Source organism: Candoia aspera, chromosome 13 (genome assembly GCF_035149785.1).
Source record: "Candoia aspera isolate rCanAsp1 chromosome 13, rCanAsp1.hap2, whole genome shotgun sequence".
NCBI lineage: Eukaryota > Metazoa > Chordata > Lepidosauria > Squamata > Boidae > Candoia > Candoia aspera.
Window position 1 is genome coordinate 23,135,791 of NC_086165.1, and position 139,774 is coordinate 23,275,564.

At 48.6% G+C, this 139,774-nt stretch overlaps 6 protein-coding genes across 9 annotated transcripts in view; 1 reads left to right on the plus strand and 5 right to left on the minus strand.

The window, feature by feature from the left end:
* Positions 1–561: 561 nt before the first annotated feature.
* Positions 562–53,248, minus strand: MAN2A2 (mannosidase alpha class 2A member 2). Of its 3 annotated transcripts, XM_063314088.1 has the most exons (23): positions 52,985–53,248; positions 52,639–52,896; positions 52,406–52,550; positions 25,486–25,657; positions 19,047–19,174; positions 8,983–9,156; positions 8,651–8,837; positions 8,258–8,435; positions 7,926–8,128; positions 7,658–7,840; positions 7,458–7,572; positions 7,288–7,355; positions 6,965–7,130; positions 6,415–6,651; positions 6,206–6,328; positions 5,104–5,218; positions 4,884–5,017; positions 4,644–4,785; positions 4,269–4,402; positions 3,265–3,342; positions 2,866–3,060; positions 2,605–2,715; positions 562–2,438 (listed from the first exon to the last, which is right to left on the minus strand). In XM_063314088.1, the coding sequence occupies exons 1-23, from the start codon at positions 53,114–53,116 to the stop codon at positions 2,283–2,285; spliced, it is 3,534 nt and encodes a 1,177-aa protein (XP_063170158.1). In that variant the 5' UTR covers positions 53,117–53,248; the 3' UTR covers positions 562–2,282. The 3 variants fall into 3 exon arrangements, with proteins under 3 accessions (XP_063170158.1, XP_063170156.1, XP_063170157.1); XM_063314086.1 differs by lacking the exon at positions 3,265–3,342 and having other exon boundaries at positions 52,985–53,245; XM_063314087.1 differs by lacking the exons at positions 3,265–3,342; positions 7,658–7,840 and having other exon boundaries at positions 52,985–53,245.
* A 1,705-nt stretch (positions 53,249–54,953) lies between these two features.
* On the minus strand, positions 54,954–71,602 carry FES (FES proto-oncogene, tyrosine kinase). Of its 2 annotated transcripts, XM_063313931.1 has the most exons (19): positions 71,433–71,602; positions 70,860–71,123; positions 69,746–69,919; positions 69,449–69,545; positions 66,844–67,027; positions 66,040–66,177; positions 65,819–65,944; positions 65,472–65,594; positions 64,597–64,783; positions 64,220–64,312; positions 61,421–61,630; positions 60,046–60,168; positions 59,907–59,960; positions 58,851–58,969; positions 57,957–58,051; positions 57,460–57,583; positions 56,956–57,113; positions 56,629–56,751; positions 54,954–55,459 (listed from the first exon to the last, which is right to left on the minus strand). In XM_063313931.1, exons 2-19 carry the CDS (start codon positions 71,073–71,075, stop codon positions 55,317–55,319), a joined length of 2,487 nt encoding a protein of 828 aa, XP_063170001.1. In that variant the 5' UTR covers positions 71,076–71,123; positions 71,433–71,602; the 3' UTR covers positions 54,954–55,316. The 2 variants fall into 2 exon arrangements, with proteins under 2 accessions (XP_063170001.1, XP_063170002.1); XM_063313932.1 differs by lacking the exons at positions 54,954–55,459; positions 56,956–57,113; positions 71,433–71,602 and having other exon boundaries at positions 56,633–56,751; positions 70,860–71,172.
* A 2,198-nt stretch (positions 71,603–73,800) lies between these two features.
* Positions 73,801–95,977, minus strand: FURIN (furin, paired basic amino acid cleaving enzyme). The gene is made up of 16 exons (XM_063314305.1): positions 95,891–95,977; positions 91,222–91,548; positions 84,309–84,407; positions 83,190–83,285; positions 82,448–82,576; positions 82,062–82,138; positions 81,755–81,843; positions 81,447–81,619; positions 81,148–81,360; positions 80,050–80,150; positions 79,844–79,947; positions 79,599–79,716; positions 77,523–77,702; positions 77,314–77,438; positions 75,641–75,757; positions 73,801–75,211 (listed from the first exon to the last, which is right to left on the minus strand). The coding sequence occupies exons 2-16, from the start codon at positions 91,399–91,401 to the stop codon at positions 74,667–74,669; spliced, it is 2,346 nt and encodes a 781-aa protein (XP_063170375.1). The 5' UTR covers positions 91,402–91,548; positions 95,891–95,977; the 3' UTR covers positions 73,801–74,666.
* Positions 95,978–117,367: 21,390 nt separating this feature from the next.
* Positions 117,368–126,821, plus strand: MFAP1 (microfibril associated protein 1). The gene is made up of 9 exons (XM_063314545.1): positions 117,368–117,528; positions 117,648–117,867; positions 118,000–118,129; positions 118,511–118,702; positions 118,943–119,047; positions 119,133–119,293; positions 125,163–125,322; positions 125,555–125,644; positions 125,807–126,821. The coding sequence occupies exons 1-9, from the start codon at positions 117,447–117,449 to the stop codon at positions 125,987–125,989; spliced, it is 1,323 nt and encodes a 440-aa protein (XP_063170615.1). The 5' UTR covers positions 117,368–117,446; the 3' UTR covers positions 125,990–126,821.
* A 177-nt stretch (positions 126,822–126,998) lies between these two features.
* On the minus strand, positions 126,999–129,089 carry HYPK (huntingtin interacting protein K). Its single transcript, XM_063314546.1, has 4 exons — positions 128,877–129,089; positions 127,996–128,051; positions 127,352–127,403; positions 126,999–127,239 (listed from the first exon to the last, which is right to left on the minus strand). Exons 1-4 carry the CDS (start codon positions 129,087–129,089, stop codon positions 127,144–127,146), a joined length of 417 nt encoding a protein of 138 aa, XP_063170616.1. The 3' UTR covers positions 126,999–127,143.
* Positions 129,090–135,772: 6,683 nt separating this feature from the next.
* PDIA3 (protein disulfide isomerase family A member 3) overlaps positions 135,773–139,774 on the minus strand; it is a 6,949-nt gene continuing 2,947 nt past the window's right edge. The window contains exons 6-13 of the mRNA XM_063313873.1: positions 139,543–139,659; positions 139,327–139,452; positions 138,427–138,609; positions 137,863–137,971; positions 137,203–137,331; positions 136,853–136,932; positions 136,559–136,616; positions 135,773–136,170 (exon numbers count right to left, since the gene is read on the minus strand). Of these exons, the coding sequence (XP_063169943.1) occupies positions 136,051–136,170; positions 136,559–136,616; positions 136,853–136,932; positions 137,203–137,331; positions 137,863–137,971; positions 138,427–138,609; positions 139,327–139,452; positions 139,543–139,659 (922 nt within the window). The 3' untranslated portion in view covers positions 135,773–136,050. The remainder of the gene's footprint in view (positions 136,171–136,558; positions 136,617–136,852; positions 136,933–137,202; positions 137,332–137,862; positions 137,972–138,426; positions 138,610–139,326; positions 139,453–139,542; positions 139,660–139,774) is intronic.

The window sequence follows — 139,774 nt, forward strand, 5'->3', positions numbered from 1 at the left end:
TTTGACAATCAACCTGATTTGCAGGGGGGGTTGAATAATTTTGATTACAACTGTACATCCTTTATTTTGTGCTGGCCTTTTACACACAATAGAGGTGTAGTTTTGTCCTGAGTGTTGCCTTATACCAACTTGACAGTATGTCATTCTTCAATCCTTTCCTAGGAATTTTCATTTCTCCCACCTATCCTCCAGATTTGGGGGATCTCAGCCAGGACTGGACAGTTTCTGATGTGGGGTCTGACCAATGCCAAAGGAGAAGGAATAAAGGAGAACCAAAAATTAAACACTATGTCTGTGCAGTGATTCAGATTTGCAAGGAAATGATTATTTGGGGCATGTGTTGGATACATGGGTTGCCCCTTTTGCCATCTCTTTAAATCAAAAACATATTTAAATCCAAGAAAACCTGTAGCTTGTTTATGGAGTTGCCAACAGATGCAGTGTGTTAATCCCTGTGTGCTAAGAATTACACTTGGAATCTGGATTACTGCACAGCGGTCCCCCTCTGCATCTCCCACGGCGATTACTGCTGCTGGGTAGCAAAGACAAGACACAAGCACACACTTTCACATCCTGTTCATTGAGTTAATGCAGCACAAATTGAGCAACACAGAAAACACTGGCTTGCTTTCCCCGCTGCCTCGTCATGTAATCAACATCCCTGTAAACTAAGAGAGATTCCAAAGTCTAATTTAGGCTTTTTAGCATTTGTCATATGCATTACTTACAACTCTTGCATCACATGCTGAAAACTGTGCCTATGGGCAGGTAGACTTCTTAAGGCCTATTTACACCAGCTGTCTAACTAGTAAGAAACTATGACCTAGGAGTGACAGCCCACCCGTTAACATGTTTATAAACATACTACATCTGGAGAAGAACACTTGCAAAGACATAACCTTGCAGAAATGAAACAGGTGAAGAGCAGAGAGAAATGTGCTTGGTGCCGCCTCTGACCACTTCCAGGTTGTCCCCGTGGCAATTGGAAATTGAGGCAGGTGCCTGAAAGGGAGGAGCAGCTTCCTAAGATCAAAAGTGGTTTTACGGCAGGGGCTACACCCTCCCCACCTTGACAAAAGCCGCAACAGTCCTGCAGGCCTCAATGGCACCGGATTTGCAAGAGGCCCTCCAGAATCATAGTGGCTTTCTTCCCAAAGTATGCTTGCCCAGAGCTAGCTGAATCACGGTTTACTCCAATGCATTTTCTGGGTTTGCAAGACACACTCAACCGTAAACTAAGCACATGGGCTGCACACACAAGTGCTATGCCAAATGCGCTGTTTGGTGTGCCGTGAGAACCCAGGTAGCGCATCCCGAAGACAGCATGGAAGTCCCTTGGCCAGGGCGAAGGCGTGGCTGGGGCAAGAGCAGCTCCTCAGCTGCGTTTTCCCCGCTTCTGCAGCTAGGATGGCAGCATTGGCATTGCCGTTCAGAAGGGAACAGAGTCGCTGAGCCATCTGGCTCTATTAACCGCAACCAGCAGTAGGCCCTCCTCTTGAGTTCAAGGCAGGGAAGGGAGCAGATAAACGTAGAGAGTTCTCTGTCTGCATCCCAAGTGAAATGGCAGCCCTTTGTGCGGACTCGGTTTTGTGCTAGCTAAAGGCTGTCTGCGATCAAGCTGCAGCAGAGATTCTGGAACAGCGCCTTGCTTGGATCACAGACAGGTGCTTTTCCCTTCCCTCCATAGCTGTCAGCATTTCTCTTTTGGGAATGCACATTCTGGGGAAATAATCCTGAAGAAAAGATGTGGGCAGCTGCTTCCTGACCCTGAGCAGATTGCCCCCCCCAACCCCTGGTTGCAGGCCTCCAGCCCCTTTCTCGCTCTCACTTTCAGGTGGAAGTGCAGGTCCAGAGACAAGGGCTTTGCTTTGAGCTGCAGAGCCTTGCTCGCCCTGCCTTCTGTTCCACCATGTTTGCTGCACCATTGCATCTGTCCTGCATGTCGGGAGCTGTCAAACCAAATGAACAGATGGTTCCCGGAGCAAGGGAGGAGCAGAAGCAGGGGTCTTCACTGTTGCTCAAACAATGTCAGCCATCTCCCCTCACAGCATAGCCCGGTGCCCTCTGTGCTAAGCAAAGAGCAAGCTCTGGAAGCAGTGCCATGAGTCCTCCAGGCACAGAAGGCACCCTAGGCTATCTGCGGCATCAAGGAGGCAGCTGCCCAAGTGTCTCATCTTTGTATCCGTCTGGTGTGGAGCGATGACATCCTTTGGTGCAGCTGGGCCAGAAGAGGAAGACGGTCCACAGGTGGTATCGCCATTCCCAGTGAAGTTCCGTCTGGGCTACCCAAGGCGAAGACGGAAGGTGGCAATCTCCATGGGGTCAAGGTGGACAGTGGTGCTGTTGGGGGAGGCTGTGGCCAGTTGATACATCAGCGTCAAGGAGGAGGGCTGCAGAGAGATCAGGTCCAGACCCTGGAACAGGCTGCTGAGGGAGAGCTGGAGGGCAAGAAGCAAATGCTCTGGGTGGGAACGCTCAGCAGGGAAGAGCCAAGCTCCCTCTGAATTCCTAAAGCAGCTTCATGCAAGCCTCCCCCCACCAGGGAACGAACGACCCATCCCTGGTCCCTCTCCCTTAAGGGGAACCAAGAGCCTCCAGACGTACCACGCCCTGGGTGGTGGTGCAATTGAAGCCCAGATTCCTGGCCTCCAGGCCACAGTCAAAGCCCTTCCGGTGCAGGATCAGAGCGATCTCGGTCGACGGCAAAGAATCATCCTAGGAAGAAGCAAGCCTACATGTTATAAGGAAGCCCAGGCACTCCCGGAAAGCACCACCTGCTTGGTAGCCCCGAGGGTTAGGAAAGCGGGCAAGGGCTGTCTAGACTGAGACCTTTCCTCCCTTAGCTCTGCCCAGGCCAGGACTCACCTCCCCTTGCAATGTTCGAAGGTTGAGAAGGTGGAAGTCGCAGGGCACGGTGGTCAAAAGGGGCAGAAAAGACTTCAGTGCTGGGGGGGGAAGCCTTTCCTGGGCCAGCGGCATGGCCAGAACCTCTACGTTCAGGTGCATGGAGGTCATGTGGCTGAGCAGAGACGGAAAGCTCATGGGCTGATTCTCCTGGGCCTGCAGCAAGGACAAGAGGAGGCTGGGCATGGCGGCACAGGCTACGGGACCCTCAGCCAAAGGGGTCCGCCCAGGGGGAAGACAATCCCCACAGGAGCCGCCTGGAGTGGGTAAACTATTGGCTACCAAGAACTAGGCTGGGCCTACAGCCACACGCAAACAGGGCAGGGAAGGGCCAAACTACATCACAAGACCAGATTTTACCTCCGGGCTTCCAGCCTTGCTGCCTGGGAAGACCAAATCTCTCAGCACGGAGGCCAGTTTGGAAAAGAAGCCGGAGCTCTGGGGGACGGGGTGGGGCGACGAGAATAGGTAGGTTACCAGAGTGAACGTCACTACCTCAGATCTACTTCCCTTGTGGACAGGAAGCTTTTGGCACCAGCTGTTCCCAGTGACAGTCCCTGTCTGGGCTGAAGAGGAGTTGGCTCTGTATTGACGGGTTCCCTGGGGCTGTTTCTGCAGGATCCACCTTCCCGCATGCCATTTTTCCCCTCAGATTTAGGCAGCATGAAGCATGGATCTGTTTGGACTATCTCCTCTTGGGCTTCCTTTACCCACCTTGCTCTTAGCCCTCTTTCAGGTCTTAATATCTCCTAGACGGGTCTCTACTTATATTTATTCCCAATATAAAGCTATCTCTCATTTTTTAATCTCCTTCTCGCTGGTTACTGATGGGTCTTCTTTTCTCTGCTATTCCTATTCTGGATTTGAGCCTGAAATCTGCCACATGTATAAAAGCACATCCACTAAGAAATGCTGACCACTGACTGGATGAAAGGAATGCTTTCTGCTCTCCCTTCTGGAAAAGAATGGAAGCGTTTGGAGGGCTAACCACTGATGCATTTCACTGGGCAGAAGAGGTGATGGAGGGCAGGGAAGGAAGAGGGAAGGCCACAAAGCTACCTCAAAGCCTTTCTTCTGCAACAGGCTATGTGGGACCATGTTAGCACACAAGGCCTTCGACTCTGGGATTGTGGCCAGGACCGCTCCGGCTTCCCAGATTCAGAGGAGAACGTCTGCTGCATGCTTGACGGTGAGATGGGAGGTTTGGTCATGGAGGGATTTATGGCAATCTGCCAAAGCCCTTCCAAGCATCTGGGTCAATGACATTGGCCTGCAGCACTCACAAGAATCCCAGAGCTCCTGGGCCAGAGAGGACAGGAGGAGAGGAGGATGGATCCAGCTGGAGCAGTACCGAGGCACCCTACCTTGTTTGCGGGGCTGAGTCGCTCCAGCAGGAGGCGGAAGCGGTTCCAGGTCCGCTTGTTATCCTTCAGACCCTGTCCCAGTCCACGGTTATCATCCTGCATGAGGCGCCGGTCCAAAATCACCTCCAGCTGGCCTGCCAATTGGTGGAGAGAAAGGAAAAGTCCCTCAGGTGGTGCCCCGTCACACGGTCAGGACCCCTCTGAGCTCCCCAGAAAGGTGGCCTGCTGTGCAAGATCAGCCAATCGAGCGTTCTCCCTCTTGACCTTCCCCCAGGCTCAGCCACAGTCCCATCCTTCTGGAGGGTCCCTGGCTCCATTTCCCAGCCTGCCGTTGAGCGCTTCTGCAGTCTGCTGTGCCTGCCCCGTCCCACTCACCGCTGCTGAGGCTGGAAGCCCCCAAGGCCTGGGCTGTGTGCAGAGTCAGGCGGCTCTGCGTGTCCTGGATGTAGGCCATGACCGGCATGGGGTAGAAGTTGGCCTGGAGTGGCAGCTTCTTCAGGTGCTGCCGGGGCTGCATCTGCGGGGTGGTCACAGTTGGCAAAGGGAGCGGGTGGCTCCTCCAGCTGTACCAGGGATGGGGTAGAGGTGGGTCAAAGCATTTGTCCAGCCCTTTACCTGAAAGCCATTTAGGTCAGTGAAGAAACTGCCCTTGTTCTCAATGCTGGTGCTGAAGCGCAGGGCCAGTTCCCTGTTGACATGGTCTCGGATGTCAACCAGGCAGGAGATCTCCAGAGACAGGCCATCCACCCCTGTGGCCAGAGACGTGGCATGATGGGGGCTGCGCTGCTCCACACAACCACAGCCCCATCCCTGCAGCACAGCCCCAACTTCTCACCCGGCACATTGTAGAGCCGGACCACCTCTTGGACATGCTGGTAGTAAATGGCTGCTTCTGAAAAAAAGGGCCCCTCGGTCACCCGCACCACCGGAGGGTCCTTGGGGATGTACGGCTACAAAGAAGGAAAGAGGGAGGGAGCCAGTGGAGGCAGGGAGATGGCTCTGATCCCGCTTGAACATTCTCTTGGCTGCCTTTTACTAGTATTTAACTGTGACTTATAAAGCAACTTAAAAACAGTTATGGAAAGGCACATGTTTAAAAATATTAACAATTAAGCTTTTTTTGGAGAAATCCCCAACTCAAAAAAGCAGCAGCAGCAGCAAGTCTCCCGAAAGCTATGAACTGTTAAAACCTCTTTGTGGCACTTATCAAGTATTAGGCAGAGCGTTTTCCCCAGGGAAGGGATGAACAAGTCAGCCTTCAAAGTAGGGAAAGAGTGCCATTCCCCCCGCAGTGGAGCCAAAGTAAAAGCAGGAGCCCCGAGCCACCCTGGGCAGAACCCCGCAGGCAGCCTCTCCCTCAAAGCGCAGCCATGTTTTGGACCCATCCCTCTTCCTGTCAGCCGAGGCCGCGCTCTCAGTTGGGCAGCAGAGATTGGTAGGCAAACAGGAAGAAACTGCTTGGCTAAATCCAGCAAGGAAGGCTGAGGATAAACTGGCTAGAGGGAGACAGCTGCTCGTCACGTGCTGGACGTGGACTTTGGTACAAAAGCGTTATTCCAACTCCCACAAATTCTGCCCTCAAGACCCTGGAAGCGAGAAAGGGGACAGTTTCATGCCCCATTTGGAAAGCCACGAGGCAGCATATGCCCTAAGAACATAAGCAGCACCTGCTGGATTGGACCCCTGGCCCATCCCACCCAGCAGTCTGTTCTGGAAGCCAACCAGCTGCCCAAGAAAGCCCACAAGTCTCCTGGGAGGTAGCCAGGACTTCCTCGAATTGGCCCAACCCTTTTTAGGAGCCAGCCAAGCACCCCATCTTGTGGTGGGCAGACAGACGAGATGCAAGACAGCAGCCAGCCCCAAGGCAGGCCCTCTTTCTCCTGCGCCCCTTCCCAGGTAAAGGTGAACGACCCCGGGCCCAGGCAGCCCGCTCAGACCTTAGCTTCGCCATCAGGCAGGAAAAGATAGGCGCCACTCCTGTCCTTGGTGCTCCGGGTCCCGTAGGTGAGGAACTGGCTGCTTAGCTGCTGCTCCTGCCTGTCGCCAGCATGACGCACGCTCTATGGACAGCAAGCAGAGCACCGGTTAGTGCGTCCCCTCCCTCCTGCCCCCGCTTTCCCTCCGCCTTGCCGCATCTGCTGATCACCTTGAGTGAGCCACTAGGCCCAGAGAAGCAAGCCCTCATGTGCTGATTCTCCAGGCAGAAGTCGTCCGTGGCAGAGGGCAGGACCTGCACGGGGAAGGCTTCGTGCTTGTGCACAGCAAAGTCACGGCCATGCAGGAAGAGGCGCACAGAAGATTTCAGTGTGTTGTGGCTGTCAAAAGACTTGACCAGTTGCAGGATGGTGAGGCCCAGCGCCGGCAGGCGTGTTATGACGGACACCTGCCGATCAGAGCATAAAAGAAGGCGGGCAGTGCTTCCATGCGGTGAAGGCTCGGACCAGCCTTAAGGCCTCGGAAAAGAGGTGGTGGAGCCTGTCAGGGAGGAGGCTGGGGCATCTGAGTCCTCCACACACCCTCCCTCAGAAACCTTCAGGATGAATTGAGACAGCAGCTGTCACACACTGGAGGAGGCAGATTCGGGTGCACATGAGCTACTGTCCCTCTGGGTCGGAGAGTCTTTAAAAAGCTCTGTTGGTTTTACAAGATCTGCCTCCGGCAACACACTCCCTCCCTGCCAGTCACTCCCAAGCTACCTGGAAGACATCAGGCACCATATCTGTGGCAGACCTCCACTGGGCACTGAGCTGCACAGCTAGGGGCTGTCCTTCCTCATTCAGGACACGGATCCGAGGAGTATTCACCAGCAGGGACACCACGGTCAGGCGCTCTTGCTCCAGGGGGTTGAACACAACCACAAATCTGCAAGAGGGAAGAGATGTTGGCAAGCTCAGCTCCCTGGCTTCGCCAGCAGCAGAACTCAGTCTGGCCTGGTCCCAGACCCATCTCCACACCCAGGATCTAGACACCAGGCACCTTTCCAAGGCTGGCAGCACCCCCACTCATCCCCTTCTCCCACCTGGGTGTGGTATCCAGTTTGATCACTATTTTCTCTGGCAGGGAATCCTGATTGAGACGGGTCTCATCCTGGAAGGAAGAAGCAGACTGAGTGCATCCCAAATGGGTCTCCACCCCTCTTATCTAACTCCGTTCCTCCAGGCATAAAGGCAGAGGGAGATGATAGCTCACTGCGCCAAGGAAGGGCACTGCCATGTCGTAGTGGTAGGCCTCCTTGTCTGCCAGGACCAAGTAATGGGCAGCATTGATGATGACCCGCTTGGTGTTCATCAGGGAGTGAAGCAGTCTGTGTGGAACGAGGAGGAGGAGGTCAACAAGCCACAAAGCTGGGGTTCTGCTGCACCTGCCCAGCAACCCAGGTTTGCTCCTACCTGACACCATAGTCCACCACCACAGCTTCCTTGGCAGTGCCAGTAATGGCATCGTGATGCTGGAAGAGTCCCAGATTGCGCCGGGCATCTGTGAGCATGGCATAATCGGACAGCGGGTACTTACTCTCCATGCCAGCATGGCGGGCGTGACTCAGGGCCAAACTGTACAAGATCTCAGCAGCCCTGGGGCAACAGGGCAAAGGAGACCATTAGTTGCGCAATGCTGGGATGTGGTTCCCGTACAGCCCATCCCCAGTGGGCCACTCACCGGAGATGGGCCTCAAGCACTCGGCCCATGCTTTTATAGAAAGGCCGGGAAGTGTAGTAGCCTGTCCAGTAGTGGTCCTCCCGGTCTGCGTAGGAGAAAAAGTCCCCACTGAGCACTGGGAAGCCAGGTGGGCGCATGCCCGGAACAACACCCATCTGCTTGTAGAGGGCATCAAAATAGTCTGAGAGCGTCCCAAACTGCGCCTGCAGGAGAGAAGGAACATCACACCAGAGACCAGGAGCCTCCAGGAGGCACCACCACAGAAGCAGCCCCCTCGTCCCACCTTTGTCCTCGCCTGACCCTTTGCTCCTTTCCCAAACCAGGCACTGCACCTGCACATGCAGCTCTGGGTGGGCATTCAGGAAGTCAAAGAGACGCTGGTAGTTGAGAAACTGGGCATCCCATTCCTGGGGCTTGTCATAGCGGAAGTCATCTCCCAGGGGCACCAGCAGGACGTTGCTTCGGAACAGCTTGGACTTCTTCCGGTACTGGTCAAGCAGAAGCTGTGCCCTGGGAAGGGAGCAAGCAGAGTGGGCTGAAAATGCCTCTGAGCCCACTTAGAAGCTGGGGAGGCATGACCAGGCAAGCACAGAGGGCACAGTGCCCACGGGCTGATTTGCAGAGGGTACAAAGCCCTGTGGTGAGGCAAGCAGGAGGAGGGAGAGGAATGCAGCAAGCAGGTTTGATGGGGGGATAGGTTCCAGAGTCCCCTCCCAGTTACTCACCGCTCAGCCACATTGCTGTTGGTGATGGCCTTGGGAGGGACTTTCCAGGGGCAGTTGATGCGCCCACCCGGCAGCCTCTTGAAGTCAAATTGGCAACAGATTTTCGGGTCGGGCCCACAAGTGTGAGGCACGTCGTAACTGTAGAAAGGCATCATATGGCAGAGGAGGTCTGTGCTGGAGTCTGGATCTGGAGGGCAAAGCCAGGGTGGGTTTATGCTCATATCAACCCAATCAGCCCCGCAGACCACGCTTGGATGGCACGTGTGGGCCAAGCGAGTCTAGCCACAGGCTGATGTGGAAGGCTGCCAAGGGTTAGGGTCACATGTCTTCACCCCAGCTTTGCCTCCACAGGAACTCGAGGTTCTGGGTAGCTGCAAAGTGCTTCTTGATTGCATAGTGGACACGCTGGATGAGCATGCTGGTCAGATTAGCCCGGCGCAGGAGATACGGCATCGTGGCACTGTGACCAAAGGGATCCACCGCCCAGCCGGAGCGTGGCATCACCCCTGCCGAAGAGAGAGGAGTCACTCCCCTGACCAGCCTTACAGCCCTCCTCCCCAACCCCTGAGCCCCTGGCCCTCTGCCCCAGGGACAGATGATCCAAGGGCCTAGGGCAGCCTTTCCAGTGCAACATCCTCATGCGGGCACCGCCATGCCTGCCTTGCTTGCCTGCAGTACGAGAGAACGCAGGTGGTTGCAGCTGATTGGGCGTTTCCCAGTATCTTCAGGGGTCCCTGCGGTTTCCACACTGTTTTCTAATTGTGCATCTTGTATCTCCCCCCACCCTCTTCCCAGCCAGCCGAATGGAGTAACACAGCTGCACCCAGGCACATTCGCCCTTCTCCCCTCTCTGGCACATCACCAATCTCCATGATCATTGCAGGAAAAATCAGAAAAGGCTCCTTGCCTTCTAATTCAAGAAGATGCCCAGATAAAGACAAGAAGAGCCAATCCAGACATGGGGGCATATGGCCTCGATCCAAAGGGAGTCCCAAATTAAATTTGGCTGTGTTTTCAATCACAACGCCCCCCACCCGCATTTACCACTTTTTCAGATCCCTTTGTTATGCACCGTAATTTCAACATTTTATTATCATTTGGGTTCTCATAGGAACTGGCCCAAGCTCACTGGGTCTGAAAGGGGCTGACCATAGGGCCTGGGCTGGGCACCCCTGCCAGTTCCACTCATAAGGAGATTGGCCTGAGTTTTATCGCTACCTGGAAGCCTCTTTTTGCGTGAAACAGAAAAAAATGAAATTGTGATACTAGGATTTGACAATGAGATAAACAATGGACAGTAGAAATAATGGAAAATATTTGGTAAATTTATAGTAAGAGCTTGATGTAAACATATACCTATATCTGTAACAAAGAAGGTTGGGAATCAATTCTTTTTCTTATTTTGCTTTTTATAGCTTTTCCAGCCTTTTTTTCTTTCCTGCAACTCTGATGCTTTCACTTTTTCTTTACTTTGTTCTTCTATTCTATTTACTTTAGTGTTTGTTTGTTATTATGTTTCTATTTTAAAATTTTTTAACAAAGTTTATTTAAAAAATACTGTTGAGACTTGGCAGAATCTTTGCTTCCTCCTCCTCCTCCTCTCTGTGAAACCCGAGTTTTTGCATGGCGTCTCTCACTTCCTGGTGAGGGTGGTCCATTCACAAAGGTGGGGCAACAGGTGCTATTTCCTTTACTTTCAACTTCTTCCCTGCTCATGAGTGGAGTGTAACTGGGGAAGCCCACAAAGGGAGGGGGTGCCTTGCTGCTATATGGGGCAATCATGATCACCTGGCCGGATTAGGCTTATTAAATGTATTCTTCAACCAAGATGTCTTTATAAGCAAATCTGTGCAGACTTGGCCTAAGATTTTCTGCCCTCCCTGTTGGGAGAAAGACTTCTCCCTCCAGCTTCCCCTGTCCTTTGTGGTGGGGCAGACACAGGACGTTGCCCAGTCTTCAAGACATTTTACATCCTCCCCCATCAGATCAAGGAACTGTTGCTCTGCATCATGCCCTGGTCTCCATCTTCCCTTTGAAGATGTAATGGCCAGTTGAATATAGTCCAAACCACCCCTTCTGCAGAGTGCTTGGGCTATTTGGCCAAATGCATACTTCTTCGTTGTTACAGCCATCAAGGATGGGAACAAGATATATAGCTCTGCTGAAGGGCTTTTCAAGCTTTTAAATTTTACCCATAGTAAACTGAGAATCTATCTGATGAAGAAATACAGGCTTTTAAGCTAAAATAGAACTTCCACAATACAAATCCTTACATCAACAATTTTTAGTCACTCCTTCGAGTATGGATGAGAACATAAAAGTAATTCTGGGTGTGAACACTAGGACTAGATGGATTTTCTATGGAGTGGTATAAACATTTATTTTTATACTTGCTCTTAAACTCTATCAATGAGATTTTGAAAGTGGCATTTTATCTTTTTTTTTCAATGAAGCATATATCAGTTATGCCAAAACCTAGTAAAGTTTATACATTATATGCAAACTATTGTCCTGTTTCATTGATTAATGTGGTCATAAAATTTTAACTGCTGTTCACCAAGTGGTTTCTTCAGCAGGCAAGAATAATATTTGGCTAGTAGTGGATTTGATTGATTAGAACAAAGACAAAGCTGCAATTTTATTGCTTGAATGAGAAAAAGCTTTTGATAAAATGTATAGACAGTACATGCACGTTCCCTTAGCTGAATTTGAACTTCCCCAAGGGTTAACTTATAAAATTGTGATGGTAGATTATACATGTAGCTCAAGGGTGGAGTATTGGTTTGTAGGAGGTTTCTGAACTTAGTTCTACACCTGCAGAGGTTTCATTACCTACCTACGTAACATCATCAGCACTCTGATGTTGGAGAAGTGAGATTTGTTGGTTAGTTGTGAGATGTTTAACTCCCTATCCTACAAGCCTTGTATGTGATAGGATGGGCTGTGCTGTTGGGTGTTGTTTCTGTGTGACTGATGCGTCACCTGGTTCTTGTCATGTTGATGTGGTGCCAACTCCTGCTTACCTGTGTTAACAGTTGTGTGACAAAGGGGGATACTGTTGGGATCTATACTGTTCCCCCTTGTTGTCCTTTGTGCATTTCTTGTGAAGGGTCCACAGATGGTGGTCTACGTCTAGGTGGGTTTGACTGCTAATCTGTCAGACCGCCAGGCCCCTGCGTTCTGTGACATGCCTGAGAATTTCAGCAGCCTCCCAGCTGAAGCTTGTCTGGAGGCAGGGAAATTTGATGAGGTTTCAGTGTCTTCTAACTGCCAGCTGGTACTCAGGAATGTATTGCACTAACTTCTCTGTCTGTCCCAGAAAGCAGCAATCAGTCCGTGGATTTGTTTTGCAAGTGACTCCGGCTCTGTCTTCCGGGGGCACAAGGTTCTTGGGTTTGCCTAATGGGCACTGGAGAGATTTTGTTTGTTTGTATGCTAGTTATTCCAAGCTATTATCGGAATAGCTATATTGCTAAATATAGCAATATAGCAATATAGCTATAATTATAATATTTATATTATATATATATGTTGTTGTTTATTTGTTTAGTCGCTTCCGACTTTTCGTGACTTCATGGACCAGCCCACGCCAGAGCTTCCTGTCAGTCGCCACCCCCAGCTCCCCCAGGGACGAGTCCGTCACCTCTAGAATATCATCCATCCATCTTGCCCTTGGTCGGCCCCTCTTCCTTTTGCCTTCCACTCTCCCTAGCATCAGCATCTTCTCCAGGGTGTCCTGTCTTCTCATTGTGTGGCCAAAGTATTTCAGTTTTGCCTTTAATATCGTTCCCTCCAGTGAGCAGTCTGGCTTTATTTCCTGGAGGATGGACTGGTTTGATCTTGCAATCCAAGGCACTCTCAGAATTTTCCTCCAACACCACAGTTCAAAAGCATCGATCTTCCTTCTCTCAGCCTTCCTTATGGAATATATATATATATATATATATATAATTACAATATATAGCTAATTATATTATATATAATTATATAATTACATAATATATAGCTGTATAATATATAACTATAATTATAATATATAGCTAATAGCTACTATTGGAATAACAAGTTATTCCAAGTTATTTCCGTAGTTTTAGGAGCCGATGGGAGGCTTCTGAGGCATGCTTGATAGGGGAGAAAGTTATCCCAGTTATAAAATTGGTCCAGATTCTGTGAGCAGAGAGCCAATTTGGTGTGATGGTCCAGGCACCCAGGCTGGAAACCAGGCGACCTGGTTTGAGGCACGAAGCCAGCTGGGTGACCTTGGGTCAGCCATACTTTCTCAGCACTAGGAAGGAGGCAATGGCAAACCACTTCCAAAAAACCGTGCCAAAAAAACCTGCAAGGAATTGTCCAGGCAGCTGCCAGGAGTCAACACTGACTCAGAGGCACGCACACACACACACACACACACACAAAGCTTCTGTGTGCAGCCCTCAAATTGAAGGTACAAATCAATAGTCTTTTTCTGTGTACTTTTTCACTCTACTTTCTTGAGTTTTGATTTGTTTCAAACCCTTAACTTGTACTGCTAGGCAAGACAATCTGTGGTAGCTTATACACTGCTCAGAGTCCCTCTTTGGGGAGAGATGGGCGGTAGCATAAATTTGAGAAATAAATAAATAAACAAATAAACAAACTTGCATAACATTAGTCCCTGGATTAAGATTGAGTCCATTCCCAAGCTCTGTCCTTAATTTGAATTTGTATGTAAGTCAGAACAGTATTATTGCGTAATACTGTATAAGTAGTATTGTGTAATTAACTCGAACTATTGTGTTATTTAACTCAAATTTTGCTACAACAGGCTCCGTTTTTAACTATAGGTCATCCTAAACCTGGACCATTCTGAACCCAGGGACCAAGTAGTCCTCCATGATAACTTGTTCAGCAACCGTTCAAAGTTACGGTGCTAAACAAGGGGGACTTATGGCAGGTCCTCGCAGTTGCAGCCCTCACAGCGTTCTACAATCATGCGACTGCCATTTGTGACCTTCACTGCTGGCTTCTGACAAGCAAAGTCAATGGGGAAGCCAGCAGGAAGTCACAAATAGCGATCACGTGACTGTGGGACATTGTGACTATGTGGGATTTGCCCAATGATGGCAACTGGAACTGCAGCAACTGCCATTGTAGGTCAGCACGGTTACATGACATCACGCTTTACAACCATGTTGCTTAGTGACAGAGTAGCCGGTCCCAATTACAGTCAGTAAGTGAGGACTACCTATGAATTGGTATTATATGCTGATAGCGTTTTCTTTTCATTTCTGAACTTCAGACTTCAGTTCCTACTCTAATGCATTTGATTAGTGCATTTGGGCAAAACTGAAGGATACTTTAGCATGTAAAGTTGAAAGAGCTGTGGCAAGAAAGGTCTCTCATTCCTCTGGCCAGTCAGGAGGCTTGTTTTTCTGAAGAGGTCAGGACAGAAGTATCAGATGCTAGATAGGAGATTTTATCTTCAGTCGTAGCTCACCCCTGGCTCAGCCAGATCTGCAACTCAACCGCAGCTGAAGTGACAGACCTCGGCATGGCCTGAGGGGCCCCTCTGGGCTTCTTCTGCCAATAGTTATTTTTGCCTAATGGGCCTGAGTCACTTATATGGTCCAGCTGATTTGTGCTTTCTGTTCCTTGATTCTTAATTCTAATATGGTGAAAGATCCAAAACTGAACTTTCTGCGGACGTGGAGTGGATGGCCATGCTTTTTTTTTCCCTTTTGGATGCTATCTAGTCCTATCACCCAGAGTCACTGGGGGAGATGAGCGGTGATGAAATTTGATGAATGAATGAATGAATGAATGAATGAATATCACCATAACAGCAGCAGGTAGAGGCTGCTTGTCTTTGACCTCACCAGTGCAGCGTTTTATCATTTTTATCCATTACCCACAAGTTTAATAGCGTTTGCTTTCCCACCAGCCCTTCCCTTATTTTAAGACACACGTGTTGGAGTTCTAAATTCTGTTGCTCATAGTCCTTACTTTTTATTCTCATATATTGGTCTTTTTTTTTTTTATCCGTTCAATCACGTCCAATTCTCAGAGACTGTATGGACAAGCCCCTGCTGTTTTCTTGACAAGATTTTCGGAAGTGGTTTGCCATTGCCTCCTTCCTTATTGATCTACCCTCCATATCAGAGGGTCTCTTGCAGCATGTTTTCAGGCTAACCAATGTTATTAAAATGCATAAGCTTTCGTGACCTATGTGACTTTCGTGGAGGTAAGAGGAAGAGCAGGGTAAAATGAACTCCCTCCAAAAAGAACAGCAATGGGAGGAAGATGGCGACCGAGAGCAGACACCGACGCCATCCACTGCTCTAAGGGAGGCTCCCGGCTTTTTCACCCTCCTTCTCCTCCCCGCCCCGGGCCTTAGTTGTAGGGTGGGCAGGAGACTTTTGAGGACCCCCGGCCCTTCGTGTTTGATGGGTCGGTGTCAGAGGGAGCCTCCTGGACAGAGTGGTGGAGGATGGTGAGCCTGGGTGAGCCCCAGTGATGCGACAAGCTCGGAAGGGAGCGGTGCACCAGCAGCACAGCAGCTCCCTGGGGAATCTAACGGTGTGGGGAGCCTGAATAGCGTGACCCGGAGGGGACGTCGGATGGTGGACCTGAAGTGGTCCGGTGGTTCGGAGGCATGGTGGGGAGGTTTGGCAGTGCAGCAGACCAGCAGCGCAGTGAACCAGCCGACTGGCCTTGGAGGACCAGCCTGGGAGAGTTCGGCGGCATGACAGACCAGCGGCCCGATAGTGTGGCAGACTGGCCCTGGAGGGCTAGTCTGGTGAGGCAACTTGGCAGCGCGGTAGACCGGCGGCGGGATGGACTGGTAGACCGGTCGTGGAAGACCAGCCTGGCTGGGAGAGCCTGGGAGAACCAACCAGCCGATGTGACACCCAGGGGTGGAGGCGTCGGCGTGACAAGCCTCGGTGACCTGGAGTGGGGGACTTGGCATTGAAAACATAGCCATCCCCTCCCTACCTGCCCAGCAACGGTGGAGAGCTGAAGGGGCCCTCCATTGTGAATGAGGACTCCCTCCTGGGGGTGAGAGACAGGGGGGGGAGTTGGGGAGTGTGTGTAGGTATGGTGTGGTAGTCTACTCACCTTCAGAGTGAGAGGCAGGAGGTGGTTAGGAGTGCATAAGATACCCCCCTGGCTGACCAGTGAGAGAGGCTGAGCAGGTGGGGGTATTGGAGTGAATGGCGAATGGGTTGGTGATGGCTGAGACCTGATGGCACCGAGAGCAGGAGCTGGTGCGCTGGAGGGCCTGCCGTCACCTTGTGGGTAACTGTGCATGCATGAGAGGGTATGAGTGGATGGAGGGTCCCCTACTTCAGATTGGGGATTCCGGAGGTGCAGGAGCGGGGCTGGAGGGAGTCTCTGGGGGTTGTAGGGCGGGTTATACTATTGAGGTAGTGACGGGTAGGGGATGTTATGGAGGGCGGGCCATCATCAGGGAAGATGCCCCCAGTGTTTGTTACCGGTAGCGTGTTCCAGCCCTCTGTGCTCAGACCCAGACCCTGGTCAGCAGATTAATAAGGGCCCTGGTCTCCAGCTGCTGCTACTTAACACCAGGTCTGTTAACAACAAAGCCCCCCTCATAAGTGATTTGATCACTGAGGAGTGGGTAGACCTGGCATGTATTACCAAAACCTGGCTGGGCCCTGAAATGGGGGGTGCCCCTTTCAGAAATGTGCCCGGCCGGGTTTATGGTATGGCACCAGCCCAGACCCCAGGACAGGGGAGGAGGGGTGGCAATTGTCATCTGAGAGTCTCTGGTGGCCTTCAGGGGCCCTGCTCCACAAGTGGCTGGTTGTGAGACCCTGTTCTTCAAGTTGGGCTACCAAGAACAGCTGGGAGTGTTGCTGCTGTACCAGCCTCCCTGCTGCATAGCAAACTCCCTGCCTGAGCTGCTGGAGGCCATCTCGGGGTTGGCAGTGGAGTTCCCCAGGCTTATGGTTCTGGGGGGACTTCAATCTGCCATCCCTGGGGCGTGCCTCGGAGGTGGCTCGGGAGTTCATGGCTACCATGGCAGCCATGGGCCTGCCCCAGATTATTCGGGACCCAACTTGAGACAGTGGTCTCACCCCGGACTTAGTTTTCTTGTTGGAGCAGTGGCAACGTGATCTGAGGGGAGAGTTACAGCTGTCCCCATTGTCATGGTCAGACCATGCCCGGTGGCCCTGAGATTCTCCTATGCTGCCCCCCTCCGCAGGGAGGCAGGACCCATTTGATTGGTCTGCCCCCAGTGACTGATGAACCCAGCAGGGTTTCAGAGGGAAGTGGGGGCTATACCCAGGGATCTGCTGCATGGTCCAGCAGAGGCCCTGGCTGCTGCTTGGAATAGAGAGGCGGCTGGGGCCTTGGACAGGACTGCGCCTGTGTGACCTCTCTTACCCCATCGAACCCAAAACTCCCTGTGGTTCACAGAGGACCTGAGGGTTCTAAAGAGGATTAAGAGATTCCTGGAGCACCGCTGGAGGAAGTCAAAGACCGAATCTGACTGAACACTAGTTAGAGCCACTATTAAGGCCTACCTGGTAGCGATAAGAGCAGCAAAGCGCCAATACTTCTCCGCCCTTATCGCGTCCACAGAATGCCGCCCAACAGCCCTGTTTAAAATCACTCGATCCCTTTTGGGGAAGGTGGGCTGGGTGACCCACCTACAGGGCCATGTGGAGGAGTTTTCAGAGCATCTGCAGGATAAAATCGCTCGGATCTGCTCTACGCTAGACTCCAAGCGTGAGGCATGGTCCATGGGGATACCAAGGGAGCAGACTTACCTAGTTATCTGGGAGCAGTTTGATCCTGTTGGACCTGAGGAAGTGGACAGGATCCTCTGGACAGTAAACGCCACCACGTGCCAGCTAGACCCATGTCCCTCCTGGATGGTGAAAGCAGCTCGGGAGGTGACATGTGGATGGGTCCAGGCGATGGTTAATACATCCTTGAGGGTGGGGTTGTTTCCATCTGTCTTTAAGGAGGCGTTGGTACAGCCCCTCCTCAAGAAACCATCACTGGACCCTACTATATTGGACAATTTTGGTCCAGTCTCCCACCTCCCTTTTTGGGGAAAGTGGTTGAGAAAGTGGTGGCATTGCAGCTCCAGAGGGTTCTGGATGAAGTGGATTATCTAGACCCCTTTCAATCAGGTTTCAGGCCCGGATATGGGATGGAAACGGCATTGGTCGCACTTATGGATGATCTCTGGCGGGAGCGGGATGGAGGCAGTGCATCCATCCTGGCTCTTCTTGATCTCTCAGCAGCTTTCAATACCATCGACCATGGTATCCTTTTGGGGCGGCTAGGGAGTTGGGGGTGGGCGGCATGGTTTTGCGCTGGTTCACCTCCTTCCTCCAGGGCCGGTCCCAGTCGGTGGTGATGGGGGGGGAGAGATCCAGCCCTCGACCCCTCCTTTGTGGGGTGCCGCAGGGTTCGGTTCTCTCTCCTCTCCTATTCAACACCTACATGAAACCGCTGGGTGAGATCATCCATCACCATGGGATGAGATATCATCAGTATGCTGATGATACTCAACTGTTTATATCCATCCCAGGTGAAGGAAGTGATGCTGTGACTGCCCTCTCCAGGTGCCTGGAGGTTGTGGGGGCCTGGATGGGGAACAACAGGCTTCAGCTGAACCCTGGTAAGAAGGAGTGGCTGTGGGTTAAGGGCTCTTCCGTATCCAGGACTTCGTCATCTTTGGTTCTGGATGGGGTTGCACTGCCCCAGAAGAAGAAGAAATATGTAAGAACCATTCTGCCTCTCCCATCAATCCTCCCCACTGCCTTGCTGAGAATGGAAGTGGGTCTTCTGCCCATTACAGTCCTCCTCCTCCATCACAGATTGGTTGATATGCCTCATTCACCCCAGCTAAATCATCTCTATTGGTGGTGCATGGGTTCATTCATGAGGACTTTGATAGTTTAATTATTTAGAAGTTTTATTAACTTTAAATACACTGTACATGTCTCCAAGGAGAGACTTATGGCTGAGTTGTCTTTCTTGAGTGGGTTTTGCGGTAATGGATGAACCCTGACACTTGCTGGGATGGCAAGCTGTTGCCAACGGAAGCACACCTTGCCTGCTCATCATGCTCGTGGCTGCCGTCTGCCACCCACGGCCTGAGGTGAGTCAGCCACTCTAATCAAGAAAAGAAGACTCTCCATGGAAGGTTTTCCTCCTGAAGCAAAAGTGCAGAAGGGCTCAGAAGCCACCTTTCTGACTGCTTGCTTCTTTCTGGCACAACATCCTGAATTATAGGTAGTGGCCTGATTGCTACTGGAGTGTCCCAGGTACAAAGATGGGACTTTTCCCAAGTGGCATGACTCCCCTACCTGGTGATACTGTCACCAGTGCTTCTGCCTGATCCTAGCACACAGTTGGCCTTGGCCATGGCACTCACCAATGTTCTTCTCAAGCCACTGATGCCCTTCAATGAGCTGGTCAATCATGGCAAAATAGTGGGAATTAGCTTCATCTGGCATCACCCAGCCTCCTGTGGCCATCTCAAGCTGCCCATTCCCTATAAGCCTGTAACAAGAGATCTGGGTCAAAAACTCTCCGAAGTAGGGGAGTGCAAAACATTTCAAAATATCTGAATGTTCAAAATGTTTCGAGTTCAAAATGGGTTGATCCAACCATTTCTGAAGTGTTTCATTCAAAACAGCCCCATTATAAGCTCATTCAAATTCAAAACTTTTCTGGAATGGTTGGAACAACCTCCTTTGACCCTGAAACTGTGCATTTTGAGCTAGAAATGTTCAGGTGTGAAATGTTTGCACCTTCCTGCCTACTCAAGCAACAGATGAGATATTCTTTGAGAGTGATTAAAACTTTTAAAAAGTGGTCAAGGTATCTCAGAACAAAACAACATGCAGCAACAGAATTTCTGGGATTGCACCACATGGTTAACTACAAAATACAGTTAGCTGATCACAATGGCAGTGTTCACATAATACTCAAGCCAAAGGAACACCCTTATGGCTTAACATAAAGGCCTGGTTCACACAACATGTTCAGACATAACAGTATGGTGCCAAAGAAGGAATAGTCATGTGGGAGGATGGAATAAATGAAAGTAGTTTGTTAAAGTCAGTGAAAGTGGAGACAAACGGAAGTGAATGGAGATTTTGACAGAACATTTAATTGGTGGAATTGAAGCCGTGGGTCCTTGCTGTGGAGGAATGAGAGAGAGATGGTGGAGGAGAAGAGAAGAGAAGAGAAGAGAAGAGAAGAGAAGAGAAGAGAAGAGAAGAGAAGAGAAGGAAGGCTGCTTGGAAGTTGCAGTGCGGGGGTTTGGAGGCCCCCTGGAAGGAGGCGGAGCAGACAGCATGCAGCCAGAGCATACATCAGCTGGTCTGAGGGTAGGCTCAGGAGCTGCTTCACTGAGAGAAGCAGTACTGGTGGTGGAGAGGAGGGAGAATCAAGATGAGGCAGCTGAAAGATGGAGGAGGTCTGATGGAGAAGACTGATCTAGGTCGGGGTGACTGCTCCATGCAGTACTGTGCTGCAACAGATCACTGCGGGTAGCAGAAACAGGGTTGGAAATTTAGGATAGTTTTTCTTTTTTGATGCAAGCAGTGTGACTACCAAGGCTGGGCATATCTGCTGCAGTGGCCACCGTCCAGATATTGGCAACCTCCTTTGGACATTGTCATGTTTCAAAGATGCCTGGAAATAAATTGTCGTACATGAAAAGGATCAGCTGTCATCTAATAGACTAGCTCTGGGAGTTGGCAGAGGAGGGATTGGGTTCACAGTGAAACCTGGCCGATGCAAGCACTTTAGAGGAAAGGAAGAAGATGGAGGCACAGTGGAGGGAAAAGTAGGAGGGGGGCCTGTTTGGATGAGAGTTTCAGTGGGGTATTCCTGTGATGAGAGACCAGGATGGACAGCCCTTCAAGAACTGGGGGAGAGTTTAGGGTGTTGTATTGGATAGGGGTGTTCTGGTGGCTGTCTGTTGGGTACCTGAGGCCTGAGATGGCTGCCAAGTCACTGTTAGGTGCACTTCAGGCATTCTGGTTATGAAGAGAAAGAGAGCTGCCTAGAGATGACCTCCTCAGGCATGGTTATTGGAGAACTGGGGTTATTGGGGACCATAGAAGGAGACAGAGTATTGAGGAAGAGATGAAGATCAGATCAGTGGTGGGCAGAGGAAGATATGGCAGGAGACAAGGGGGTTTTCTTGGGGAAGTGGCATTGATTGTTTGAGACCAAGTCCCACTTACACCCCCTTGTTCTCAACCCACAAACGAGGTTACCAAGTCCTCAGAAGCCCTGGCCTCTGGTTGTCATTGCTGAATATCAGTTCTCTCTGAAATGAAGTTCTCCTCATCCACAAACTCATTTTGGACAAGAGGGTAGCCCTGACCTGTATTACCAAGATGGGCGAAGGGCAAGGTGAACCTCTCTCTGAAATGTGCCTGTCCAGATTTGGGGTTTGGCGACAACTGCAAAGCCAGAATAGGAGAGATGGCTATTGTCATCTGCCAAACTATGCAGATGATCAGAGGCAGTATTCCAGATAGATAGACAGATGTGAGGCCTTGCTTGTGAACTTGGATTCAAGAATAAGCCAAGAGTGCCATTATTGTACCAGTCTCCCCATTGCAGTCCTCCGACCAACTCAAGGAAGCTCCTTGGTTTACTGAAGAGCTCCAAGAAATAAAGGGCAGAGGGTTGGGAGTCAGGCGCCTTGTTCTGCAGTGGTTCTGCAGTGCACTGTACATGGAGCTTTCTTGAAGACCACCCAGAAGCTACAGCTGGTCCAGAATGTACCTTGTGGTTTGTCCAATAACGCCTCTACTGTGAGAGCTGCACCGGTTACTCTCCAAGGTTCTGTTTTTCACCTCTAAAGTCCATCATGGCTTAGGATCTAAGTATCTTCAGGACTGCCTATTCCCAGTGGTACCTGCCCATCCAGTAAGTTCAGGAAGGATAGTCTCCCTCCTATCCCTTAAGAGATGCCATCAGCAAGGATCGCAGGGGCATATTCTTAGTAACTGCCCCCTTTCTATGGAACAACATTTCCCCTAAAATTTATATGGGCCATTCTTGCTGGGATTTAAGGTTAGGCCTGTTCCAGCAGGCCTTGAGTTTTTTCCTCCTGCAGAGGGATTATTTCATTGCTATTGTTCATTGGCACAAGTAATGAATGCAGTTTACTTTTATTATTTATCTTTATTGTTTCAACCTTATTTAGGTATGTTAGCTCTTCACAGTTGACATCAGGTGGAGCAGCAAATAAATAAATAAATAGGATTTGTTTGGGTTTGAGATAGCCATTGTGGTATGTAAACCATGCTTTATATAGCTTAGCCAATGAATGATATGCAAAGCACAAGAGTTGAAAGCAATCATCACTGCTTTGATTGTCGATTACAAGAAGTAAAATATACAAAATACATTACAAATGTTCCACGCAGTTTTCAGAACACTGAAATGCATAGCTAAAGATTGTCAAAACAGATCTTAACAGCCCAGGAGCATTACAAAATCATCACTTGAAACTGACATGACATCATAGGGGCCTGGAAAGCCTTGAGGGAATCTCCTCCAAGGGAGTTTACCTCCTGTTCAAGTCCCTGCCCAAGAAGGGGATGCTTGCCTGGCATAGCAAACTTTGGGTCTTCTGGATCTAAGTGGGGTTTCTCCTTACAAGACTGGGACCGCCTCCTCTATCCCTGAGAGCCGCAGCAACTTCTTCTCTGCTAAATGTACTCATCCCTGAGATCAAGGGGTAAGTAAAGATGCCATTCTGGTCAAACTCTACTAGCACCTTACCACCTTTTTATGGCCACAGATACTAAGAGCTGTTCAGCCTTAAAAGACCAGATACCAGATTACACTTATGGCTACTACCACAGTCTGATTTGTGGCATCTTTCGTCAGTTGCTTGTTCAGCCATGTGAGTAGATTATTTATCAACATGTAAAAAAAAAAGACATTAGTCCCATACAGAATCCCACTTGACTTAATTTCATGTTCCCAATCTATTCAGCAAAACATCTTTCACCAATTTCAGGTTTGCCTCCCTTTGGTTCACCTCCATGGCCAAGAGTTCTCCAGTGGACCATTTCAATAGGGAGGCAGAAACTGAGCTCCCCAAGGCCTTTCTGGAATTGCCACCAAATTATAATTTTTAATGGGACAGAAGAGGACAACTATTATCTATTTTGGCTGTGTTCCACATCACATTTAACCAGATCACTTAAAGATCTAGCAGCTTCATTCACACAACATGCTAAGCTTAGCATTAAACTTGACTATGTTGTGTTGTGTTTACTTAGCCCTTTTAGTTACCCCATAGTTCAATATAGCATGTAAATCCAAAAAAATGGGTTAATTTGGTGACCAGTTTAAATGTATGTGGAAATAGAGACCTGGTGAGAGAATAAATGAGGCTGCTTGTTATTAGTAACCATTATTCTACAGCTACCTCACTGATTCCTCCCTCTTAAGAACACCACTATGTCTCATATGTAGTATTATTTCTCCGTGGAGTCCTGGGTGCTCTCTGAGCCGTGTTGTTTTCTTGCAGACGTTTCATTGCCAGACTCGGCAACATCTTCAGTGCAAAGAGGGAGTGGGCCTTGCTCTCGGTTTATACACCCTGGCTTGCCCTGCTTGTGTTGGAGAGGGGGGTGTTCTCTCCCTGGGAGTTCCTTGATTGGGCTGTTGTTTGCTGCTTGGTTGATTGCCTGAGTTAATAGTTCCTTGATTAGGGTATATTGTGCTGTTTGATTGTTCATTTGGTGTTAATCCTAGAGTTAGTCTTTGCATATCTGGGTGTTGATTGCTGGTGAGGAGGTGTTCTGGTCTTTTGGCAACACACCCAACCTAGCCAAATGCACCAGCATAGAAATACCCAGAATAATGGACCTCATCAACCTCTGCCTTATGACCTACTTTCAGTTTGAAGGACAAATATACCAACAAATCAAAGGAACAGCCATGGGATCACCTATTTCAGGACTCATAGCAGAGATTGTAATGGAGCGTCTAGAAAGGATAGCACTCCCACGTATACAACCCAAAGTATGGACTCAGTACGTAGATGACACTTTCATCCTAATAAAAAAGGAACAACTGGAAGAAACACATGAAACCATCAACAACATCTTCAATGGAATAAAATTCACAAGGAAAGAAGAAAACAACAACACACTACCCTTCTTGGACATCCTCATCAGTAGAGGAAATGATGGCAAATTAGAAACACCAGAAAGCTACGCACACTAACCAAGTGCTCTGCTACCAAAGTAACAACCCAGCCTCCCACAAGAGGAGCTGCATAAGAACATTCAGACAAGCACTAATGCACTGCAGCAACCCAGAATACCAGAAAAAGGAAACAGATCATCTATATAGCATCTTCCAGCAAAATGGATACCCACTCAACTTTATCAAAAAGTGCCTCACCACCCAACTCACTGCAACCCAGCCAACAGAAGCTATGAAAAGGATAACACTGCCATACATCAGAACCATCTCAGAATCCACCAACAGACTGTTACAACCGCATGGCATCACCATAGCACATAAACCAACTAAAACTCTTTAAAACATCTTAAGTAACCCAAAAGACCCAGTAGCCCAAGAAGGAAAAACAGGAGTTATCTACAACATACAGTGCAAGGACTGTAGCAGCCACTATGTAGGACAGACAGGTAGACGACTAGCAGAGCGCATCCAGAACACCTCCTCGCCAGCAATCAACACCCAGATATGCAAAGACTAACACTAGGATTAACACCAGATGAACAATCAAACAGCACAATATACCCAATGGAGTCCTTGGTGCTCTCTGAGCCTTGTTGTTTTCTTGCAGACGTTTCATTGCCAGACTAGGCAACATCTTCAGTGCACTGGCAATAGCCTGGCAATGAAACGTCTGCAAGAAAACAACAAGGCTCAGAGAGCACCGAGGACTCCACAGTTCAACCCTGAGCTACAAATAATCACTTTGACTGGTATTGTCATGAGTACTGATGGTGAGCAGGAGGGGGCCCCTATCCAGGGGGGAAAACACATGCGTAGTACTGAGGAGTTGAGCAGCCATTCAAAGAGACACAGATCAGACCCGCCTTAACCTATGGGGTTTATCTGTCTGGGTTTTTCCCACGCTTCTTCAGTTTGTTAGGATTTTCTGTCTATGTAGCAGTAATAAAGCACTAGAGACCTATTCCTTGTCTCAGCATGGTTCCTGGCTGTTAGGACAGGTATTATTTCTCTGCCTATGGATTAATTGTACATATTCAATGAAGGAATCTGTCTTTGCATTTTCTGGCTTGTTATTTCTATGCCATCTTTTATATCATTCTTATATTTTTCCTCTTTCTTTGTATATTTTAAAACCAGAAATAATTGTTTCTTGCTAATTCTTTCCATTCTACCAGGCTTCTGCTGTTAACACTTTTCTTGCTAAAATGAAGTGATGCTCCCAGCTCCTACTGACTTTTTATAATTTTGGTATAAAGGTGGGTGGAAAACCAATTCCCAAATTCCCTGATGAAACTTGGGAGCAAAGTTTTGCCAACTTCTGTGGGTGACAGAAGAAACACAAAAAACTATACAATGTCTAAGTTACTTATGGAGGCATTCTTGTTCATGGACTCTAAAACAATTTTACATCTTTTACAATAGTTAAGTTCCTCAGATACTTATCCATATAGGATCACCTCTGTGGCTGAAGTACTTAAGTTACCAGGATCTTTCATGGCATGGATGAGGCCAATAAGGACATTTGCATTACCCTCAACCCATTATATAAACCTTTCTGCAATTATGTCCCCAAATTCTAAAAGCAGAAAAAAAAAATCACACACACACACACCAGTTACCTGCGGACTGCAGCCCGTTTCTGGCTACTGATGTTGTCCCACCATTTGGAGAAGAAGGAGATTTCAGACCAGATGAAGCGCCGCTGTGGGTCTTCCTGCAGCTTCACCACCATATTGTTCAGAATGTGCTGTGTCTGGTCAACATAGTATTTGTCAAACGTCTTGATCCAGCCTTTGAGTAAGAGATGAGGGAATATTATAGCACATCCATCAAAAATGCACACACTAGCTCTTGACAAAAAAAAAAAGGACATGCCAGGAAATTAACCAAAAATATGCTACTGTTGTCTCAATTTGCTATACATCTCACACCATATCATTTCAAGGAATTGTAAAATGCTGAATATGATTGAAATACATTGGGTTTTATGAAGGTAGACTTTGTGGTAAGATGTCCATGGCACAAGTCTGAGGAATCTGGAGAAGGGCCAGGTAAAGTGTACTGTATCAATGAAAGCAGCAACATACTTTTATCCTAATGATTCAGGACAAACATTATTTATTACTGCAATGTACATGCTGCTCCATATTTATTTATTTGTTTGTTTTTCAAATTTTGCCTCCGCCCATCTCCCCCCAGAAGAGTCTGAGCACATCAGATTTAAAAACAAAAATCAAATAATAAATTTATAACCAATCAGTCCAATGCATCACCATTTGGAGACAGCAGGATCTTACTCGTATCCAAATGCCTGAAGAGATATGTTTTTACGGCTCTCCGAAAATTCACTAAAGAGGGAGTGGTCCAGATCCCTGGGAATAAGCTGTTTCAAAGTAATGGGGGCCACCACTGAGAAGACTCAAGCCTAGGATGCTGTTTCTTCAGTGGTGGAGCCTCAGCAAGCTCTTTCTACCAGGTCTTACTGGACAGGCAGATTCAACCTGGAGAAGGGATAGGTGGGGGAGGGCTGGTGGAAAAGGGAATGGAGGCAAAAAGGGATAGCTAGTCATATTTTCACAAATTTAATCATAAATGGGTTGGATGGTAGGGCAGCTGAGACTTCTTTGTTGATAAATTTGCTTTGCAGAAATGGTAAGCAAGACAGGAATAGCTGGAGCGCAATAGGGCACTGGGTAGACAATACAGGATAGTTTTCTTAGGCACTCCCATAACAAGAACTAGAATCAAAAAATATATTGATCCATCCTTCAGTCCGTCTATGGTTATGTTACAGGAAATATATAAACTGAAAAATATTAAGGATAAATATTTTGGAAAGCAATTTTTTTGCAGAAAGCTTAGGGTTAGGGATAGCCACCTTATTTAAGATAGATAGATTCTTTATGATAGATAGAAGATTCAAAAACATAGAGAGGGAAGGTTTATTTTTATTAAAGGGAAGTTTGATAAAATCATAACAAACAGCAAATCAGAATCAATCAGGGTTATATATATCCCTAGGTTTCTACATTTGCATCAAACTCTGCAATATTAAATGCTAAAGATTGTTTTCCATTAAATGCTAAAGATTCTCTTCTATTTTTTGCATATTTTTAAACCCTAGGAAAACAAAAGACATATTTTAGCATTTAAGATTGCAGAATTTGATGTGAATGAACTTATCAATATTTACGACATTATGTATCCACTGTCAAAAGGCCTCACGTAATCGCATTTGAGCTCCAAAAATATTTTTGAATCAATTAATACAAATAGAGATTGCACCAATGTATATTTAAGGCCATGATTTTTGAGTTTAATTTGGATGACAAAAGCCCATTCGCTCATTTTTGGTGTTATAATTGCCATTTACAGTAATTTGCAAGCAAAAAATCATTTAGCTCAGAATTTGAAAAAAAAAAATTCAAGAAAACAGAAGACAACAAATATTGTTAACCACAAAATGGGATGCCATGAAGGCAGTAATAAGTTATGAATGTATGAATGAAATGAGCAGGATCAGAAAACGAACACATTATCAGAAACTAAGGATTTATGGATAAAATATAATAGAAAATGCTCCGTTAACGCATGTAAGTAACTGGAAAGGAAAAGAACTCGCTATTTTAGAAATTGACAAAATATCAACCCAAATTTTATTTTTAATACAAAAAAGCTACAATTTAACAAAACCTCAAGATTATTTGCAAATCAGTTTTAAACAATGAAAAAGAATATATAAAGCCAATGAAAGATACTAAAAGTTGTACCATCACAAATACTAAATATTGTACTTACTAAATACTATAAAATATTAATAAAAAGTACTCAATACTTGGACTCTCCTTTTTCACAGTAAGAAATTGATTATGTTTTTAAAATATTAGAAATGGTAAATATCCAGATCCTGATAGGTTTACAGGTTCTATAAGGCATTTAAATATATTACACCAGAATTTTTGTCAATAGTCAATGCACTGCATCAGGGAGATCTTACCCTATCCTGGCACAGCCCTAAAATAAGCTTAATTCCTAAGACTGGTAAAGATCCACTAGAAGTTATCTTCTTACAGACCTATTTCCCTCCTTAATATTGATCATAACTTGTATTAATTATATATTAAACTACTAGCCGATCATTTTAAAAAGGGAAAAGTCATATACCCTGATCAAAAATTATATACCCTAGGCTTCATTCCAAAAAGAATATATGTAGTCTCATCAGAAAACAAATAATATAGTATTCCTTCTTATAAAATTAGTAGGTCTTCTCTATCAGGATGCTCATTAGCTATCTTTAGAGCTTCAAACCCCGTGGAAGGACTATTTTTAAAACAATGCTAAAAAGATTTAAATTTCACATTTTTTTTTCCAAATGACAGATTTATCTCACTGCATTACCAATGCCCAGGTAAGAATTTGTAATTCTGAACCACTTCTAGTCTCAGGAGGCTCACGCAGAGCTGTCCATACTGTGTTGTTTAATCCTGTTAAAGAAACGTTACAGAGACCTCTTTGTAGCAATAAGGAAATTAAAGGAATAAAAACAGGCGGTAAAAATTACTTATTAAATATATTTGCAGGCAATATATTATTAAATTTTGCAAATTCTAGTAATACAGCTAAATGAATTAGAATGGAATTGGAAGAATTTGTAGAACTATCAAGGTTAACAGTAAATTTTCAAAAGTCACAATTGGTATTTTTCCATACCTCTCCTAAACTACTATGAGGGATAACTAGTATTTTAAACATAACAAATATTTGAAAAGCAAATATTTCAGATACCTAGGAATTAATATCACCTAATACATTAGCAAACCGTTGAGTGGTAATTTATCCCAATATGGTAGACAATAAAAAATTAAAATCTGGAATTAGAATTATTTAAGTATTTTTGATCAAATTATGGCAGTAAAAATTATGACTTTTCTACAGTATTTTTTTTATTTCAAACTCTTCCAGTAGAAGTGCTGAATAAAATAATAACACTGTGGCAAAGAAAATTGAACTTTTCTGTTTTAATAAAGTAAATAGGGTAATATATAGACCTCAGAAACTGGGCGAATGGGGAATTCCATTTTTAGAATTATACAATTAGGTAGCACACCTGTGACATTCCCTTCATATTGGACAATGGATACAGCTAGAAAACATACAGAAGGCAAATTATGGATTTGAGCCAGGTGTTTTTTCTTCCAAAAAGCTTCATAAAATTGGTAATATAAATAATATTTTCACAAAAGCTACACTTCAGATTCGGAAAAAAAGGATAAGCGGTTTTGACAAAGGGCATCTCCCCTCTAACACTTTTATTGGTATACCCAGAATTCTATAATCAGGACAGGTCAACACAACCAATACCTTGGAAAGATCTCAGTTGCAACAGAGGAAGAGACTTCTACAAGAAGAAGAGACTGAGTTACCAACAGGTATGACTCCCATCTATCTTGGCTAACATGGCTCCGACTATAATCCTTTTAAAAATAAGATATGATGGGGGGTTCCGGTGAAGGAGTATGGCGGCTGGTCGAGCTCTGTAAGAGCTCGGAAAAATTAATATCTACAACGCGGAGGTTGAGAGTTCTGCGGAGTCGGAGAGAGACGGGCAGACCTCGTAGGCAGCGCGAGGAAAGGAGCGCTGCCGGCGAAAGACTCCAGCGGCTTCAGAGCGGCCGGCGAAGGCTTTGCTTTCTCTTTCAACACTTCACTTTCGCCGCAACAGCAAAGTAGCCGGGAAGCCTGGAGGCACATCGGTAGAACCCGCGTGAGTAGCCTAGCTAGCTAGGCAATTCTGCAGCCCCCTTCATCTCTAGTAAAAGAAACAACTTTTGACCACAGAAGAGAAAAAGAAGAAACTTTCTAAGCGGAGGGGAAAAAAAACTTTTCTATACTTTGGAGACAAAAAAGCTTTACTGCCAGTCCTCACTTAAAAGGAACTGAATTAATTAATTTCTAACGCCATATTGGACTATATTGCAGATGTTTATAAGATTATTTTGAATTGTATGCTCTGTATGTTTTGATATAAATATTATACATTGCTTTATATAGATAAATATAACATTAGGTGTAGTGATTAAGATAGGTAAACAAAGATTTCTATAAGAACAAAATGAATACAAGGAGACAGAATAGGAGAGGCTCAGAAGCCGGGGAAGGAGAATGGCTGAAAGCCATGTTTGAAGACTTTACGCAAAAAACAATCCAAAATATTACTCAAAATGTAATGCAATTATTAGAGGAGAAAATAGATGGATTTGAAAAAAGGTTAGATCATAAGTTAGAGACAATGGACAAAAGAATAAAAGCAGACATTCAAGAGGTAAGAGAAAGACGACGTTCCGTGAGTCATGCTGGCCACATGACCCGGAAGTGTCCTATGGACAATGCCGGCTCTAACGGCTTAGAAACGGAGATGAGCACCGCCCCCTAGAGTCGGACACGACTGGACTTTACGTCAAGGGAAACCTTTACCTTTACCTATAAGAGAAAGAGTGGAGAAATTAGAAGTAGAGAATAATATAGAATTAGACCGATTAACTGTGTTAGAGTTAAAAGAAAAAGAACATTGTGTTAGGCTTAGAGGTGTATCTGAAAAAAAAGAGGCAGAAATAAGAGAAATAGTGGTTCAAATGCTTGCAAGTTTAATTGAATGGGAGGAAGAAAGGCTAGAAGAAGATATAGAAAAATATTCAGAGTTAATTCAAAATATGCAAAAATTAACCGGAAACCAAGAGATACAATAATTGAATTTGCGAGGAAGAAGACCAAAGAATTGATAATACAGGCCTCCTATGGGGAAAAAATTAATATCGAAGGAGAGGAGATTATGATATTGAAAGACATACCACTGAGAATATTAAAAAAAAGAAGAGATTATTTCTTTCTCACCGAAGTCCTTAAACGAAATAAAATCCCCTTTAGGTGGGAAGTATTGGAAGGAGTTAATGTCACATTCCAACAACAAAGATATAAACTGAATACTATTTTTAAGGCTCAGGAATTTCTCAGAAAATATAAGAAAGATTTAGAACCAGAAACAGGTAGAAGGGAAAGGCCAGAAAGTAAAGAAAGTAAACATTTAAATACAGAGGAACAAAGTGGAGAGGAACTAGCTTCAAGTTCTAAAGAATTTGCAATACTCCTCTCCAATGAGTGAACTAAAATGCCTTTCCTGGAATATAAATGGAGCCAACACCCCAGCTAAAAGGAAAGAAGTTTTTCACTATTTATACAGATTAAAACAAGATATAGTATGTCTTCAAGAAACTCATATTGCAAAAAAAGACAGTAAATATCTGGTTAATTACAAATTAGGAAATGAATTTATAGCAGCAAATGAAAAAAAAATGGAATTGTAATATATGTAAAGCCCCATCTAAATCCTAAATTAATAAGTGATGATAAAAATGGGAGATATTTAATAATAGAATTAGAACTACAAAATTCTAAAGCAATATTGGTTGGAGTATATGCCCCTAATGATAATCAGAATAAATTCTATCAAAATTTATCAAATGAACTTTCCAAATTATCCTATAACAATTGGATTATGATGGGAGATTGGAACGGAGTTACCTTACCAATTATTGACAGAAAATCTGAACAACAAATTAAAAAAAATCAAGGAAAATTGCCCCAATCTTTTTTTGATATGTCAGAAAATTTGGCTATTGTAGATGCCTGGAGATATAAAAACAGTATGGCTAGAGATTACACATTTTATTCAGACAGATTCAAATCGTTCTCCAGGATCGATATGATATGGTTATCTAAATATTTGGCAAATAAAATTTTAAATGTATCAATTCTCCCCCGATCCTTCTCAGACCATAATCCAGTTCAATTGGTTATAAAACTCCACCCAAAAAGTTATAGGTGGAGATTAAATGAAACCTTGTTGAGAAATAAAGGACTTGTAGAAGATTGCCAAAAGAAATTAAAATAATTCTTTGAATGGAATTTAAATAATGAAGTGAGTATTGGGACAGTATGGGATACTAGCAAGGCATATATGAGAGGATATTTTATGTATTTAAATAGTTGCTTAAAGAGGAAAACACAACAAAAAATTCAAACAGTTCTTGATCAGATTAAGATAAAAGAAAAAAATATTCAAATAAGACCATCAGATGAAGGTATAAATCATCAAATAAAAATTTTACAGCAGCAATTAAAAATACTCACAACAGATGAAATTGAAAGAAAATTGAGATATATTAAACAAAGAAATTTTGAATATGCTAATAAAGCTGGAAAATGGTTAGCATACAAATTAAGAAAAGGAAAAAAAATTACTAAAATTCGAGAAAATGGGAAAGAATTAGTTGACAATGAAAAAATTAAAAAGGCATTTCATAATTTCTTTATAAACCTATATAAGAAACAAGAAATTTCAATTGATAAAATTCAAAATTATTTATTAAAACAAAATTTAAAGAAATTAACTAAAGACCAAAAAGCATTAATTAACAATCCCATCACAACCCAGGAAATTATAGAGGCAATTAGAAAATTGAAAACAGGCAAAGTTCCAGGTCCAGACAGATTTTCAGCAGGTTATTATAAATATTTTCAAGATCAAATTTTGTTACCACTTAAAGATTTAATGAATGCGATTCTGTTAGGAAATCCAATACCAAAATCTTGGTCGGAGGCAAATATCATACTAATCCCAAAAGAAGAATAAGACCCGTCACTATGCAAAAATTATAGACCTATTTCGTTATTAAACAATGACTATAAAATATTTACTTTAATTCTAACTGAAAGACTAAAAACAATACTTCAAGAAATAATTAATAAATCAAAATGGTTTTTTACCCCAAAGATATATAAAAAACAATATGACGGTTTTAAATATAATAGAGTATGCTCAATTTCATAATGAAAAACAGATTATGTTGTTATTTTTAGATGCTGAAAAAGCTTTTGACAACCTAAATTGAAATTTTATGCTTAAGACTTTAGAATTGATGGATTTTGGCAATATATTTATAAAAGCAATAAAATCAATTTATACATTTCAAAAAGCCAGAATTGTGATCAACGAAGAGATAACACAAGAAGGTCAAATAGAAAAAGGAACAAGGCAAGGTTGTCCGCTATCTCCTTTATTATTTATATTGGTATTGGAAGTTCTAACAGAAGCTATTGGAAAGGATCATCAAATTGAAAGGATAAAGATTAAACAAGAAACATATAAATTAAGAGCCTTTGCGGATGATTTAGTTATCACTTTACAAAACCAGTTAATATCAATTGATTACTTATTAAAGACACTACAAGAATATGGAGAATTAGCTGGTTTTAAAATAAATAATCAAAAAATGAAGATGATAAATTTAAACATGCCACAAAATAATCAGAATGTATTAGAAATTAAATCAGGATTTAATAGTGTTAAAAAAGTTAGATATTTAGGGATAGAGATTTCAGCCAAAACTAGTGATTTATTTCAAAATAATTATGTTAAAATATGGAAGGAAATTAAACAAGATTTATTGAGGTGGGAAAAATTAAACTTATCACTTATGGGACGAATCTCTGCAATTAAGATGAATATTTTGCCGAAGATGCTATTTTTATTTCAAACCATTCCAATATTTATAACTGATAAAAAATTTTAAATTTTGGCAAAAAGATCTCTCAAAATTTATTTGGCAAGGGAAAAGACCAAGAATTAAATTCAAATTACTACAAGAGGATAAGGAAAGAGGAGGCTTGGGTCTTCCCGATTTCAGGTTATATTATGAGGCATGTGGTCTATTATGGTTAAAAGAATGGATTACTCTACAAGATTATAAATTACTAAATTTAGAAGGACATTATTTAAAATTTGGATGGCACGGCTTCTTATGGTATAACAAATTGAAAGTAAATAAAACATTTAATAATCATTGTATTAGACGGTCCATTCTTAAAATTTATATTTGGGAAAAATATAAATCTATTTTAACATCGACAATACCACTATGGATTTCCCCACAAGAAGCTTTTGTAAGGCGAGAAACAATAGGAAACCTTAAGTGGCTAAAATATTCGGATTTAATAAAATTTGAAGGGACCAAATTTACAATGAAGACAAGAACTGGAAAATGAAGGATATTCATGTCAATGGTTTACATATATTCAATTAAAAGAACAATTTAAAATAGATGCCAAAAATTACAAATTTACAAAAAAACCATCTTGGTGGGATGAACAAATCTATGCTAATAATGACCACATGATCTCTAAAATATATAAAATGTTATTACAAATGAGAATACTAAATGTACAAATTAAGCAATGTATGAATAAATGGGAGAAAAATTTTGGATACAATATTGAATACGATGTTTGGGAAAGAATGTGGACTAAGGGATTAAAATTTACATTAAATTATAATTTAAAAGAAATTTTTTATAAAATGATGTACATGTGGTATATTACTCCTGAAAAATTATCGAAAATGTTTCAAAATACGTCAAATGTTTGTTGGAAATGTAAAAAAGAAATTGGAACTTTATACCATATGTGGTGGACCTGTAAAAAAGCAAAAAAATTTTGGTCATCTCTACATAATATAATTTGTAAAATATTGGCAGTAAACATTGATAAATCACCGGAATTCTACTTATTGGGCTTTATGAGCAAAGATTTGGAAAAAAACTATGGAAAACTTCTACTGTATTTGATTACTTCGGCCCGAATTATTTATGCCTCAAAGTGGAAAGAAGAATTAATCCCATCTGTGGAAGAATGGATACTTAAATCCCTAAACCTGGCACAAATGGCAAAACTAACGGACCAACTAAATGAGAAAAATATGGAAGACTTTCAAAAGGACTGGACACCCTTTTTTAAATATGTGGAATGGACTCAAAAAGTTAATATGATCATATAGTGTGTAAATAGCAAATTATTTTAATTATATAATCTCTTATTAGAATTAATGAAGTCAATTTAGAGAATTAAGGGGAAAAAAATAAGCTAGGATATTAAGCTGTACCGTCTAGAAAGTTGGAAACCCAAATTTTCTATTGATTTATTTATTTTTCATTTTATTCTTTAAATTCTTTTTTATTTTTATATATATATATTTTCATTTTTTCTTTTCTTTTTCTTTTCTTTTTCTCTCTTCTTCTTTTTTGTATTGTAAGATATTATTTTGTATGTAATTTTATGTTTATTTAAATAAATTAATAAAGATTCATATAAAAATAAATAATAAGATATGATGGAGTCAGCATTTCATTGTTTATTACTTTAAAAAAATTAATCATTAATTACCCTTCCCAACTCAAAGGAACAATATAAAAAATGAATACGTTATTATTAGAAGCGGAGGTGGGTGACCTCCTTGCAGGTTTAAAAGGAACTTGGGATCCAGATTTAGGGAAACAAACAGAGTTGGTGAAGTCGAAAACACTTTGGAAATCAGGTGGTTTTCTACTGACTTCTATACAAGAGATGCAATGGAAGAAATTACAGCCAGGACCAGAAATATTGGAACAAGGATACCTGTTTTGGCATTTGGCCTCTGTACACCACCACACTGAAGTTGAAAGGAAAGACACCCAAATGGGAGCGAAGTCAGGACTTTCAGTTGTAATTCAAGGGGTTTGACAAAAGTGGGGCACTAACCATTCAGGAAGTACAGCCAGTGGCATACACACACCCCCATGGTTGGTGGCTCATAAGTAATGGAACAAATGACTAACAAGCAGCTGCATGGCCAGGTGTGGCCTGTTTCCTGGGTACCTCGTGACCAATCAAGCAAATAAAAGGCCTGGAGGTGGTTCTGAGTGTTACATTTGCATTTGGTAGCTGTTCACATGAGGTCCAAAGAGGTGTCCATGTGAGTGAAGGAGGCCATCATTAGGCTGAGAAAACAAAATAAAGCCATCAGAGAGATAGCAAAAACATTGGGAGTGGCCAATACAACAGTTTGGAACATCCTGAAAAAGAAGGAATTAACTGACATTCAGCAACAGCAAAAGACCATGGAAGACAACTAAAGTGGATGACCACAGAATTCTGCTTATGGTGAAGAGAAATCCTTTCACAACATCTACCCAGGTCAAGAATGCTCTTGAGGAGGTAGGCATGTCATTGTCAACATCTACAGTCAAGAGACAGCTTTATGAATGTAAATACAGAGGCTTCACAACAAGGTGCAAACCACTGGTAACGCTCAAGAACAGAAAGACCAGATTAGACTTTGCCAGCAAACACCTAAAAAGCCTGCCCAGTTCTGGAATAAGGTTCTTTGGACTGATGAAACCAAGATTAACTTGCACCAGAATGATGGGAAGAGAAAAGTATGGAGAAGGAAATGAACAGCTCATGATCCAAAGCATACCACATCATCTGTCAAACGTGGTGGAGGCAGTGATATGGCATGGGCATGTATGGCTGCCAATGGAACCGGGTCACTGCTGTTTATTAATGACCTGACTGCTGATCAAAGCAACAGGATGAATTCTGAAGTGTATAGGGCTATACTTTCTGCTCAGATTCAGCCAAATGCTGCCAAACTGATAGGACGCCACTTCATATTGCAGATGGATAATGACCCAAAACGTACAGCAAAAGCTACCCAAGAGTTTCTCAAGGCAAAGAAATGGGATGTTCTTCAATCGCCAAGTCAGTCACCTGATCTCAACCCAATAGAGCCTGCTTTTCACTTACTGAAGACAAGACTGAAGGCAGAAAGACCCACAAACAAGCAGCAGCTGAAGGCAGCTGCACTAAAGGCCTGGCAAAGTATCTTGAGGGAGGAAACTCAGCATTTGGTCATGTTCAAGACTTCAGGCAGTCATTGACTGCAAAGGATTTTCATCCAGGTATTAAAGGCGATCCTTATGTTTGTAATGATGTTGGTTTGTTCCATTACTTATGAGCCACCAACCATGGGTGTGTGTGTATGCCATTGGCTGTACTTGCTGATTGAGGTTAGTGCCTCACTTTTGTCAAACCCCTTGAATTACAGCTGAAAGTCCTGACTTCGCTCCCATCTGGGTGTGTTTCCTTTCAACTTCAGTGCGGTGGTGTACAGAAGACACATGCCAAAACAGTTATCCTTGTTCCAATATTACTGGTCCTGACTGTACATCTCTGGCATTTACCTACAACTAGACTAGCACAAATATCTCACAATTATTCATCAAACTGTTAAAAGGATTGCGATCAGAAGATATTTTTTTCATATGCAGTAAATAAATGGTAAAATAATTGTTCAAACTATCAAACAGTGGCACTTATTTCACATGCCAGTAAGGTAATGCTCAAGATCCTGCAAGGTAGACTCCAACAATTCATGGAGTGAGAATTGCCAGACGTACAAGCTGGCTTTAGAAAAGGCAGAGGAACTAGGGACCAAATTGCCAATTATCTGCTGGATAATGGAAAAAGCCAGGGAGTTTCAGAAAAACATCTGTTATTGATTATTCTAAAGCCTTTGACTGTGTGGACCATAACAAATTGTGGCAAGTTCTTAGTGGTATGGGGATACCAAGTCATCTTGTCTGCCTCCTGAGGAATCTGCATAACGACCAAGTAGCAACAGTAAGAACAGACTACAGAACAATGGACTGGTTTAAGTTGGGAAAGGAGTACGGCAGGGCTGTATACTCTCACCCTACCTATTCAACTTGTATGCAGAACACATCATGCAACGTGCTGGGCTTCATGAATCCAAGGCTGGAGTTAAAATCGCTGGAAGAAACATTAACGATCTCAGATATGCAGATGATACCACTTTGATGGCTGATAGTGAGGAGGAACTGAGGAGCCTTATGACGAAGGTGAAAGAAGAAAGTGCAAAAGCTGGCTTGCAGCTAAACCTCAAAAAAACCAAGATTATGGCAACCAGCTCGATTGACAACTGGCAAATAGCATGTGTTCCAGAGTTCGGCTTATTACGTATTTTTGACAGAGGTAACTGTAAACAAAACAAAAAGGAGTTTTTGCTCAAAAATGGAATTTTTTAAAGATAACCTGTCATTGAACAACTGGTGTGCTAACGTATGGCCAGTTGTTCTTTTGGAAAAGGTTACTGGTAACATTCATAAACTGACTTCTCAGAGAGATGAATCACATTTTTATCAGATCTGGAAAGATTATAAGTTATGCTAATAATAAGGCCGTGAAGACCTGGTTATGTGCCCAGGCCTGGGGCCCCAAGTGTGGTAATGGTCCCATTTCCTGGTTGTATTAACATCTGACATTGTTTACTTGGCAGCCACGTATATTTATTTTGTATTGTAACTATTTTAATTGTAATTGTTGTTTTATGGTTTTTATAATTGTAAGCCGCCCAGAGTCACTTGCTGAGAAGGGCAGCTATAGAAATTGAACGAACAAACTAACGAATAAATAAATAAAATAACTCTTCTTTCAATACATTTAATGATATATGTAAGCTATTATTGAATGTTGAGATATATTGCCATATGTTAGAGTCACAATGAAGACATTAACATTTCAAAAATTTTCCTCAAAGTTTTTTTTTAAACAATAAAGACTGATGGGAAAAAGAACAGTTGCAAAAAGTAAGCTATTTTTGAACCTACCCTAGCATAATAAATTATATTACTAATAGTCTGAGAAAACGTAAATCACCAGGGCAAGTGCCTTTTCCATAGAATAATATAAAGCATATAAACATATTTTAATTTCAAGATTTAAAATTTTATCAGGTTTATTGAAATTTAGTATTTAGTATTTTCTTCAAGTGAAGTTTATCTTACAGTAATTACTAAGCCTGGTAAAGATCATACATACTGGGCTAGGTATAGATCTATTTCACTAACTATTTAAAATACTAGCCAGAATTCTTGATAAATATGTCACCCTTTCAAGGTAGACCACATCAGGAAATAGACGCCACAAGAAATCCTGGAACTCTATTCTATTGACACGGGTCATAACAACAGAGTCTCTTCCCCTTCCCCCGCTCTTATACCAAGAAAGTCAAGACAGAGCAATCTTCAGTTTCTTTCTCACCCTTTCCCAAGTTCATGTTTTCCCAATGGCTGCCACGTGTTTCCTTCACTCTACCTTCAAGCTCCTCCACAAGGTACTTGCAAACTTGACACATGCTGATCAAGCATTTTTTTGTTTTAGGTGAGGAGCTGGTTATCTGAGATTAGTAAACAGTCTAGCTTTAAATAAAGCTAAGGTAGATCTGCTGTAATTATTTCATTAGATATAGACATGGCCTTTGATAAAATATATTAGCAGCATCTTTTCTGTTCTTCCAAAATTATATTTTTATTAGCAATTTTCAAAATGGATTCGTTCTTTATTCTTTGCTCAAATCAAACATGGAGTCATAGGATTTTATCTAAGATCATTTTTATTTGAGGGAGCAGCCCAGCAGATTTGTCCTCTCAGCCCCCTTTATTCTCTGCTTGGAGCTTGGGATTCTCAAGTTTTGCAGTCTGGCAGGGCAAGTGCCACCCATGCTTTGCTGTTTATGGACAAAAAGTATAAATTAGTCCATTTCTACATTTTCCAGACATCAGGGGATCCCACAAGGTTGGTTTAATAAAGGGTAAATTTTCCCCCGTGAACCATCTTGGCGCTGAAGCTCAAGGAGCGGCTGACCAAAACAACTCCAGGACTCTTTACAGTATTGTTAAGGAATTGACCGGAACAAGAAGAAGCATCAGTGTCCCAATCAAGAATAAGAATGGGAAGCTTCTGGTCACTCAGAAGGAGCAAAACAGAAGATGGGTCGAATACTTCCAGGAAACCCTCAACCAGCCAGACCTGACCAGTATATATAATTTTAACAAAGAGAATGATCAACAAGAGCTCCAGGTGAATACTGGTGAGATTACTATCGAAGAAGTCAAGATTGTGATCAGAAGCCTTAAAAACAACAAGGCAGCTGGCTTGGACGAGATATCTGCAGAGATCCTAAAGTATGGCAGTCAGGCCATGGCGGAAGAGCTGACAAAGCTGTTTAGTAAGTGTTGGCGAAGTGGTGTAGTCCCAGAAGATTGGCGAAGAGGCGCCATTGTTAAAGTCCCCAAGAAAGGTAACATCTCTGAATGTACCAACTGGGGGGGCATTACCCTTCTCTCCGTGCCCAGGAAGGCATTTTGTGCAGTTCTCCTTAGGCGGCTGCTAAGTGCCATTGATCAACGCCTGAAAGAAGAACAAGCTGGATTCCATTGTGGAAGGTCCTGCAGTGAGCAAATCTTTACCTTGAGGAATATCATAGAACAGTGCATCGAGTATCAGCGCCCATTAGCCATCAACTTCATATATTTTAAAAAAGCTTTTGATAGCGTCCATCGTGAGTCCCTTAGACAGATCCTGTGTCTATATGGCATACTGGCAGTCTTCATTACCAGTTGGAGAACCCTTACTGCCCGATATGCCATGTAGCATTGATCCGGGACGAGAGAGAGAGAGAACCACCTTGGAACTGGCACGTGTGCCCTCTTGCAAGCTGAAGGGAGTCTGTTCCTGCAAAAAGCATGGGTATCCCCCACCTTCTGTTATGAGCCATGAGGGAACTGGGATGCCACAGCATCCCCTTCGATCTGCCAATTCTAGGAGTCCATTAAAAGAGCAACCAACGCATGACAATCCAACCCCCAAAGGAAGACAGACCGCCTCAGTCTGGGCCATGATCAAAAAGCTTATCCCACAGGAGTCTCTTCCTAACGTTCAGCCTACTTCTGTCTTCACTTTGAAATCCTCCCCTATCAACACAGAGCCAATCTGCCATGCCCACTGTTTGGCATCATCCCTGGCAAAGAGCAATGTCGCCTCTGCTTATACCTTTCCAGCAAAGGAGAGGCTGCCATTTCTTCAGGTGGTTCAGCCCTTCATCAAAAAGCTCTTTGCTTCTCTTCACGTTCAGCCAAACCCATCTTCCCTGCAGTTTTTAATAATTAATTGTAGGCCTGCCTTGGAGCAAACACATCGCCTCCCTCTTCTACCTAATGATTCTTCAAAGGAGATCATATCGCTTCTTACATTTCCCCATGGACGTGGTTTGCAGGCTCTCCGTGTGAGCTGGATCCAGTTCCACACGCCACATTGTAGGAGCGAAAAGGATAGGCCGGGGCACATTCAGAAGGAGACCATCCGAAACCTGCATTGGCAGGTGCAATGGCCCCAGGAGCACCTGCACAGCCAGGCAGGCCTTCCAAGACGAGAACCCAGAGCCCAGGGGCCCAGAAGCCCAGGAAACCCTAAAAAACTCTTGGAGGCCCCCTGGGGAAAACCCCAAAATAGGTGCTGTGATGCACCCTTCCCTTCAGGAGGGCCCTGAGCTTCAGCGTGCCAAACAGCGGCATCTCCAGTCTTCTGGGGGCCACAAACACATCTGACATCTTGGGAGCGCCGCCCAGCTGATTCACAAAATGGCTGCCACGATCAAAGTAGCTTTTTTTTTTTTAATTGTATGGTATAGCAGTTTGGTGTTCATGCTGCTTTTTCTTGCTGGGAAATCCTTGTGAGGTCCAGCAGCCAGATGTGTAGCCTATTGAGCCGTGACAAATCACGTTGCCCGGGGTGCACCACGAGGAGGCTAGTCTACATTGCACCGAGTTGGGCTGAGAGAAGGTAGCCCTTGAAGGAACACCAATTTCCCTAAGCAAACTTAGGTGGTTTCTTTCCTGGCCACCCTCCCTAGCCTCAGGACATTTTCTCTACCAACTACGAAGCTAAGAGGATCATTTTCCGGGTTGTGAACAAAGCCCTCAGTTGCAGCTACCCATCCTTTTTATTTTCTAAGGGCACCTCTGGGGCTCTAGAGGCATTTTTGGAAATAAAGTTGACTCCAGTGCTTTGCTTTGCAGCATGCCAGCCTTTTTTTTTAAATGTTGTTCAAAATAATCTTTAAACAGGAGTAGAGTGGGGCAGTAGGCCTCAAGGAGGCTTCTTCAGGCCGCTCGGGGAACCCAGTGCTAAAGGTCTGTTCTGTCATGGCATCTCTGCCTATCCCTTTCACCCAACAGAAGACTGCTCTGCTACCTGAGTTTTGGGGACTGAAAGTGGGCACACCCTTAGAGCTGCGGGTCTGTCTACTGGGCATTGGTGCCCTCCTCATCAAGCTGACCCTTTCCTTTGCGGGTGCAGCCTCCGCAGGAGGAGGAGGTGACCAGGGAGGTGTGGCAAGGGCCCCTTTGCACAAGGCAGGAGAGGGAGGTGAGCTGCAGGAGGCCAGAGGAGGAATGCCCACATCCATGACTTGCCTTGCACTTCCCTTATGGCACTGCCCTTCTGGAACACGCATCCAAAAGCCACCAATCTGGGCATCCGGAAGAGACTGACGGCCTCCTGACACTAGAAGGATCCAGGCCACCTGCTCCTCCGGGAAGAGCAGCAAAATCCACCCAGAGGGGTAGCTCCAAGGTGGCCTCCCTGCACATTCCACATTCAGGGCAATGAACTTTATTTCCTGGATTCATTGTTTTAAGGATATTTGGTTTTACTGTGATAACATCATTTCAGCCTTTTTTCCCTAATTCTCTTCTAACCCACTTGCTCTGGGCTCTTCTTGGAGAAAAAGCATGTAAATACCTAATTAGGTATGTAAATACCTATTAACCCAGCTAATTATGGTTTAATGGGGAATGTGTAAACCCAGCCATAAGCTGGAAGGGGACTTCCAAACTGCTCAACCCAGCCATCATTTGAAGTCTCGACCATTTCTGACAGGTGACCCTCCTGCCTCTGCTGGCACATAGCTGGTGACAGAAAGCACTTGCAATTGTTCCCAGTGTCAACCATTACTGTGATGAGATTTTTCTACCTTCCCCAAGATCATCATTCTGAGAACAGTTGAGAACAGGCCACAGCTTTTTCCGTGCAACAGCTCTTGAGATATTTGACACGTACTACCATTTCTTCTCAAACGTAAACAAAGCTTATTTTCACCTAAGACCTTGTTAAGACTTGGTTTCCTGCCCCCTGATCATACTGATGCTTTCAAGGTTATCTGAATCCTTAAAGTGTGGTAACCAGGACTGGACAGAGCACCTGAAATGCAGTCGGACCCCCTGCAGAGCATGATGGAATGATTACTTCCTGTGAGATGAAAATGCTGGATATATCGATATAATCCAAAAGGTGTGTCTGTCTTTTCTCCCAGCTACATCTGGCTGCTGGCTCCAAAATACTTTTCTTATTCTTGGCAGACATCATGCATTTTAGCAAGACAGGTACAGATTAGGTTACCAACTTTAGTCATAGAGCCCGTGACACTGGGCACATTGGCCAGTAAGGTAAACCCAAGCATGCTCCTGATCTTCTATCCCAGCTGGAAAGTCCAATCTAGAGGCTGCCTTACAAACAAACATATTGTCACCTGCATCCCAGCAGTTAGGATGTACGCACATCCATAAAGGATGGAAGAATGGAACAGTGCACATCCCTGAAGAAAAGGAAAGGAGTGAAAGAAACCAAAGGGAAAGCAGAGTGGCTGCAGGAAGAGAAGACAGATGCCCCATATGAAAAGGAATCAGTCCCAAACTGGGGAAATTCCACTTCCAGAAGACCGGATGCTGAAAGGGTTACAAGGAAATTAGCTGATCTATCCATCCAGGTAACAAATGGAAAAAGAGGACCTGGTGAAAACCAAATGCTGAGAACCCAATGAAGCTGAAGACTGGGTGAAAGCAAGGCAAACCCCAGCCACAGGAATCCAGGAACCAGATAGCGAAACCACTCATGGTACAGGCTGTGTTTTATTTTATGGGCTGAGACCTGGGTCTCAACGGGATTGGGGGGGAGGGGCTGGGCTGAGGAGCCCTAGCCCAGAGCTGATGGGGACAAAGACTCATCCGCACAGCCCCTTTGCCCCAGCTTGGAGTTAGGGTCAGGGATTGCTAAGGACGCTTTCTCAGATTGGAACCTGCATCACGTGTCCCCCCCGCTGCTGAGGTAGGCTGAAGCTGGATCTGGCAGGAAAGTGGGGCTGCCACTGTGTCCCTTGTGAGAGAGCCCAGCTGCCTTGGGACTTCCCCTTCTTTCTGGCCCCCTCTCTGCCAGCAGCAAAAGTTTTCCCCTTGGGTTCTTCCCATAAGCTCCCTATTCCTATCAGCAATCGCCACACAGCTGGTCTGCTTCTAGCCCACACTGCCCACCCAGGCAAAGGTACTATTGCTGCTGCTGCTGAAGGGAGGTGGGGGATGTTGGAATTATCTAGAATCAACTCAGCATTGTCTCACAAGCATAGTAAGGGGATTTCTCTGATAGACGTATCTCTATTGTGCTTGTGGGATGTCACATGGGTCACCTGATTTCCACTTCCTCCTTCTTCTTGGGCTTGGTCTCCATTACCCTTCTGGCAGACCTGCAAGCAGGAGGAGCTGCAGAAATGCAGCTCTCCCCTTTTTCATCATCCAGTGCTGATTAAATGCTTTCTACTATGAACCTACCTGTATCCAAATCTACTGAATAAAAGCAAGCTATCTCTATTTTTCTTCATCTAACTACAGTGTGAAGACTGAATTTATTTCTGAACGTAATTAAGCTTAATGTGCAAGTTCTCTTTTGGTTCACGCTTCTACTCTGCAAGATTGCTGCTGGCTGCTTGGAGTTCTTTTATTAACATTTAAAAACTCCATCAAGGGTTATGGGCCCAGGACAGACCAGTGGAACCCAGCAGAGTCCAGTATACTGACCAAGAACTGATTTTTGAAAAGGCTTTGGCAGCACAGCCAAAAAGAAAGCCGCTTGCACATTTAAAAGGCGAAGTTCAGAAAGTTTTTTTTCCTTCTCTCTGAACAGTGGAGAAAGAGAAGGGAGTTTCCCCCATACCAAGATTGACTGAGGATAATTACTCAGCATGGCTATTCAGATTGAGGATGCAGCTAGATTTTGAAGATCGTTTGGATGCTCTGGATTTATCTGAACCTAAACCAGAGGGTGGGGAGGAAGCCAAAAACCTGTCAAAGAAAAAGGATAAGAGAGCTAAAACTCTTATTGCTAGGTCTCTTCCAGATCACAGATTAGCAGAGATTAAAAATATTTCTACTGCTAAGGAAATGACTGAGAATATATGCACCCTATACTCAAAAGCTGATGATCAGAAAGTGATCTCTTTGTTACGAGAACTGCATGCATGCAATTTGGAAGACAGTGGAAATGTAAATGACCACCTGATCAGGCTACAGGCAATCTTTGATCAGCTGAGCACAGTCCAGAATCTCATGAATGAAAAACTTAAGATGTCTTTCGTGCTGAGTACTTTACCAAATATTTTTTTCCATTTGTTGCTTGTCTGAATATAGAAGGGAAAAATCTTTCTCAAATTTTTGGAATGGTAAGATCAGAATGCATATGTGCATAACAACAGAGAGCCTGGCAGAGACATTGGTTACCTAGCAACAAAGGGTAAACGTGAGCCAGAGCAATCAGTGACACATCAGAAAAACAAAAGGAAAGAAAAAGGAGCCATTATCTGTGATTCATGTAAGAAGCCAGGACATACTGCAAGGTTCTGCAGAAATAAGGACAAGAAGGATTTTTTCAAGGATAAATCCAAGGAAAAATCTTTTAAAAGTGAAAAGGCTTTACACACTGTTTATAAAGCTGATACCAATAAAAGTCCTAGATGGTGGGTAATCAATTCAGGGGCCAGCAGGCATCTATGTGGGAATAAATGTGACATTTGTGAGCTAAATGAAGCCACAGAAGGAAGCATAACATTAGCAGATGGCAATTCAACTTTGATTCAAGGAAAAGAAAGTGTGCCATTGCGATGCATCAATGGAAGTGAATACAAAGATCTCATAGCAGAAAATGTTTTCTATGTACCAGACTTAGAAGTCAATTTACTAAGTGTCTCAACACTGAATAACAAAGCCTTTGATATGACTTTTAAAGCTAATGGGCAATGTAAAGTGACCATTAAAGATTTATGTTACAGGCTTTCAAAAGGATGGCGTCTACTAGGTACACTGTGAACAACCACCACCAGATGTCAGCCTCGCCTGTCAGCAGCAAAAGGAGGACAACAGCACCACCACCTGATAAAGATGTTTTGCACACCGTAATTTCAACACAATTTTTAGAATGAAAACTGAAGGCATGGTGAGATTTTGAAATAAGCAACCATGATAAATGCCAATCGAAATGTGTGATATGCATCAAAGGAAAGGTAATAAGACCAGCCATACCCAAACTAAGGGAAAGTGGCAACCAAGCCACTCACACTTATCCACATTGATTTGTGTGGACCTCTTCAAGCATCAGCGGGTTGAGATAAATATGTTTTATGCTTTATAGACGATTTTTCCAGATACTGTGTGACCTACCTAAGGAGAAATCCCAAACAGTGGACATGCTGAAAGCATATGTAGCCATGGTGACCAACAAGTTCAACAGAACCCCTCAGGCCCTCCAAAGCAACTGCAGAGGTGAGTTTATTTCACAAACCATGCAAACATACCTAACACAACTAAGTATAGAACACAGACTAACCACTCCGTACACACCTGAACAAAATGGAGTTGCAGAAAGAAAAAAACGCTCACTAATGGACATGGTAAGATGTATGCTTTTAGAAGCAGATCTCTCTGACAAATACTGGGCAGATGCTGTTTTAAAGGCTTATATTTAAAGGCTTTAAATAAGTATAAAGGCTATACTTACAGAATAGACTGCCAACCAAAGCCAACAAGGTAACACCTTTTGAGCTATGGCATGAACACAAACCAAGCGTAAAGCATCTGAGAGGATTTGGATCCAAGGCTTATGCACACATACCAAAGAAGAGATCCAAACTAGACCCCCAAGCTGAAAATGGCATCATGATCGGGTATGCTCAAGGAAGCAAGGGATACAGAATCCTGAACCTGAAGACAGGAAAAGCAAGCACGTGCAGAGTGATGTACTTCAATGAATGAGAGAGGGGCTACCATAGTCATGCTGATGATGACTGCGCAGAAACCAACAGTGGCAGGTACCAGCTTGAGACATTTAGCCCAACATTCAAAGACACAGCCACCACACCGACCCAGAGGGAGATAGAAGCCCAGGCAGAAACTCCACCAGAGTCAGATGACGAGTTCAAAGATGCAGAACGGGTTGAACCACCAGGTGCTACTCCTGAACCTGCCCCAAGATGCTCATCACGAATAAGGAGTTCCAGCCGAGAGATTCACCTACCTCACAAGGTCGTCATTACCAAAAGAACCTGCATCATGGAACAAAGTGCAGCAAATGCCACCAGATGAAGCAAGCAAGTGGAAGAAAGCAGCACAAGAAAAGCTAGAGGCTCTACACAAGAACAAAACATGGACTTTGACAAAACTACCAAAATGCAAAAAAGCCATAGGATGCAAATGCTAGTTCAGCCACTTCTGCATTGGATCCGTGCCCCGCCTGGTTGGTCAAGGCTGCCCGGGAGGAGGCACGTGATTGGGTCTGGGTGGTGGTGAATTCCTCTTTGAGAGAGGGGGTGCTCCCGTCGGCTCTTAAGGAGGCGGTGGTGCGTCCTCTCCTCAAGAGGCCATCGCTCGACCCCCCCAACTTGGATAATTTTTGTCCAGTCTCCAATCTCCCCTTTCTGGGGAAGGTTGTGGAGCGAGTGGTCGCGTGGCAGCTGCAGAGGACCCTGGATGAAGCGGATTATCTGGACCCTTTTCAGTCAGGGTTCAGGCCGGGTTACGGGACTGAGACAGCATTGATCGCACTCTTAGATGACCTCTGGCGGGAGCAGGATGGGGACAGTGCAACCATCCTTGCTCTTCTTGAGCTTTCAACGGCCTTCGATACCATCGATTATGGTATCCTTCTGGACCGGCTTCGGGAGTTGGGGGTGGGCGGCACAGTATCGTGCTGGTTCTCCTCCTTCCTCTGGGGCCGGTTCCAGTCAGTGTTGATGGGGGGTAGAGGTCCAGCCCATTTCCCCTACTTCATGGGGTGCCTCAGGGCTCGGTTCTCTCCCCTCTCCTATTTAACATCTACATGAGGCCATTGGGGAGGTGATCCGATGGTTTGGGGCGAGGTATCATCAATATGCTGATACCCAGCTTTATATCTCCACCCCTGGCCGACTGAGTGATGCCATGGATGTCCTGACCCAGTGCCTGGAGGCTGTAAGGGCCTGGATGGGGTGCAATGGGCCTTCCGGTGACAAGGTTTTTCCATCGTTGGTCTTGGATGGGGTTGCACTGCCCCAGACACACCCGGTGCGCAATCTGGGGGTCCTCATAGACTCACGGCTCCTGCTTGAAGAGCAGGTGGCAGCAATGGCTAGGAGGGCCTTTGCACACCTTCGGGTTGTGCGCCAGTTGCGCCCATTCCTGGACTGGGAGGCTCTACTCATTGTCACTCATGCCCTCGTGACCTCCTGTCTGGATTACTGCAACGTGCTCTACATGGGGCTGCCCTTGAAGAGCATTCAGAGGCTTCAGCTGGTGCAGAATGCAGTTGCACGGGGAGTAAGTGGAGTGGACACACGTAACACCACTGCTACGGGAACTGCATTGGTTGCCAGTGTGCTTCCAGGTGCAATTCAAGGTGCTGATTGTCACCTTTAAAGCCCTTCATAGCTTGGGACTGGGTTACCTAAGGGACCACATTCTCCCAGATATTTCTACCCGTCCAATTTGATCTGGTAGATTGAGCATGCTACGGATCCCGTCAGCCAAAGAACGTCGATTGGTGGGGACTAGAAGGCGTGCCTTTTCAGCTGTAGCGCCTGCCCTCTGGAATATTCTCCCCTCAGAGATTAGGATGTCCCCAACCCTGTTGGCCTTTTGTAAGGCCGTAAAGACCTGGTTACGTCCCCAGGCCTGGGGCCCCGAGTGTGGTAATGGTCCCATTTCTTGGTTGTATTGACATCTTACATTGTTTACTTGACAGCCATGTATATTTATTTTTTATTGTAATTGTTTTAATTGTAATTGTTTTATGATTTTATGGTTTTTATTGTTGTGAGCCACCCAGAGTCACTGGTTGAGATGGGCGGCTATAGAAATTGAATGAATGAATGAATAAATAAATAAATGGGTTTTCAAAGCCAAACAAGATGAAAACGGAGAAGTACAAAGATACAAAGCTAGACTAGTCGCAAAAGGCTATTCACAAAAGTATGGACTTGATTACGATGAATGTTTTGCTCCCATGTAAAACATACCACAGTCAGAATGCTCCTGAGTCTAGCAGCTTCCAGGAACATGAGTGTTGAGCACCTGGATGTAAAGACTGCATTTCTACATGGAGAGAGATAGAGGAAGAACTGTACATGCTGCAGCCTCCAGGCTTTGCCAATCCCAAGACACAGCAACTCATTTGCAAACTTCAGAAGGGGATTTATGGCTGAAGCAAGCAGCAAGGGCATGGAATGAGAAGTTGAACCAAGTACTTCTTAAGCAGGGTTTTCTTCAAGGCAAAGCTGATCCCTGTCTCTACACAAGACGCAGAAACGGCAGAGAGGTGTACATTCTTTGTTATGTGATTTGATGATTTGCCATAATAGCAAAAGAGACTTTGATGAAATTGTGTCCAACCTGAACAAAGAAGTAGAAGTCAACATCTGGGCAATGACAGCCACTACTTGGGGATACAGATTGAAAAAGAAGATGGAAGCTTTCTTCTAAGCCAGAAGCAAAAGATCCTAGAACTGTTGGAGAGCTTAGGACTGCAAAATGCCAATCCTATGCCAACACCAATGGAAACGGGTTTCCACAAGCAACAGGAACCTAGTGAACTTTTACATGACAGCAGCAGCTATAAAAGTGCCATAGGTAAGCTATTGTATCTAGCCACTTCCACTAGGCCAGACATAGCAACTGCAGTAAACGTTCTATGCAGAAAAACTAGCACGCCCACACACAGAGACTGGACTGGTACTAAGCGGGTGGGAAGGTACCTAAAGGGCACCATACACCTAAAACTAAAGCTACCAGGCACTGACAATCCTAAACTAGTGGGGTTTCCAGATGCAGACTGGGCAGAAAACATTACTGACCGTAATGTCTTCTGCCCAAGACATTACTAGTGGGCATGTATTTTTCTATGGGGGTGGAACAATAAGCTGGGGAAGCCATAAGCAAGCTACAGTTGCACATTCATCCACAGAGGTGGAGTATGTCAGCAGCAGAAGCACACAAAGAGGTTTCATGGCTCAAGCTACTGTTTGAAGACATGGGAATAGAGGAATCTACCCCTATTCAGGTCTACGAAGACAACCAAAGTTGTATTAGACTCTCTCAGTCAGAAAAGATTAATGGGAGAACTAAACACCTTGATGTTAAGTATCATGTAGTAAAGGACTTGCAAGAGCAAGGAATAGTCAGACTATTGTCCCACAAGGAACATGACTGCGGACATTCTCACAAAGCCTTTGCTGAGGAGCAGTTACCAAGAACTGCGGAAGAACCTGAACCTTGTGGACTCTGAGACATGCTAACTTGAGAAGGGGTGTTGGAATTATCAGGGGTCAACTCAGCAGTGTCTCACAAGCATAGTAAGGGAGTTTCTCTGATAGATGTATCTCTATTGTGCTTATGGGATGTCACATGGGTCACCTGACTTCCTCTTCCTCCTCCTTCTTGGGCTTGGGAATTAACAGTCTCCATTACCTCGTGGGCAGACATGCAAGCAGGGGGGCTGCAGAATGCAGCTCCTCGCCCTTTCTATTCCACATAGGAAGTATCTACAAAGAACCAGTGATGATTTAGTGCTTTCTGCTATGAACCTTCTTGTATCCAGATCTACTGAATAAAAGCAAGCTATCTCTATTTTTCTTCATCTAACTACTGTGTGAAGACTGAATTTCTTTCTGAACATAATTAAGCTTAATGCGCAAGTTCTCTTTTGGTTCACATTTCTACTCTGCAGGATTACCGTTAGCTGCTTGGAGTTCTTTTATGAACCTTTAAAAACTCCATTAGGGGAGAGGGTTCTCCATCTTTGCTGCTGCCCTCTCTCCCCCCAGCCAAGCTCAGATCCTTCACCTTCCTGCTTCTCCCCAGTTCTTTGCTGGGGGGGCACTGCTGTCACCCCCAATGGCATCAGCTGCAGCTCACCATCCCCTTGGAAGGAAGCACAGTGGGAGCTCTCCAGCAGGTGCAGAGGAATGCAAGAGTTGTGAGGGCTAGGCCAAGGATCCCAGCTTGGCCGGAGGCAGGGGAAGCAAGGGGCACAGGAGCAGAAGCCCCTTCCCTCCTCTGGTGGTCAAAACAAGAGGCCTCCAGCAGAGAAGACAAAACTCAAAGCTATGTGGTTGAGAAGTTGTTGGAACAGCGACATGCTCTCTCTCTCTAGGGTCAAAAATTCACAGGGATGGTGACTGTGGCCATGAAATAAAGAGACATCAGCTATCTGGGAGAAAGACCATGGCAGATCCAGACCAAATCAGCAGATACCACATGGACAACAAAGCTGTGTATTGTCAAGGCTATGGCTTTCCCAGGCTGAGAAAACTGGACCATCAAAAAGGTTGAAGAAAGAATGCATGCCTGAAATTATGGTGCTGGAAAAAACAAGATCAAATCATTCCATGTTGATTGAAATGAAACTGTGTTCTCACAGGGAGCACTAATAAAGAAGCTAAGTAAGAATTTATTCTATCAACGACCAGCATATTGAAAACAGAAAAAAGCTAAAGCTTAAATATTTTGAAACTTAATGCAAAGACAAGAGTCAACGGAGAAGCTCTGAATTGTTTGTCTGGTGTTAATCCCTGCTTATCTCAGTGTAGGCTGCTGGAGAGGACGTGTTCTGGTCTCACCAGACAAACAATCAAGCAGAAAACAATACCCTAATCAAGAAACTACCAAGGAGAAAACTGCACCCCCAGCAACACTGGCAGAGGAGGCTTGTTGTTGTTTATTCGTTTAGTCGCTTCCGACTCTTCGTGACTTCATGGACCAGCCCACGCCAGAGCTTCCTGTCGGTCGTCAACACCCCCAGCTCCCCCAGGGATGAGTCTACGGTACATAAATTCCTTTCTAGCACTGACGATGTTGCCTGCTCGGGTGGTGAAACGTCTGCCAGCCAACCGCCAAGCTCAGGGAGCACCGAGGGCTCCACAGTTCAACCCTGAGCTACAGAGATTCTCTCTTATTGGAAGTGAATAGTGCTGGTGTAAAGCATTTTCAGCTACACTTCCTCCTAATTTCTTTGGTTTACCAGTCCTTATTTGTTTTCTGTCCTCCGTGTAACTGCTTACTCCAAAAGGTAAGGACTAATTAATCACATTGAGTAACCTGAAAGTATGAATATGAGCAATTAAGCACATTTTCTTAAATAACAACGTTGCATCTACCTGTGTTGAACGCCGTCGTTGTGCTGCAAGGTTCTAATCCTGCAGGAATGTTCTCCTCCTTCTCCACCCAATTCTGCATCCTGCAGCGCTGCCCTGCTGGGCCTCCGCTCCAGAGCAGACCAGAAGCCTGCTTGCATGACCGTCCCGCAAGCACCCCATGCACCCGCTGTCCAGCAGGCTCTGGCCAGGCAGCCCTCAAGCCCTTCCCACTCTCCCATCAGCCAGAGGAACTTCTGCCCTGACCAGGGTCTGCCCTCCGCCACGATGGGGCCACAGGACGGGGGTGCTGGCGGCTGGCTTACCTGGGTCGTTGTGGGAGTGGGGCACCACGAAGACCTGCAGCAGCTGCTCGTCCCACTCGTGGGGCTCGTAGGTGATGTCGAAGCCCTGCTTCCACACCCCGCCGTCCTGGTTGTCGTAGGGGAGCAACGCCGACACGGCCAGCATCTGCGAGAGGAGGTTCGAGGCGGGAGTCGCACCTGGGCGGCCGCGGCCGCCCCGTCCCGCCCCCGCCCGGGCGCCCCGCCTCACTCACCTGCAGGTCGGGCTCGGGGCCGGCGGCGCGCGGGCCGGGCCGGCAGTCGCGGGGCGCAACGGAGTAGAAGCCGGGCCGGCCGTCGGGGGGCAGCGCCCAGGAGCCGTTGGGCAGCTGGACCGGCAGCGGCGCGGGCCGCCCCTCGTGGCCGGCCGTCAGCTCCAGCACGGAGTCCTTGATGCGGCTGATGATCTCGTGGTTCTCCTCCAGCAGCTGCTCCAGCTGCTCGATGCGGCTCTGCAGCGCCGAGATCTGGCTCTGCCGGGGGAAGGGGCGCGGGTGAGGGTCGCGGGCGCCCGCCCCGCCGCCCCCGCCCGGCCCCCGCCCCGCCCCGCCCGGGACTCACCCGCGGAAGGTGCCCCCCGTGGAGGGGCCGCGCGGGGTCGCGCTGCACGTGGTCCAGCATCAGGTAGAGCGAGAAGACGGCCACGCAGAAGACCCCCGCCCCGCACACCGTCACCTGCTTCTTCAGCTTCATCGGCGGCCGCGCCGCGGGGCCTCAGCCGCCCCCGCAGGTCCTCCCGCGGCCCGGCCCGGCTGTCGGCGCTGCTCTCGCCGCCGGCCCTGCCCGCGCCGCCTAGGGAGCCGCGCCTCCTCCGCGGCCACAGCGGCCCCTGCCGGCCCGGCCCGGAGCGGGCGGCCCGTCCCCGCCCCGCCCCCACTGGCCGGCCTCGTCCCGGGCGCGCCCGCCTCCCTCCCTCCCTCCCTCCCTCCCCGGGCCGTCCTCGCGCGCCCCCGCCGCCCGGGTGGGAGCCGGCCTGCTTGCTTGCTTGGCCTCCCCGGGCCAAGGAAGCCTCCCTCATCCTTCCGCTGGGCGCCGGCGGGCCGGGCCGTGGGCCAAGCTGGGGGCCCAGGCCCGGGGCGAGGCCTCGGAAGCGCCGGAAGGCAGGCGCTGAGGCTGGCTTGACCCCAGCCCAAAGGCCTGCGGCAACGCTGGATCTGGGAGGGCCCCCCTCCTCCCAGGGACCTGCGCGGCGTCTTCACCCCACAGTGGGGCAGGTCGCCGAAGGGCCCCGGAACAGCCTCCCTCCTGGCCCCGACCCTGCTGGCCTTTCGGAAGGCTTGAAGGCCTGGCTACTGTGCGTGCCCAGGCCTGGTATCCCAGTGTGTGAAGGGCCCCGTTTCCTGACTATATTGACCCCAACGGATTATGATCTCTTGGCTGTTATTTGTATTTAATTTCTTTTTTGTATCATGTTTTAACTGTTCTAATTTAATAAACCCGCAGCTGCAGGGCTCTCTTTTATTTGCAAAGAGGTGTGCTCCTCTGCACTTCACACCACAATTATCAAGAAGCAGGTAAGTCTCCACCTGAAGATATTTCTGGGCTCCCATTTCTTGATGGGTGATAATTCTGTGGCTGACCATCCTGTAACCCTTTCAGCTCCATGAAGGCTCTTAAGGAAGGCTCCTTGGGGACCTTGCTTCCCTTTTAGCCCAAAGCACTTAAGGAAGGCTCCTTGGGGACCTTGCTTCCCTTTTAGCCCAAAGCACAACAGACGTGGGAACTGGATGAATTATTGACTTATGAATGGACCAATTCATTGATATTGGACCTACTGATAATTTCCATTTGAGCTTTTTCAGGGTGAAACTGATAGTTGGAATTCCTTGTTTCACCAATTGTCACCTTGAGATCAGCCCAGAACTTCTGGAAGAGTTGAAATGGTTCCATTTGCATTTTGCCATTGGTGCTCATTTATTCTGGGCCAGATTGCCATTTCTCCAGGGGAGAGAAATGATGGTGTGACCACAATGGAGGCCAAGCAAGTGTGCATCCACCAATGTTGTTGTGACATTCCTAGAAGTGAGGGCAGGGCCAGCATCTGGCTCTGCTGCAGGACTTGATCCCTGGGTCTGGGTCACTCTGGTGCGGCCTGTTCTGACTGGCCACAGCAGGTTAGGGAAGCAAGATCATGCCTGTCACCCAAGACTGGTGAGGGTGTGGGCCACTGATCAGTGGCGATGATTCCTGATTCTCCGAGGGGCCTTGGCTGGGAGCTATAAAGAACAAGTGGTGGTGCTGCTTTCTAGATCTGCCTTGCTATAGAGAATTCCCGGGGACCATCATGGCTTGATCTGTTTCTTTGGGTGAATGCTGTGGCTTGAGAAATGCCTCCTTTAAATCCTTGGTTGTGTGTGTCTGTCATGTGGATTTGAACAGATGCTGTTGTATTAGGGCTGTAAATGGTGGATTTTGTGGCATGAGGCTAGAAGTACGCCTCACTTTGTTTCTGGTATAAGGTGGTGCTTCTATAACCATTATGGAAGTTTCACAGTTTAGTTTCAAGTGAAAACATTCAAACCTACCTCCACCCCATCACAGTTAAGTGTTTATAAAATACTACTCCTTTTGCTCCTTAAATTCCTTCTTGTGTAGCTTCATATTCTTATTTGAGGTGAACATAGGTTCCGTTTTTAATCAGGCGTGCATTTTTTGAGGATATAATCTGAACAATATAATTATTATTTTCAACTTCAGAGAAAATACAAATGACTTTAAAGACGGCTTTGGGTCTCTTCTGGCCGCCACAGCTGAGTGCTTGGCAGTTGACCTGATTGGGAAATGGCCTGTGTGACTAGACAGATATGCCAGGAGAAGAAATGCCCACGGTCTGGTACTTAGCACAGCACAGGGCTTGAGAAGGGTCCACGCAGATACCCTGGAGCCGGTGTTCTCACCGTTGCTTCTTCCGAATTCCAGTCAGGGCTTGGAGTACGGTAGTGAAGTCTGGCCGTTTCCGTGGTTCGTATTCCCAGCACTTCAACATGAGCCGGTACACTTCCTCCGGACATTCGTCTGGAGCGCTCAGGCGAGTACCTGCATCAGAGGGAGAGCTAGGGCATGGGAGGGGCTTCCAGCAAGAGACGGAGCCAATGTTGTTCACAGCTCACATAATCTCTGAGATCTACAACCAACCAACCAACCAACCTGTTAGGCAAACCGGCCAACCCAAACCAACCAAACCGGACCAACCAACCAACCAACCACAAACCTGGCTGTGCCAGTTAAAACGGTACGGCTGAACTTTGCGCTAACTAGATTTTTCAAGTCATCCGCAAGCGCACTGCCTTGCTGGGAGGTCACCAGCACAAGAGCGGCGTCTCTCGATCTAGGAGTGACCGTAGCCGGCAAATCAGCCCAAGCTGATAAAACAGCCTTCCGTACTGCTGAAGCCAGCAAGGGAATTTTAATGGCTGAGGTACAACGGCAGTGGGGTTTATCTTCAAAGTGTCTTAACAATTAGCAGCAGCCCCTTCTGGAGTTCGGATGTCTCTTTCCAGCATTTAGTTCTAATAAACCTTTTACCAGATGAAAAAGCCCTGCTGGAATATGGATCGTGAAGTGATGCTTGTTTCAGGCATCATTGCTGTAAGGTAGTTGACCGTACGTTGCAATGTAGAAGAGAGCCCTTGGGGGAAACGGATAGGCAGACCGCTACTCCAAGGTGAGCCTAGGGCTCTGACAAGCAGAACACAGAGCGGTCAAACTGGGAACGCCTAAAGAAGATTCAGCAATTTGCCAGAACCTCTTGGATTCTTGGGGTCTCTAATCAGCAATAAGTGCAGATACTGTCTTGTCTCTAATCAAACAAGTCAATTTGGCCATCTCAGCAAAGCTCTATCATCTTCACCTACCATTCCTCTGTTGCAGGTATTGCTAAAGAATCTATTGGATTCTAAAAGCAGCGCAGCTTATGGGCTGTAGGGGAAAACAGCAGCCAACTGTCAATCAAAGCCTCACAAGAGATGGCCTGATCATGATACCCACCACTCTCACTTCCAACCCCCTAGCTTCCTGCTCAGGTCTCAGTTCTCATTCCCCGGTATACCTGAGCCAATTCTGCAGTTTTACAGCAGGCAGAAATTTCCCAACTGCCTTCAAAACCATTTGCCACATGGTTGCTGGGTTTCTACTCAGACCCTCAGACATGGACCTTACCACCCTGTGCCTCCTGCTCCCCCTGCTAAAATCGTTTTGGGACTCACCCTTCTCCACAGCTTCGCGGGTCTGCTGGTTGCTCATATTGGCATATGGTGTGGCACCCAGACTGAAAGCTTCCCAGAGCAGGATCCCAAAGCTCCAGACATCACTTTCCGAGGAATACCGACCTAAGGAGGAAAGGGTTGCGGGCATGAGATGCAACCCCATAGAAGCTGCCCATAATCTAGAAGGAGAGCTTTCTTGCAGAGGCAGGACAAGGCGGTTGCAAGAAGATCATTATCCACAGTTAGCAGCTGAAAACAACCCACCCGAGGCTCCAGAGCAGGCCTGGAGTCTGGTGCGTGCAAGGCCAGAGCCACGGGACTGTGTACCGTAACTGAGCGCCTCCGGAGCAGTCCACTTCACAGGGATTTGCTTCATTCCACCTGTAGAGGAGTAAATGCCATCCACCTGTTCCCGTGACATCCCAAAGTCGCTGATCTTCAGAGTGTTATTCTCCGTCACCAGACAGTTTCGTGCTGCCAGATCTCTAAAAAGCAGAATCACGGGCCAATTGCACAGTGCTCGGAGGCAGACTCCGAGCAGCCATGCCACACCCCAGCTGTGGTCAGGTACTTTTCCAAAAGCCCCTGCCAATGGCTGCATGCTGCCATCTCACTATTTCTCCACCCTTTTCACAAAGAGGAGACGACATCTTGGCTTTTTCACCACGGCACAAGGTGACTGGCTTGATCAAACCTCCGCTCGCTGACGTAACATTGCACCTCTGATCGCCACAGTAACATAATGGGCAGGCTGAGGCATCAGGAAAGTCTAAACAAAACCCACCACGAGTCCCTCCTGGCCGAGCTGCAGGCTGGGCTGGGCAGACTCACCGGTGGATGCAGTGCTTGCTGGCCAAATACTCCATCCCTGCTGCAGCATCCTCCACCATCTTCAGCAGCTCCTTGACTCTGAGCGGAGCCCTCTCATTGCGCAGGAAGGTCAGGAAGTCCCCCCCTGGGGAGGGAGCAGGCAGAGGGTGGAGCCACCTCTACAGCACATCTCGAGTAGTCAGATCTGTTAGCACTAGGAATGGGGGGGGGCAAGCAGCAGGCAGGGTGGGCCTGAGGGGCCCAATTCCACCTGTCATCGGGAGAGTTCAAGGAAGGTCCGGACGGGTTCCCAGGTGAGCGGCAGAGGAAAGAGGAGGGGCATCTGGGCATTTGTGGAATAGCTGCTACCACATATCGGGTTCGCACAAGGTGCGGGAGAAAATTCTTAAGCAAACATAATAGCCAAACTGGTTTCCCCTCATTACTTCCTGTAAATGTTGGGGGGAATAAGGGGTCTAAGCTTGAAGTAAGCAGTTGGAGCAAAAGGCAAGCCTTACCCTTTACAAGCTCCATGACAATGTAAATTGGCTGCTTCTGGGTACAGACTCCAATGAGTCGGACAATATTGGGGTGACTGTACTGCTTCAGGATCCTGTAACAGGAGCCAGAGTAGACACAATTGGAAGAGGACAAATCATAATGGGCTTCTCAGAGCCTGGGAAAGTGGATGGCAGTTTGCAAAATATTACAAGTGCAGAACATCTGCATGTTCTTTGTCAGAAAAATTGCTAGCACCCTCCTCCTCCAGGTATCGATGGGTGGTTAGCAAGCAGATTGGGATAAACTGGATGCTACAGTAAATGCATCTAGTTGCCAAGATGTCTATAACCTAATCCCTTTCCTTTTCAGTAACTGGTTAAGGAAGACCCTTGTGAAAATGATACTTCTGGGTTGTAAGCAGTTGCTGAAGTCTTCACAGCCAGCTTCCTTGGACCCAGGAGCACCTCCTATGCTTCCTGCCTCCTCTTAGGTAAACTCAGAAAAGGGGAGCCACCAATGTCAAACACAAATACACTATGACAAGGCAATGGCACAATTGCCAGGGAATTGTACAGAGTCCAAGCTCCCTGCTGACCCAGGGATGCACAGCCAGGGAGCTGGTGCAATTTTGCAGTTAAAAGATCTGCCAGGCCAGTCTGAAGCCTCTGAACACCTGCCTTCAAGACACTCTCCCCACTAATCTGCCTACAGGCTAGGAAAGAGCCAGGACCTGGAGGGCCAGTGTCAGGGAGCAGATTAAAAGAAGGGGGCTATAAATTCTGTCAATTTCAGTTGAAAGGGAGATCTCAAAAATGGGCTTTGGCTGAGAAGACTTTGGTGTCTGTGTTGGAATGCCCAACTCTGGGATCGGCCAAAGGCCTCAGCTAACAAGGTATCCATTCCATACGTACCCAGCCTCCTGCAGAAACCTGGCCTTGAGCTCATTTGGAAGGGTTTCGCGGCAGGATTTCACTGCCACTGGACTGTTACTGCAGCGCAAGAATCCACTGAAGACTTCTCCAAAATTGCCCTGTGGAACAAAGGCTGAGACATTGCAGCAACCCGTGCTTCGTCCCCCTCCGCCCACTTTCTTCAGCCCAAGGACAAGGAGCACAGATAGCACAGGGCTGGTCTAAAAAGGCAAGAGTCCCTTTTGGGAGATGGGCGGTGATAAATTTGATTAATAAATAAAATAAGCTCAAAATCTTCTGTGTTCTGGCAGAAAAAGCAAGTTCCTAAGTTTCTAAATAATAATTAAGTGCCTTTACCAAGTCACCTACAAAAAAGACCAAAACAACAACCACTGACATGAGATTGCAGGAGAATATAAAACAATAATTAGAAATCAATCCAATGAAATGAGCTTAGGACCCAGTAAACAAATATTAACGTTAAACCAACACAGCAATACATTTTAAACAATATCCTGGAATAGAACTGAGACTGTATTCCTAATTATTTGAAACAAGCGTTCACCCAGAACCGTCAGCTAAATAAGACCTTTCACTAATCCACTAAAAAGGTATTTCAACTCCTTTGTAAGGTCAGAAAATTTCCCCAGAAATGAAGGGTGCCGATTCCAGAGTCAGGCCTTTCCCTCAAGGCTTGGAATCAGGAACTGAAAGGAAAAGGATGTTAAGGGCAAACAGGACTGAAGGGAGAACTGGGGATTTTGTGCAGCAAAATCAGTGAACAAGTACAGACATGGAGCCCCTCAGGAACCCAAATGCCAGCCAACAGCTGTTTCTCCAGAGCAGGGGCTTGCTGGCCATGGGCCCTTTTGGTGAAAGTCTAGACAAGGAGCACATCCAGAAGCAGACAACTTCCTTTTGAATAGGGTGGCAGCTGAAGTTTGTGAAATAGCCTATTGCTCAAACAGGAAAGCTCTGAGCATGGATAACAGCACAACAGATCAGCCAGGGTGCTCCCTCCATCCAGTGGGGTTGCCATGCTGAGAGATCACTTACCTGCCCAATGCGCTCCCCAAGCAGGACATCCTCGTGGTCCAACACCCACTTGTCCTGCAGGAAGAGCAGTCCATCATTGCCACTGGGGCCTTCCCAGCACAGCAGCAGCACCACCACCAGGTTCAGCTGGGAGCCATACCTTGGGGATGGGCTTGGCCAGCACAATGCCGCTTTTCTTCGTGAGGGGCTGCCTGGACTTCAGGAAATGGTCAACCAGCAGTGGAATGGTAGGGAAAGCCTCGCCTTCCAAGCGGTACAGGTTCTGGGGGGAAACAGCAGCACCACCATTACTCTGGATGACTACAGTTTGTGGGGGAAGTCACTTGCCCCATTTATGCAGTTGCTTTCTCTTCTACGTTTTCCTAAAAAGCAGGCCAATGTAGAGGAAATACACGTTGACCAATTTACTGATGCATTTGAGGACAAAGCATTATTAGAGTATTTCCAGTGACCTGGAAAGCAGAAATTTTCCAGGATCCACACTTTTCCCATTCATTACTGGTAACCTCTGAAACTAAGATATTGCTCTGTCTCTGCCTCAAATCTGAAAGCTGGCAAGGATCAAGGGCTCAGCCAGTGCCGCTGCTGCTCAGGAAACTCCAGCTAGAACAGCATTCCAAACAATTGTATCAAGCAGGGATCTTACACCAAGAAGCACAAAGTGAGGGTCCACAGGATTCAGCGGAAGTCTTGCTACAAACAGGAGACATGTCAGTTCTATGGCAGAGAGGTCACCCAACAGGCCTGCTATGCTCGAGGGCAATGGCTAAAGTTGTCTGGAGATATAGGATAGAATCCTCATACCAATCTACAGCTTTCCAAGCCACCTGGTGACAGAACTTTACTGTATTCCGTACCACACCTTGTACAAAGAATTTATCTCCCACTAACTTCATTCATGAAGAAGATCAAGAATTGCAGGTTCTATCAATACATGAACTCTACACAAGAAGACCACAAATCACAGCTGGCCCAAAATCATATCCAGCTGAAATTCACAATGTAGAGAATTGGGGATGCAGTCCTTTGCACGGAAACAGCTTTCTTCCAGAATACACCAGAGTTCAAGCATGTCGCTCATATTTCTGTGTCCAGAACTGTTAAATGCCTCAATAGAACTCCAGCCCAGGGACCTTCCAGGCAGATGGCCCCAAGCTATCTACTCCTTGCCATCCACTCCAGTTCCATCAGCCTTCAGACTCACAACCTGCCAAGCTCTGTACGGATGATCTGATACCAAAGGGTGGCCCTGAAACCCAGCTTTGGTGTATTCATTGGCAATCTCATGTGTATGAGTTCTTTGGGGTTCTGTTCTGCTCAGTCAAGTCCCCTAGATCTTCTTTACAAATGACCAGAGAGGATCGTCAGTACTGGAGTAGAAGGCCTGTTCCCACCCATCACGACAAGCAAAAGGGAATGGAAGGTTGCTTGGGGAGCTGCTCACACAGGGTGTGCTGAGCCTGTTGCCTCCCATCACTGACAGCACCAACCCTGCTGTTCCCCCAGGCACTCACATCAGCAGCCTGCAGGATGAAGTGCCGGAGCTGCCCTTCCCACAGCACCGAGAGGACATACTCCTGCTTGCCTTGGCTCTCACGCACCAAGAAGTCACCACTGGTCTGCAGCAGCTTCTGCACCTCCATGCGGGGAATGGCGCCATGGTACCAGGCCTGCTGTCCAAGGGGCTTCTGCACCTCAGGGAGCAGAGGCAGAGAGGGTGGCGGCTGCAGAAGAGAGAGAAATTCAGCACAACACCTTTCAGAAGCTCTTTAGCTCATCTCTCTGCATGGGGAGAGTCACTTCCTGTGCCAGTAGAGGGTGGATGCTTCCCGTCCCTTTAAGCAAGAAAGCAAGGAGAAGGAAAGAAGGAAAGAGAAGAGCAGCAGCTGGCCTTTCAAGAGAGTAAGAAAGAGAACAGGAAGAGGAGATACAAGAGAAATGGGAGAAGCTGAGGTAAGGTAGTTCTTGCTTATTGACTACTCATTCAGTGACTGTTCGAAGTTATGACGGCTCTGAATGAGGAGACTTGCAACTGGTTCTTGAAGTTGCAGCCATCACAGCGTCCTTGCAGTTGCATGATTGCAGTTTGGGCACCAGGCAACCAGTCACAATTAGGCAGCCGTAGCATCCCACTGTCACGTGATCACCATTGTGGCCTTCACAGCCAGCTTCCAACAAGCAAAGTTAATGGGGAAGCTGGCAGGAAGTTGCAAGTCGCAGTCATGTGATGCCACGCTTAATGACCACTGCCAGGACTACCATGGGAAGTTGGCGCAGTCACACAATTTTGTACTTTATGACCACGTCACTTAGCGATGGAGTTGCCATTCCCAATTACGGTTAACTGAGGACTACCCGATTAGCTGGGGGGGTGTTAATTGACATACTTCTTAATACAGAACTCATATTGTACGCTCACTGTTCACAGAAGGTTAGTTAACTAAAGAGTTAACTGCTCACAACTGCCATCCTCTAAGCAAGTGTGAGTGTGCTTATGTGGGCTGGCTGGCCAAGAAGGCCAGCTGTGAAGGGGCCCCTTCCCTTTGGTGTGGTGGGTTCTGGTCTACCTGTCCTTGAGCGACAGCAGGTAAACCAGGACCGCCCCTCCACTGACCCCCGTAGAAATAACTTGTCCCCATCTTGGCTTTCTTGGTGACCTTGAGGCCGCTGCTCCTCCCCTGGTTTCCTGTCGCTTCAGCAGCAACAACCAAAATGGCTGGGGGGGGGGGGAGCTGGAAGTAACCAGGGGGCCCTCCCAGCACAGCAGCAGCACCACCACCACTACTACCCCCACCACCAGGTCCAGCTGGGAGCCATGCCACTTTTCTTTCTGAGGGGCTGCCTGGACTTCAGGAAATGGTCAACCAGCAGTGGAATGGTAGGGGAAGCCTTGCCCTCCAAGCAGTACAGATTCTGGGGGGAAACAGCTAGGATTCAAAGGATCCTGCCAGAAATCCTGCGTAGGGCAAGGCGTGTGTCAGGAGGCAGTGGAAAGTGCCAGTTCCGCATCGGCTCCAAAGCTACGGGGCCTCAGCTGTGGGCCGGGGGTGAGAGCTGTTTGGTGGAGATGCGTCCTTTAAGAACAGAGAGGAGTCTGGGAGCTTTTGGAGGAAAAGTGTGCAGAGATTGCGCACTGTAATTGTGACAACAAGGGGCATATGAGGGCTCCTTGTATCCTCTTGTTATTTCAGGAGGCCAGATCAATACTTAGAAAACCTGAATCACAAAAATGTAGAAGGGAAGACATTCACTATGGTGTGTTCCTATCAGTAACTACGAGTTAAATGGCAAGAGTTGGTAACCCCCAGAAGCTGGCAATAGTGCCTTCTTGCCTGTTACAAGTTTACAGTTGATGGACAGGAAACACACTGTCTCCCACTGATATGCAATGGTAGAAAGACAGGAGGCCAAGATCCTCTTAGACCCCCAGGGGCAAGAGTGTCCGTGGAGCAAAGAGGGGGAAAGTGCAGTGGATTATCATTTCCTATCCTTTTCTATGGACAGTGTTGATGTTTCTCTTATTTCCTGCCTTTGATTTCTTTTGCTCACTCTTTTTCTGCAATCTGCATCACGCTGCTTGCCCCAAAAAGGAATCGTGAGATGGGTAAGTGTGTAGAATTATTATACAGAGACCTCCTCTCTTAATGGTTCTCTATTTCCACGGAGAGTAACATTCCCCTTGCCACTGACACTTGGTTCTGCTTTAGATTTCTCAATTTCACAGTCACTCTGCCGAATTTCTTCTTTTGATTTCCTCTTTTTTCTAATAGGAAATGTTTGTAGATCCATCATCTTTGCACAACTGAAGTTGAAATTACACCACTTTCATTTCCTTGTGAAAAGCCTGAAGATTCAGAATCAATCTAGCTACCCTCACACTTTTCTGAGGCTCTTTTAAATCATCTTTTTCTTTTTTGTTTTTTAATTACACACATACTGATCTCACTATTTCCTGTTCCTCCTTAGCTGGTCCCTCTCCTTTTGCTTTTAGTTCTTTACTCACCACCTCTCCTTTCAAAGCACCATGTCCTTGCACCTTCATACATTACATTATTTTAAGAATGTTAGGCTTGTCATTTTGAAATGGTGGCAGTAAGATTTTTTTTAAAAAAAGATTTTACCCCAAAATGAAGTTAGAAAAAAATATGCTACTTCTGAATAAATACCAGGTTTGCACACTCCTCACCCAACTTCCCATCCAATGTATTTTGAGAGCAGACATGGGATTTTTTTGGCCTTGCCTAGCCAGTCAGGAAACCCAGCTGGGTAGGGATACAGTTGAGGAGAAGCATCACACAAGGATGGCCACTCACAGAGGAACGTGGACGGAAAATGCCCGAGAAGTGATGCTTCAGGGCCTCCAAAGCTGCTGGTGTTCGGCCCCAATCTCGTTCCGGTTCCTGCTCCTGCCAGAAAAGGAGGGGCAGCGAGAGAGTGATCTTGACGGGGGGAGTAGGGCACATACTGTAGGCTGAGAGGGCCAAACCCAGCCCATCCAAGGCAGTCAGTGGCTTTCAGAGAACAAGGGGTGACAACCAAATCCATTGCTTGTGCCCTCCTTTCTCCCCAATCAGCACACAGCCAAGTGACCCTGGGGTAGCACAGTGCCACTTGGGTATGCTTTACTGCCACCTCTTCCTTGCTCCGTGGCTGGGCTTTGCAGACTTGATAGTGTGCTGCTGGTACTCACCCCAGAAGACAGCGACTGCCTGTCACCCTGTAGATCCGGGGCAGGTGGCGGGTCAAGGGATCCTAGCTCATCCAGCTTATGCTGCAGCAAATCCCTTTGGGCCTTAAGCTTTTCTTGAGTGCCCAGAGCAAGCTGGAAAAAGTGGTAAGCTTCATGCAGGGACTTCTGCCTTCCCAGGAGGAGGACGCTGAGGAAGAGAAAGGGGTACCTCAGAAGGAGCGGCCAAGCCCAGGACAGCCTGCCCAGAAAAGGCCATTTTGCCAAGGACGGCATGTCTGTGGCAGAAGGTCAAGGGAACGCTTCAACCCTCCAAAGAGGCAGGAGGCCTCTGGCAAGACACCTCTGCATCTAACACGTAGCCTCCCCAGGTTGGACCTGCAGGCAGCCATTAAGGAGAAATAAAGGGTTCTCTGTGCACAAAAAGGAGCTTTTCTCTCAGTTCAGCTGCTGCATGAAGAGAACGTGGGAACGAGTGGGGAGAGAAAGGCTGCTTCGAGGCACACCCTGAGCCCTGCACGCCTCTGCACAGTGGAGGGGGAAAGCGTCTACTGTCACCAGCACTGTGTAACCAAAGGCAGGGAAGGAGGAGGGTGGGAGAAGGTGAGGGCTTTGGAATGGACAGAAGAAGTGACCTCCAGGAAGAGAGAACTGCAGGTTCCGCTCGCAACCTTGGGCGAGGAAGCTGAGAGACCAGGTGCCACTTTGTAACCGCAAGGTGGGAAGCGGGACCTGCTGAAGTGAGCCTGCTGCTCTCCATCTGCCGCCGCCTCTCTGGCCTGTTGGCACCTGCACCCTTCAGTTTGGACAACAGTGACGGAGGCGGAGTGGTGATTCAACAACACGTGGAGTTTCCTGCTTCAGCGCCACAGGCTCACCGTTTCCCTGGGCTTCCAGCCGTTTCGTTGTTCTGGATTTCAGCTTCCAGAATCTGGATGCGCTGGCGATGGCCTTCAACACTCTCCGTGGCGCTGACCAACTCCTCCTCCAGGGAGGTGAGTCTGCAAAGCAGAGAAAAGTGGTCTTCTATCAAGCACAGAGGACAACACCATGCCGAGCTTTCCAAGTTCAGGCTCAGCTTCCCAGCTGGCAAGTTGACCCCCAGGGCATGGCACATCTTCCAGCACCAGGCCTCAGAAATGCAGCGAAGATGGAGCGGATCCCTGCCCCACCCAGTGGCCCTCTCCAGGAGGAAGCCCAGAGGGCACGGCCTTCCCCTACACACGTATGTTGCAGGCTTTCCAGGGTGAGTTCATTCAGCTGGAGCTGTCCCACTTGAAGGCCCTCGGTCTCAGCCTCCTCCAGCAAACTCTTATCAAAGGTCACCTTGGCTGGCATCTCCTGCTCACACCTGGGGAGAGACATCCCGGCATGAGAAAAGGCCACGGGTCCCTCTCTTGTGCTCTCCCCGCACTGGGCAGAAAACAAACCAGCAGCAGGTAGTACCTGCATGGTGGGAGGAACTCTTCATAATTGGTGGCAGGCTGGATGCGCTCAATGGCCCTGCCCATTGCCTGGTGCACAGCCACCATCTCCTCCTGCACCAGGCTTGTGATGCTGGCATATTCTTGCAGGGTTGCCTTTCTGTTGGTACAAACATAGGAGGCTGGACGGAGGAGGAACAGCATCCACACGTGCACCTGCATCATGCTGTTCCCTCCTTGTAGTGCAGACAAGGAGTATGAGATACCCAGCCAAAGAAATTAGGGCACGAGGTAAGAAAAAGAAACACTGTTAACTCTACCCCAACACTGCTCACCATCCCCCTCTATTCCTGCAACCCATTTTTGCTTCCCCTTCCCTTCTCAAATTACTTCCTGGCCCAGTCCACAGGGAATCAGCAGCTGCTACCCTGTTGTTTTTTTTAATTGTATGGCATAGCAGTTTGGTCTTCATGCTGCTTTTTCTTGCTGGGAAATCCTTGTGAGGCCCAGAAGCCAGATGTGTAGCCTATTGAGCTGTGACAAGTCACGTTGCCCGGGGTGCACCACGAGGCGGCTAGTCTACATTGCACTGAGTTGGGCTGAGAGAGGGACTGGCCCAGGGTCACCCAGCTGGCTTTCATGCCCAAGGAGGGACTAGAACTCTCATACCACGCCTGATTGGCTCTTGGGCTGAGAGAGAGGGACCAGCCCAAGGTCACCCAGCCAGCTTTCAGGCCTAAGGTGGGACTAGAACTCACAGACTCCTGGTTTCCAGCCAGCACCTTAACCACTAGACCAAACTGGCTACCCTGTGCATGGCTCTTACGTGATCTGGGCCATCTCTTGCAAAAGGCCATGCAGGGACTGGAGGAGGCCAGGCAGGATCTGCTGATAGTGGAGGGTGTGCTGTACCTCCGCAGCTCTCAGGGCCAGGACGTACTGGTTGTGCAGGGAGTAGAGCTTCCAGAGGGACCGGACATACTTGTCTTTGGCCTTCTCTCGTTCCTTTTCTGAGGGTAGAGCCACATAAGTGGAGGATAGGGTTAGACCAGCAGCACATGGCAGTATCCTGACAAATCAGTGAGGTTGCATGGAATCTGGCAGTTGCATCCCTCTGCAAAGGAATCTCAGATGCATTTGGGGCAGCAAGATCCAGGATAGGGCCTTGGCAGATGGCAGGGACCTGCCAAGAATCTGGCCATAAAAGAACAAATGCAGCTCAGCACAATCAAAGGAACAAAATAACCCTAACTTCCCTGATACACAATTACAGACCTTAGGGATTTGCCTTTCACTGAAAAGTCAGAATGTGGCTACTATCAAACAAGCAAATTTAGGATTGAAAGCCCTGTCAAATGGAGTAAAAATTAAACTTCTAATGTAACGTCTCTATACAAATCGATGGTGCAACTATTCCATGAATACCACTACAGTTCCGATTGTTGTATCTCAGAAAGAAAATTCTGAATTTTGGAGTGGTGCAAAAAAGGTCACCCAAGCAACCAGAGAGGCATAGTAACATGCTTGTACAGAAAGGTTAAAACATCGAAGCCCATTGAGATTAGAGAAAAAGGGCAGATCAGGAGGATATGATAGAGTGGGCATAGCCCACAGAAATACGTCTCTCCAAACAGTACAGCCTTATTAAAGTAAAAACAAAACAAAACAAAAGGCAATAAAATACCAACCCCCCAAAAGAGAAAGCAGATCACATATCAGGGAAGGGTAACAAAAGCAGACCTACTCCCAATAATCAAATGCCTTCAGGGAGCAGACCATTACACCTTCCCCCAGGGCCTGCTAAAGGAGCCAGATTTACAAAAGCCCAACAGGATCAGGTCCACGGGGACCTCCAGGGGAACACTGTCCCTCCAGGTTGGCTCAGTTGCAGGGAAGGCACATTGCTTAGGTCTTGCAAGACATGCTTGGTCTGCATCGGGTCCTGTAGCTCAACTAATGTGACTGGGAGGGGCCCAGGAAGCCTGCCTTCTCCACTGCTGCTTCTGGAACAGCCTCCTCCTGGAGATCTGGATGCCCCACCCCTTCAGAATACCACTGTTCCCCCAGGCATTGTGTCTGGAAGAGGTATGATCCACTGGATGAGTTTTTTCCTCAGGTTTGTATGTTGCCATTTTGGATGACGTGTTTTTTTTTTTAATTATTATGACTCTTACTGAAAAAATATGCCATCCTGATTCATGTCCCAAGTAGAGCAATTATATACATCAAATAAATAAATGAAGATGACAACTCCTCACTCTTTTAACTGAAATGCACCGATTTGACCAGATCTTGGTGATCAGGTGGAAACAACAGGATAAAAATAATCCTGTTGGCAATCGGGTCCTAAGCTGGGAAGGGCTTTATAGGTGCCTACCAACACACTGAATGGTGGATGGTTGACTGGTTGAATGCACCCAGAAGTCCATCAGTAACAAGTGCAATTCACAGAGCAGCAATGTGACACGGTAAATGCTGGGGGTGGGGGGAGGAGGCACTTGTGCAGCCACATTCTGGACCAGCTGAAGCTTCTGAGTGGCCTTCAAGGGTAGCTCCATGTAGTGCACATTGTAGTACTCCAAACTGAGTTGACTTGGGCCCGAGTGACAGTAAGAAGGGCCTCCCGACCCAGGAAAGAGCACAATTGGAGCATAAGACGGATTTGTGCAAAGGCCCCCCTGGCCACAGCCGCCATCTGCTCAAGGAGCAGGAGTTGAGAATCAAAGAAGACATCCAAATAGCATATCAATTCTAGCTGGGGAAGTGCACCCCACTGAGAATTAAAGATGTTAAATCACTGTGACCAGAAGGCCCTTGAAACCAAAGCCACTGGGGCCTGCCAGGGCTGAACCTAAGTCTGGGTCTCCAGGCACCAGGAGAGGATTTCACAGCATCATTTGTTTGGCTAGGGGTTGAGATGTAACCTGACCCCATGCATGCTGAGGGGTCTCCTGTAATTAGGGTTAGGGTCCCATCTCCATGTGGGATGTCCCACCATCCTACCTCCATGTGGTGGAGAGACTGATGAGTCCTGCAGAACCCTACTGAGCAAGGGCCTCAGGCTAGATCTCTCCTTATCTACTCACACCAGCAGGAATGGGCCCCAGAGGAAGCAGCAGCACCGCAGAACAATGCCACCCCCCACTCCCAAGCTCCAGGAGGATACCACATGCCACACACTACTGAAGCAGCACCAGGAAAGCTGCACCACCCTATCTGGTCCTGACAGAGGTCATTGACAAGCACTGCCAACAGTTGTCACGGTCTCTATCCCAACAGGCATTGGTTGCAGGACCACAACTCCTTTTGGAGGGCTCCTTTTGAGGCATCTGGTTGGCTGTCGACTGGGAAGCAGGATGCAGGATGAGAAAGACCTTTAGTCCAATCCTGCCTTGGAGTGACAAAGCCCTGTCCCCTTGCAATGCACGCACCTTTGCTGGCCTCTTGGTATCTGCGCTTGGCCTGGGCACACTCATGGACGTGGCTGCGGTACTGGGCTTTCAAGCGCTCGGGCTCTTGCTGAGTGGTCTGGAAGAGCCAAGAAGGGAGCATTAGACAGGTGGGATCAACAGCCACCTGTGGCAGCTCTGAGTGCAGGCATCCTCAGAAAAGGCCAGGGACAGACAGCACCACCCTCCTCCTGGCCGTTTCCCCAGACTCCGGGGGAGACAAAGCGCTTCCTTCAGGGATGGCCGTTCGTGCCAGAGGACTCAGCCAGGCAGCTGTACCCGGATGAAATCCTGGTTCATCTGCTGCCACTGCTCGCCGTAGCACCGGTGCAGCTGCTGCTTCTCTTGGATTAGCAGGGCCAGCGTATTTAGGGGGCCAGCAACCAGGGCTTCAGCATGGCGTTGCAGAGCTTGGCTCAGGGCCTCTGTCTGAGTCACCAGGGACCACCAACACTGCAAAAGAGAAGGTGATACACAGCTGGCAACCTCTGGCACATTCACAGTGGCAGGATTTGACTGGAGGTATACTGGATGCAGTGCCAGACTGGCTTTCCTCCCCCCCGCCCCCGCCAACTGCCCTGTCAGGCAGGCTGGGCAAAGACCTTTCTAAGGAAGTGCACAGAGAGGGATTCGCTGTAGCCAAAACGGTCCTCTGGCTTCACAACCAGTTTGCTTCAAGGCAGGATACAGGACAGCTACTGAAGGAAGGCTGCCATTTTGCCTTCCTCAAGTGGCCCACTTTTTCCTGGTCATGGAGGAGGAACATGGGATGATTCCAAGGATCACAAAAGCCAGCACGTTCTCTCTTCTCTGGCACATTGGTCAGTCCCAACCCCAGATTTTTTAAATGCATTTTGCTCATCCATCAACCTGGCCCTTCCCTACGGCCACCAGATCTTTTAAAAAGGGCCAGTGTTGCTTGATCCCCCTGAAACGTCTTTCCGAATGTATGGACTTGCAGTCAGAGGCCCTCAGCCAACAGCATCCTGCACCCACTTAACAAATCTCAGCCCCACTGGAAAAAAACACAAGCCATTGTCGGTTGTTTGTAACACCTTTGCCCGCTCTCAGTCACCACAACCATCGAAATAACAGTATCAAAGGAATGCCTGACAGGACCAACCCAAACTCGCAGCTGCATGACAAACCAAAATGGCAAACAGGATAAAGAGCCCCATTCTTCCACGGATGCACGACTTCAAAAGCACACATTAGTCTTCTCTTGTCAGCTGGCCCTGTATTTGCAGAGCCAGCCGGCAAAGGCAACCGGCGTTGCTGGCCGTCTCTGGATCGGGGAGGCGCTGGCCGAAGAAAGCCCTCGCGGGGAGGCAGGCATGGTCGGCCCGTCCGCCCTTCCTTCCTTCCAAGGGGAGGGCCGCCAGGGACAGCCTACCTGGCCGATCTGGCCGCCGAGGCAGGGCTGCCGGCCGCCCTCCTGCTTGCCGGCCAGGCAGAGCATCTGGTGCAACGTCGCCGCGTACTCCCGGTCGCTCTTGGCCCGCTGCCCCATCCACTTGCGCAGGCCCTCCAGCAGGCGCACCTCCGTTTCCTGCAGCTGCAGCAGGGCGCTGTGGCCCTCGGGGCAGCCGAGCGCCAGGCCGAAGCCCATCGCCGGCCGGGGTGTCGTCCTGCAGCCTGCTCCGCTCCCGCCGCCGCCCTAGGAAAAAGCCAAGTCGAGCCGCCGCCAGCCCGGGGAACGCGGCACTCACTGCAGCCTCTCCCGTTGCCTTTCCCGCCTCAGCGAGGCCGCCGCGCCCGCCCAGCAAAGCTCCTGCCAGCGCCCGCGCCCCCCGCCCCCCCGCGCGAAGCGGAGGCCCTCGAGCCGGGCGGGCACGGGCCGCGCTGGCAGCGCCCAGAAGGGGCCCCTCCACCCGGCTCCAGCACCTCGCGCGTCACCAGGCAGCGGCAGCGGAGCCTTCCGCCGCGGCGCCGGCGGCCCGGAGACCTGCGCCCTCCCTTGGGCTACCTCGCGCTCTTCCGCGGCCCCTGAAGTCGCCCAGGCGCCCTTCGCGAGCCTGAAGGCCTAAAGAGGAACAGGAAGCCCCACAGAACCCGCCCGGCATTGCAAGATGCATCTTCCTCCGCCGCTTCTCCTTCCCTGCCCGGAGGGCAGACGCGGGGCCGGGCGCCCTGCTGCGTTCCAGAAGGAGCCCTCCTTGGTGGCCGTCAGGACCGGCCTCCTTGCTGGCTGGGCGACGTCGGTGGCAGTTCCAGGCCCACCGGCGCCCCGAGGGATGCGTGGCTGGCTGGCAGGCCGGCCGCCAGGTGGTGGTGGGGCCAGGCCGGTTGCCGACGGGCTAGCTGCCCTCTTCCACCAGCGCCGTCGGCTGCGCCAGCCGCTGCCTTGGAACACTCGGAACAGAGCGCTGCCCTGGTGGTTGATGCAGCTGGGCTCAGGGGAGGAGCCGCCTCTGGAGCTCTGCATCCCTAAAAATTGGGGGGAACCTTTTTCTTGCAGGCGTTTGGTAGGCAGACATTCAACAGGCGGTTTCTTCTCTTTTTCCCCAAACTCTTACTAGGGGTGCAAAAATGAAATTGTGGGTTTGGCACGTGAGCGGGGGAGCCTGTGCCCTGCTTTCCCCAGAAGCAAGACTCTCCTGATCCGTCAGATGCAAAAGCTATCAGAGCGCTCGGGCTTGTCATCAGCCTTGTCCGTGTGGCGAGATCGGCCCAGGGCTGCTCTGCGCCAGGCCGGTTCCTCCACCCTCAAGGGCCAGCCCACTGCCCTGAGTGGTCTAAGGTGGTCCGCTACTTTTCTGGGCAGTTACTATGTTGTGAACGTAGCCTGCATGCCAGACTCCACAATGCCCATGCCCATGAACGAGCAGCGGCTCTCGGTCTGCACGCTAGGAATCCCCAGAAAACTGGACAAGTCCGGAAACTGAACCAAAGGTCATTTGCTTCAGGAAGTCTCTTCTTCCTATAGAACAGAAAAGTATGCCGAGCTTTTACTTTTGTTTTCTGTGCTAAGCCTTTCACTGTATGAATGACGGGTGTTTCATCTCCACTTCCCTACATATATTTTTCATGTAATCTTTCCTGTGGAATCATCTTGTAATCTTAATAATTCTGAATACTCAGCATCTTCAAAGGGATCAGCGGAACAAGCCACCACCAATACTGCATTTTCTTTTGGATTTTTTTAAAAATGTAATTTGCCCTGTATTATCATGATCTGTACACCTCTGTAATTATCTTCTCCTGCATTCAATGACTCAACTGTATTACTTAGTTTTTTAAGGGGGGGGGTATTATATGTTATTTTTTCCTCCAATAAGCTAAACTAACTTTCCTCCTACAAACTTAAATCATCTCCCAGGTGGGGCTTAAGGCTGAGCTGTGCAGTCAGTGTGCCTGTTACAGAACATAGCCAGGAGGGGGCGGTATTGAAATCATTTCGACTTTTAATAGCCAGAAAGGCAAGACCGGGCACGTCTCACACACACATATTGGGGGCTAGGGATGGGGTGCCAGGTGAGGTGCCCCCTGGAGGATGGACAGTGGCACCCAGTGGCACTTCCCTTAAACAGGAGGTAGGCCATGCTGTAAAGATCCAGAAGGCTTCCAGAAAAGGAACTTAGGACCCCCAGCCTTCCATCCTGTGGCCTTGGCACCTACTGTTTCTGTCAAACGGCTCTTCCTCTAACCTTCCATAACTTAAATGTTTTTTGTGTCCTGCACACTGGGTAATTGAAAACGGTTGCTGGCCCTGTTCCATGTGATTTATTGCTAGTGCTTGAACTGAGTACAGTAGTATATGATTCTATGATCTATAGCCCCTTCAGTCTTCTCAGGTTTAAACAATTCCTGAGAAGAACTTTGTTTCCACCCCCCAGAAAATCCTTACTGCTTTCTCTGAAGCTCTTTCAATTTCTCCAAATCCTTCTTCAAGGGCTGCCCAGAACTGAGCACACCACTCAGGATAGGATCTGACCAGTGCTTTTAACAAAAGGCCATCCCATTCAATGCCTCCAGCTTGCAGCAATCAGTTGGATCCATGCCCTTAACCTATATTTGTACTTTATTTATATTATTTATATTTTGCAGTTAGCTCCTGCCCCTGAAATTTTATCTAGTTCTGGTGGCTTTTGCTTGGACTTTGAAGGCATACTAAAATAAAGCCTGCAAGGTGAAAGCCTGCCTGCCTCCCACAAGGACTTGGGCCCTTCCTTGGCTTTGCCGGGAGAAGCAGAGCAGGGCCTTCAAGATGGAAGACGGGCTCACTGTATCCGACATTCCTGGGTCTGGATTAAGCAGGGATAGTAATAGTTCTTGGTTAAGGCTTAAGGGTTGATTAAAGGTTCTGCCAAGAGAATACAGCAGGAGAAACCAAGTTTGCATAGTTCCAACATTTAATAAACTTTAATCTCTCTAGAGTTATATCCACATCCATTAAATTAAAAAAAAACTGGCCCCAGGAATTGGCTCCTTCTTCAAATTACAAGAAATTGTTTGTGCACCAAAAAGTTATAGAAAAAGTGTCCCAGGCAGCCCCCACCGAACAACCTCCACCAGGCAGCTCCCGAGGCCAGTGAGCAGACGCCAGGCCCAGGCCCCAAGGCCGGCAGCACGGATTGTCATCCCAGAGGAGGAAGGGCAAGAAGGCACGTGAGGAAAGGTGGAAGCTCCAGCAACGTTCGGCAGATCCCGGGAGCAGCTGCGCAGGGCTGGTGAGCAAGCCAGCTGGCTGGCCGCCTCACCGCAGGTCCTGGGAGAACCGGCTCACGCAGCGGGGGGGAGGGCGGGCAGCCCGGCTGCGCCAAGCAAGGAGGTGGCCTCACGGCCATCGTTCCCGACAGCCCTGCTCAGGTGCCCTGCGGGGTGGGGATGGCAGATCAGGCAGGAGGCCAGGAGGCAAGGGCAGTGCCCTCCTGGCCACAGTGGGAAGAGGAGGAAGGCAATGCCTGGCTGTGACTGCAGAAGGGAGCCTGAAGCCCCCCAGGCAGAGGAAGGCTCCGCCTGCTGCCTCAGCCCTCTCCCAACTAGGAAGATGCCTCCACCTCTACGCCACCCCTTCCCACCACAGGACAGACTGGTTTAGTTTTAAAAAAACTTTGGTGAATTGAAACCAGGAGAGGGTGGCTCCAGCAGCATCCAGCCACAGACCAGAGGGGCTCAGCCCCAGGAGCAGGTGGGAGCAGTGGGGCCGAGGCTCAGCTTCCCCAGCCGCCCCCCCCGCCTCGCCAGGGCCACAGACGTGTCAAAGTCTTTGGTCTCTGATGAAGGCAGTCCGCTCACCACCCCCCTCCTCCTCCTCTGGCCCATCCTGCCACATGTCTGAGGGCAGGCCTTTGTAGGCGATGAGGTGGCCGCTCTCCAGAGAGCACGCCTTGTACCCACGCAGGCACAGCCCCGACCGAAGCTGCAGCACCAGGAAGATGGCGCCAAACACCAGGACAATGAAGGCACAGCTCAGGCCCGCCATCAGGAGTGGCAGGTTGGAGGGGAGGCTGGTGAGGGCCATGACCGCCCCCCCAGGCGGGGAGGCCCGGCTGCTCTGCGTCTGATGAGAGCAGGTGTGCTCCTGGCTGTTGTAATGGGCGTGAGCAGGGCAGGACAAGCACTGGGCCGCCGAGGGTCCAAGGCAGGTGGCGCAGGATGGGTGGCAGGGCACGCACAGCCTGGGGTGCAGCAGGTGGGGGTCGAGGCTGTTCTCCACGGCGGCCAGCCCGGGGGCTGGGGCGAAGGCAGGCGGACAGGCCTTGAGGCAGGTCTTCTGGTGGAGGTAGAAGCCTTCTTCACACACTGCCGGGAGAAGCAGAAGGGAGCAAGTCGGCCACTCGGTGGGGAGAGAGGCTGGCGGGGTGTACCGGCCCGGTCCTGGGGCCAACCCGCTGCTCCTCTTGGCAGCTCGAGCCAGGGTTTGGGCTGCTGCTCGTTCTGTTCCCATGCCATGTCAGGGTTTAAGTCCCGCCATGTTCCGGGGGGTCTTTGCACGTACAAGGAGCGCAGCCTTGGTCAGAGGGTCTCAACTTCAGATTCATGTATCTTCCCCTGAGTTGCCCACTTAGCTGAGGTGGTGATGAGAGGACAGGCCAAGCCAGAAGGCTTCCCGCAACGCAAGAGGCCGGGAGACGTGCAGCGCGGGCCCAGACCCGCCCTTCTGCCCCACGAAGCATGAGCCTTGGACAGGGCAGCAGCCAGCTCTGCAGGCAGCGCTCCCTGGGAACTTACCCACACAGGCCTGGTTGGGGACCAGGGTTTTGCAGCCAGTGCTCTCAAACTGCTCAGAGAGGTCAGGGAGGTCAGGGCCCGTCCCGTACAGGACCAGAACAAACTTTGTGAGGGTACCTGCAAAGCGGGGGGCAGGGAAAGGGAGGTGATTCCCCCTGGAAGGAGCTTCGCTGCCCATCCAGATCCCAGGGGAAGCCCACACCCTGGTTCTGGACACGAAGCAGTGGTGCTCCATAGTCTTCTTCCCACCCAGCTAGTCCTGGAATGGGGGAAAGCAAAATTTGAGGATTGGGAACATGCACTTGTGCTCATAAGTTTACACAGCCCTTGCAGAACTAAGAGTATGCAAACTTTTGAACAGGACCATTTTTATTTCCTTTGTTGCTATGGTTTAATGATTGTGCTATTCTGTGATGCCTAATACATTAATTTGAATCACATTACAAATTTTAAAAAATGTATTTTGTCTGATCACTATTTTGTCAGTGATCAGACAAAATACATTTTTTAAACTTTGTAATGTGTAGGTACACATTACCTTTGCTTAACAACCACTTGTTCAGTGACCATTCAGAGTTATGACGGCGCTGAATGAATGGTAGTTACTGCTGGTCCTCAAAGTTATGGCCTTGTAGTGCCCCTGCAGTTCCATGATCAAAATTTGGGCACTTGGCAACCAGCCCACTTTTATAATTGCAGCATGCACTGCAACTCCCCCCACCTCTGCCCTTTTGGCTACCCTGCACTTCCCCACCACCCCCAGCTGGGCCTCACCATCTTCGTCCCCCTGCTGCTCGCCCAGGATCCAGGTGCTGGATGAGGGCGCAGCCCAGGACACACGCGGTGAGCGTGGCAGGGCAGCAGAGCATTGTCTGCTAGAGATAGCTTGCCGCACCTGGCCAGGGAGGCGGCAGGGTGGCAGTGCGGCAGCAGCTCCCCGGGCAAAGGTGGTGGCTATCGGCATTGTGGAAGGCCACATGCAGAACTACCAGAATTGCCGTCGCCCAGTGGTGTGGTCATGTGATGTTTTGCCTAACGACCACTTCGCTTAGTGATGGAAATTCCAGTCCATTAGGGTTGTTAAGCAAGGATTACCTGTACTTACAAAATGGTCCACATCTTACAAATTCTGCAAGGGATATGTAAACTTAATGAGCACAACTGTAATTCCCAGAGGATTAACAGATGTCCCTGGAAGGGATCGGGCTGAATGATTTTTGCCTTTGGAGAGTGTTCCAGTGGGGGAATAGGAAAAAGACCTCCCTACATCATGGAAAAAATGGCCATAAGCCTGTTTTGCAGGCCATTATTCCGTTGGGAATTAACAAGCAGGAATGAGAGCAGTTTGTCTCCCACTCCCATTCTCCACCCTTAATTCTGTAAAAACACTAACAAAATCACACCAGTTAAAGTTCTGCAGCATGATTTGGGGTGAAAGATCCATGTGGCCGGGCGATTCTTCCCAATATTCTGCCATCTGGAACCCAGCAGAAGGGGGAGGACAAGGGAGTTCCCAGAGTTGCCCATGGCTTGGAGGGAGACGGGGCAACACCTGGCCTGAAACCACCAGTGACACTCAGGCGAGGGTCTTCCTGGGAAGTGGATGGATGATAACGCAGAACAGAAAAGCCTGCTTTCACATCATATGAAGAGGTAGGAATAAAAAATGTTACCGTAATTGTTTGCTTCACTCGTGTTCTCAATTTCCAGCACCCATTCGCCAGCTGGGTCTTCATCCCATGAATGAGTGGTCATGAAGGCCCAGTCATTGAAGCCATCGGCAGAATAGTCCCGGGGCCTGGCAGAGCAGGAAGAGGTGATGGGGAGGGCCAGGCAGAGGCTATGTGGCCTCCTGGACCAGAGCGGGCAGGGATCAGCCTACCTGGCAGCCAGCAGAGTGGAGCGGGTACCCGCTGGGCTGACCAGGTGAATGGCCAGGTCTCCGCGGCGGTTGTAGGAGAGGGTGAGTCTGGCTTGGACATGTTCGAGTTGAGCCACATAGCTGGCCTTTCCCCAACAGGCGTCCACCTTCTGGCGCACCTCCAGGTGCTTGCCGATGTCCCTGCAGGATACAATGGGCGTTCATTGCAAGAGGCTGATCGAGCAAGCAAGCCCAGCGGCCATGGGACCTGCTTTGGAAAGCACATCTTGACTGAAGTAGGGAGTCCCCAGCCCTTCAAGAAGCCAGCAGCCGCTCTCCTGAATGCCAGCTTTGCTTAACTGGGAGGGGAACTGCTCGGCTCCATCCAAGCTCAATTAGTTCAATGAGCTGTTCGTTGGACCCAGCCCCCTCTTACATCTTTGAGGCAGCAGGGAGGTGGCCTGTGTCCATGCAATGGCCGGCCTCCTTGAAAGAAGGGTGGTGCCTTCTACCTTGAAGGAGGCAGTGGTGCACCCCTCCTTAAGAGACTGCCCTTGGACCCAACTATTTTAGACAACTGCCGTCCTGTCTCCAACCTTCCCTTTTTAGAGAAGCTTGTTGAGAAGGTGGTCAGGCTGCAGGTGCAAAAGACCCTGGAAGAAGCGGATTATCTAGACCTGTTTCAGTCAGGGTTCAGGCTGGGACCCCATATGGAGGCAGCCATGGCTGTGCTTGTTGACTTGTGGTGGAGCCAGGATGCCAGTTGTGTGTCCATCCTTGTGCTCCTTTACCTCCCAGTGGCTTTTGGTACCACCAACCACAGTATCCTTCTGAGCTGGCTCCATGGCTTGGGGACTAGGGGCACCATGCTGCGGTGGTTCTCCTTCCAACTCTACCCTACCAAGAACCAGTGGCTACAGTTGTTGGTACAGCCTAGGTCTGGGGATCTTCCATCTTTACTTGTGGATGGGGTGGCACTTCCCCATTCAAGACTGGTGTGCAACCTGGAAGTCCTCCTGGACTCATAGCTCCTGCGTCAACAGCGGCTGGCAGCTGTGCAAAGAGGGCCTGTTGAGCCTGTTCCTAGACTGGGAGACCCTCCAGACAGTCACTCATGCCCTAGTCATCTCCCAGCTGGACCACCTGCAGTTGCCTTTGAAGACCACTCCGAAGCTACAGCCCACGTGACACTCTGCTCCACAAGCTGCACTGGTTGCCAGTGGGCTTCCAGGTGCAATTCAAGGTGCTGGTTACCCCCTCTAAGGCCCTTCATGACAGACGGCCAGGTTATTTGAGGCACTGCCTGTCTCCCATTGTTTATAGCTAGGCTGGGCAGAGCAGGTGCACTTTGGGTCCCTTCAATCAGTGCCATCTACCGGAATGCAGGAAGTGCACTTTCTTTGTTGTAGTGCCTGACCTCCGGAATGAAACCCTCCCAGAGATCCATGCTGCTCCTACCCAGACGGTGTTCTGGAAGTCTTTAAAGACCTGGCTGTTCTCCCAAGTCTTGGGGCAGGGTGGATCAAGCCCCCCTCGTTAGAGGTGTTTGATGCATGCGTTCATGTTAGCTGCCTGGACTGCCTTTTCGTTATTTCTCCTTCTCTTTGTATTTATTTTACTGTACCGGTATCCTCTTTTTTACACTGTGAGCCACCCAGAGTCTCCCTGGAGTCAGGCAGCACCAAAATCTAAGTAAGTGAATAAATCCTGCCAGGACAGCAGGGGGTGCTCTTTGGAAGTCGACATATGTAGACAGACCCATCTCTGAAGTGCTGGCTCCTGGCTGTGTGGCTGCTAGGTAGTTCCCTGTACCTGCCTCAAAGGCAGCTCTGGTCTGGTCACTGTGAGGAAGAAGAAAGGGTGGGGACTTCCCTCGATTCTCCGGGTCCTTGAAGCATCTTTGCATCTCCCGTGGGCCTCCTGACAATACCATGGACACCGGTGGCACAGGCCCAGTGCCTAGAGAGAACGCAGGCTACACGTCCTCCCAAGCAAGCTCCTGTACCCAAGAAGCTGAGCCCCTGCCCCAGGAGGGAGAGAGGCAAGCCAAGGGGGAGAGGACAGACATTTCCAAACCGCGCCACCCTTGACACAAACTTAGGCTCTGTGAGGATGTCGATGATGCACTTCCGCTGAGGCCCCACTGAGGTCCAGTTCTTGGCAAGAGCCACCATGGCACCTGCGTCCAGGAGTCCGTAGCCATAGGAGTGACTGACTGCGAAAAGACGGACCACAGGTCAGGGCTGCAGCATGCCTTTTAGGCATCTCTTCTTTGCGGGGTGCTGGTGGTGGTGAGGGGTGGTCCTTGCCACGACCTGGTTGCACTCTATCGCCATCTTTACCTTTGCGTCCCACCCCATTGGTGGCCCAGTCATTGGTGTTGAGGTGAGCGGGTTTGGATGTCCGCACAACAAGGTGCTGCATGTCACGCCAGGTCAGGTTCTTGCTGCAGAGAAGAAGCAGCTGAGTCGGGGACCAGGGCACCACCAGCACCAGGCGTGCACGGGCACACCTGCCAAACTCCCAGGGACTCCTCCCTCCCCCTTACTTGGCTTCCAGAGCAAGGGCAATGATCCCAGCAGCCAGGGGCGCAGAAGCAGAAGTTCCAGTGTGCGACTCCGTGCATTTCTGCCACAGGTCGGTTGTCACCTGGAGGAGGTGGAAGGAAGGCAAGAACGGAGTCAGGACCTGGGTCTGGCACTGTCTCAGCCAGCTGAGCATTCCCCTCGGCCCTAGTGCCTTTGTTTCCTCTGGGAAGCTCAGTGGCCACAGGGGCTGATGGAGATGCTGGCTCTCTTCCAGCAGGGCTGGTGCTCATGGCCCCTGGTTCCTCCCCCAAGCTGGCCTCCCAGAAGAAACACATCAAAATATGTGCACAAACCCACTTTGGTTGGGCCCGTTTGGATCCCCTGCTGAAAAAACATGCCCTCAAGCTCGGTTAGGAAGCCTCATCCTAAAATCCGTAAGTTATAGAGGAACTTTGTCTAGCCACAGTCCCTTGCTCAAGGAGGGAGGACCTTAACACCTCCAAACTCTGGCCCAGGGCATTTTTGGTATCAACTCAAGGGATAAGCAGGTGCTTTGTTTTAATTACTTCCCATGCCATCTGACCCACAAGGGAACGCAGCTGGCTCCCATTGCCCACTGGCCACTGCGCTGGATGCCTGCAGGCAGCAAGAAGACATCTCGCCCCAGAGCCAGAGCGGCTGCACTGCGCCCTCTGACACACCAGGGGCCAACTCGGAGCTCCAGACCATCATTGCAGCTTTTGCGGCTTTTCCCCTTTCCAGCGTTTCTCTTCTCCTGTTCCTCCCTCCCGTTCCCACAGCTATCCAGGCCACCAAGGAACGAGGGGCTTGTGCTCTCCCCGGCCTTCACTCCTCCCACCATTCCCCCAAAATGTCTGCATCCCTCTCCCACGCCAAACAGACTGCTGGTCCTCTTCATAGCCTGTCCACATAATTATACTTTCTATTTTTGCAGTAAGTCGCAGAACTGAATCGTTCCCACTCTGATTTTCAATCTCTTGTCCCGACTGTGGCACCCAATCCCAGCAACTGCAGCCTTTCAGGGGTTTTGACTCAAAGCTGCCCGGGTGCCATCGGGGGCAGCCATGAGGAACGGCCCTGGGCACAGAGGGACTCACGATCTGCTTCTCGTTCTGACTGCCGCTGCTGTAGGTGGTGGCCAGCGTGGAGGAGCAGGCCTCGCTGTACCAGGGCACGTTGCCGTACTGTGTGGTGCTGCTGATGGAGAGGGTGTAGATGCTGTTGGTGTAGCCATCGCAGTTGCAACTGTCATGTTCGCGGCCGCCGTTCCCCGAGGCCCAGACGAAGATGGAGCCCAGCCCGTTGCGGCCCTGAGAGAGGGGCTGAGTGAGGCAGGTGGGGAGGCCCCGGGTCTGCCCTGACCGGCCCGAGCCGCCCACCCAGCTTCTCCCCTCACCTGGCTCACACCCCGGTGAAAGGCCTCTTCGGCCAGGTGGGCGGGGCCATCCACTGTCTTGCCGTCATCTTCTGGGCCCCAGCTGGCACTGTAGATGTGAATGTGGTCGGGGTTCAGGCCCAAGGAGCGGGCTTCCACGGCATCCGTCACTTCCCCATCCAGCATACGGACGCCTAGGACAAAGACGGTTACTGGGCTTAGATGCCTCTGGCCAGCTGACCCCAGAGAAGTCGGCTGGCACCCTCCCAGCCCGAGGGCCCAGAGCCAGGGGGCAGCCCATGGGGCTGCTCCTCCAGCAGGCCCCTCACCTCCTATCTTGGCATTGTAGGCTACACCCACACCACAGATGCCGTTGTTGGCCACAGCAGCCACTTCACCCGCACACCGAGTGCCGTGCCTGCAATGGGACAGAAAGTGCTGAGACCGTGCATCCCCTTCTTCTTTGCGATCTGTACGTGCAAGTGTGCAGGTATGGGACAAGGTCACAAAACGAGGCACTAGCCAGGGGGCAGAACTCCACAAAGGTGTCTCTCACCAAAAGCCAAACCCCCTTGTACCAGCGCACCATCTCAGGCGGGGTCCCCAGTGACCCAGCCTGCCACAACTCCCTCCCACCTGTTGTCATTCATTTGTGTGTAGCGAGGCTGAGGATCGGGATCCTGGTCATTCACATCAAAGCTGGCAGCGGGGTCCTGGGGAAAGAAAGGAGCCTCTGAGGCATTGGCTCTCTGCCCCTTCGCCTGCATGGAAGGAGCTGCTCCTCTCCATGGGGGGCCAGGGAGGTGAGGACGCCGGCCCCCCGGAGACCAGCCTGCTGGCCACCAGGAGAAGACCTATCCCCTGATGGGCCTTGAGGGCTCAGTGAGACTTTGAAGTGTGGGCCTCCCACAAGGGGCAGCTGGACTGGGGCCCTGAGAAGACCTTTGTGCTCCCCTCCCAGGGGGGAGCGCTCCAGATCTGACGTGCAAGCTGGGGAGGCACCGGGCCCACGCTCCACTTACATAATTGGCTTCCAGATCAGGGTGGTTCTTCTCAATGCCATCGTCCAAGATCGAGACCACCACCCCACGGCCGGTGTAGCCCTGCTTCCAGGCCTCCTGCACATTCAGGTCTCTCTGGTTGCTGTTGGACTGCAAGAAAGGGGAGCAGCAGACCACTCACCCCAGGAACCAGGGTGCCAGAGTGGGGGTACAGGGGCTTAAGGAGCCCATCTCCCCCTTCCTGAGCAGGAATTCCCCCAGCCAGCAGTCCTCAGGACGGAATCTCAAACCAGAGAGAGGAATCCTTCAGTGCCCCCCCACCTGGGCACAGCCTCTCTGGCCCTTTCCCGTCTTTTCGAGCATCACACACTCCTCCAGGTAGGGAATGCCCTCCTAGACCTCCTGGTCTCGCCACCACCATCCCTGCTCAGCTTCAGAATTCTCGGTGCTACATTCCTGCAGTGGCAAGTTCTGCCTCTGCCACCCTGTTGCCCTCGCAAAGGCTGGCCACCCAAGGGCCTTTGATCTCCGCTGGGATGTGTCGCTTTGGGGAGGGAAGAGAACAAGGTGAAACCCTCTTTGGGATGCAGAGGTCAGGGAAATACTTCAGAGCCTCCATTTCTCCTGCTGAAGTGATTAAATGCTGTCCCTCTGCATGTGGCTAGGTCAGAACAGACAGGGCACTCTGCCCTCGCACTGAGGTTTCAGAAAGGGCCGCTTGTTCAGGTGACGCCCATCATCCCAAGGTGGCATCCTCACTTACCAGGTACCACTGCTGTGGGAACTTCGGATCGGTTGGCTCTAGGAAGGCATCTCGCTTGGTCCTGCGCTTGGCAACTTGCTGCTCCAGCCACAGCACCTGAGGAAAGACGTTCATGTGCACCCTGCCAGCCTCCCACCAAAGCCAGAGGCAGCGAAGCCAAGAAATATAGCTGGGCAAACGTTTATGTCAAAAAGCGCAGGCCACTTTGGAGCTCTGTCATGTGCAGAGCCATCTTGGCATCGAGTCCTACAAGGACCATGCATGCCCAGCCCCGCAGAGAGGGCTACGGGAGGCACCAGTGTTGGCCAGACTGCAGGGCCCCTCTCTGGCTATGCACCAGAGGCCTTTTTCTAAAAAAGGAAAAGAAGAAAAACCCTTTACAGCTAAGCAGGTCCAATGGGGGCATTCCCAAGCATTTGGCAGCAGGCAGCAGGCCTTTGCATAGCAGTAGAATTCTGGCCCAGAGAGATCAAGGGATGGGATTCCCTTTCCTTAGTTTGTCTCCCAAGACGCCCTTCCTGACACGCCGATCCGGCCATAAAGTCTCCCCCGCCCAGCTCCACTCAGGGAATAAGGCCACCCCACTCAGCACACGGGCCTTGTGGAGTCGGCAGGATACCCCAGCAAAGGGGCTTTGCCTCGGCCTCTCCCTCAAGCCTTTGTCCCCCAGGCAAAGGAAGCCCAAGTCGGGCACGACAGACCAGCCTTGCCAACAGGCCTGGGAAGATCCAGGTCCCAACCCCCTCATCTCTCTCAGCCCAACCTGCCTCACCCATTGCTGAGTTGATCAAACTGGAGGCAAAGCCAGAGTTACACCCCTTGTTTTGGGCTCCTTGGGTAAATGCATAAATTGAGCATCTCCAGCTCCTGCCAGGCCTCATGGACTCCTCTCCTCCCCAATGGGCATCAGCCCCAACCCTTGGAAGATCAAGAACCAGGAGAGCAGCCGCTCCGCTCCATTCCCTCCCGGGCAATTCTGGTGGGCAGGCCAGCAAGAAAAGGCGCCAGGCCACTCACAGGAGCCCCGGAGGAGCCCCGGGAGCCTGACAGGGCGAGATGCACGCACGCAGCACCCCAGGCCAGTTCCCCACTCTGTGGTCAACGCAGAGGGCAACTCACCTGTGGCTCTCTGGACAAGGAGCTGTGCCAGGACCAGTGTGGCGAGAGGGACCGCTTTGCCACAGCCCGGTGGTAGAAGTGGTAATAGTCCCCGACAATCTAAGGTGAATGAGAAGAGAGGAAGACAAGCATGTCAGGCTGATTCAAGACCTGCTCCATAGATGGTGGGCCAGCGCGCAAGCAGAGGCGAACTGCAAACGCTGCGCGGCGGGATCAGCGAGGCAACCCTTCCCCGTGTGCGAGACCTGCTCCGTCTCCTGCCCCCATCTGCCTCCTCCGCTCCTTCCTCACCTCCCCAAACTGCCGAGCCAGGCTGAGATTCTGACCTTGGAACCCGCCTCAAAAGAGCTGCCTCAGGAGGACTGCCCTCACAAGAGCCGAAACATAAGCCCCCAACACAGTCCCTCTAAAGGGCAGCAACGTTGTCCACCGTCTTCCTCCTCTGCCCGCCATCAGCTGCTGCGAGCAAGAGGGACGGCCTGGCAGGAAGTGGGCTGTGACCAAAGCCGCTGCGTGTTCTGAGCTGCAAGGAAAGAGAGCCGCCTCCTGAACTGCACGGGGCACGTCCTGACAGCGGGCCGCCCAGTGGAAGTGGCTGAGTGACTCGCTCAGCCAGAGTGAGAGTAAGCCGAGAATGTAGGAAACAAGGGGGCCAGATTCCAAGGAGAAAGCTCCCTGAGTGAACAGGGAAAATTAACACAGGTTAACTTGGGGAACTTCCTAACAAATTTTCTCTCTAAATCAAATGTTTGTACTCAACCCTAACCCTGAGAAAGGAAGAAGAAACACTAATGTGGCACTCCCCTAAGGAGCAGAAGTGAAGATGTACAGACAGGAGTCAGCAGCTGTGGCCTGCGATGTTTGTGGCATTTTTGTCTTCACAAATGCATGCTCACAGTAGTCCTTGAAGAAAACATCAAAGGATTGGAGCACAAATGCTCACGCTGTAAGGACTGAAGCTTGAGGATTGATAGAAAGATGGTTAGGAAATAGTAATTTTCTTTGAATAAGCTTAAATCTCCAGGAACAGATGAATTGAATCCTATGGTACTGAGGAAACTAGCTGATGGTCTGCCAAATTTTGATGTACTTCTTTGAGAAAACCTAGAAAAATGGTGAAGACTCTGATCTGCCAAATGCCCTATTTTCAAAACAAAAAGATCCAAAAAAGTACAGACCCATCAACAGTATCTGAGATGATTTTAGAAGAGATTCTAAAGAGACTGATCTGTAAGCAACTTGAAAAGAAGGTGGACATTACTAGAAATCAGCACAGGTTTTTCAAGAATAAGTATTACCAGACTAACCTTATCTTACCGATTAACAAGCTTGTTAAGCATAGACTAGTTGACATGAGAATTAAGTAGACAGCTGGCTCAAAAATAATATCCAAGGGCTCATGAACTTTGGAAGTAGAGTGACATAGATTATTTATCGTATGGCAGCACATCATACATATTACAAATATATTATATTAAAAAAATTGGGAATATAAAAAGGTATATAGAAAATATACATTGGTCATAGGATAATTATAACTAAAAACAAACATTAAGATTACAAATATAGTCTTTTGCAGCATCAGTTGCCATCAGGAAATCAGCAAAGTTCCCATCAATTGATAGATCGCCTCCACATGGTGTCCCCTGGGCCTCCTAAGATTTTTGGGAGTGGCTAAATGGTCTATCATATAAGAGGCAGTCAGATAAACCTATGGATCTATGATGTAGACATTGTTGCCATTCAGGAAACACGTGTGGAAGATGAGGCCAGGATTAGTAAAAGGGGCAAGATACCAGGCTATGACTTAATTGGAGTGACATAGAATTGTTTATAAATCAAAAGTTTTTTTAAAGTGTTTTCTTATCAAACTGAAGAGGAGTATCAAGTGGGTGCCACAAGGATCAGTTCAATATTTTTATTAATAACTTGAAGAGACAGAGTGAACACTTACTAAATCTGCAGATGATACAAAATTGGCTCATGTAAGTAAAACCCTAAAAGACTGTAATAATTCAAAATATTTTTTCACAGTTCAGAAAATGGGCTGAAAATAACAAAATGAAATTTGCCAGAGATAAGTGCAAACTAAGAAAACTAAAATCAAATGCACAAGTATAGATTGGGGGATATTTGACTTTGTGATGGAAGTCATGAAAAAGATCTTGGAATATGATCTGTTGGCTGCAAATAGAGTATGAACTAGCATTGTGATATGGCTACAAAAAAGGTACATGCAATTTTAGGCTGCATTTACTGAAACACAATTTCAAATCACAGGAAATAATTCCAATGTATTAATTCCAACCGCCCAGAGTCACCGGGAGTGGGTGGCATATTCATTTAAATAATAAGGATAATGACAATGATAATTTAGATAAACCCCACCTCAGGAACTGTGTCTGTTTGTAGGGACCACTGTTTTAAGGAGGATTCAGGGATAATTTTTGCTTTTGCAGCTGTCACCTCTGCACTCCTCTCCAAGGTCATCTCCTTGGCTCACACCACCCAAGACGTCCTGCTGCTATGAAACCAGGAGGTTAACTGAAAGAGAACTACACTCCTGATTTTGGATCCCCTGTGGCAGTGGTGGGACAACCAACAATGGAGAGACGGACCTTCCGCTATGGGCATCGGATCTGGCACAGGAATACTGGCCTAAGTTCCTGGTTGGTCTCAGTGTACCCTGCTGGCAACTCGGTCTGCAAAGAGCGGGGTCCCAGCTGCCTGGATCACTTGGGAGAAAGCAAAGCCCCCCCACCCTGAATTAGCAAAGGCCTTCTCAACGTCCCGCTCAGCAAAAAGCCCACTGGCTCCCAGCCCAACTTCCTACCAACCTATGAAGAATCTTAGGCAAGCTGCCTCATGTTGCTGCTGCTCCCAGGAACTGGCATCATGGTTTGTTCTACACCAGAACTGACCAGGACAACCTTGTAGCTCCTAGGCGACAATTTTCACAGACTCCCCCTGCATAGTGTATGCTGCAGCAGAAAAGCCTGCCACGAGGCCAGATGCTGTCATACTCCTGGGACCCTTTGCAGAAGCTGACCACACAAATGCTGTCTTTGTAGCAGGGTCAGCTTGCCCTATTGGCCACAGCATGTTCCAAAAGGTTTGGCCCAACCAGTGAACCTCGCGTCAAGGGCAAAGTGCCTGCTTTGCACTGTACTGATGAAACACTTTGCTGAGCAGAGGAGGGATGAGACCAGGTCAAGCAGGGAACTGGAAAAAGCCTTCTTTCCACGCAGAAGAAGTAGTGCTCTGGCCGTGGCCTCAGTGCCGTGAGATGATAAAGGCCCTTAACCATGTCCACCGAGGTCAGAGCAGGCAAGCCATCTCGCGAAAGTGACTTCCAGGCTTCCTCAGCAGGGGCAGCAAAAAGATGGGCCATACCCTCCTGTCCTGCAAAGGTGCTGTGGAGGAGCTCTACCTCCCAGACAGTCTCTACCTCCCCCTGCTCTTCAAGCAAGCCTGCTCCGTCTACCCTCCCCATGCACCTCTCCAAGCCTGGCTCAGCACTCTCAGCCCTTTCCTGGTGGGAGGCTCTGCCCTGGGCCCCTTCCTCTGTCAGCCCTCGCCATGCCCCTTCTTCCTAGAACCAAGGGTGTGACAGCAACAGGAGATGAACAAGCCTAACTCCGGGTTAAAGAACTACCCAGAGCTAAAACAACAAAGAGCCCTGTGGCACCTGAAGGACCAGGCACATCTCTGCATAATATTGCCACCAGGTCAAATGCATAGAGCATAGCCTTGAGATAGAATATGTATCTATGACTGGAAAAGAGAATGGGGAGAAAAGTAGTACGAGAGGCAGAATTATCTGTGGGGAGTAATGCTTTCCCCCTCCCTTGGACTGAAGAATCTCTTCTGTAACAGCTGCCAACTTCTCCCCTGCTGCCCCCTCTGAGTTCCCAAGGTCTGAAGCATCCAACACCACCCCCACCCCCAGCCTTGTGTCTTCTCCACATATGCTGAGCATCCCTTCTGTCCCCTCATCTAAGTCATTTATGACAGTGATGAAGAGGGCTGAACCCAGGACAAAACCTTGAAATACCCCACGGAATAGTTCCCTCCTTGTAGACATAGATCCATTCAGGACCACTTGTTGGATACCGTTGTTCAACAGGAATCCCTCTGGTAGTGGGGCCATCCATCCCTCATAGTCCCCTTTCATCAAGAAGGAGGTTATCGTCAACTTATCAGATGCCTTACTGAAGTCTAAGTACAGAACATCCACCGCATTCCCTTGCTCTACTGATCTAGTCACTTTGTCCTGTTTTTAACAAATCCACACTGGCTGCTAGTAATCACTTCGTTCCTTTGCAAGTGCTTATAACCCCACCACTTGATTTCTAGGATTTTCCCAGGCATTGATGTCAAGCTGACGGGTCTGCAGTTTCTTGGGGCCACCTTTTCCCCTTTTTTAAAAACATGGGAACAACTTTAGCTCTTCTTCAATCTTCTGGCACGTCAGTCCAGAATCTCTCCAAAGTTAGTCTGTGGTTCTGAGATCCCATTTGTCAGTTTCTTTAGCACCCTGGGATATAATCCACCTGGTCACAGAAACGTGAATTCATTCAAAGCAGCGAGGTATTCTCTCATCACTTCCTATTTTGGTCTGTGTTTGATCTTCTGCCCCCCATAGTGCACCTTCTGACAAGTTGGACTACTTTTTACTTTTGCAAAAAGACAGATGCAAAATGGGAATTAAGCAATTCAACCTTTTCCTTGTTGCCTGTCACCATCTCACTAACTTCTCCAGCCAGCAGATCAACTGCTTCCTTGACTTTCCTCAAAACCTTCTTGGTGCTCACTGCAGGCCGCAGCTCACGCTGAACCTTAGCCCTCCTGACTCCATCCTTACAGATCATGGCTATTTCCCGATATTCTGCTTTTCGTATATACCCCTCTATTTTTAAGCTTCTCCTTTTTGTTATCAGAGAGTTCTTTATGCAGCCATGCTGGGCTCTGTGTATCTCCCATTTTTCTTTCTCTTTGATATAGTTTGTGTTCGGGTCTTAATTACCTCATTTTTCAGAATTTCCCGGCTATGACCAGGAATGAGACAATTGCTTCCCATGACCTGGGCTCAATGCTCCTGTTCATGCTCCTTCAGAGAGCACTGGCCTCTCCAGCAGACTGCTGACTCACGGTCAGCAAGGACACCCAGATTCCTTTCACGTGGACTGCTGCCAAGCCAGGTCTTCCCTATCCTATTCATGCGCCTTACATTTTCCCTTTGTTGTTGTTCAGTTGTTAAGTCGTGTCTGACTCTTCCTACTCAGATGCAAAACTTGATATTTCTCCCTGTTAAAATCTATCTTATTCATTGCAGCCCACAGCTCAAGCCTGCCTAGATCTTTTTGAATGTTTTTCATCTGAAGCCATGTTCTTCCAGGTTTGTGTCATCTGCAAATCTAGTAAGTGTTCCCTCAACTCCCTCATCTGAAACACTGATAAAAATGTTGAACACACAGGTCCAGGACTGTTCCCGTGGGCCTCTGTTTGGTAATTCCTTTGAAGTATCTGTAAGGAGCATCTTTAGAAGTGTATGTGTTAGTGAAGTTCAATACTTCTATCTGTTATATTAAAGTTCTCAACCTTCAGAATGGAACGGGGGGTGGGGTTGAAAGAAAAGCTAAGATAACCCTAAGAATCAGACTGTAAAGGAAGTATGACTTTAATGAACATTCTTCATTAAAGAAATATATTTATTTATGAGTATAAATAAGTATATTCCATTCTTATCTTAACCCAGTGAAACCATTGGTATTGCAACACCAGCAGTAGGGGAACGTATGTCCAGAGGATGCCCTCTCTGACCTCAAGATAATTGTAAACAAAATAGAGAGATTTCATCACAAAACAGCAAAGCTACCACTCAGGTGACTTAACCCCATTTCTTCTGGATTAAAAAGAGACCAAGGCTTCTTACCACACTGACTTACTCCCCAGCTGCATCACAACCAATCTCTCAGCTCTCATTCTGCTGTTCTCTCCTCTCTTCCTGTGTGTGTGAACATTGTCGAGGATGACGCCTTACACAACACACCTTTCTCGAGACAGTGCTCCACACATTTAACGAAGAGCACAGGGATCCTCCAAAGCCTGTTATAATAAAGGTCTCTGCCTCTGAGAGACTTAGGACCCATGATGCTGCATGAGACAGCCCTTGGAAAAGCCTCTGGCAAGCGCTGTTCCTCTTCTTCACACAGCAGGTGATGTGTGAACTATTGCTGGCCCTCAGCACCAGCACAATGGGGGGAACTGCCATCTCAGGCCACATCACTTGCCAAGGCAAGCGGGCATCAGTCCCCCATCAACACTGGGCAGCTGGGCCATCTGCCAACAGCATCACTGCCAAGATAAGAGCCTGCTAGAACAGAGATAGCTGACTAGTCATCCAGAAAGGGCTATTTCCAGACAGCCAGTGTCGAATATCCTGTCCTGAGGGACGCCACTGCCCCTTCCCACCCGTGCGGCGCTTGTGACTGGCAAAGGCAGACAGACAGCCCAACAGCCCGGCTCCAGACTAGGGATCCAAGCAGGAAACTGCGACCTGCTTCCAAAAGGAGAAGCCAACGCGGTGACGAATTCACGGGAAGCAAACGGCCCAGACGCTGCCAGGCCAAGGAAAGGGGAGCCAGCGAGGGCTGGGGAGGAGCCCCACACCCTGCTCCAAGCTTCAGGATCAACAAAGCAGGATTTCCAGCAAACTCCCCAGGCCAGCTACTTCTCTGGCACTGCCGGCGTCCCCAAGGGAAAAGAGGGAATTCACCCCTGCAAGGCCCCACAGAACAGCACCCTCTGTGGGCCCCTCCCATGGAAGCGCACAGGCTTCCTGCACAGAGCACAAACCGCTTTGCTCCTGGAATTGCTTAAGGATGAATGACGCTGCTACGGAGTGACTCACCGGTCCCAGGTTGCAGAAGCCATGCTTCCTGGCCATCCGTTCGGCTTCCTGCAGACCCGCAGGCACCAGGACAGCCCAGGTGTTGGTGTAGATGTGCTGGCTGAGTCCCTCGCTGGCCAGGAGGGCCAGGGGCGCTGTCAGAGTCCACCACAGAAGCAGCAAGGGGAGCCTCAGATCCATGAAAGCCGGGGGGAGAAGCAGAGCCGGGCGGCCAAGAGAGGCCCTTGCTCTGCCCAGCCAGGGCTCAGTTGGCCCGAGGAAGCATGAGGGTGGGCTCCGGGGGACGAAGAGCAGACAGTGGCGGCGGCAGTGGTGGCTGCGCAACACCTGGAAACCAAGGAAAGCACCGGGCTCAGACTGGACCGCCTCCCTGCCAGCCCTGCACGCTGAGAAGAGGGAGCCAAGATGTGGCGGGAGCCGCGCTCCACGTCAGCCGACGGGGCCCGAGTGGGCCAGAGGGGCGTTGCCACCCTGAAGCACCACGTCCCGAGCTCCTGGGCCCAGACGAGCCTCCTGGCGTGTGGCAGAGGCGCAGGCCCCCACTGCTCAAGGCTCCACAGGACCAACGGTGAGCTGCCGCCATTTGGGACCTTCGGGGCTTAAGCCCACCCTTCCCTTCCGAAGGACCAAAAGGAGAGGCCAGACCCAAGACGAACACAAGGAGGGTGGCCGCCCGCTTCGAGGAGCCTACCAGGAGCACAGTGAGGGGCTCAGCACCAAGAAGGGAAGAGGAGATCGGGGCAGGGCGCACAAGGCGCATTGGGGCAGGCTGCGGGGAAGACCCAGGCCCGCCACAGGAGCAGGGGTGCCACTGACTCACCAAGGCCACTCCTGGCCCCCTTGCTATTGCATGGCCAGAAGCACTCCCAGTGTGGACACGAGGCCAGGAGCCCAGAACCCAGGCTCCTTCGCAAGGGGGCTCTTGGTCTTGGGGAGCCGCTCGGAGTTTGTCTTCTGTTAAGGGGCCACCCCTTTAGCACGTAAAGCACACACTGCATACCATTTTGCATTGTACCTCCTTTGTATTGCTTTTCTTGGAGCCCGGGGACCAAAAAAACCTCATAAGGAGATTACATAAAAAAGGAAAGTTGAAAACGTATTATAAATAAATGAAAAGGAAACTCATTTACAAAAAAAGTGGGGGGGGATTCAACTCTGCCCAAGGCTCTTCCCTTCCCTTCCAGGCCAGACAAACATCACCTGAACTCTGAATCTCTCCACTGACGTCCCGAAAGCACAATGGCAAGAGCACTGGCGGAGGTGAACAAGGAAGAATGCTGCAATCCACACACGCAGCCAGCTGGGAGCACCTGGGCGTGTGGACCGGAAAGCCCTCAAGAGCAGAGCCAGTTTGTACACTAACCCCACACCCCCCTCACTGACTCAGCAGTGCCAGGAAAGGCATGGATCCCGTTTGTTCTGTGGGCAGGTGCTGTTTGCTCTGGACCCTCTCGTCTCCATGCTCTTGCCAGAAGCGATCCAAAAGCCTGATCAGCGGGGAAGTCCCTTCCTCACTGCCTGAATATGTCTCCTGAGCTCTCCGGCAGTGAAGGCCCTGGTTTTCAGCTGGAGGCCTCTGGGACCTCTGTTTCCAAAGTGAAGAAGCAGCGGAGAGATGGCCAGCAGAAGCAGCCAGACTAAGTCAGGAGCGCTGGAGAACGGAGGACATTCTGCCCAGCCACATCACTTAATTTCAGAGCGCTGGGAGTTCCTGGTCTGGCCCTGCGCCAACAGTGACCTCCACCTCCAGACTCTAACCAACCTTCTAGCAGAACAAGCTTATTAACTGATTAAGCAAACAAAAACTCCTTCTTTGGAAACTGAGCTTAAGAACAGACGGCAGCCGTTCCTGTAATTCAAGGAAATGCCACTCCAACCAAGGAACAGGTGCTGTCCCGGAAGAAGAAACAGGTGTGTATGTGGCAAGGACAACCAGGAGGCCTCTGTTCTCAGGCCATGAGCTGGCAGAGAGGCTGATACAGCAAACGCATCTTCAGGAGGAGAGACGTTCAGGCCGTCCACCTCATGGCAAGGGACCCAGAGGTCTCCCTGGATGCAGTGCCAGCAGTGGGGCATATCAGAGACCTGCTAGATGAACAATTTCATGGTCAACTGAAAGGAGAAAACGGCTTACACATTTTATCCAGAAGTTTGACAGGCAGGTCACACGATGGGCTTTTCGACAACCTCTGTTCCAGGCCCTCCACTCAGATTTTGGCATTCTGAGCTAAATATGGGTAGGCCCCCATTGGGACCCTATCTTCTTTGTTTTCTCTGGCCCAAGTAGTTAAAGAGCTGCCCCTGGACATTCACTTTAATAGGTTTTTAGGAACCTGCAGTTTAAAGTTCTTCATGCCTCCCTACACTCAATACCCAGACCTCATTTGGGACTGAATTCTGAGTCACCTCTAACCCTAACTCTAACCCTTTTAGCATTTACCATTTCTCTTGACGCTTCTCCAAAATCTGCCCCCAAGGAAGCCACATCACCCCCCACTCAATTTAAGCAGGCTCCCTTGTTTCAGAGCCCCTGCTTTTGAAGCACCTGTGCTGGGCATTCCCAACCATATGGGATCAAGGTCATTCTTAGCACCAATTTATACCTTCTGGGCAGATATCAGTAGCAGCTTTCTCAGTGCCTAACCCTGGCATTATTAGCAGAACTGAGCAAATGAAGAATATGGGTGCAAACAGACATGTTTCAGCATGGATTTGCCAAGTGTCATTTTCTTTCCAACTACCTCAATTTCTAACAGGTGAGAAAATGTAACAAGATTCACTCAAGTCCTCCGGCAGCTTCTAGCAGACAACCACTTCCTAACCACATAACTGCCTTTCAGCTTAGATGCCTGCTTTACGCACAATATGCCCTACTCTGCTTAGGCCCAAGGAAATCAAGGTCCAAGCCTGCCATTGGGCGCTCAGCCCTCTAATCCACCAGATTTCTCAACAAAATGTTTATTTTGCCCATCGACCAGGAGGGTGATGGGGGCTGGCTTTGGGGCCTTCTAACGGCAGAACCTACACGAGAACATAGAGTAGTCAAGGTGCACACAGGAAAAGGAGTAGTTTTAGCAGGCAAATCTCGCACCAACAGCTAAACCCACATTCTGATTCATTACCTTCTACTCTCCTATTTTCCTCCCCACCTACTTTCTCCCCACTGAATATTCTTGGAAGAGTCAAATAAAAAAAATCCTCACTAATGCAGGGGATGGGCACTCAAGGTGGGGTGGGAATTCCGCTGGAAATTCCTACGCATGATTAACATCTCCTTACTCTTGCACAACTTTTGATAATTCCCGATAAACAAGTTGGTGAACCCCAAGCAATGGCTTGGTGTGAGCCCGAGACCACCTGATGCCCGTCCAGAGGTTCCAGCAGGAGCTGTTTCTAAGCTCTGCTGCTGTACATGGGGGATAACGTCCAGGGGAGCCGCACTTCAGATAGAAGTGGCAGCGTGTTTGGGGGGAAAGCAGACCAACCAAAACATCAGACACAGGATGGCTCTTTGGGGCCAGAACACACAATCCATGTTCCTTACATTCTTGTTCTTGGCTTGCTACAGATGAGCACAGATGAGGAGGGTGACATTAAAAGTGCCTCCAGCTCAGAAAATATCACTTTGGAGTCTAGACCAGAATTTTTGAGAACATGGCTAAACTAGACTATATAAGAACAAATCCAGGAGTCAAACAAATCCCAGCAGCACCTTAAGGTCATTTACTGTAGTTACTTAAGATTTCTGTAAGCAAGTTTTTATTTCACAGGCCCGAAGTGCAAAAGGATTAGATGTCCCATTCAGGATCACCCTCAGAAAATGGAACATTCTCCCTCCCGAGTTGTCTCTGATTCACTCGTGGGTTAGTCTTATATCCTTCTTTTCCTGCAAGACCCCAAGCAGAAGACGGTACCTCCCTCCTCCCGTTTTTCCTACGACCACCCTGCGAGGTAGGTGGGCTGAGAGAAAGCGACTGGTCCCAAATCACCCAAGGAAGCCTCCACGGCAGTCCTGCGCCTTCACACAAGCACGGACCTTCTAAACACAGCCCAAGGAGGGACCAAAGCGTTGGGCGATCTTATTGGTTCCGAACGCGTTAATTGGCTCCTGAGTTCGCAGCGCGCGTCCGGTCGGCTGGCCTGAGCGCTCTTCCCGCTTAGATGCAGCTACGACGAATGTCCGGCGTTTAAGGGAAGCGCCGGGCGTCCCGGGGCTGCAAGCGCGCAGCTCACCGCACCGGGGCAGAGCGACCGGCCTCAGAGGGGAGGTCGCTCTCCAAAGGGGCTTGCAGGTACCCCGGCTGGCCGGCCGCCCCGGCAACCCCGCCCGGGACCCGCCGCGCCACGGGGCGGCTCGCCCACCCGCCGGCCAGGCTGGCCCGGGAAGCAGCGCGTCCCCCGCCTCCGCGCCGCAGCGAGCGCTGGATGCCGGGCCAGATGGCGGCGGGGGGCGAGCGGGCAGCGGCGGCGGCAGCAGGAAGTGGACGCAGCAGCTGCCCTCGCAGGCCTCGCAGAAGCCGAGAGCCCGGCCCGAAAGGCGGCCAAGCCCGGCGCGGCCACCCGCGCGTTTCCCCTCCGTGCCCACCCGGGCGGCCCGCGCCCTTAGGCCGGAGAAGCCGCGCGCGCCAGGCCCGCGAGCGAGTCTCCCTCCGGCTGCCGCCCGCCTTACCTTCCGCGCCCGCGGGGCTCGAGCTGGCTCTGCTCACAGCGGCTGCCCGCTCGGCCCCTGGGCGAGCGGGAGCCGCGTCATCTCGGCGGGCGGGAGGGCGGACCGGGAAGCCCAGCCGGAGCTGCCCCCGCCCCGCAGGCAGGCAGGCTGGCAGGCGGCCTGACGCTTGTTTACGCGCGGGCGGCGGCGGCCGCGGCGGGGGCGGCCTCGGGACTAGCACCTCCCCTCCTGCGACGGCCCAGGGCCCCGCAGGGGCGCGCCCCGGAGGCGGTCCTTGGGCTGCGCCCTGCGTCCCCCACCGCCGCTGGCGATTCGGGCAGCGGCGCCCCTCCAGCCTGGTCGCGGGCGTCGGGGCGGCGCCGGCCCGCCCGCTCCGCCTGGCCGCGCCGCCCTCACCCTCTGCCGGCGAGCGCCCTCCGAAGCCCTTGCCGGCGCAGCACCCCGCGCCGCGGCTCGAATCCGGCGCGGAAAGGGCGCCGCTTGCTTCGTTGCCATCTTGCGTGGGCGCTGCCCGCTCCCTGCCCCCCAGTCTCACCCCCTTCCTGCCCGGCTCCGTCGTCGGCGTTGCCGGCCGGAAGTTCAGCGGCGGGGGCCCCGGTGCTCGCTCGGCCTCTCCCCGCGGAGGAGCGCCCTGGGTCGCAGCCGGCGCTCGGCGAAGCCGGGCGGACAACGGACAGAACTGGCCGGCCGCCTCCAGGGAGTGGTTGTGCTTTGCCCGGGGAAGGCTGTATCCCACGGGGACCCCCAGGCTCTATCCTCGGCCCGGGATATTCGGTAGCTTCGTCGATTATTACTTCGTAAACGTGCGGAGGGTGCTGAGCTGAGGCACAGGGGAAAAAAGCTCGGCTCGGAATGTCCTCAGTAGGATTGGAGGTTGCTGGGCTGACTCCAGCAGATGTTCAGTTACCACAAGCACAGCACCTGTGAGGAGAGACTCAGATGCACAGGAAGAGGACTGCGGACCGGGCAGGTGGCATCCTGTGCAGGAAGTGCCTAGGGATGCTAGTGGACCATCAGCTGAGCCTGAGCAGGCAGTGGATGCAGCAGCTTAGAAGGTGGATGCAGTCTTGGGCAGAGAGGCATGATGCCCATGTCTGCACCTGTCCTCTTCTAGGCACTGCACTTTAAAAGGGACATAAAAGCCGAAACAGGCTCATGGGAGGCTATGAGAAATACAAAAGGCCTGGAAACCAAGTTGAATGAAGAACAATTAGCACAGCTGGAGATGTTTAGCTTCCAAGGGGAAAACTACAGGGGGTAGAATAGCGTCCTACGCATATCCAGAAGGCCGATTCCTGCAGAGGGAATGTTGGATCTCTCATCCAGGAGGCAGGAAGTGAAAGAAATGAGGTTCTGGTTAGACTGTCAATGACTGTCAAGCAGAGAGAGGGTGAGGGACTTCCCCTTGCTGGAGACTTTCAAATGAGGGCTGGCTGATCTAGTGATTCTGGTGGGCGTTTATTTTATTTATTTATTTTACTTATCAAACTTTATCACCACCCATCTCCCCCACCTGGGGGTACTCTGGGCAGTTTACAATAAAACACAATACAATACAATAATACAATAAAAATAGAGATATAATAGAGTCTAAATGGCTAAAAGATTTTAATCAGTCTGTGAGTGTAATAGGCCCATCAAAGATCACTTTAGGGCGCTAGCCAACCCCAGGTGTGGCTATTCCCCCTCCCATTCCAAGCCTGCTGACAAAACCAGGTCTTTAACCTTTTTCGAAAGTCCAGGAGCGAGGGGGCCTGTCTCACCTCTGGGGGAAGGATGTTCCAGAGGGCGGGAGCTACTGCAGAGAAGGCCCGCTTCCGGGGCCCCACCAGATGGAATTCTCTTACAGACAGGGTCCGTAACATGCCCTCCCTGCATGACCGGATGGGGCGGGTCGATGTAATAGGGATGAGACAGTCCTCAGGTAGCCTGGACCCATGCCATGTAGGGCTTTAAAGGTGATGACCAACACCTTGAATTGGACCCGGAAGCAGACTGGCACACAAAGCAGCTCGTGCAGTAAAGGTGTTACATGTGCCACCCTAGGGGCACTTAAAATTACCCATGCGGCTGCATTCTGGACCAGCTGTAGCTTCTGGATATTCTTCAAGGGTAGCCCCATGTAGAGCACATTACAGTAGTCTATACGAGAGATGACCAGGGCACAAGTGACCGTTTGAAGGGCCTCTCAGTCCAGGAAAGGGTGTAACTGGCGCACAACCCAGTTGAACAACGGCCCTCCTGGCCATGACTGCCACCTGCTCTTTGAGCAGGAGTCGTGAGTCCAAGAGGACACCCAAGTTATGCACCGGGTCTGTCTGGGGCAGTGCAACCCCATCCAGCACTAAAGATGACAAGTTCCTGGCACCCGAGGTGCCGTTAATCCACAGCCACTCCATCTTACCAGGGTTCAGCTGAAGCCTGCTGTTCCCCATCCAGGCCCCCACAGCCCCCAGACACTCAGAGAGGGTGATCACAGCATCACTTACTTCACCTGGGATGGCAATATACAATTGAGTATCATCAGCATACTGATGATACCTCATCTCATGGTGACGGATTATCTCACCCAGCCGTTTCATGTAGATGTTGAAGAGGAGTGGAAAGAGTACTGAGCCCTGCGGCACCCCACAAAAAAGAGGCCATGGGCTGGATCTCTCACTCCCTATCAACACTGATTGGGACCGGCCCTGGAGTAAGGAGGTAAACCAGCGCAAAACCATGCCACCCACCCCCAACTCCCTGAGCCTCCCCAAAAGGATACCATGGTCGATGGTACTGAAAGCCGCTGAGAGGTCAAGAAGAGCCAGGATGGATGCACTGCCCACAGCCCGCTCCCACCAGAGATCATAAGTGTGACCCATTTTATTTATTTATTTATTTGTTCTTCGTTCGTTTGTCTATTTATTTATTTATTTATTTAATCTATGTCACCACCCACCTCCCCCAATGGGGGACCAATGCCATTTCCGTCCCATAACCGGGCCTGAAACCTGACTGAAAGGGGCCTAGATAATCTGTTTCATCCAGGATCCTCTGGAGCTGCAACGCCACCACTTTCTCAACCACTTTCCCCAAGAAGAGGAGGTGGGAGACTGGGCGAAAGTTGTCCAGTACGCTAGGGTCCAGCGATGGTTTCTTGAGGAGGGGGCACAGCAGCACCTCCTTAAAGGCTGCCGGGAATACCCCCTCTCTCAAGGATGCATTTACCATCGCCTGGACCCAACCACACATCCCCTCCCGAGCTGACTTCACCAGTCAGGAGGGGCATGGATCTAATTGGCAAGTGGTGGTGTTTACAGTCCGGAGGATCCTGTCCACTTCCTTGGGGTCAAACTGTTCCCAGATAACAAGGTAAGAACGTTCCCCGGGCATCTCCACAGACACTGCCTCACTCTCAGAGTCCAACTTGGAACGGATCTGAACGATTTTATCCTGCAGTTGCCCAGAAATCTCCTCAGCTCGGCCCTGTAGATGGATCTCTGAATCCCCTTTCCCCAGAAGGAATCGGGTAATCTTAAACAGGGCCACCGGGCGGCATTCTGCGGATGCAATAAGAGTGGAGAAATACTGACATTTCGCAGTTCTTACCGCCACAAGGTGGGTCTTGATCGCGGCTCTAGCTTCTGTTCAGTCAGATTCGGTCTGTCTTCCTCCAGCAGCGCTCTAGATGTCTCTTGATCCTCTTCAAAACCCTCAGCTCCTCCGTGAACCATCGGGAGTGTCAGGTTCAATGGGGCAAGTGAGGCCGCACAGGCACAATCCTGTCCAAGGCCCCGGCCGCTTCCTTATTCCAGGCAGCTGCCAGGGACTCCGCTGGACCGTGCAGCAGGTATAACCCCCAGCTCCCTCTGAAACCCAGCCGGGTCCATCAGTTGCTGGGGGCAGACCAATCGAATGGGTCCTGCCTCCCTACGGAGGGGAGTGGCATAGGAGAATCTCAGGCTCACCAGGGCATGATCTGACCATGACAAAGGGGAAAGAGATACTTCTCCCCTCAGATCACATTGCCACTGCTCCGACAAGAAAACTAAGTCCGGGGTGAGGCCACTGTCTCGAGTTGGGTCTCAAATAATCTGAATCAGGTCCATGGCCGCCATAGTGGCCATGAACTCCTGAGCTGGCTCCGAGGCACACCCCAGGGATGGCAGCTCAGGCAGGGAGGTTGCTACGCAGCAGGGAGGCTGGTACACTAGCAACACCCCCAACTGTTCTCGGGAACCCAACTTGAAAAACAGAGTCTCACACCTGTTCACTGGTGGAGCATGGCCCACGAAGGCCACAAGAGATTCCCTGATGACAACAGCCACTCCTCCTCCCCTGCCCTGAAGTCTCGGCTGGTGCCATACTTGAAACCCGGCTGGGCACATCTCTGAAAGAGGAACACCTCCTTTGGGACCCAGTCAGGTTTCAGTAATGCATGGCAGGTCAGCCCCCTCCTCCTTGATTAAGTCGCAGATGAGGGGGGCCTTGTTGTTAACTGACCTGGCATTACAAAGCAGCAGCTGGAGTTCAGGGCCTCTGTGGGTCTGCTGACCAGGGTCTGGGTCTGAGCACAGAGGTGTCATGTTCACCGTTTCAATGTGCATTGTACATCGTAACGTTTCACGTGTCACATTTTGCATGTCAGGTTGCTGACGCGTGTTCTGTTTGGGAGGGGCTGTGCGGACTCCTTCTGCTGGGTTTGTTATCTGTATTCAGTGGAATGGAATGTGTTTGGGTTATCCAGTGGGTTCAAGGTTTTCTTCCCAGGAGATCAGCAGAACTCGTTACCAGCACCTGGGGTGGGGAACTTGAAATGGTTGGGCGAGGGGAGGGATTACGTTTGCACCGAGGGTTTTTAGTTTGTATTTGGCGCGCTTTTGCTCATTCTCAGCTTTCTTTGTATTTGCACACTATTCTTTAATAAATCAGATATTATTAAGCTCATGCTGGTGAGTCTGAGTATATTAGGATAGGCAATCATTACATAAAGCTGAGAATCTCAAAGTTTTACCATTAGCCCCTTTCCAGATTTAACCTTGTGAGGGAGCAGAGCTAGCGATGACCGAACCCAAACGCAAGACCGGTGGAAGCGAGGAGGCGAGCGACGGGGTGCCCGATTCCATGGTTAGGAGAAGAGAGAGGAACCCTACTCCAGAACCATCATGGGTACAGGAGGGTTCAAGTTCCAGCCTGGAGGAAGAGGAGGTTGGAGAAAGAAGAGCACCCGAAACCACCGGAGAGTCGCCAGGTGAGCTGATCACCTGGGATGAGGCACAGGGACCCCTACCAGGGACATTCAGGACGTCCTGGAAGCAGCAGTACCCGTTATCCCCAACCGTCGTCAGGACAGAGGGGAAGCAGCCGGACAGACAAGGGAAGGAGGACTCCCAAACCCCTGAGAGGCTAAGGGTAGTGGAGGCAAAATTGGAGTCGATGGAGTATATGTTTAAGAAAATGTCAATGGCATGGGGGCCCCAGGTGAGGAGCGAAGGGGAATCAAGTGCCAGGTACTTGTCCCCTTCCCCCTCCCCCCGGCAGCACCACCGCTGGAGAGAGGCAGGAGATGGCACAGGGCTGAGCCAAGACCTCACAGAGTTCGTCTCCCAGAATCCCCCCCTCGAGAACGGAGATCTCCAGCAACCAGGGACACGACCGGGTGACCAGATGTTGTACGGGGCCCGCCCGGAGCGGGAGTGAAAGACTTTGCTGTCAAATTTGACAGGGATCCAACTAAGTTGTCTTTCTTCCTCACAAATGCAAGGCATTATATGGATGAATTCGGACTGTATTTCCGTTCTGAAAGGGCCAAGATAAATGCCATTGCCAACAAGTTGAAGGGGCGGGCAGCTGACTGGTATGTTCAGTTAAGCGAGGCCGAAGCTCCTGAGCTTGATGAGTTCGAAGAATTCTTGTGGGCATTGAAGTTGCACTTTGTAGACCCATTAGCCAAAGAAAGAGCAAAAAGGGCTTTAAAGGATCTCAGCCAGGGGCAACGGTCAGTAGCAGACTACGCCCTGGAGTTTAAGGCTTTGGCTGGGAAGGTTGAAGACTGGTCCCAGTCTACCTTAATAGAGCGATTCAAAGAGGGTCTGAATACGGAGGTCCTGAGGTGGGCGTTGGGCAGAGATGACCCAGACACCCTGTATGGATGGATACAGCTGGCCGGGAAGGCTGAACATGCCCAAGAGATCATCTTGCAGACCAAGAGGGCGGCAAGGCAAGCAGCGATCGTCAAGGGACTCTGAACCGCTGCAGCAGCTGTGAAGCCAGGATATCGAGCCTGGGAGGAGGAGAGGGAGCGGCGTTACGCCAAAGGGCAGTGCCTCCGGTGCGGGAAGGAGGGCCACAGGGTGGCTGCTTGCCTGAAAGCCAAGGCAGTGGATCGGTCGGGAAAAGCAGTGGGCAAATCGCCATCGCTGAACAGGAAAATGACAGTGGCCAAGGGGAAGACTGAAGTTGAGGAGGTACCCTACTTTGGTGGAGAAGAGGAAAGCGATCCTAAAGAGCCAGCGGGAAATGCCAGCCACCTACTCTGAAAAGCGCCTGTGGGCAGGTGGAGGAGGACGGGCATGAAGAAGTTTTGGTGAGTGCTAACTGTCCCACTCTGAATGTGAAGGTAAAGCTGGGTTCCTGCACGAAGACTGTTGAGGTTTGGGCGTTAATTGACTCGGGGTATTCATGGTGCTTAATGCACCCAGACGTGGTTGCTGCTTTGGACCTACCCAGCTTCCCCCTTCAGCACCCCATGGTTTTCACCCAACTGGATGGTTCAGAAGCGGGGGGAGGGGCCGGTGACCCATTTCACAGGAACGGTGGCGTTGCAATTAGGTAGCCACTGTGAGGGGCTAAAGTTTGTAGTGGCACCTGTTGGTCATCCCTTGGTCATCCTAGAGATTCCCTGGTTGGTCCAAAGAAACCTCTACATAAACTGGGAACACAGGACTCTAACTTTTTCAGATGGCTTTTACCAAGCCCCTACGGCGGACCGAGTTCCTTGTGCTGCGGTGGGGAGGGCTGCAGCGGCAACCCCACGTTTCACTGTGACACCTCTGGAGGGCTTACCGGATAGATACCAGGAGTTTGCTGATGTGTTTGGGGAGATGGAAGCGGACCAACTCCCTCCTCATCGAAAAACTGACTGTGCGATAGAGTTGGTCCCCAACGCTCAACTGCCCAAGCTGAAGATTTATGCAATGACTCAAAAAGAGCTTGAGGCACTGTGGGACTTTGTTGATAAAAACTTGGCCAGGGGGTTTATCGAACCAGTGAATTCTCCAGTCGGAGCCCCCGTGCTGTTCCGGGACAAAAAGGATGGCACGCTAAGACTCTGTACAGACTACCAAGGGTTAATGCAGTCTCAATATCAAACAAGTACCCTTTGCCGTTAATAAAAGACATGTTAGCCCATTTGTCAAAGGGCAAAATTTTCTCCAAGCTGGATTTGCGGGAAGCCTATTTCCTCATCCGCATATGAGAGGGGGATGAGTGGAAGACTGCTTTTAATTGTCCATTGGATTCTTTCCAGTACAAAGTCCTACCTTTTGGGTTGGCAGGAGCACCCGGGGTGTTTATGCAACTGATTAATGAAGTGTTACATGACCATTTGTTTAAAGGGGTACTGGTGTATCTAGATGATGTTTTGATTTACACGGAGACTGAGGAAGAGCACGAACGACTCATTAGGCAGGTGCTTAGCAAGCTTAGGAGTGCCAAACTTTATGCCAAACTTTCAAAATGTGAGTTTCACAAAACTCGACTTGACTATCTGGGGTATAGGATATCTGACAAGGGCATTGAGATGGACCCCGTTAAAATTCAAGCGATATTGGGGTGGGAATGCCCACGTACCAGGAGGCAACTACAAAGCTTTCTCGGATTTAGCAATTATTACCGCCAGTTTATCCAGGGGTTCGCTGAAATTGCCTTGCCCCTTACTGATTTACTATGTACCAAGGGGTTGGGAGACACACGCAAGGTGAAGAACCTGGGGGCAGTACTCAGTTGGACACCTGAGTGCCAGGCAGCTTTCGAAAAACTTAAAAGCCTTTTCACTGCTGAACCCATTTTGCAGCACCCCGATCCCACTCGACCCTTTGTGGTTCAAGTAGATGCTTCTGATTTTTCAAGTGGGGCACTTTTGCTGCAAAAAGATTCTGACAATCACTTGAAGCCTTGTACTTATTTGTCCAGGAAGTTTTCTGAGACTGAGCGGAGGTGGCATGTTTGGGAGAAGGAGGCTTTTGCAGTTAAGGCAGCTTTAGAAGCATGGCGCCACCTCTTAGAGGGGGCTAAATGTCCTTTTGAAGTTTGGACTGACCATAAAAATTTAGAAGCGCTTTGCAACCCCCAGAGACTCAGTCCTAAACAGATTCACTGGGCTCAATTTTTTAGTCGTTTCGATTTCCAGCTGAAGTTTATTCCGGGTAAAAAAAACTTCCTTGCTGATGCTCTCTCTCGGTTACCCCAAGATTCTGTCCACGCGACTGAGATCGTGGGTATTGTGTGGACAGAGCCACAGCTCTTGTTGGTGAGTCTGAGTATATTAGGATAGGCAATCATTACAAGAGGGCTGGAACACGCCACCAGTAATAAACACTGGGGGCCTCTTCCCTGTAGATGGCCTGCCCTCTGGCTCCTGTCATAACATCCCTGACCCGTCACCACCTCGATCCTCTGTCCCACCCTACAATCCCCCAAGTCTTGCAGTCCATTAGCCCCCAATCCTGGACTCCAAAGACCCCTGGTTAAAAATAGAGATTCCTCCATTCAAGCACACATTCACTCACTCCATCACACACTCAATCGGTCATGGTGCGATGGCAGGCCCTTCGAGTGCACCAGCTCACGCTCTCGGCATTGTCAGGGCCTCACCATCGCTTACCCACTCATTCGTTGTGCCCCCCCCCCGCTTCTCTCACTGGTCAGGAGGGGCCCACCAGCCACTACTCCTTGCCCCCTGCCTCTCACTCAGGAGGTGAGTGTGTCCATACAATCATTCTCAATCAGTAACCCGTACTCCCTCTCATGCCTCTCACACCTGGGAGGGAGTACCCCATTCACCTTGGAGGAACCTTCGCAAAGCTAATGATGTCTAATGATGACTACAAGGTTGGGGGGGCAGAGTTAAATCCTAAATTCTCAGATCTTAAAATTAAAATTCGCGCCCATGGACCAGTTCTTCTACAGACCGCCGGAAACCCACTCGGTCCAATTATCCAGGGGCTACCCTGATCACGTCGCTGCTCCCCAGGCCCACTGCACTGTTGATGTCCACGCCCATCGAGCTGAACCAATGCCCCCCACGTTGTCTGGGGGGCTCCAGCCAGAGTTTCGGGAACAATTCAGGCAACAGCCCTGATGGCAACCTTAGCCCTCCTGTGCTGTCGGAGTTGCCACAACCAGTCTGTCACCCAAGCCTGGTATGTCCTCAAGGCATTGAACTAGATGATCTATGCCTTTCCTTCCCAGTTATACGTTCTGGGGTTCATAAGGCTGAAACACCAGTCTGAGCATTTCTGAGGTAAGCAACCCAATTTGGAAAATGAACTGACGCAGTTCTGCTAGCCCTGGCTAGGGAGCTAACCAAAAATGCAAAGTTACCCGGCTAACAAGCAAGTGTTCTCAAGTGTGTGGGAATATGGAAGTCTCTTGCGACACTCACTTTGGGGCCGGAAGGGCCCTTTGCTTGTTTCCACTGTCCTCCAGGCTGTCTCAGGCAAGGCCAGGGCTGCCAGGAGTGTGGGGTGTCAGTAAGAAGGTTGTGCCTCCAGTTGTGCTTTCTTGGTTGTAAAGAACCGCAGATGCCTTTATGAAATCGCTGGTCAAGGATTCAGCTGCTAAAAGCCCCGCCCTGGGTTGCAGAATCCTAACTGGAAAGGGCCATAGAGGCCATCAAGGCCATCAAGCCCAACCCTCTGCTGAGTGCAGGAATTGAGCTGAAAGCCTCCCCAATGTGTGGTGTTGAGCCTCTGACTGAATGAGTCCAATAATCCAATCATGCAGAGAGGGCATGTTACGGACCCCGTCCATAAGAGAATTTCATCTGGCGGGGTCCAGGAAGCGGACCTTCTCTGTGGTGGCTCCCGCTCTCTGGAATATCTTGCCCCCGGAGGTGAGGCAGGACCCTTCACTCCTGACCTTCCGGAAGCCCCTGAAGACCTGGTTCTGCCATCTCGCCTGGGGCGGGGAAGCGAATATCCATTCTTGGGGATGGCTCACACCCTAGAGTCCCTCCCACCAGCCTGGATTTTACATCTCTCTTGGATTTTATTTATTTATTGTGTTTTATCATAATTGTTTTATGTGATTTTAATGTTTATGTTTTATGTGGGATTTTATTGTAAACCGCCCAGAGTCCCTCTTCTGGGGGAGATGGGCAGTGGAGATGGGCAGTGGCTAAATTTGAGAAATAAATAAATAAATAAATAAATAAGAGCCTCCTTTGGGGAATTGGATTCAGTGTCAGTTGCTCCATTAGGAAGGTTTTTCTCATTTTCAGCTGGACTTAGTCTTCTTGTGACTTCAGTCCCTTATTCCACATCTTGCATTCCAGACCAGAGGGAAGACATCTTTGCCTCCTTCTGGGTGACCTTTTTGGGCAAGTAATTTGGAGACAACTCACTCTGCATAACAAACACTCTCTTCCAACAACCTAAGAGACGGCTTTATACATGGACTTCACCAGATGGACAACACCGAAATCAGATTGACTACATCCTTTGCAGCCAAAGGTGGCGCACATCTATATAGTTGGTAAAAACAAGACCTGGAGCTGACTGTAGTTCCTATCATGAACTTCTTCTTGCACAATTTAGGATCAGACTAAAGAGATTAGGGAAGACCCACAGATCAGCTAGATATGAGCTCACTAATATTCCTAAGGAATATGCAGTGGAGGTGAAGAATCGATTTAAGGGACTGGACTTAGTAGATAAGGTCCCAGAAGAACTCTGGACAGAAGTTCGCAACATTGTTCAGGAGGTGGCAACAAAATACATCCCAAAGAAAGAGAAAACCAAGAAGGCAAAATGGCTGTCTGCTGAGACACTAGAAGTAGCCCAAGAAAGAAGGAAAGCAAAAGGCAACAGTGATAGGGGGAGATATGCCCAATTAAATGCAAATTCCAGAGGTTAGCCAGAAGAGATAAGGAATTATTTTTAAACAAGCAATGCGCGGAAGTGGAAGAAGACAATAGAATAGGAAGGACAAGAGACCTCTTCCAGAAAATTAGAAACACTGGAGGTAAATTCCAGGCAAAAATGGATATGATCAAAAACAAAGATGACAAGGACCTAACAGAAGAAGAAGAGATCAAAAAATGGTGGCAAGAATATATGGAAGACCTGTATAGGAAGGATAACAATATCGGGGATAGCTTTGACAGTGTGGTCAGTGAGTTAGAGCCAGACATCCTGAAGAGTGAGGTTGAATGGGCCTTAAGAAGCATTGCTAATAACAAGGCATCAGGAGAGGACAGTGTTGTTGTTTGTTTGTTTGTTTGTTTATTAATCAAATTTATCACCGCTGATCTCCCAAAAGGGACTCTGGGCGGTTTACAATAAAATATAAATAAAAATATAAACCTGTAAAACACTATAATATATAATACAATAAATATAATAAAAACCTCGATGGCTGGAAGTTCTTTATGATTTGCAGGTAGAGCTGGGTCCTTCTAAGAAACTAACTTTATTCGTTTAGTCGCTTCCGACTCTTCATGACTTCATGGACCAGCCCATGCCAGAGCTTCCTGTTGGTTGTCACCACCCCCAGCTCCTCCAGGGACGAGTCTGTCACCTCTAGAATATCATCTGTAAGGTAATGCTCAAGATCCTGCAAAGTAGACGTCAGCAATTCATGGAGCGAATTGCTTGTACAATTGCCAGATGTACAAGCTGGGTTTAGAAAAAGCAGAGGAACTAGGGACCAAATTGCCAATATCTGCTGGATAATGGAAAAAGCCAGGGAGTTTCAGAAAAAACATCTATTTCTGTTTTATTGACTATTCTAAAGCCTTTGACTGTATGGACCATAACAAATTGTGGCAAGTTCTTGGTGGTATGGGGATACCAAGTCATCTTGTATGCCTCCTGAGGAATCTGTATAACGACCAAGTAGCAACGGTAAGAACAGACCACGGAAAAACAGACTGGTTTAAGATTGGGAAAGGAGTACGGCAGGGTTGTATGCTCTCACCCTACCTATTCAACTTGTACGCAGAACACATCATGCGACATGCTGGGCTTGAGGAATGCAAGGCTGGGGTTAAAATTGCTGGAAGAAACATTAACAATCTCAGATATGCAGATGATACCACTTTGATGGCTGAAAGCGAAGAGGAACAGAGGAACCTTATGATGAAGGTGAAAGAAGAAAGTGCAAAAGCTGGGTTGCAATTAAACCTCAAAAAAACCAAGATTACGGCAACCAGCTTGATTGATAACTGGCAAATAGAGGGAGAAAATGTAGAGGCAGTGACAGACTTTGCATTTCTAGGTGCAAAGATTACTGCAGATGCTGACTGCAATCAGGAAATCAGAAGACGTTTAATCCTTGGGAGAAGAGCAATAACAAATCTCGATAAAACAGTTAAGAGCAGAGACATCACACTGACAACAAAGGTCCGCATAGTTAAAGCAATGGTGTTCCCCGTAGTAACATACGGCTGCGAGAGCTGGACCATAAGGAAGGCTGAGAGAAGGAAGATTGATGCTTTTGAACTGTGGTGTTGGAGGAAAATTCTGAGGGTGCCTTGGACTGCAAGAAGATCAAACCAGTCCATCCTCCAGGAAATAAAGCCAGACTGCTCACTTGAGGGAATGATATTAAAGGCAAAACTGAAATACTTTGGCCACATAATGAGAAAACAGGACACCCTGGAGAAGATGCTGACGCTAGGGAGAGTGGAGGGCAAAAGGAAGAGGGGCTGACCAAAGGCAAGATGGATGGATGATATTCTAGAGGTGACGGACTCATCCCTGGGGGAGCTGGGGGTGGTGACCGACAGGAAGCTCTGGCGTGGGCTGGTCCATGAAGCCACGAAGAGTCAGAAGCGACTGAATGAATAAACAACAATTTGGAGAGCACTTTCCTATCTCCCCTCAGACAACTTTTCTCAAGACTGGGCACATCCAGCACTATCCACATCTCTTCTCAGGACTTGGTCTCCACTCCCTGATTGTTCTCAGAACTGCCTTCTAACTTCCTGTGTTCTGTGAACTTTGTCAGTGTTTCTTAATCACATGCTTCACGGTAAAGCACCCGTGTCACTGAAATCTCTGGGTATTTTTTAACTCTCTGCTCTGATCCCTTTGCTTCCCTATCCCTGTAAAGAGCCCCGGAGGGAAATATACAGAAGCTGTCACAAAAACAAAAGGGCAGAAGTGTTTCTTGAGCCCTGGGAAGGGAGATAGCATGTGGAAGAGGCTCAGGCAAGCTCCTGCCTGACTCAATGGGGTAGATGGTGGGGAGGAAAAACACAACCAGGCTTGCAAGATTCAGTCAGTAAAGCCTGCCTCAAAAAAGCCTGTCTTCCTGTGGAGTCTGTCTGTAGTGTGGACAGCCTTGAAGGGCTGACGTCCATGTTGTCAAGCTTATCCATGTTGTGAGTTTAAGAACCCAGCCACAGCTACAGTGTGCTCTCTTACGCAACCAGGCCACTGAGAATTCCCTCCCTCCCTTCCTTCCTCAGTGACTGGCCTCAGACTTAACAAGTGGTGACTGGACTGTGTCAGAGGGTTATTCCTCCACCTTCAGAACTGCTCTGAGGTACAAACTAGAATCAGGCTGTATCCACCTACTATCAGCGGCAGCAAGCCCACGGTTGTCATGGGGGGCAGTCATTCCTGACCCCATCCTGGAGGACAGGAAACCGAGCTCCCCCGGCACTAATAACCTCTAGGACTCAAAACAAGATGACCTAGACAAGACGACCTCAAGAGGCTTAGGTAGGGATGCTGCTGGGCATCCGGGTCTCCAACTTGCGCCTGAGATATAAACACATCAGAGTCACCTCTAAAGTTGGGTCTCTGGAAAGAGTCAAGTGGTCGCAGAGGATCATTGTCCTCCTGCTCTGGGTGTCATAACTGTTGCATTACGGTATCTGCAAATCTGGGAGAAGGAACCACATCATGGAGAAGCAGAGTCTTCTTGCAACCAGGCCTGGATGTTAGTCTGTGCCAAAGGTGCCTGGGGCCCTAGGAAGTAGGGATCAGCACACAATTGCCCATACCCCTCCTCCTGGGATAGCCAGCCCGGAACCCATCATCATACATCTGCCTGCAACAGTCCTGCTGGCCTGCCCCCTCCCCCCATGGCAGACTGCCCTGTCCTGACCCCCTCCGTAGCCTCCTCTCCCAAAGGCTAGCCCTCACTCAGGCCAGAGGGGAGTTGGGTTCTTCCTCCAGCCTCTGGCCCCCATCTGCAGAGCAGGGAGCTTTCCAGCTGCTTCCTTCCTTCCATCCCCTTTGCTAGAGATGTTCCAGGAAGGAGTCAAGGGGTCTGGAACCTCTGTGCGTACCAGTTTACATAGTCCCACTAGGATCCCTCCCAAGGGATTTAGCATTGAGCAGATCCGGTGCTGCAAATCAGGCAGCAGCAGCAACCGCCAAATTCACTGGGCCGTAAGAGGTATATGCTGGTCACATAAAACACTTAACCAGAATTTGTTTTCACTATGATTTGCTGGACATGCAGCACTATGGCTGGTCCACACATCACATGAAGCTGTATCTAGACTTTCAGGAAAAGAATTCTTCCAAAGCTGTTACAGTAAATTAAAAACACAAATACAAGTGCAATATGTATTATTTGATATATTTCAAGGATCCTTCCCACAGTGAAGCATGGGTTGTTCAATATACTGTTTAAGCAGACTATGGGTTAGGACCTGAATCTCTGTCACAAGCAAAAGTCTTGGCTTCTTCAGCCAATTCCCAGTTTTTCCTCCTCCTTGTTGTTGTTTATTCGTTTAGTCGCTTCCGACTCTTCGTGACTTCATGGACCAGCCCACGCCAGAGCTTCCTGTCGGTCGTCAACACCCCCAGCTCCCCCAGGGACGAGTCCGTCACCTCTAGAATATCATCCATCCATCTTGCCCTTGGTCGGCCCCTCTTCCTTTTGCCTTCCACTCTCCCTAGCATCAGCATCTTCTCCAGGGTGTCCTGTCTTCTCATTATGTGGCCAAAGTATTTCAGTTTTGCCTTTAATATCATTCCCTCAAGTGAGCAGTCTGGCTTTATTTCCTGGAGGATGGACTGGTTGGATCTTCTTGCAGTCCAAGGCACTCTCAGAATTTTCCTCCAACACCACAGTTCAAAAGCATCGATCTTCCTTCGCTCAGCCTTCCTTATGGTCCAGCTCTCGCAGCCATATGTTACTACAGGGAACACCATTGCTTTAACTATGCGGGCCTTTGTTGTCAGTGTGATGTCTCTGCTCTTAACTATTTTATCGAGATTTGTCATTGCTCTTCTCCCCAGGATTAAGCGTCTTTTGATTTCCTGACTGCAGTCAGCATCTGCAGTAATCTTTGCACCTAGGAATACAAAGTCTTTCACTGCTTCTACATTTTCTCCCTCTATTTGCCAGTTATCAATCAAGCTGGTTGCCATAATCTTGGTTTTTTTGAGGTTTAGCTGCAAACCAGCTTTTGCACTTTCTTCTTTCACCTTCATCATAAGGCTCCTCAGTTCCTCTTCACTTTCAGCCATCAAAGTGGTATCATCTGCATATCTGAGATTGTTAATGTTTCTTCCAGAGATTTTAACTCCAGCCTTGGATTCCTCAAGGCCAGCTTGTCGCATGATGTGTTCTGCATACAAGTTGAATAGGTAGGGTGAGAGTATACAGCCCTGCCGTACTCCTTTCCCAATCTTAAACCAGTCTGTTGTTCCATGGTCTGTTCTTACTGTTGCTACTTGGTCGTTATACAGATTCTTCAGGAGGCATACAAGATGACTTGGTATCCCCATACCGCTAAGAACTTGCCACAATTTGTTATGGTCCACACAGTCAAAGGCTTTAGAATAGTCAATAAAACAGAAATAGATGTTTTTCTGAAACTCCCTGGCTTTTTCCATTATCCAGCGGATATTGGCAATTTGGTCTCTAGTTCCTCTGCCTTTTCTAAACCCAGCTTGTACATCTGGCAATTCTCGCTCCATGAACTGCTGAATTCTACCTTGCAGGATTTTGAGCATTACCTTACTGGCATGTGAAATGAGTGCCACTGTTCGATAGTTTGAACATTCTTTAGTGTTTCCCTTTTTTGGTATGGGGATATAAGTTGATTTTTTCCAGTCTGATGGCCATTCTTGTGTTTTCCAAATTTGCTGGCATATAGCATGCATTACCTTGACAGCATCATCTTGCAAGATTTTGAACAGTTCAGCTGGGATGCCGTCGTCTCCTGTTGCCTTGTTATTAGCAATGCTTCTTAAGGCCCACTCAACCTCACTCTTCAGGATGTCTGGCTCTAGCTCACCGACCACACTGTCAAAGCTATCCCCGATATTGTTATCCTTCCTATACAGGTTTTCTGTATATTCTTGCCACCTTTTCTTGATCTCTTCTTCTTCTGTTAGGTCCTTGCCATCTTTGTTTTTGATCATACCCATTTTTGCCTGGAATTTACCTCCAATGTTTCTAATTGTCTGGAAGAGGTCTCTTGTCCTTCCTATTCTATTGTCTTCTTCCACTTCCGCGCATTGCTTGTTTAAAAATAATTCTTTATCTCTTCTGGCTAACCTCTGGAATTTTGCATTTAATTGGGCATATCTCCCCCTATCACTGTTGCCTTTTGCTTTCCTTCTTTCTTGGGCTACTTCTAGTGTCTCAGCAGACAGCCATTTTGCCTTCTTGGTTTTCTCTTTCTTTGGGATGTATTTTGTTGCCGCCTCCTGAACAATGCTGCCAACTTCTGTCCAGAGTTCTTCCGGGACCCTATCTACTAAGTCCAGTCCCTTAAATCTATTCTTCACCTCCACTGCATATTCCTTAGGAATATTAGTGAGCTCATATCTAGCTGATCTGTGGGTCTTCCCTAATCTCTTTAGTCTGATCCTAAATTGTGCAAGAAGAAGTTCGTGATCTGAACTACAGTCAGCTCCAGGCCTTGTTTTTACTGACTGTACAGATGTCCGCCACCTTTGGCTGCAAAGGATGTAATCAATCTGATTTCGGTGTTGTCCATCTGGTGAAGTCCATGTATAAAGCCGTCTCTTAGGTTGTTGGAAGAGAGTGTTTGTTATGCAGAGTGAATTGTCTTGGCAAAATTCTATCAGCCTGTGTCCTGCTTCGTTTTGTTCTCCCAGGCCATACTTACCTGTAATTCGAGGTGTCATTTGACTGCCCACCTTAGCATTCCAGTCTCCTGTGATGAAAATAACATCTCTTTTAGGCGTGTTGTCCAGTAGGTGCTGCAGATCCTCATAGAACTGCTCTACTTCAGCTTCTTCAGCATTTGTGGTTGGGGCGTATATTTGGATCACTGTGATGTTAGATGGCTTGCCCTGAATTCGAATTGAGATCATTCTGTCGTTTTTTGGGTTGTATCCAAGCACTGCTTTAGCCACTTTACTATTAATTATGAAGGCTACTCCATTTCTTCTGTGGTCCTCTTGTCCGCAGTAGTAGATCTGGTGGTCATTTGATGTGAAGTGGCCCATTCCAGTCCATTTCAGTTCACTGACGCCCAGAATGTCTATCTTTAATCTTGTCATCTCACCAATAACCACATCCAATTTGCCCTGGCTCATAGATCTTACATTCCAGGTTCCGATGGTGTGTTGATCCTTAGAACATCGGATTCGCCGTTCACCACCAGCACCGTCGGCCGCTAGCCGTCCTTTCGGCTTTGAGCTAGCTGCGTCATCACGTCTGGGGCTAGTTGAGCTCATCCTCTGTTCCTCCCCAGTAGCATTTTGACCATCTTCCGACCTGGGGGTCTCATCTTCCGATGGTATACCGACATATCTCTGGTTGTACTGATCCATTTAGTTTTCACGGCAAGAATACTGAGGTGGGTTGCCATTACCTTCCCCAGGGATCGCATTTAGTCTGACCTCTCTGTCATGACCTTCCCGTCTTGGGTGGCCCTTCACGGTTTAGCTCATGGCATCATTGAGGTGCTCAAGCTCCAGCACCACGACAAGGTAACGATCCTTTAAAGAATAGTTTTTGCTGGTGTTTCTGGAAACCGTTTTTTATGTATTATAGAGGGTGTTTTGCCAGTATGGATGTATATGAACGTTTCATTTAGGGGGTGCTACTTTGGCTCTGTGTTTATGAGGGTTTATTTCTGTGGGATGTTGCTGTGGAATTTCGTATCAGGTAAGTTGCTTACTGGAATGCCTTTTTCTGCTTCACTAGTTAAACAGGTACTTTGCTGGCATTGTGGGAGGAGATGGGTGTTTTGGCATTTCCAGGTCAGACCTCCACCTCTGCCTTGTACACGAAAAAGAAGGGGAGTAAGATTTTGGGGTACTGCAGCCTGCCCTTTTTTCTGTTGCTCTACTTCTGCACATCTCTGGATTGTGGACAATCTTGGATAGAGTTAATTTGGAGACCGAGGCAGCCTATAAATACACACAAACATACTAGAATCGTTCTAAGTTCAAGCATAAGGACAATCCATGTTTAAAATACTCCACATCCAGAAATCAGGAACAAATGTGGCTGACTGACAAAATACAAACAATAATTTAAATTAAGATAGGCAAACTATAATGAAGAAAACCAACTCCAGGAATAGTATTATGTGTAAAGCAGCTCACAGTCATAGAAAAGAGAATTTTGTATTTTTATCTAATAGCTAGTAAGCCCTGATAGAACACTTATTCATATATTTTTTGGGTCAGGGACTGTCATAACAATGTTCTATTCTCCATATATTCATGTTCTTTAAAAAAAACAGCTGCCTGTATTGCAATTCTTCCTTTGTAGAAGAGTGCAGATAAAACATACAGGGAGCTGCTCTGAAGCAGGTCAGGCAAAGGCTAGGTTCACACAACTAACTAAATCTTCAACATTCCTTGTTAGGAAACCACAATTGCTGTCACACAATGTGCTGTGCCCAAATAAACCATAGTTTTTAACATGGCATGTGGTTTAACATGATTCCCTGGTGCTGGATTCCTTTAACATGCTGAACCAGAAACTGTTGAGTCTCACCTTAGTCTAACTTAGCTTTTCATGTGAACCCAACCGATGTGCCTGGTTCCTGCCCCGCAGCCAGGACGCCTCCAAGGCTTTACATCGCAGATGGCTGATCTTACCTGGATAGGCTACCTATACCTGAGATTTCAATCTGGATCAAGGCCAGCCAGGATGGGAGTTAGAAAGGAATTGTGGAACTAGAGGAGGTGGGAACTGAGCCAGACTCCCTCTGCCTGTGAACCAGGTGCCCAACCCGGAGTTGTTTCTCCCCAAGACCTTCCACATGGGCAGCCAGAGTCTGATTTCATTACCCCAGCTGCTTTCGTATTGTTCAGCACGTATCTTTTACTTTTGAAGAGTCTGGAAGTCAGGCTCCACACAAGGAACTCCAAAAGACATTCTCTGTGAGCTTCTTGTCATGGTTCACAAGCAACCAGGTAGTCATTGGAAGAAACCCCGGCCCAGCAGGAAACCATCCTTTGGCTTGTCCTTTTAGAAGAAGCAGAATTGAGTCATTTTGTACTGGAAATCACAGCGGCCTGGGAGGGGAGGGCTTAATACCACAAACGCTCATTCAGAGCAGCTTTTGGGGAAAGACAGATTGTTTTTAAACCCACTGGGTTCCAGGCCTTCCTGGAATAAAGTGAGCTGTACCACACAGGAAGTTCTCTGCTAAAGAGCCTGCTAAGCACTGTCATCTGCTCTGCACTGGAAATGACCTTTTAACAAAGCGAAGCTGGTTGTCAAAAGGACAGCAACCGGTAGACACTCGTCTGTGCCCTAACACAGCATGGCTAGTGGGTCATTCTCTTCCCCTCACCAATACCAGGTCAGACACCTGCTGTCATGTTCACCGTTCCAATGTTGCCGGTACATCGTAATGTTTCACATGTCATTTGGCTGATGTGTGTTTCGTCTGGGAGGGGAGGAGGATTCCATCTCGTGGGATTGTTATATGTTAGCAGCTGGATTGGAATGCGTTTGGGTTATCTCCTGTGTTCAAGGTTCCTTTCCCAGGACATCAGCAGAAACGGTTACCAGCACCTGGGGGGGGGGGGGGAGTTTGCAACGGCAGGGCGAGGGGAGGGATTACATTTGAGCCGAGGGTTTTTAGTTTGTATTTGGCGTGCTTTTGCTCATTCTCAGCTTTCTCTGTATTTGCATACTATTCTTTAATAAATCAGATATCATTAAGTTCCTGCTTGTGAGTCTGAGTCTATTAGGGTAGGCAATCATTACACCTGCCTACCCAGTCTGCGAGGCTGGTAGTTCAACCAGGCCGGAGTTTGGCACTTGGTAGGCTGTGCCCAAGGCACTCAGCTCTGGTCTAGCTTTACATGACCAGTGTTTCTTCACACACATTAAAGCAACGGCTGGGTTCCCACAACATCCTGAACCATGAACTCTCCTGTTATGGGATGAAAAGCTTTCATGTTCTGGCTACATTGGGATGGCTCAGCTGCCCATACCCCCAAAAGAGTGTGGGCAATTTGGGTAAAGGGTGTGAGCCACTTGAGTAAAGAACTTTGGGCAGGAGATTAAATATTAGAAATGCTGATAGTTTCCCTAAGCAGGCCCCAGGCTTTTAAGCAATCACCTGAAAAGGCCTGAAACACAGGGCTTCCATCTTCAGTTCTCAACAGGAACTGGAACCCTTTGAAATAGAACATGTAGTCTTGGTGAAGTATTTGTGGTGGCTGCTGCAATTCTTCCTAACCAAGATTAATTTCTTCTCTCTAGAAATACGTGTCATTATGTTTCCAAACTGGTAAATGGCAGTTCTTGAATAAATCCTTATTATTTTTCGTCAAAAAGATGCCTAAATACATCGGGCTCCACCGCGACTGAGCGGGCAGATCCCCGTCCAGGCGCCGATCCTCACGCCGGCAGGGGAGCGGTTGACCCTCGCGATCCACCGGCCCTCACGCGGCGGGCCTCCTTCGCGGCTTGCGCCGCTTTCATCCACACGCTGGGACGATGCGCCTACCCCAACACGCGCGCCTAGCACCCGGACTCGAACCCGACCGGGCAGCACCGGGCCGTTTCGGAGGCTGCTCCAGAAGGGCGAGAAAAGGCCTAACTCCGCTCCGCGCAAAGCGGCCTCAGCACCCAAGCCCACCCCGCACGGGCACCCGCCTCGCCCCAGTTTAAGTCCCCCGGCAGAGGAAGCGGCGGCGCCCGCCTCCGAAGAAAGCGGAGCTGGCCTTCCCACGCGCACCCACGCTCGGCGCGCAGCTCCGGAAGCGGCGCTCCGCCCCCCACGGGGCTCGGCTCGCCGGAAGCGGAAGCGGGCCGGAGCGGCCGGAAGCGGAAGCCCGTCAGCCGTCAGCCCGGGCGCCTGGTGTTTACGCGCGTCGGGCGGCCCTCCTTCCTGCAGCGGCTCCCCGGGCTCGCGGACCGGCCCCGCGTCGCCAGCATGTCGGGCTCCAGCAGCGCCCTCATGAAGCAGCCCCCGATCCAGTCCACGGCGGGGGCCGTGCCCGTCCGCAATGAGAAGGGTGAGAAGGGCCGGGGGGCGGCAGGGGGGTCCTCGGCTCAGAGGAGGACGGGGGCAGAGGGAGGGGTGGGGGGGCCCTCGGCTCGGCTGGAAGCCCTGACCGCCCGCCGCCTCTTCCAGGGGAGATCTCCATGGAGAAGGTGAAGGTGAAGCGCTACGTCTCGGGGAAGCGCCCCGACTACGCGCCCATGGAGTCCTCCGACGAGGAAGACGAGGAATTCCAGTTCATCAAGAAGGCCAAGGAGCAGGAGCTGGAGCCCGAGGAGCAGGAGGAGGAGCTGGCGAGTGATCCCCGCTTGCGCCGCCTGCAGAACCGCGTCACCGAGGATGTGGAGGAGAGGTGAGTCCGGCTGCCTTCCTGGCCAGTGTGGCAAGGCTGCTTGGACAAACTCTGACCTGGGCAAGAAGCTTCTCCGCACAATGCAGCAAGAGGGGCCTGTAGAGGAAAAGTGGCCTCTATCTTATCTTCCAGGCTGGCGAGGCACCGGAAGATTGTGGAGCCAGAAGTAATGGGGGAGAGTGATTCTGAAGTGGAGGGAGAAGCCTGGCACGTGGAGCGGGAGGACACGAGTGAAGAGGAAGAGGAAGAGATAGACGATGAGGTATGCGTGGGCCAAAGAAAGGGGCTTGGCGTTGGGGGTTGAATTGCATATTTGAACAAATTTTAGAAGCCCTTTGGAAGAACTTTGCTTCTGCGGGAGACGCAGCCATGAGCCTTCCCGCATTTAGGAATGTGAGGAAATGCTTTTGCAGTATGTCCACTAGCCCAGTGTTATCTTACTGGGCAGCATCCAGGATTTTGGCTCTTTTTCCTCAGCTTTTGCTGGACGTTCCAGGAGTTGGACCTGGACCATTTGACATGTAGAGGTCTTACATTCAAGTAACTATTACTAGCTGTAAACTGCTACATGACAGAGACTGGATGGAATGGGGTAGGGGGCAGGGACATAAGATAAATGTTCCTCTTCATCTCTCCTTAACAGGAAATTGAACGTCGCCGTAATATGATGCGCCAGCGTGCTCAGGAACGCAAGAACGAGGAGTTGGAAGTGATGGAACTGGAAGATGAGGGCCGTTCTGGGGAGGAGTCTGAAACCGAGTCTGAATATGAGGAGTATACAGATAGTGAGGATGAAACTGAACCACGCCTTAAACCCGTCTTCATTCGCAAGCAAGTTCCATTAGTTAAACAAAGGGAGGGGAGGAGGTGGCCATGGATCTCTTGAGCCTGAGAGATATTTCACAGCTTTGCATTTAAAATATTGGTGGCATATCATTACAGCTCCACTTTGGGGTAGCTTCCAAGGAGCTTTTCTTGCAGTGTTAGGTGTGAATTCTAATAATCAGGTTTTCTTCTGGAAAAGATTTAATTTGGATATTATTCAACACTCACCACAAATACCTGTTGCAGAAAGGACCGAATCACAGTCCAGGAGCGAGAAGCAGAGGCACTGAAACAGAAGGAGCTGGAGCAAGAGGCCAAACGGATGGCTGAAGAGAGGCGCAAGTATACCCTCAAGGTATTGGGAAAGTAACGGGCAGGTGGTTGACAGCCAAAAGGAATGTGGCCCTTTAGAAGACTTACCCTTCCTTGACATGCTGCAGATTGTAGAGGAAGAAGCCAAGAAGGAACTGGAGGAAAACAGGCGCTCTTTGGCAGCCCTTGATGCTTTGGATACTGACGATGAGAATGATGAGGAAGAGTATGAGGCTTGGAAAGTTCGAGAATTGAAGCGAATCAAACGGGACCGTGAGGAGCGTGAGGCGTAAGTATAATCAGATGCAACATTGATTCGGTAAGGAATTAAATCCTTCTATCCCCACATGCTTGGGTAAAAATGGATGGTGGTTGGTGTCAGGCTATTTAACTCTGGTATCCCCTGGCTGAAAGAAGCATTTTATCCAACCTCCTGCTCAGTGCAGGGCTCCATTGCTATAGCTTTCTGACAGGGGGCCATTCAGTCTTTATAAGCCTGACACCTCCCAAGGCAGCCTGTTCCATTGCCAGACAGCTCTTATCGTTAGGAAGTTTTCTAACTAATTCCTTGTGACTAAACCCATTATTTATTCTTTTGTTTTCTGGAACAACAACACTGAGCACCTCTACCCTATCCACATGATAGTCTTTCAGACATTTTTAAACAGTTTTTTTTTCTCCCAGCCAAACATCCTTGGTACCTACAACAGTTCCTTTTACTTTTTTCCTTCCAGTTTCTCCTTTCTTCTTATCCTCTCAGTTGCTTCCTAAAATGTGCCCAGAACTGGCATACTCTGACTGCGATTGGACCAATGCAGAATAGAGAGAAACAGTGATGCTTCATCTTGTTGTTATAAGTTTGTTGAAGCAGCCTAGGATGGCATATTCTTTTGCGTTTATTGGCTCAAGTTCAGTTTGTGATTTACCAAGACACCCAGATGCTCCTGGCATGTCCTATTGCCTGGTATTGTTTTCCCCCTTTCCTCTCCATCATTCCAGCTTGATATTGGTGCCATTTGTTGGCAGATGCTGGGAAAGCTTTAGCCCAGGAGAGATCAAAAAAGTCACACACCAAGCATTTCTATAAAAATAATTTATTTACAGAAAGCAAAAACAAAAGCAAAACATTTAAAGGACTTAGCTCCCTTTGGAGCAAGCCTTGCTTGCCTACATTGCCGGCAGAGAAAAAAGAGGAAGTGAGAACAAGTCCGGGCAGGTTTCCTCCCCCCCCAGGTGATTTGCATGAAGCACGTGAGAGGAGACAATCTAATACAACCTTTTAACCCGGCCAAAATGATTAGGCACATATAGCAGTCTTAATCTGTTAGTAGGAAAACCTCAACACCATTGACACACACCTGTTGGGTGTCATTGTTCCACCAGCTCTGTATACATTTAATGCTAGTATACTGCAACCCACATTGTGTTATTTTTGCTGTTAGGATCCCATAGGATGCTTAGTCACATCCTTCGCTGAAGTTGGGGGTCTCTATATTCATTGCATTCCCATGGTCAACTAAACCTTTCACAATCAAACAAGGAGATCTGACTGGTTTGACGTTATGTATTCTTGTGACTCATGCTAGCGTTTGCCAAGTAATAATATTTTCTAAACGTTCACAAGCAGCTGCATAATCTATTCCAGAGTTTTTCCCATCTAGTTGGTTAGTCTAATTATGCCGGGCCTCTTTTTTCCTTCTTTTGAAGATAGGAGCATTTGTCTTTTCCAGTCCTCTGGCTCCTTCAGAAATGACATTTATTTATTTATTTATTTATTCATTCATTCATTCATTCATTCATTCATTCATTCATTCATTCATTCATTCATTCAATTTATATAGCCACCCATCTCAAACCAGTGACCAAGACTCTGTGATGCTATTAGTGTGGTCTTCGACTTAAACTTATTCATGATAGCCAGATATTCCCTAACCAGCTCTTTACTTAAATCTTTACATTAATTGTACTTGCTCAAGTGCATTTGTATATAGTGCTACTTGGGAAGAAGACCAAAGCAGTTTATGAACTTTGCTTTTCCTTTTTCTTCCTTTTACTAGTAACATAGCCAAACAAGGTCTTTTTTTTCCCTTTCGCTTCTCCTGCAACCTAAGCTGCTTTTGTGCTGTGGCTTTTCTAATAATAATAATAATAATAATAATAATAATCATCTTCTTCTTCTTCTTCTTCTTCTTCTTCTTCTTCTTCTTCTTCTTCTTCTTCTTCTTCTTCTTCATAAATTTATTCACCACCCATCTCTCCCCTACGGGGGGACTCTGAGCAGCTTACAATAAAACAAGATTAAAATATAAAACCATTACGATTACAAAAGACAATAAAATATAAATATAATAAAATCTACATGGCGAAGAGATCTTAATCAGTATTAGCTACTTACTGATACATCTCTTTGATTATAACACCCTCTTCCATTTCCTATACCTGTCCTCTTTCGTTCTTATTTCAGTTGAAGGCTGCCTTCAGCCTATGATAATTGTCTCCATTTTTTTATCTGGATTTGTTTGTGATTAAATTTTGAAAAGCACCTTATAGGTAGTCCTCAGTTTATGACAGCATTTGTGTCCAGAATTGCCATTGCTAAGTGACACAGTTGTAAAGCGCCACATCACATGACTGCACCGCTTAGCAATAGCAGTTCTGGCGGTCCTGGTTGCTGTCTTTAACCGAGGACTGCATGGGTCGTTAAGCAAGGACCTCATGTGACTGTGACTTCCTGCTTCCAGCTTCCTGCTGGCTTTCCCATTGACTTCGCTTATGGGAAGCCAGCAGGGAACGTCAGGAATCACAATCATGTGACCTCAGGGATGTTGTGATGGCTGGAACTCCAGGGACCAGTCGCAACTACCACTTGTTCAGTGCCATCGTATGTTTGAATGGTCACTGAACAAGTAATTGTAAACAGAGAACTGCCTGTATTTCTGTGAAGTTTCCAACCCATCTATGCTCCTTTTGTCCTAAGGATTTCGGTTCATGGGATCTCACCTAGTACTTCTCTGAACTTGCTGAAATTGGTTCTCCTGAAATCTAACAGGAATGTACTGCTATGCTCCAGTTTCTCTTTCTGTTGTATTGTGGACTCACAAAATGTTGTGGTCACTTCCTCCCAAGCTACTTACTGCTTTTATCTCTTCAACCAGCCAATCTTTTTGTCTCTTCTTTAGTCTTCTAGAAAATTAAACAGATAGCGAGACTACTGAGGAATCTTTGGGATCCTGCAGTCTTGGTTGAGATGGGTGCCCAGAAACTGTCTGAGTACCTGGAGTCTCCCACAATTACTATGGCACTTCTCTCTGAAAGTTCTGTAATGTGATCTAGAAAGGCATTATCCAGATTTTCGGCCTGGCCTGGAAATGCGTAGCACACTTCCGCAGTAAAAATCTCCTTTTATTGCGTTGCTTAGTGTGAGGTTCTTGATCTTTATGCCCCAAAGCCAGCAACTCACAGCACAAGCCACTAGGGATATGCATAGTTCTTTACTGGGACATTATCAAACTCTGTTAGAGCCACAAATGGGGCCTACTTCCTCCTGCCTTCTCTTTTAAGCCTCCCACCTTCTGCTTCTGTCCCGCCCCTTCCTCTCTTCTTCTTTGATGGCTCTTCTCTGTGGTGACAGCTTGTGCATTTGTGCCCTTCCTTCACATGCCTCTCCTCCTCCCCTTCTGAATAAGTTATACCCTTCAGTCCTTGCATTCCACTCATGGCTTTCATCTCAGAGCATCCGAGCCAAATGGCTGTCCTATCTTTTCTTGAAAACCTACAGTGAGGGAGCTCTCACAGTTCCAGAAGGCCGGCTGTTCCACCGCTTAATAATTTTCACTGTCAGGAAATTCCCTCTTATTTCTAGGTTGGATCTCCCCCGGTAAAACTTCCATTCATTGGTTCTTGTCCAACTTATCCACATTCTCTTCCCTGTGCTAGGCCTTCAAATATGGACGAGTGTTATTGTATCTCCCGTTAGCCTTCTTTTTAGGCTAAATGTACACAGTTCCTAAAGGCACAGTTGTTAGGATTTAGCCTCCAAGCCCCTCACCATCTAGGCTGCTCTGCACTCTTTCCTCAGCATCCCTTTTGTGCTGTGCTAACCAGAACTGGACACAGCGTTCTGTCCACTTCGTTCAGCACCCATTCATTCTTGACTGTATCCTTGTTTTACCTCACGTGCTGCTTAAATAGCCAGTGCTTTGGCATTGAGCTTTTATTTTTCTTCTGATATACCCAACTCTCCCTTTCAGATAACAGAGTGGAAAGCATTCACTTCTTTCAGCAAACAGTCCATGTACTTCCCCTTATCTATTATCATTTGCACATTTTTAAATTTCTCCATCCATTTTCACATCTTTAGTAAGTAGAAGAGGTACATAGATTAATCTAATTCTTCTTCTTTTACCTTTTATGCACAACTGCTTTTCTCACTCCATTTCCCATCTACTTTGATCTTTTATGAATTAACTTTAAGATCCATAATCCTCACTGCATCGCACACTGATTCAATTCACTGGGCAGGGGGTTGGACTTGAAGACCTCCAAGGTCCCTTCCAACCTTATGATTCTATGAAAATGTTTCATAATTGCAACCTATTCATTTCGTCACATGCTTACTCAGATTCAACAAATGAGAATGTACTTTCTTTCTCACGTTCATATGTTTGTCAGGGATTCACTGACGAGCGGACATCTAGTCTGTACCGCCAGCCTAAAGCCACGCTGCACTTCTGCAGTTTTGCTCACTGTGACCTGTTTTACCCTTTCAGCCAGAATTCTGTCAGGTGTGATTAACAAACTAATCTCTTTGTAGGTTGTGCATAACAAGAACATCCTTTTTCCAACTGCCAGACACAGATGTGGCCTTCACACACCCGTTCATCAGGCCAGACAATGGCACATCTACGCCTACATCATTACCATTTTACAAAGTTCTCCATTTATGACTTTCTTTTCATAAGTTCCCACAAATAAACAATGGTGGAGCTGAACAGCTGGTCCGCACTACCATCTTTGGGTTTTCCAGGTGGTAGTGAAATCATGTTCTTCAAGGCAGTGAACTTAAAAAGATTCCATGGTTGATGGAATCAGAAAGAGAAAGGAGGAAAGGATCATTTGTGCATCATGTGCTAAGTGAAAACTTAATCTATACAGTTGTATATTTTTTTAATGTAAACAGAATAATTACACTATTAAATGTGTAACAGCAGTGGGGATTGAACATAATTTGCTTGCCCTTCTGGAGATCTCAGGCTACTGCATAGTCTTCTGCACTGAGCTACTGAGCTTAATAGGGGCATTCATAAGTCAGCTTGCCAAGCGGTGCAAAAGCACACAAGAGACTTGTTTCTCTGAAAGAACAGCGGCCCAGTTACTCTTGCGCTGGAAATATTGTTAAATCCTGCTTCCAGCAACAAGAATGGCAAAATACTGAACCCAGCAAGTGTAAAGGCTCCGCTGGGAGTAAGCCTAGATCATTGGCTTGGGATAAAGATCTTCCAGTCAGACCTACCCCATTCAAGGTGGCTTGAAAATAGTCTGCCCCATATGTCAAGCATGCCAGAGGTCACAGGGCTATCACTCCTAAGCATCTTGCCTGGAAAGTGAGTATTAAAAAGGAGCAGAGGATTCTGATCCCAGAGATGGCTTCTTTTAAGCATTGTTTCTTGGATAGAGCAGTTTCATAACATGATTATTGATGTTTCTGCCTTCTTGGAATAACCAGATTCTTCCCATCCGAAGTGATGGACTAGGAACAGGAAAGGGGAGGTCAGGATAAGCTGCATTTTATCCAGCACCTTATCCATAGCTTCAGGCTGCAACAGTGGAAATGCTTCCAAAGGCACAAGGCTAAATCTGCAGTTGGTGGAGGGCATAATAATGTTGACTAATCTATGGCCAGCGTAAGTTCTGGGTTCTATAGAAACTATCCGAGGGGAGTGTTATAAGCCTCCATGATAAGAAAAATCTTCACAAGAAAACCTTCCTTCTGTTGTATCAGGAATACAAAGCCAGGCTGTTGTAATACTACTGGGAGAAGTCCCATGGCTGTTTGGCAGCTTGACATGGCCATGGGGGTTCTACAAGCTGCTGAAGGCGATTTATCAAGCATCTGGAGGGAGGGAGTGTGGCTGAAGCAGGCTTTTTATTCTATGTAGGTTGGAGAAAGAGAAAGCAGAGATTGAACGGGTACGAAATTTGACTGAGGAAGAACGGCGGGCTGAGCTCCGAGCCAACGGCAAAGTCATTACCAATAAGGCTGTGAAGGGCAAATACAAGTTCCTGCAGAAGTATTATCATCGCGGTGCCTTCTTCATGGTGAGCACGCGTTTTGCCCCTGAAACTGAAGGACCACCAATTGTCTGTCAAACAGCAAGATCCATGCTTGGCAGAGTGGAACACTATTTTACATCACCTGTATCATAGCTTTGTCCCCGTCTCTTTTATCTCCACTGCAAACTGGAGTGTTGTGATCTTTTCCTCTGCTTCCACCCCAACCCTCAGTAGTTATCAGGGTTCCCTCTGCTCAGCTGTGCTCTTACTTCTTCAGGATGAAGATGAGGATGTATACAAGAGGGACTTCAGTGCGCCAACTCTAGAGGATCACTTCAACAAGACAATCTTACCTAAAGTCATGCAGGTATATGGGAGAAATGCCTGGTTGTGGATTGGAGCCACTGTAAGCTTTGTTGTTCCCACCAGCGTTCTCTGAGCAATGTTGCAGCACTGGGGCCAGGTGGTAGGCTATTCCAGAGACCTCAGTTCAGTACTTCCTACATGTTTTTTTCTCTTTGCTATCCAGGTGAAGAACTTTGGGCGCTCTGGACGGACTAAATACACACACTTGGTGGACCAGGACACAACCTCCTTTGACTCTGCCTGGGGACAGGAGAGTGCACAGAATACTAAATTCTTCAAGCAGAAGGCAGCTGGCGTGCGGGATATCTTTGAGAGACCTTCTGCTAAGAAACGGAAAGTGACTTGAGTGGGAAAGTATCGCCTGGATCCCTCTGCTAGCTCTGGCTCTTTGTTTGTTAGCTTTTGTTACTTGGGCCCACACAAAATTACCATTGGCCTGAATCAATTATACTGGCACTGGTTCAGCTTAACGGGCTCTCCCTTAGACCCTCTGCAGTCCTGTTTGTAATTCTGACTGACTATAAAGACTACTGCTCTTTACAGGAACAGTTAAATAGCGGGGGCAGGGAGCAAACTCTATTAAATGGTCCATTCTACAAAATTTAAGAGCAAAAAGTGCCCTGATCCTGCTTTTGTTAAAATTGCTGCTCTGATCCTGTCATGTGTAACCACTTTCAGTTGGAAATCCGGTATTGCTGCATACACGTTAAACAGAGATGTGCCACAGAAAAATGCTTGAAAGCAGCTGTCTTTCATGAAACATGCTAAGCCATTATTTGCTTCTACAATTTACTGAATGAACCATACTAGCTTCATATAAACCTTTTGTTTTAGTGCTCTGTGTGAAACCAGTTTGTCTTCTAACAGGGAAAAAGCCCCCTCCTTGGTTCTTCTGCTCTTACTGCTAGAGTAATGGTAGCATTAGATTGCAAATAAAGTAACAGCCTTACAGCTAATTGCATGCAAAGTTCACTTTCCAGAGATTGTTCCATTTTCCTTTTGGAACCTGCTGATCTCACAGTGCCAGGGTTGATTTGGTACTACAGTTAGGGAAACAGGGAGTAGCTTGTGACGTCTTAGAGGTGGTCTGACTCCACTGAGTTTTGTAAATCACTGCTGGAAAGGGTGCAGGTAACGCTCATAGAAGTTGGGAATAAAGTTTATTTTTCCTATCTCCAGAGTTCCTCTTTGCCTTGAAAAGAGCAGTTGCAAGAATTGGGCAGCTTTGTTCTGACTTTCTTTATTGCATTTCTATAATTAAAAATGGCACATAAAGAAAATGCAAGAAAATTCCTGGAGCTTCCCTGAAGCTTCCCAACCTAGTCAATTGAGGGAAGAGCACTGATTGATCTGGATCAATATAAACACAGTAGGTTGAAAAGTGACTCTTTTATTTTAATAACTTCAAAATGTGTCACGCAGTGCACAATCTGCATAAAAAAGGCCCTCAAGAGGCATATTTTCCACTTTCTCCACAGAAGCATGGCCAGCACAGAGCTCTCAATTGGTGAGGGTGATTAGTGCATCCACCACGTTGCCCATGTGTTCTCGTAAGCTGCGTTCTGCTGCCGCCCTAGATATCTCCATCTCATTCATCTATAAAGAAAAAGAAATGAGAAGCCAAATCTTAGCCAAGACAAGTTGCAAGCATCCAGGCAGACCTTTCTATTAAAGCCAAGCCAACTTGTGACCTGCGTGCTAGACTTACAATCAGTTCCAGATCCTCCTTCTTGATGGTGACCTTTGCCAGTTCTTTTTCTCTGAAACGAGGAGAGACGGTTCAGGATTATATTCATCCAGACAGCAGCACAGTCCTCTTTCCCTCACAAGTATGCCAGACGGAACATAATAGGAATAATACTGCCTATAGAACAGAGCCCTAAAAGGCCCAGAATAGGTTTTCCAAAAGCCAGTAAGGTGGTACCAGACCTCAAAATGGATATAATTTGTTTCAGCTACGGCAAGAAAGCCTCAAACCACAAGAGCAAGTCCAAATCCGTACTTAATACCTAGCTCATTACTAATGAATTTTAAATAAGCAAACTTTTCTAAAAGGGAAACTGTGATAGTTTAGTAGAGTCGGGATATAGAAAAGATCCCATCCCAAAGAACTGCAGGGTGTGCCAACCTCCTTCCTGACCATGCCAACCACTGCCAGGGCAGATAGACTGGTGTGCAATGGTAGGCTTTGCACTTGCCTAGAAAACAACATTCGTTTTGTTCATATATTTACTACCACCTCCCAGCTCAGCCATAATTTTCCCCCGGCAGAATCAGTTGAAATCTGTAGTTTTATACCAATAAGCCCAGATTGCTCTTTGGAGCAGGAGATCGGAATAATCAAACACTCACCGCTCCTGCTTTGCCTTCTGCTCTCTAGACCTTCGGTCGCCTATCACTGACATGGCCTAGGGAAGTCAAGGCAGAAGCGAAGCTTAGGAATCTGAAGAATCTGCATGCATAAAGACAGCCTACACAGCAGGAGTTGGAGAGTTTGGGTTTCAGAAAGCTTCAGCTCATCAAAAGCTTTTAAAACTGCTTTGGGCTCTTCCTGCGGCAGAATATGTGCTGTAAGGATTTAAATTGGCTAAAACACTTCCTGCTTTTTCTAAGACAGAGAAAGCTGCAGACTAGCTAATGACCACAGATTGTGACTGGGAATTTACTTATTTAGAAAAAAATTACTTGGGTTTGTCTAAATAAATAATAGATTTCTAAATAATGATGAATTTAAGAGGATTAAATGGCAAAGATCATGAATTAAATCTATTAAAAATACATAGGTTGTGTATCTTAAACTAAGAGAAAGGGTGTAGATACGAATACAGGGATAATATATACAGAGAACTATGGGGAAAATTGTATGTCAGGAAGCACGAACTGGTGTCACCTACATTGCTGTGGGTCCACTTAAGAATTGGACAGAAAATGCGTACTGGGTCCAACCCTCCGCTGGGTAGCCTTGCTTGGGGCAGGGAGGGCGGGAAAGCCCAAGAAACCGGCCGGGGCGCGCAGCGGCTAATGTGCCGCCGGGAACGGACGGGGCGGTGACCCTTGGCTCCCGCCGGCTCCCGCCTCCCCCCGCCCCGCTGCCCCCAGCCGAGGGCCGCCCTCCGCGGCTCCGAACGGCGCTCTCTGCCGAGGAGGCTGGCGCCGGGCGGCCCCGCGGCGCCTCGGCCTGCCTCCCCCGCTCCCTAGAGGCGAAGGGCCGGGAGGAGGAGGGAGCCCCGCACCGTTTCCAGGTTGGAGCTCTGGATCTCCTTCTCCTCCGCGTAGTCGGTGACGCGCTCGAGGTCGGCCGCCCCGCTGTCGTGTTTCCGCGGCTTCTCGGCCGGGCGGCCGCCGGCGCCGTCCCCACCGACCGCCGAGCCATTGGGCTCGGCTTCCAGCTCCAACTCGACGTCCCCCTCGGCCGCCATCGCTCCGTGGGCCTTGGAATGACGCATTTCCGGGAGCGGTGCGCACGGTCAGCCGTGGAGCTCGGCAAGGCAAAGCCGGACCGTCGCTTCCGGCGGGGGCTACTACCGCTTCCGGGTAGCGCGAGAGGACCCCCTCGCCTGGGCCCGGCTGGATCGGCGAGGCCGTGAAGGCCCGGCGCCCGGGGGAGCCGCCTGGCGGCGGGTGGCTGTCGTTCCCCTCTGCTGGCCGAGGGGCCGGAAGGCGGCGGGGCCGAGTCCGTGGCGTTTACCGCGGCCATATGGGCAACGGGGGCGGGGGCCGTGTAAAGAGTGAGGCCTTGCCCGACTTGCTGCGGGGAAGCGGGAGTTGGGGGCCAGGAGAAGCGCCGAGGCCGGGGAAGGGGCTCCATCAGGGGCGGGCGCGCGGCCAACGCAAGAGGAGTGGGGCGGGTGCCGGGAGGCAGCGGAGCTTCGGAGCGGAGCCCGGGCCCGGGCCGGCCTTCGGCGGCTTGCGTCCGGGCGGAGGCTGGCCAGCCGTCCGCCGGGGCGGGGGGAGTCGGGCGCTCAGCGGCTGCGGAGGGCGGCGGGAGCAGCCTGTCAGGAGCCGCCCGCAGGGAAGTCGACGGTCGGGAGAGGGGGCCTGAGCCGCGAGAGGCGGAGGCACGTGCGGGTTGCGAGTTCTGTGGCTGCAGCTTTGCAGTAAAGGGATCCCTGGCTACTTGGCGGTGGTTTCCTGGCCTGGTCTACCTTGAAGGGCTGCCTGTTGATCTTTCTATGGAACTCCTCGATCCATTTTCCATACAGTTAAGTTTACACAATACACTTCGCTTAGTCACTGAATTACGCCATCCTTACACGATCCGCTGGACTATAAGCAAACATTAGGGGGTTTGCATAACACGCTAACCAAAACAAGGTTAACATGTTGTGCAATGGAGCTGGTTAGGCATAGATTTTGCTGTCTTCCTGGCACAGGGGAGAGTTTCTTTTACTTTCCACAATTTTATTTTGTTCACCTAAGTTTATATTTTTATCAAAGTTTTTTTATTTCAAGTATACAGTGGTGCTTAAAAGTTGGTGAACCCTTTTGAATTTTTAGTATTTCTATGTAGTCAGTCAAACAAGTCAGAATATTTCTGCATAAATACTGTACAAAAATGTGATAAGCCCTAAAACTAGATAAGGAGAACCCAATTAAGCAAATTAAGAGTTGTACACAAGACAGGCCGCAGACAAATTTAATAAATAAATGAGTGAGTGAGTGAAAACCATACTTGATTTATTTATTGAGAAAAATAATTCAAAGTTGTTTGTGAGATGCCTCAGCCTTTATTGTGTTTTTATTTATTTGACTTAGGCATCACCTGACTCAAGTCTACTCTGGGTGGCTCATGACATAAAAAAGAACACCAAATATACAGTAAAAAAGCATATAATGAGGTAGCAAATTCAGAGGAGACAAACATGTCATATGTCCAGAAGGGGGTCCCACTGCGCTAGCCCAAGGCCTGGGAGAAAAGCTAGACCTGAAAGTCCCTCTAGAATGTCATCAGGGTGGGAGCTGCACAGATCTCAGGGAAAAGGATGCACCTGGTGCACCAGATGGAACTGCAAAGGCCTTCCTGGCTGCAGCTGCTACCTGCCACTCCATCTAAGTTTGAAGATGGAATATCCCCAGATCTACGGGGCCTTAACACCCAGAGCCAGTCTGTCTTGGTAGGATTGAGCTGAAGATGGTTCCTCCCGTCCAGACCCACACAGCCTCCAAGCACTGGGACAGAACTTTTGACAGTCACACCCAGTGGTTTCATATAGATTTTTTTTTTAATTGTATGGCATAGCAGTTTGGTGTTCATGCTGCTTTTTCTTGCTGGGAAATCCTTGTGAGGTCCAGCAGCCAGATGTGTAGCCTATTTTGCCATGACAAGTCACGTTGCCCAGGGTGCACCACGAGGAGGCTAGTCTACATTGCACTGAGTTGGGCTGAGAGAGCGGGACTGGCCCAGGGTCACCCAGCCGGCTTTCGTGCCTCAGGCGGGACTAGAACTCACAGACTCCTGGTTTCTAGCCCAGAACCTTAACCGCTAGACCAAACAGGCTCAATGTATAGATGTTGAATATATGAGGGAGGGGAAGGAGAGTTGAGCCCTGTGGCACCCCTTGGGAGGGGCCTAAGGAGCACCTTTTCAACTGCAGTCCCACCACTTTTTAAAAAATATTTTTTATTAAAGTTTACAAATACAAAGATAAAAAATAATACAAACTAAGAATTTTAAAATAAAAAGTGCAGAGAAAAATACAATAAAAAATTAAAAAAGATATATTCAGGTGATGTCAATTCATTTAGCAACTGTTCAAAGTTATGACATACAGCAGCTGAAAAAATGGACTTATGACCAGTCCTTGCAGTTACAACTGTTGAGTGTCTGCAATCCAACCACCTTTTTGACAACTTTCTCTAAAAAGGGAAGGTTGGAAACAGGACAATAGTTTAAGATACTGGGTCCAGGGATGACCACTCAAGGAGAAGGTGCCCCCCCCCCCCAAAGAGGCTACCACCACATCACAGAACCAACTGTAAGTCACCTTCCTGGCTGCCTTAACTATCCAGGAGCGATCTGGGGCTAACAAGCAGGTGGCCAAGCTAATTGCACCAAGACCTCTGTCCACTTCAAGAGTTACCGACTTGAACTCATCGCAGATCATAATACAAGACAGGTGCCTCGTCTGGATCTGCCCAGTCACCAAGTTGGAGCAGTTCTGATTTTATGTTTACTATGATTACTTTGTTTGTATTATATTGGTTTTGTATTGTTAGGTGACCAGAATTGTTTGTTTGTTATAGGCTGCTGTATACATTTTCTAATATTGTAAATGAATGAACAGACATACTGTTTTCCCCTCTGCTGTGCATGGCAGATTGTACATGGCACACACATTAATCTGCACTAGTAAGGCCAACTGCAAGCACGCCTCTGCATACAACTGCTGGGACATGTGCATGCACACCAACTTGGCATGGATGAGTGCGTCTTTCTGCCCCCCCCCCCAAACTGCATAAAACTGGAAAAGGACTTTAACGAGGGTTACTCAGCTCCAGGGTGGGCCGGACTCAGCTGGAACAACTGAGAGCCACCTTGGGGATGCGAAGAATGTGGAGAAGCTGTGAGCAGGGGGCAAGGCCTGAGGCAGTAGGGCAGCTTGACCTTACTGTGTGATTTTTTGAGTTTGCAGCCTTCAGGGCCAGAATGAGCAACTCACTGCTCTTGCATATGGTGGCAGCAGTAAGTCTGAGGTCTCAAGGGGACTGAGGCTACCCCACACCCACACATGCTCACTCCCATGTGGGCTCGCTCTTGGACGGCCCAGTCATAGCCTGCAAGGGCCTCCACCTTGGTTGCACTGTGCGGTGCTCCCCACAGAGGGGACTGACTGCTGTGTTCTCACTGCTGCATGCCCCCCCACCCCAGCAGGCGGTTTGTATGCTCAGCCCTCCATGGATCATGGCACAAGTAGAACTGGGGTGGTGTGCAGGTCAGGTCATCAAAGGTTTTGTTCATGCGAATGGAGCTGACCAGGCCCTTTTCACTTGCCGTTAAATTTAAGTGCTGCTGCTGCTGCCGCTGCCCTGGGCAAGAGTTGGCCAAGTCCAGCCTGGCAGTGAGTGGAGAGGTGTCCTTGCCCTGTGTGTAGAAGTTGCCTGTGTGCTGGTCACCCACCCCTGCAAATTCAGCTAGAGGAGACCCTACCCGCGACAATGAAGAAGCAACGATAACTAGCCACAAGAGCAATGTAGCATTGAGAATCTGGTTTGTTCAGTGGTGGCACTAACCAAAGAAGAGGAAGGGAGAGATGGCCCCTTTCCAGCTCTTTCATGTGAGGATGGCATATGGCAGGGTGTTGGGGATGCTTTTGGCGTGGGGCCTTGGCACCTGGAAGGCTTTCCAAGGGATGGGCAGGCAGATGGAGCAGATTCTCTTGGAGGGTCTGAGAATGGAGCTGCTGCTGTGTGATCGGAGAAGGCCGTAGGCCTGGCCCAGTCATAGACGTGCCACCCGTGACAGCAAACACCAGCAGTGGGCCTGCTGGGCGAGGCCACAGGAGCAAAGAAAAGAGGGAAGAACAATTGATTGCTTCTGGGGGTCCAAGTAAGAGGTGGTGGATATGGTAGCCTTCCCTTTAACTTTTTCACTTAGGTCTTTGAATTTGGTACCCAGAACTGGACACTATTCCAACTGGGACACAACTACATTCCATGATCAGGATACTATGACCCAGTTAATAGCATTTGCCCTTTTTAGCAGCCTCATCATACCATTGGCTTATATTTAACTTGTGCACAAGGACACCCAGATTCCTTTCACATGTCATGCTGCTAAGCCAGGTCTCCAGCACCCTATAATCCCTTATTTATGTCTTTAACGTTTTTCCTAGCCAGATGCAGAACTTGTTATTTCTCCCTATCCAGATCATTTGGAATCTCCCCTTTCCTCATCATGGCTTCTCACCAACTTGGGAGGAGGCAGAGAAGCAGGGTGCTAGAGCATCTGAACTGTGCTCCTATGTCAAGTCACTCAACAAGGGCCTGAAGCGGGGGAGCTGCAAACACAGCCATCAAAGAACAGGAAGCTGCAAGGCCATGCTGATATCAACATGGCCCTGGGCAAGGAATTGCTTCTCAAAGGAGCAAAATCTAGTTGGAGCAGACCTCAGTTGGTGATCTCAAGTGGAAGCCACAGCCAGCCAGCCGAGGCAGAACGCCAGTGAGGAAGCTGGCTGGGAGCACCCTGGGTACAGACATCAGAAGCAGCAGCTCACTTCTCCTCATGCCCCTTGGGCTCAGGGAGAGGTGTGTGCATGAGTGCTGATGCAAAACCTGGCGACCCTGGAGTCAATAAAGCTAGGGGTTAGCAAGGGCTGTGTGCGCCTTGTCATTTACTTGTTCATCCTCAATTGCCTGGGGCTAATATCTCACTGGAAGGTGTGCTTGTTCTCCACAGAACCCCCATCACTGACCAGGGCGGCCTCCAGCACTCAATGCGCTTGTTCCCAGCCATTCACGAGCTGCAGAGCAAAGCCAGCAGGGAGAGCAGCTTCGGTGAGCCTGAATGGGTGACGCAAGAAGACTGAATTACTAGACGCGAGACAGAACAATGACTAACACCATGGGAGGCACCCACACAAATCTGGATGAAGTGAAAGAAACTGGCTGAAAATAAAATGATAAAGTGTGAAAAACTAGATGGCAGCTCTCCAAAAGAGAAATCAAACATACGTTATAAGGGGGTGGGGGGCAGACCTGATTGGGTAACAGCACGTGAACTGGCCACAATCTGACTATGGATCAAGTGTTTTGCTGCTACGAAAAGGTAAATGCAAATTTAGCCATTATCAATTTATGCCATTGCCACATTAAATAACTTACAGCTGCTCTCCATTCTGTTAAGTCAGGCTCAGACCCCACTTTGAGACTGTAGCACCATGCCTTTAAAGAGTCAGACCAACTGTAACAGACTCACAAGAACACTGGAGCAATTCTGAGAGACTTCAAGGACTGGGCACATTTAAGATGACACGGTGTGATTCAGAAGCATTCAAGCCTCTTTACCCAGGTTTCAACTCCAGCTTGAAACAGCTCCTTGCCTTAAGTCACATTAGCCTGAAGGAATCCATTCCGTACAGCAGCCTAAATTCCCTTCCCTGGAATTCTCCCTAGGTAATTTCAGCAGCTAGCCAAACACAGAGGCCTTTCCCTAACTCCCTTGTTAATTCATTAGCCCAGAAATTAATATTGCCTTGTCTAGCTGAAAAGCTCAATCTTGCTTGCAGCTTGCTCCACACAAGGCAGTCACCTTGTAGCTCCCCTGCGTGTCTGGCGGTGGGGGGAGGTCTCTTAGTGGACTTGCCTCCTCCAAGCAGTGCTAGCAACCGAACAGGAATCCAGAGCAGTTTTAAATTCTGGATTCAGGCTTGTAAGCAGTTATGGCCTTGTGTTAGAACCGGGGAGAGCCAGGTTCCAACCCAGCCTCAGCCGGAGAAGCTGAGAAGGTGCCCGTGGGCCCATCACCTTCCCTCAGCCCAACCTGCATTGTAAGATACAGCTCCTGAAGACAAGGCAGTATATGCATTTAACACATCACTGATAAAGACCCTCTATTACAAACTGTTTTAGCATTTGAGCAGGAGCTAGTTGTTTTGCACTCAACATAGTTTGGGTTCAAGTAGTCCAGCTTGGGGTACAAAATAACTAGTTCATACTTTCAAATTTATTGTGAGGGAGTAGGCTCTCAAACAGCCTACTCCCACACAATGAAGCACCTTACAATTCCAGAAGGTAAGAGTGTGGCTAAGGAGGCTGCCCCAATCACCAATTTCAATTCTCTTCCTTTCCCTGCTACTAATGAGCAAAATAAATTATATACGATGTGGCACTGTTTCAGACCGTGACACTCGGCTTTTCTCTGGGAAAAATCCAGGTTCTCCAGGCAGCTATTTTCAGTAGCCGTTAACCATCCATCCTCAAGGAGTAGTTGCGGGCTGCTTGCCCACTCCTCAGTGAAAGGAGAAAGCAGCGGCAATCAAGCCCAGGACTGTTCCAGGCACTGATCCCCAAAAAAGGCCCTCGAGAAAGGCAGCGCTCCCTAGCCCCTCTGTAAAGAGCAGACCAGCAACACTGGCTCTCCGGCGCAAGGCGCTCTGTTCCCACCATCATGCAAGACAACCAGGGGGTGGGGGGTGGGGGGTAAAGGGGTCATTTATTCATTCATTTCTCCAAATGTACAAAAAAAATTAGAAAACAAGCCCCCCCCAGCCCCCTCACCAGTCCAGGGCACCCATGGCAAGTGCAGCTAAGAGACAAGGGGCAGGTAAAGAAACAAGACAGCAGCAGCCGGCTCTCCTCTGCCCAAAGGGTTTTGCTTCCCAACAGCGGAGCTGTGCCACGGGGCCCCGGCCTCCCTCCCAGAGCAGCCACTGGGCTCCTTTCCGAACAAGACAACGGCTGAGGCCCTCACAGATCCTCTTTCGGCGCCTTCTTCTTCTTCTTGGGCTTTTCATCTTCTTGTAGAATTGGTGGATATGTGGCCTCCCTCTTCAAGTAGCTGACGAAGTCGCTCATCTCGCGTCCCCCCTGACAAGGAGACAGGAGTAAGGCCAAGAGGAGAGGGCCTTGAAGAGACGTGGGCTGCCCCCTCCCTCTGCCTGTACCAACCAGTTTACAACATACGGAGACTCCCCTTTTACCTCCGTAGTCTACGCAGCCAAGCTCAACTCTAAAGCACATCATGGTCACACTCACACCAGCTTCTTGGCGCAGTGCAGAGTTACCACTGCTGTTTTCTGGGGTGTGTTTCAAAAACCCAAACGTAGCCTACTGCTCTGACTTTTCCTGGTGGTTTCCCACCCAAGTACTAATCAGATCAGACTGGTGTTATTTCTGCTACTGCAATTTATATCCCATCTATTTACCTAAAAAAACACTTCTGGTAGAAAAAAGCAGCAAAAGGACGTTAGCTCACCTCGTATTTCTTTGGACTTTGCTTACTACCTGCAGGAGCAAAGTAAATTGTGGGGAAGCTACAACAAAAAAGAAAGATCCATTCAGACATAAATTTAACTGGTCCTCAAGCCTCAACATACCCCATTCTTCTGCATGATGGGCAAACAGTCATGTGCAGAGACCCAGATAATGTGTGTGTATCCAGATTTCTGAACAGTTAAGAATGCATTTCTAAGAAAGCTATTCTGCTGATGACAACTAGCAGATACAGCACACCAGGAAAAGTCAGTAGTCATGAGCAGAGCTTCCTTACCCTTTGACTTCATAGGGAGAAGGCACATCATTGGCTGTGGCATCCATCTTGGCTATAACAATGTTGGGGTCTTTGTTAAGCTGAAAAAAGATAAAGCAGCTAATAATCAGAGATGACAAAACCCAGTTTTGGCCTCATCCCCCCGAGAAAATGGTGGCTGAGATCTGAAGCACAATAAATCAAAATCAAACAAGCCACCTTATGGCTTAGCATGAAACAGAACTGGCAATATTTCACTTTCTTTGGGCCGCTGTACCCGGAACGGAACTCCTGCTGGTCCCCTCTCAGCTAAATGAAATAACCTCTACAAAGAGACACTCAGGTTCGAGCGGCCCTTGCTTCTCCCCTACCTTCTCCCCCAGCTCCTTGTATTTGGGTTCAAGATTCTTGCAGTGGCCACACCAGGGGGCGTAGAACTCTATAAGCACATCCTTGCCCTCCACGTTGACAATTTCATCAAAATTTTCAGCCACAACTACCTGGAGAGAGAACATGAAGGCTCACGTGAACAGACCAGAATCATACCCAAACCCCTCATGCCAGCAAATCACTGGGTAAAAGCAAAACAACTTTTCCCAGATGCAAACACACCTTTTCTCTCCCTGCTATGTAGAAAGCATTGTCCGAGCTAACATTTGTACAGTGGTGGAATAGCACTGCCACCTCAACTCACCTGTTTGCTCTTGCCAAGGCGTTCTTGCCTTGTTTCAGACAGCTGTTTATGCTAATGTGCGAGTACTATAGAATTTCACACACCCCATCACTCCACCTATTAGTTTGCTTACAGCCACTTAGCATATTAATACAACCTCTTCGGGAAAGCCATTACAATGCGGTATTAAACTTTGTTTTAATAAGTAACGTTTTGTTCTTTTCCTTATGGGGTGTTTTTTCCCTAAAGGAATCAGGATGCTATACAAAAAGCACTGCTTCTCCTATTATTTCAGAAATACTTAAGTCTCTTCCCCAGTTACTGTAGGGTTAATGGAAGACCCTTGCACCCCCCTCACCTTCACCGGACCATCATTGCTCTCTGGAATGGGCTCTGATTTCAGGTATCTTTTCAGATTTCCATCAAAATAATCCTGAAGGAATCTCTCCAAGGCTTTGCCATCACGGCTGCAAATGAAGTAAGAATTGCTTCAGCCAGCATAAACCCATTTGTGTTTCCCTCAGGAGCCACTGGGGAATAACACAGGCCTATCCTTCTGCTGAATTCTCGGGTAGCCGGCTCAGGTCGACTCAGCCCTCCATCCTTCCGAGGCCGGTAAAAGGAGCACCCGGCTTGCTGGGGAAGGTGATGACTGGGGAAGGCAATGGCAGACCACCCCGCTATGGTCTGCCAAGAAAATGTCGCGAAAGCGGCGTCCCCCCAAAGGGTCAGACATGACTCGGTGCTTGCGCAGGGGACCTTTCACCATCTCCTTCCGTAAAGCTCTTCCCAGAACAATTCAGTGGAAAGTTTTCCCTGCAGGCAATCCCTGGAACTGTTTCCATTCTGAAATAAGGGGGAACTTCCAAGTATAAGCTGCTTACTGCCCAACCGAGGTCACAAATCAGAAATGCAAACTTACGAGAATTCCTCCTGCATGGCAAATTTCTCTCCTTTGGCTGTTCTGATAGCAACAACAGGGACATCACTGGTAGAACCATCCAGCCCAAACTCTGAGAGTTCATGGCCAAACGTCTTTCGACTTGCAACAGCAAAATTAAGCTTGTGTCCAGCATCCAGGAAACTCCGAGCTACCTTCATCACTCTGCAGAAACAATGCAACTGTTCCATTACTGTCAGCTCAAGGAAACTAGACAGCCACACCAAGATCTGAAGGCAAAAAAAATACAGTGGAGGGGTTCAACTCCACACATACTGAATTGTGAATGTTTTGTTAGCAAAGAACTGAATTCTACAATATCAGATTTACCTAATGGATTCAACTGAGCAGCACACAATTAAAGGAAGAAAAGAAATTACAATGTCTGTTTCCCAGACAGTATTGCTTGTGCTTCATCTTAATTGTTCCTAGCTTCAGAGATCAACTTTAAGTTGCTAACCCAGGGGAGAAATGTTCATCATCCTGCCTTTAGCATCTTTTTTTTTTCTACCAGTGTAAGAAAATCTAGGGACCAACTGCCTCCGGGTGATGTGTCTTCAAGGGTAACTGCCCAGCTCTTCTTCAGCCACTCATAGTTTGAGGACTTTTACAACAGCAGCAACTGCTCTCTCCTCCCCCCAGTCTATTACTGGCTTCTTTACCTCGCTCCCAAGAACAGAAAGTTCAGTTCCGGAAGACCCCTGTTTCAGCAAGACTTCTCCCCATGGCCTTGGCAGCTTGGCTGCAGAGGAACCATAATTGACACAGATGCCAGCAGGGTTTTTGTCTTCTCTACCGCTTTGTCCAATGGTCAGATTTCACTAGCAATAGAGAAATGGTTCATCTGCCCACCAAATCCTCAACAGAGAAATGGAAACTCACCTGTTGCGCCAATAATTGGAGCCTTTGGGATTCTTCTCATAGTCTACATCGTAATAAGCCACTAGCAGATCTTTCCCTTGGATCAATTCTTTGTTGTCTTCAGTCATGTGCGGGCATAAACCAAAGCTACAACACAGAAACTCCCTTCGTTAGTGCGTGAATCTCATTCAGCCTGGACGTACATATGTGCTACAGGACAGAAACGACTATGCTCACATGTTCTCTTGAAGAAACTTCTTGATCTTGCCGGTTGTGATCTTTTCTTCTGTGTATCGCACAAAGTTGTCCTCAAACTTGTTTGCCAGGTGTGGGGGACGGAACAGGAAGATGCCTCTGTGAAAAGGAGACTGCTACGTTTTGACAGTAAAAACCCACCACACCCAATCAAGTAGCACCCCATAATGCCTCCTTTTGGTTCACAGAAATCTTGGATTTGGAAGGGACCTAA

Coding starts and splice junctions, on each gene's coding strand:
- MAN2A2 (XM_063314088.1), bottom strand. CDS start 53,116: ATGAAGCTGAAGAAGCAGGTGACGGTGTGCGGGGCGGGGGTCTTCTGC. Junction 9,157..19,046: donor GTGGCTTGAGAAGAACATTG/GTGAGTGCCATG, acceptor TCTCTTCGGCAG/GGGTGATGCCACGCTCCGGC. Junction 6,652..6,964: donor TGGTGCCTGATGTCTTCCAG/GTAGCTTGGGAG, acceptor TCTGATCGGCAG/GTGTCCGTCATAACACGCCT.
- FES (XM_063313931.1), bottom strand. CDS start 71,075: ATGGGCTTCGGCCTGGCGCTCGGCTGCCCCGAGGGCCACAGCGCCCTG. Junction 69,920..70,859: donor TCGGCGGCCAGATCGGCCAG/GTAGGCTGTCCC, acceptor TCTCTTTTGCAG/TGTTGGTGGTCCCTGGTGAC. Junction 66,178..66,843: donor CAAGAGATGGCCCAGATCAC/GTAAGAGCCATG, acceptor TTGTACCAACAG/AAAGGCAACCCTGCAAGAAT.
- HYPK (XM_063314546.1), bottom strand. CDS start 129,089: ATGCGTCATTCCAAGGCCCACGGAGCGATGGCGGCCGAGGGGGACGTC. Junction 127,404..127,995: donor CAGAAGGCAAAGCAGGAGCG/GTGAGTGTTTGA, acceptor TCCTCGTTTCAG/AGAAAAAGAACTGGCAAAGG. Junction 127,240..127,351: donor AGGAGGATCTGGAACTGATT/GTAAGTCTAGCA, acceptor TTTTCTTTATAG/ATGAATGAGATGGAGATATC.
- MFAP1 (XM_063314545.1), top strand. CDS start 117,447: ATGTCGGGCTCCAGCAGCGCCCTCATGAAGCAGCCCCCGATCCAGTCC. Junction 117,529..117,647: donor GCCCGTCCGCAATGAGAAGG/GTGAGAAGGGCC, acceptor CGCCTCTTCCAG/GGGAGATCTCCATGGAGAAG. Junction 119,048..119,132: donor GGCGCAAGTATACCCTCAAG/GTATTGGGAAAG, acceptor GACATGCTGCAG/ATTGTAGAGGAAGAAGCCAA.
- FURIN (XM_063314305.1), bottom strand. CDS start 91,401: ATGGATCTGAGGCTCCCCTTGCTGCTTCTGTGGTGGACTCTGACAGCG. Junction 82,139..82,447: donor CTGATCTGGAAGCCAATTAT/GTAAGTGGAGCG, acceptor TTCTTTCCCCAG/GACCCCGCTGCCAGCTTTGA. Junction 81,361..81,446: donor TTCACCGGGGTGTGAGCCAG/GTGAGGGGAGAA, acceptor CCCCTCTCTCAG/GGCCGCAACGGGCTGGGCTC.